General features: G+C 42.1%; 6 protein-coding genes across 9 annotated transcripts; 4 read left to right on the forward strand and 2 right to left on the reverse strand.

Moving 5' to 3' along the window:
• Positions 1-6,187: 6,187 nt before the first annotated feature.
• psmf1 (proteasome inhibitor subunit 1) lies at positions 6,188-15,042 on the reverse strand. Its single transcript, XM_084027014.1, has 7 exons — positions 14,821-15,042; positions 13,301-13,453; positions 12,201-12,283; positions 11,714-11,902; positions 8,102-8,158; positions 6,823-6,984; positions 6,188-6,692 (listed from the first exon to the last, which is right to left on the reverse strand). Exons 1-7 carry the CDS (start codon positions 14,947-14,949, stop codon positions 6,641-6,643), a joined length of 825 nt encoding a protein of 274 aa, XP_083883140.1. The 5' UTR covers positions 14,950-15,042; the 3' UTR covers positions 6,188-6,640.
• Positions 15,043-15,782: 740 nt separating this feature from the next.
• Positions 15,783-25,847, forward strand: pigu (phosphatidylinositol glycan anchor biosynthesis, class U). Its single transcript, XM_084037016.1, has 12 exons — positions 15,783-15,928; positions 17,262-17,326; positions 17,779-17,838; positions 18,143-18,205; positions 18,307-18,416; positions 19,612-19,712; positions 20,466-20,563; positions 20,708-20,862; positions 22,566-22,709; positions 22,806-22,930; positions 23,430-23,572; positions 24,220-25,847. Exons 1-12 carry the CDS (start codon positions 15,799-15,801, stop codon positions 24,331-24,333), a joined length of 1,308 nt encoding a protein of 435 aa, XP_083893142.1. The 5' UTR covers positions 15,783-15,798; the 3' UTR covers positions 24,334-25,847.
• Positions 25,848-27,178: 1,331 nt separating this feature from the next.
• Positions 27,179-40,737, forward strand: mcm2 (minichromosome maintenance complex component 2). The gene is made up of 20 exons (XM_084033054.1): positions 27,179-27,234; positions 28,987-29,180; positions 29,295-29,467; positions 30,044-30,174; positions 30,258-30,396; positions 30,490-30,587; positions 31,593-31,714; positions 33,066-33,273; positions 33,760-33,894; positions 34,027-34,218; positions 34,477-34,570; positions 34,653-34,731; positions 35,344-35,515; positions 35,600-35,726; positions 36,132-36,244; positions 36,610-36,774; positions 39,000-39,074; positions 39,247-39,429; positions 39,505-39,660; positions 39,830-40,737. Exons 1-20 carry the CDS (start codon positions 27,229-27,231, stop codon positions 39,938-39,940), a joined length of 2,673 nt encoding a protein of 890 aa, XP_083889180.1. The 5' UTR covers positions 27,179-27,228; the 3' UTR covers positions 39,941-40,737.
• Positions 40,738-41,180: 443 nt separating this feature from the next.
• podxl2 (podocalyxin-like 2) lies at positions 41,181-60,622 on the forward strand. 2 transcript variants are annotated; one of them, XM_084030929.1, is made up of 14 exons: positions 41,181-41,461; positions 49,483-49,826; positions 50,025-50,409; positions 50,810-50,919; positions 51,617-51,845; positions 52,476-52,652; positions 54,366-54,520; positions 54,599-54,673; positions 55,690-55,846; positions 56,422-56,483; positions 57,052-57,231; positions 57,804-57,965; positions 58,162-59,593; positions 60,563-60,622. In XM_084030929.1, the coding sequence occupies exons 1-13, from the start codon at positions 41,428-41,430 to the stop codon at positions 58,219-58,221; spliced, it is 2,130 nt and encodes a 709-aa protein (XP_083887055.1). In that variant the 5' UTR covers positions 41,181-41,427; the 3' UTR covers positions 58,222-59,593; positions 60,563-60,622. The 2 variants fall into 2 exon arrangements, with proteins under 2 accessions (XP_083887055.1, XP_083887056.1); XM_084030930.1 differs by lacking the exon at positions 60,563-60,622 and adding an exon at positions 60,327-60,409.
• A 2,500-nt stretch (positions 60,623-63,122) lies between these two features.
• Positions 63,123-67,361, forward strand: blcap (bladder cancer associated protein). 2 transcript variants are annotated; one of them, XM_084026043.1, is made up of 2 exons: positions 63,123-63,257; positions 64,985-67,361. In XM_084026043.1, the coding sequence occupies exon 2, from the start codon at positions 65,185-65,187 to the stop codon at positions 65,446-65,448; it is 264 nt and encodes an 87-aa protein (XP_083882169.1). In that variant the 5' UTR covers positions 63,123-63,257; positions 64,985-65,184; the 3' UTR covers positions 65,449-67,361. The 2 variants fall into 2 exon arrangements, with proteins under 2 accessions (XP_083882169.1, XP_083882170.1); XM_084026044.1 differs by having other exon boundaries at positions 63,214-63,335.
• A 6,012-nt stretch (positions 67,362-73,373) lies between these two features.
• On the reverse strand, positions 73,374-139,776 carry ripor3 (RIPOR family member 3). 2 transcript variants are annotated; one of them, XM_084025515.1, is made up of 26 exons: positions 139,538-139,776; positions 125,247-125,317; positions 103,661-103,759; positions 95,163-95,318; positions 93,896-93,974; positions 93,657-93,680; positions 93,494-93,547; positions 93,109-93,258; positions 91,169-91,232; positions 90,880-90,923; positions 90,668-90,793; positions 89,698-89,843; positions 87,938-88,046; positions 87,413-87,570; positions 86,506-86,712; positions 86,025-86,088; positions 85,307-85,573; positions 85,085-85,230; positions 84,867-85,011; positions 84,333-84,465; positions 83,127-83,291; positions 82,100-82,264; positions 75,893-76,095; positions 74,947-75,030; positions 74,718-74,808; positions 73,374-74,621 (listed from the first exon to the last, which is right to left on the reverse strand). In XM_084025515.1, the coding sequence occupies exons 2-26, from the start codon at positions 125,276-125,278 to the stop codon at positions 74,521-74,523; spliced, it is 3,012 nt and encodes a 1,003-aa protein (XP_083881641.1). In that variant the 5' UTR covers positions 125,279-125,317; positions 139,538-139,776; the 3' UTR covers positions 73,374-74,520. The 2 variants fall into 2 exon arrangements, with proteins under 2 accessions (XP_083881641.1, XP_083881642.1); XM_084025516.1 differs by lacking the exons at positions 125,247-125,317; positions 139,538-139,776 and adding an exon at positions 107,752-108,532.
• Between the last annotated feature and the right edge of the window lie 4,403 nt (positions 139,777-144,179).

Below are 144,179 nucleotides of genomic sequence, written 5' to 3' on the forward strand. Positions count from 1 at the left end.
TTCTGTCACTACTCTTATATCAACGACAGATATCTCCAAACATGAGCAAATCAAACATGAGAGAATATGTTTCATGTCGTAATTTGTGTGAACTGACCCTTTAAACTCAACTTAAAGGTTGATGATGATCCTCTACTTGTATAAGATCTAACACAAGGTGAATGGATACTTGAGGAAAAGGACGTGCGAGTCTGAAAAGCAACTAAATTATGTTTTTGTTCGTCTGAATGTGGCGAACACAAGCTCCTTGACCAAAGACAGAGAATCAATCATTATTCTGTCGGCAGCACGATGACTCTGTTACCTCAGAAAGAGTCTATTTATATCAAGGACCGTCGGTGGAGCGGTTCTCGGATGTCATGGAAAGTCCTTGTGAGGACGCGCCAGAGGAGACAACGGTAGAAACTCTTCTCCCAGTGAGGGAAACGTATAAATACCGTATATAAGAATATAAATCCATAAACCCGAGGGGACACACAGAAGTCCTTTGAGTCCAAATCCTCTATGGGTGGAAGTTTTCCAAGAACCAAAGCTTTATTTCACACCAGACATGCAGGATTCAGTAGTCAGAACCCACTGCAGCAAATCATGAAGACAAAGCAGACAAATGATTTAGATATTGTCTCATTTCCTTGCCACATATACACATATATATTCACATGGTAGTCATATCCGAAACACATCTTAGCTGCTGTCTGATACATGTATCTGTAGTGGGCAAATATCTGTGTATGACTGGATAGAGATGTGTAATCACCTGAAAATAAGAATCATCCTGTGAGGCAGTGTAGAGAAAGAAATCTCTGATGGCCGAGGCACTCCTTAATTAAAATGTCTTTATTTCAAAAATGACATGTCCTAAGTGGACAACTTTAAAATGCCCACGCGTAGCAGCATGGGGCCTTCTTCAGGGCTTCATTTTAATTAAGGAGTGCCTCGGATATCAGAGATTTCTTTCTCTACACTGCCTCTAAGACGTTCTACCTTGGACCGAAGAGCACCCAAATCAAACTCAAAAGGAGTTGAGCACGCCATTCATCTTGAATCGGAAAAGAATCATCCTGTATTCGTTACCTTAGAATGCAACATTTATATCTAAATATGTAGTGGCTAGTATAATTTTCATTGTAAGTTAAGTCTTTGGTCCATTGAATGTCGTAAAGAAGTCTACTAGGGCTGCACTGAATATCATATTTTATACTTTCAAAGCTTCTATAGAGGTTTTCAAACAAATATGTCTGTCGTCATATTCATGACATTATCACCCTAAAAATTGGAAATTTGATGTTATTGCTGTTAAATAAACTTAATTTATGGTGCAGTTAATGCTGCTGGACCGCCCCATTCATACGGACGCTGCCTCTCTTTGTGTGCAGGAAGTAGGAGAGAAAAACTTTTTTTAACCGCAGTGAAAATGCCATTTTTTGGAAGACTAAACACCAACAAATATGGATTGAAGCAGAATATTTCTTTAGTTAAAAACTTTTATAAGAGTTTTAGAATTGATTCGCCTTTTTTCAATAAATTCTTCTTTCAGTTTGACCTACAGATACATGATCAAAGTAACAGTGTGTAGCATTAAAGGGGGTCTAATAGCAAAAATGTAATATTAAAAGTATGTTTTATTTAGTGTGTGATCACTCAGAATCTGTGTTTTTGTAACCTTGAATGAGGCGATTAGATCGACACACGGAGCCGGCCGTCGTCCTACGGTAGCCCAGAACGGGACAAACCAAACACAGGCTGTAGATAGGGCCATGCCTGATTCATGTCGCTGCGTTGGCCACCGTAGTTCTGCTACACGCTTGGCACACGGGAGAAGTTTCAGTGAGTTGCAATCATCACTCTCACCACTAGAGGTCCACAGATACAACAAACTGGACCTTTAAGTGTAGATAAATATCAGTCATCGAACTCACGAGACAAGCGACCTCTGGGGCCTGTACTACGAAGCAGGATTTGTGCTTAGCGAGGTAACTTAAGCGTTAACTCTGGGTTTTCCGTCCTACGACGCTGGTTCACTTCTTACCGGGGTAGATCGCAATGGTAACTTACGCTGTGGAGCTAACCTGCTCCGGAGCAGGTTATGTTCCTGATAAGAGATCAACGTGGAGAAACACACCGCCGACTGACCAATCAGCTGTCTTGGTGCGCGGATATAAAAAAATAGAAGCTTGTGGATCGTGAGAGGGTCTCGTAGGAGAACTATAGAGTGTTCAGAGACCGGCAAAACCCTTTTTCTGTCCCTGACGATGTTTTTTATGAGAGATACAGATTCTCATCGGAGGGAAAGACTTTTCTTTGTCAGCGTACAGCCTACTGACCACTTTGAATTATGTTTTTATATTTATTTGATTTGCTCCCAATCTGTTTTACACCGCCGGGAATGCAGCTGAAAGAATGAGGCTGATATTGTCATAAACCACGTTATAAGAATACATCCAAGCAACAAATTCATTATTTTAAAGTTATATGTTTGGCCTTTTATTGCGGAAGGACATCATAAGCGTTAAAGGGACGAGAGAAAGAGCGACGACATGATTTAAAAGACGGCTGAAGGGTGGATTCGAAGCGGGGCCGCTGCAAGGAGCCTTGGTTGATAGGGCGGTAACTCTACCACTAAGCTATCAGCAAAGTTACTGTTGTACTCAAATCAGCCTGATCTACTAGTGCCCTTATGATGGGGCAGTCATATTATACAAACTACTAATACTATTAATACGACTTCCGCATTCACACAGTCGGCCAGTTTTTGCCAGCTGTCCTTCCTGCATTTTGCAGATGAAACTGTTGCCTTTTGCCTGTATTATGTTTAACTTTTTCGTATTTCTGTAAGATTATGGTTCGCTCCTCGTACGTGAAATACGCCGCTCGCTGCTGTAGACTGATCCATGTTTGTGATTGGTCAAATGCTGCAAACGCCGCCTCTTTCATGTGCACGCGCTCATAGCTGGACAGGTAAACCCTGGGTTGACTTAACGAGTTGATAACCAGCTTCGTGTGACCGCTTATCTCCGATTGCCTTTGTTAGGGTTACTTAAGCTGGATCTCTGAAAGATACCCTGGGTATGTTGAACTCGCTTCGTAGTACAGGCCCCTGTTCGAGTCCTCTCCTTAACGAAAACATTCCCCACCGCCCCCTTCTGAGGGGTCCAGAGGTCAAAGGTCACCTGCACCCTCAGTGTTTGTAATTTGCAGCTTTACTCAAGAACACTACAGCAGCCGCGTGCAGCGCTTTGACCTCATTAATCGCTACACATCCTGCTGCTGCATTAATAAAACCAGAGTCGGTTGCCAGTGACAACAACATGCTCCCAGTGAAAATACAACCTCAATTAATCAGCGGGGAATCGAGCCAAATGACAGTTTATGCCTCAAACCCTCCAGCTTTGTTTACGCTGAAACAAACTGACAGAAAGGTCCTTCATCCTCACAGGCAACACACACACACACACACACACACACACACACACACACACACACACACACACACACACACACACACACATGTCACACACACACACACACACACACACAGACACATGTCACACACACACACACACACCAGTCACACACACACGTCTCACACACACACACACACACATGTCACACACACTCCGGTAGCATTTTACTCAGAGACTCAATGAATGTACAAATGAATGCTGCAGGAGGAGGCGGCGCCATCACAGCTGTGTCACGCAATATCACAATATCTGTCGGTCACATGGTGTAAACAGTCACATGACTTCAGAGCCGTCGCCTTGGAAACACTATTGTACAAACATTCCTGATCTTAGTTTTTATGATTCTGTCTTACATGAGTTAATAGATGTGTATTTACTATTAAAGTGATATTTCACTCAGGTTGAACCACTTGTCTTCAAAATGAAAGCGGAACAAGTTAGCAGCCGACTGTTTCATGAATTTAAATGCTAAAGGAAAAGAAAAGACGCTATTCTATCGAGGTGAAATATTGCTTTAAGAAACATGAATGAAATGATGCATATAAAAGTTTATGAAATGTATGAACAAAATATTATGTGGCCTGTGTGTCTGTTTGTGAATCAAAGATGTGAACCTTTTTGCAATCGATGTATGACAATGAAAGTAACATTTAGCACAGAAAATAAGGATCCTTAAAGGGAAATGTCACCTTCAGAGTGGTTTTCTACATCACGTTTCTAGAGTTGTCATAAACTGATTTCACTCACTCGCAAATCAAATATGAATTAGTATCTGCAGAAATTTGATCTAATGTACAATGTTAATGGACAAAAGTGACATATCCCTTTAACCCGAGTGAAACCAGGGTCTCTGAACGTTTATACGTCTGTTTTATTAGTTACGTTCATGGTTTTACTTCCCTTTTTCTTCTCATGTTGTGAGCTGAAGACATGGAATCAGGGCCAAAAATAATAAGCCTTTATTGTTGCTTGATTCAGATCATCTGCCAAATTTGAAGCTTTTACAGCACGTTAAACATATAATTTACACAACTATTATAAAATGGGAACTGTTTTTATTTTTTATCCAAGCTATGTTTTAAGGATTTTTTTGCTTTTTGTGGCACCGATGAAACATATTCAATTAGAAATACACAAAGAAAAGTAGTTATTTCTTGTTATTACTGCTATTAGAAGAGTAGATGTCTCTGTTCATCCAAATAAATGTTCCCTCCTGATAACAGAACAATCCGATCATCTGGTTTGATCCATGGTGTATTTTTGTGTGTGTTCAGTGTGTAACTTCAGTATGTTGGTAAAACTCCATGTCCATAAATCTGTATGTTTAACCAAAAAGGTTTTTGTGATGATTATTCATTCAACATTTTGCAAATCCTGAAGATCCCACTCAAGAGCAGAGATACAAATAAATCCCTCTTAAAAAAAGCATCGATCAAAGGAAGATGAATGTAAGGAGTGTTAAATGTTCTACAACTGAATAAAGAAAACAATAATATAATGCATTCTCACACTCACTCACACACATTTATAAATATATATATATATATGGAGAAACGTTTGGAGAAACGGCTCATCTCCTCTAGTTAAAACACGCTGCTGTATGTGGAGGCCGGTAAAGCTGCATGTTATAAAGGTGTAAATTGCCTTCAGGAGCTGAACACCGGACGTAACGATGATGCTGATTCTTAACCATCTTATCAATCAAATTGTTGTTGTTTTTAAATCCGCTGTGCCGACATGTGTGAATGGGGGATTCTCAAATAATAATAAGCAAATAAGCAAAAATAAGCAAATCTTAACATGTCTGAGGATGGAACGTTTTAACATGAAAAATGACTAAATGAACAAAATAGTTTTGAATAGTTTTTGGACTCATGGTTTTAGCTGTACTTGTACAAACTGTTGGGGAACTCAATTATAATGTATTTAAGGAAACGTGTGTATATTTACAATGCCAGAACAAAAGTCAGAGGATCACAGAAGTTATCCCAATTCATCCTCAGAGGAACATTAATGCTTTAAACAGATTTCATGACAAATTATCCAATATTTCTTGGGACATTTTCCTCAAAGCCACAAATGTGAACCTCATTGTGAAGCTGGGACTGGGGACCAGAAGAGTTGGTAGGGTTAATCCTCTGGGGACCATGAGTGGATGTACCAAATTCCATGCTATTCCATCCAATAGTTGTTGGGGTCAGTCAGTCGGGACCAAAGTGGTGCCCAAACAAAGCCCTGCTGCCAGTCTGGAAATAACAGATGAGATGTTGAGTCTCAACAACGATCCAACTGAGACGAAGACAGATCTTCTTCCTCAGTCTGTTGTGTAGTCTTGGCGTAACTTAAAGAGTATTCTGAAAACTCCTGGTTGAGGTAATATGACATACAATAATAAGCTATAATACTATACGATGAATTTTTCATGAATTAAAAAAATTTAACGCCTAAAGCACACAAACCGTTCCAGCCCTACCTGTTCAGCATGCATCACTAATATATGCATCACAATGCTGAACAGTTACATTGTTACAACTGCATTGTAAATCAATGAGTTTCTTTCATCAAAGTTAGAGTAGTTGTGAGGGTGTGTGTGTGTAACAGTGTTGGTCACCAGGTTTAGTGAAATATGTAAAACTCATTTCATTGTCTTTGCTGCACTGATATGAAATAAAATGATAAAATCATTCTGGCTAATTTACTGCACAACACGCTTCCAGAGTAAACTCTGTCAAGATTTTTATTTTATCATGTTGTTAATTCAACAACAATCCAAACAAAAACAACTGCAAAATGAACATATTTCAAGATATTCTAAGTATCCAATACAGAACATTTCATTCTTCTCTTTTATTTTATTTCATTCCGATGGGACGCTAAGAATCTAAACAGACTTTTATCATGTAGGAATCAGAGGAAAAACCTGCCAGTGTGTTGAGTTGCTAAAGTATGTTTAACGTCAAGGGAAGGGTTCTTCTAGTTATATACACACGTTTTACATTAGTTCTATGAAATTAACAATATTTATCAAAAACTGGAGAAAATAAAAAAGGCAAACATCTTGTTAAATTCCAGGCCACTAAACCAGATCAAACCCTGACGGAGATGAAGATGAGAACTTCCTGCTGGCTGATTGGCTGGAGGACAGGAAGTTGGTGTGAGTAGAAAAGCAGGAAGTACTACATGAACATGTCGTCGTAGCCAGGCGGAGGCATGTGGTCCGGGTCTGGCCTAAAACACACAGACGCATCATAACCAATCAACCGTTTAGTCTAGAAAACTGGAGTCTGTGTGTGTGTGGTGCGTGTGTGTGTGTGTGTGTGTGTGTGTGTGTGTGTGTGTGTGTGTGTGTGTGTCTCACCCTGGTCTGCGTCGTCCGACGGGTCCAAACGGATCGAAGCGAGCCCCCGGGGGAACGGCTCCAGGGGGCAGGATGTCCGGTATCCCGCTAGACGGGTCAAACCCAGAGCGCGGATACCCCGACCTCAACGGGTCCACGATCATCCCGCCACCGCCACGAGACCTGAGGAGGCAGGCGGGGGGGATATGTGAGGAGGTTATGTGTATTTTATTTTTATTTGACTTTCTTTTTCCTTTTATTATTTGCCGTTAAACTGATTCATCAAAGAGCAAAGTAGTAAAACACCAGTGAGACGGGACAGAGGAAGCAATAAAGATTTGTGCCCGTTTTCAAGGATGTAAAATTATTGTCGTTTTGACACAAAAATACATGAGATAATAAACAATAAGTCGTATGTTCCATGATTATAATGGATTATGTCATTGTCAAAAACCAAGACCCAGGTCCTCTGACTAAAGAGGTTTAAACTGGGAGAGTGTGTTCAGCTGATATTCACATAGTGAGAACCCTCTATTATTATTATTATTATGAAATTTGAGACCATATGAAAATAGTATGTTACGATTAGCCTGATCATTATCCTTATAATCTTCAAAATATGCTTAAAATTCTTAGAATGGCACACATGCTGGAATCACTTTACATGTAGTTAAGAAACAAATATTAATATATTATATTATTATATTAATATTAGATAGAACACCTTATTCCAGTGAACGTCCCACAGGGACACGTTAATAGACATTTATGTAAATGTGCCAGTGTGGCCATCTTGGCTAATTTAATTAGCAGGTGAAATAATGACGTCTACAAAAGACAATATTCCAGCTGGTTCTAGGCTGCTTTATTGTGAAAATCTAAGCTTATTTCTATTATTCTAATTCAAATGCTGCTTAACTTATATTGCAATATTGTAATTGTAACCCTAAGTTCTCGTAAAGATGCATTGAAAGTGTGACGGGCCGGCCTGGACTGTAGCTCATCTATCAGGTAATGTTAAAACTAAACACAGACGGCTACTCGACTGGTTTGGTTTGGTATTTTCTCTTCATCCTGACTCTCTGATTTGTAGTTCACGTTCAGCTGGTGGAGGAAGTCTGGACCAGCGCCACTAATCCTCTGCTGTCTGACTGCTTCTGCTGGACCGACAGTTCATCCTCAGAATGCAGGATGAGAACGAAACCGCACACGTGCTTAAATATAAAGTATTATATCTGCAAAATCATTTCCATAAACAACATATGGAAGTATTTATGATGAGGGAGGTAGACCAACTCACCCAAAGGGATCCAGGTCTGCTCCTCCAGCTGCAAACGGAGGGACCATGGGGTCACACCTGAAACAATGTAGTTTAATTATTAATCATTAAATTCATTATTTATTAAGCTCAATCACTGCATTTCTCAAATGTACATATTTGCTGCTGGTGACGATGACGGGACGTAGGTGAAGGAGACAGGACGTAGGTGAAGGAGACAGGACGTAGGTGAAGGAGACAGGAAGGAGGTGAAGGAGACAGGAAGGAGGTGAAGGAGACAGGACGTAGGTGAAGGAGACAGGACGTAGGTGAAGGAGACAGGAAGGAGGTGAAGGAGACAGGACGTAGGTGAAGGAGACAGGAAGGAGGTGAAGGAGACAGGAAGGAGGTGAAGGAGACAGGAAGGAGGTGAAGGAGACAGGACGTAGGTGAAGGAGACAGGACGTAGGTGAAGGAGACAGGAAGTAGGTGAAGGAGACAGGACGTAGGTGAAGGAGACAGGACGTAGGTGAAGGAGACAGGAAGTAGGTGAAGGAGACAGGAAGGAGGTGAAGGAGACAGGACGTAAGTGAAGGAGACAGGAAGGAGGTGAAGGAGACAGGACGTGGGTGAAGGAGACAGGACGTAGGTGAAGGAGACAGGAAGGAGGTGAAGGAGACAGGAAGTAGGTGAAGGAGACAGGACGTAGGTGAAGGAGACAGGACGTAGGTGAAGGAGACAGGAAGTAGGTGAAGGAGACAGGAAGGAGGTGAAGGAGACAGGACGTAGGTGAAGGAGACAGGACGTAGGTGAAGGAGACAGGAAGTAGGTGAAGGAGACAGGAAGGAGGTGAAGGAGACAGGAAGGAGGTGAAGGAGACAGGACGTAAGTGAAGGAGACAGGAAAGAGGTGAAGGAGACAGGACGTGGGTGAAGGAGACAGGACGTAGGTGAAGGAGACAGGAAGGAGGTGAAGGAGACAGGACGTAAGTGAAGGAGACAGGAAGGAGGTGAAGGAGACAGGACGTGGGTGAAGGAGACAGGACGTAGGTGAAGGAGACAGGAAGGAGGTGAAGGAGACAGGACGTAGGAGAAGACGACAGGACGTAGGTGAAGGAGACAGGACGTGGGTGAAGGAGACAGGACGTAGGTGAAGGAGACAGGACGTAGGTGAAGGAGACAGGAAGTAGGTGAAGGAGACAGGACGAAGGTGAAGGAGACAGGAAGGAGGTGAAGGAGACAGGACATAAGTGAAGGAGACAGGAAGGAGGTGAAGGAGACAGGACGTGGGTGAAGGAGACAAGACGTGGGTGAAGGAGACAGGACGTGGGTGAAGGAGACAGGACGTAGGTGAAGGAGACAGGACGTGGGTGAAGGAGACAGGACGTAGGAGAAGGAGACAGGACGTAGGAGAAGGAGACAGGACGTGGGTGAAGGAGACAGGACGTAGGAGAAGGAGACAGGACGTGGGTGAAGGAGACAGGACGTAGGAGAAGACGACAGGACGTAGGTGAAGGAGACAGGACGTGGGTGAAGGAGACAGGACGTGGGTGAAGGAGACAGGACGTAGGAGAAGACGACAGGACGTAGGTGAAGGAGACAGGACGTGGGTGAAGGAGACAGGACGTGGGTGAAGGAGACAGGACATAGGAGAAGACGACAGGACGTAGGTGAAGGAGACAGGACGTGGGTGAAGGAGACAGGACGTGGGTGAAGGAGACAGGACGTAGGTGAAGGAGACAGGACGTGGGTGAAGGAGACAGGACGTGGGTGAAGGAGACAGGACGTAGGAGAAGACGACAGGACGTAGGTGAAGGAGACAGGACGTGGGTGAAGGAGACAGGACGTAGGAGAAGACGACAGGACGTAGGTGAAGGAGACAGGACGTTGTATTGATCACATGATGAATGGAGGGATATGACTACTGAAGATAACGGTTAGCTGCAGCCTTTGATTGGATCCTCCTGTCTTGTATCTGACGGTCTGATCTCTTACATTCAATTCATTACAATCATAATCCCATAACTCAATAGTCTACATCACAAATCCATTCATAATCCCAGTTAATCACAGTCTGCTTTCTGCTGGGAGCACAGTGGAGGAATCTGCTCTGCTCTGTCCAGGGTTCTCCTCTCAAACATCTTTCCTCCTCCTCCTCCTCCTCTCCACTCTCACTTCTCCTCCTCCTCTCCTCCTCTCCACTCTCACTTCTCCTCCTCCTCCTCTCCACTCTCCTCCTCTCCACTCTCACTTCTCCTCCTCCTCTCCACTCTCCTCCTCTCCACTCTCCTCCTCTCCTCTCCACTCCTCCTCCTCTCCACTCTCACTTCTCCTCCTCCTCCTCTCCACTCTCCTCCTCTCCACTCTCACCTTTCCTTCTCTCCACTCACTTTTCCTCCTCCTCTCAACTCTCACCTCCTCCTCTTCTATCTCACCTCTTCCCCTCCTCTCACCTCTCCTCCTCCATCACATCTCTCTTCCTCTCTCCTACTCTTCTTCTCTATAATCTCTCCTCCTCCTTCACTTCTCCACTCATCTCTCCTCCACTACATTTTCATATTTTACTCCTCCTCCACCTCACTTTGTTTTTCTGCCACATCTGATGCCATCCTAATTCCCCCACCCCCACCGAGGAGGCGACAGCAGTGAGGTCGATAAAGTGCTGACATCATCTCACATCTCATCTGAAGGGGTCACAGCTAAGAGGACGTTGGAGGAAGAGGAGGAGGAGGCAGATGAGACAAGGAGTGAAAAGCAGAGAAATTGAATCTGCTCACACACACAAATAGCTGGCTGGCTTAGTCTCTGCAGCTGTAGTCGACCAACAGTCCACGCAGAAATGTAACAGTTATCTCAACTATTTCAATATGTTTTTTTTTCCTAGAAAACAGGCCAAACCTGATCTATTTGTATATATTTATATAACTTTAAATTGAATGTGTTCGGTTCATAGACTGTATATAAGAAGTGGACAAAGTGATGTCATCATTTGGTTTGTGGACTACAGTTCTGAAGCCTCAAGCTCAGCATTCTTGAATTTTTGCAACCAGTGAAGGAAGTGACCATATTTGGACTGTGGAGGAGCGACCGGTGGATCTGATGAACACAGTAGCGTGGTAGCGACGGTAGCGAGGCTGTGGTAGCGACCTGTCAATCACAAGGTAGCCCCGCCCCTAAAACATAGCCTGCTTCTGGTCTGTTGGACTCTAATGGACCATAATTTACTCAATGAACATCATGCTGGATTGAAGAAGACTTGAAACTGATTGAGACCATAATCTCCTGCTTAAAATATTTGCTGAGACAATAAATCAAGAGAGAAGAGAGACTCTATGCAATAAGACTTCTTTTTGTAACCAGAGGAGTCGCCCCCTGATGGCCAGTAGAGAGAATGCACGTTTAAGGCACTTCTGCAGAGGCTTCACTTTTCAGAACCGGAGGTTGACACCTGGGTTGACCCCCTTGGCCTCTGGCTTCACTTTTTTGACACAGAATGAAAACAAACTCTCTCTAAGCCACTTAACCAATGACGCTTGGTGGACGTGGAAAATGCAGCGGTGGTATCAAATTAATCATTGGCCAACATTGATGTAATTAAATATCAGTATACTTTGGATGATATCTGAGCTGTAAAGGGAAATTGAAACATACAGACCAGGGTGGCGGTGGTCCCTGACGAGGCCGTCTGTTGTGGATGCGGAGCGGGTCGCTGTCCTCTCCTCTTCGTTTCTGCTCCTCCTCCTCCTCCTCTCTACGACTCTTCCTCTGCCCTGTCGGTCTCTCCTGAGAGGGCAGCAGCTGAGTCTTAACCTTCTCTGACAAACTGTCTGCATCCTTGAACACACTGCAAAGAAACAGCTTGCTTTTAACTTCATTTATCATTTATCTGTCCTGTTTGTACAGATGGATCTACGTCTTTTCTGATAGTTGAGGATGGAGCATCATAAAGTAGAGAAATGAGCTGGAGTCATAGTAACATAGTGGGTCTACTAATTCAGCTGTGAGGTTTAGAAAACGTACCGTTGGGATATCAGTACAGTATACACCCAGCCCTAGTTGGCCAGGCCCCAGCTCTTCATCATCAGTCAACCAATGTTTCACTGTGGCCAACAACATGAGTCCCTGAACTATTATGAACCAACCTGTCAAATGTGCGCAACTGGTCAGCATCCACGTGGTCGCTGATGTTCACCGTCAAGTCTGAGACCTGCTGTGTGCCGGAGGTCTTCATACACACACACACACACACACACACACACACACACACACACACACACACACACACACACACACACACACACACACACACACACACACACACACACACACACACACACACACACACACACACACACACACACACACACACACACACACACACACACACACACACACACACACACACACACACACACACACACAATCACCGAGGAAAAGGTCAATGCATTTGTTTCTCAAAATAAGACAGACATCTGAGCCCACATATCCGGCTAATGCAGGGACACATCATGAGACAATGGTCCCCTAGACACAGATCTGTTAAAGGCCCCCCAACCTGAATAGATAGAGCATCACCCTTTGTAGTAGCTCTGCAGCCCTTTTTGTTTTATTGTCCTGTCCCACTCAAGACATTAACAGTCCCTTCAAACAGAGGCTCTGACCCAGCTCGGGCCCCGTACACCCATGGGCTCCTGGGCCTGGTCGGCCCGTTCAGTGAATCAATCCCAGATTAATGCTAAACTGAACACATGATAACATTAGAGGCCAGCTTAATATCTTGTTTTTGCTGCCCTCCAGTGGTCACTGCAGGTCCTGACCTTGCTGCGGTGACGTTATGCCGTGTTCACACCAAAGGCGAAGCCACTTTTCACCTCACGTTTATTCTGGAGTTTGATCGCAAGATCATTTGTGTTGATTCACCTCAGTCGCACTAGACAGGAGGCGGGGCTTACCTCTATGTAGACACCAACAAGGTTTCATTCATCATAGTTTATCTGGGACTTCATGTACAAAGCAGCAATAGGGGTTATTCTAGCCATGATGGATGAAACATTATTGGTGGAGGAGTTTAATGGAGAGTTAATGGATGTGCCTTCTCATTCTTTTACGTTTGGTGGATACATAAATAATGTAAATGGTGAGAAAACATCTTCTCCGCCAACATTTCAGCTTTGACCTTTCAAAGCCCATGTCCAAGTTGGGGGAATCCACATTTCCCTACAGGTTAGTCAGCTGTTCCTACCATCAGGTTGAAGATCAAGGTGGAGTCCACAGCGATGGCTTTGAGCAGCAGCTGGGTGTCGCCGTCTTTTGTTTTATATCGCAGACTGTAGAGTTCCTTGTTGCCGCTCCAGTCAGCAGGCAGCAGCTCGGACTTCTTATCACTGCTGCGAGGCTGGAGGTCAGAGAGAGACAGAAAAACAGCAAACAAAACAGGGATTAATGTGCGAGTACTGTACTTTAGTACGTATCTTTTCTTGGCAAGTGTCATGTTCTGATACATTCTACATCTTAGTGTTAAATATTGTACTTTTTACTCCACTATATTTGTCTGACAGCTTTAGTTACTTGCTGTCCAGGTAAAACCTTGTATCTCCAGCTGTGTTGATGTTGAATGATAACCTGAAGGATGACGTGTTTCCTGTATCTGTTTTACTAATTAAATTATTTAAAAAGCCTCTTGGATCAACGTCAACTCAGCAGGGAGACGTATCAGTCAGATTATCAGATCAGATTAAAGTCTCTGTTTATTTGTAGCTTCTGTGGAAACTTAAAGGGCCATTCCAACACTTTTACACGTACATTTTTTTTTTAATATAAAACATCTTCTGTGTCTCTGGAGGAGGACTGTCTCCAGCCCCCCCCCCCCCCAGAAGTAAAAAGATGTGCGTAGAGAATAAAAATAAAAATGTACAACAAAGTTGATCCATATGAAAGAAATGATACCTGTAATGAGAGCAGTAATAGCAATGGCAGACAAAATAACTTTTCGAAAATGAGTCAGGTGTAGAAAAAAGGTTCGTGGTTTCCATCGAAAGAGAAGTCGTTGTTGTGTGCAGCTTTTTTGCTGATAATACTTTCACAGTGGGGTATGAATAATTATACCTAGGTAAAGGATGTGAATGAACAGCCTACTTCTTCCTCCTGCTAGCAGTGTTGTAACGTAACGATGTGCTTCGGTGTGACTGGCTCCGAGTGGCACAAGTCTGGGTTAGCTAGCTAAACATGACATGACAGTTTTTAGAGCTCGTCATTATAGCTTTATTTTATAACAGCTGTTGGTTGGTTCTGCGTCAAAAATGAAAGCTCATTAGAGCGTAGCGTAAGTTTGTCTGAGAAATGCTTAGAGTCCGCTAGATAACGTCAGCTCGTTTAGGTAGCTAACGCTGATAAAACACGGTGCAGCCGCGGCCAGTTAGCGAAGACAAATGTTCACCTAAAACAATACAGTTTAATTGGGGCCTATGGGGCAATCGTAAATAACCTCAGTTTAATCCTGTGGTCCTCTTCACATTAATTCTAATTCGTCATATAGTAGCAGTGGAAACCATTTGTCAAAGTCGTTAGAGAATGTATTCAGAAACAGTCCTATGTAAGTCACGTCTCTCACGCTCTCTCATCAAAATAAATAGCGAACGATCGTAGCGTTAACCGGCTAGGTTTTGGACAGTGTGATGTAGAAGTACATCTTCAGATAGCATTCATATTGAAGATGTTAAAATGAATTCAACGTTTCATTTAATGTTAGCTAATTTAACCCACCTCGTCTCCAGACCCGATGCACCGGTATCCACTCTTTATCATTTCCCAGTGAACGAAACACACAACGGCGTCCTGTGGACAGCTAATGCTGCCTCCGACGCAGCTATATAGCACCTCTAAACCCGCCATGTCTGTTTAATCTAACAATTATAACAACATCGAGTCGGGTTCAAGAAGAGAAATGAAAATGAAAGTCTCCGTAGAAGTGTAACGGCATCAAGTCCACCGTCGTTGCTGCCACTTCCCGTCTGAACCTTTCAACGTAAAAGCACCAGTTAAAGGTTTGACTGACTACAAACAATTATCTTCTTATCAACAACTCCAAATACTGTATGCCACACATCATAACGTTGCATGTCATAATGTCTTTGCATTACTTTGACCCCTAAATGTATCAGTTGCTGAAAGTAGGGTTAATCGCTTTTTCTGAGTGAATTGTATTTCAAACAAGTGAAAGTATCCGTAGCAGGAAATTAGTGGTGTAATATGTCTAACCTCACAGACCTTTGTCAATTGTGTTTTGATCCAACGAATAAAGAGTCCCGGGGTGAAAACGTGCTCAGGATGTATGGTTCCGGTTTACCGGTCCTTCCATCCGTAGAGACAGACTGGTTTTACCGGTGAAGAATGATACATAGTGTTTGACTGCAGGAGAATATTTCAGATAAAGAAAGCGTCATCGACTAACAATAAATAATTAAACATTATTATAATTAGTGATAATAGACAACTCTAGAAAAATATCTTTGTAGAAGCAATAATAAACATAATATACACAACGCCAACATTAGAGACTATTCAATGATTAAATAACTACACTTACTACTGTAATACTACTAACTAATAATAATTCACATATTGCTAATCAATCAATCCATTTATTTATTTCTACATTTCCGTTTGGAGTTCGGTTTCTGAAAAAGACTTCATTTCCCACCGTGCACTGCTCAGGGCGGAGAGGATCCCTTCCCTGTCAACATGGCGGCTCCTTTGACACTACTTTTGATTGTAGCCGTTACGATCCGTGCAGCTCTGTACAGATCCAGTTTGGCGGACTTAATCTCGGAGAGAGTGGAGGTGGTGTCTCCGCTGACCGCCTGGAAGAGAGGTAAGCCGGGTGGAGCGCCTCTCTGGGGGCTAAACGGCTCATTGAAACGCGGCTCCGGTTGCCTCCTCGCCTCGGCGCTGTCAGCCGCTAATTGAGTGAAGTTAGTAACCGGTTTAGCTCCAAATAAGCCATATCTGTCGATTACATTGAGAAACCCCACTAAGGCGGTGCCGAGGAGAATAGAAGCGTGTGGTTGTGAGTTATGTCGCTTCACATTTAAATTGATTTTGACGCGTATTTCCGTGTTTTCTGTAATGGACGTTCTTCATTGTGTTCTCTGGTTCAAAGATGATGCACCAGAGAGACAGTCTGCTGTGTTCAGTCTCAGCTGGTGATCTGTCGATCTGATTCTGATCGTGATGATCGCTCAGATAAACGAGCAGCTTGGAGATGCTGGAGTCAGCACTGAGGGTGGGAGAGCTGGGTGGTTTCTCTCTGATAGTAGGAGAGATGCGTGGACCGGAGCTCTATCTAGATCACTTTCACAAACAGAACTACTTGATAAACATCATCATAACCATTCATCCTGATGTGAAGGCTCTCTGAGGTATTTGTAGAAAGGGATACTCACTCAATCTCTCAATCTCTCTCTCTCTCTCTCTCTCTCTCTCTCTCTCTCTCTCTCTCTCTCTCTCGCACACACACCGCCACCCTTCATGAATGGCTCGTTAGGGAGCTGTAACAGGAAGTTGCATCATTGTAGAAAGGCTCTGTCCTTCCTTTGGTTTGGACATATTTATTCTGTGTATCCGTGTGTTGTGTGTTGAGAGGGGACCCCTTTAACCGAGACACCTCTGAATGGCAGCAGCACGATAACAAATGTTGTCTGGTCATATATTGTTCCTGAAATACTCGTGATAAAAAATAATTTTATCACGTTAAGATGCCTTTAAAGACCTAATATACAATAGCATCTTGCAGTCCTTCCCATTCAGGTTAAACACAATTATTGTTCATCGTTAAATCTGCCCAACGGTAGAGGAAACAATTCAGTTTACTCTGGCATCATGATGGCACTTTGATGTTAACAAGGCCACATCTAAACACAACGGGCAATATGGAGGTCAGCAAAAATGTTCCAGGTCATGTCCATATAAAGTCGCTAACATTAAATGATTGAGGTCTTGTCATGGATATCCTAACTCTGACAGGTCGTGTCCGTTTACGGTACGATGTCATGCAGGCTCATCGGTGAGGACCAGTGGAGCTCGGAGACGAGAGTGAAGTTGTTTTGATGAGCGTTTCTTCAGAAAGCTGCAAGCAATGAACCCGTTCTCACCGACTCATCGCTTCATGAAACACGCTGATTGTTTGTTTGTTTGTTTGTTTGCAGTTGTTGAAGGTTTGGCTCTGCTTGACTTGGGAGTCTCACCGTACTCAGGAGATGTTTTCCATGAGGTGAGACACACACACACACACACACACACACACACACACACACACACACACACACACACACACACACAGGCTTCCTTTGCTTGTTTTCTGGATACAAAAGAACTACATCTGTATTTCATATTCAGATTTATTGCCTAATAGGTTTTTACATACAAGGAATTTGCCGTGGTGTTTTAGTGCATATCAATAAAGACTGTAAGAGAAAATAAATAAATAGATAAAAACAAGCACTGCAAAAGCATAGAATTGGAAATGGTTATATGAAAATATTTCAAATATCATGAAGAGTGTTTGAAACAAAGGGGATATAATGTGTTAAATATTGTCTGATGTTCTTCTGGAAAGACTCAAATCAATCAGTCATATATAAAACATGATCTATCAGGGAATCAGGAACACTTGACTCTGTGTGTTGCCCAGTTTGTGTTGATGCTCTGATCTTTTCTCCTCAGACTCCTCTCATCATTTACCTCTTTCACTTCTTGGTGGACTATGCTGAGATAACATTCATGGTGAGCTGAACCTTTTCTTATAAGCTAGAGTTTGAAGAGATTTCCAGTTCAGTGTGAATACCAACAAGTATATCATGTTGTAACAACAACAACAAAAAGCAGATTGTGATGCAAATTCTTTGGATTTGCATGGGATTAAATATGGAGGATGATTTTCTGTAACGTGAGCCGCGATGGGAAAGTTCAACAGTCTGCACAATACTTTAATTTAAAGTGCTCTTCCTGCCTCCAGGGATTAGAGAAGAAAGTATTTCACTGCATGTTATATTTCAGAGAAGCTCATTCTGTGTTTCTGTGTCTTCAGCTGGCAGATGTGATCACTGCTGTGGCTCTCTACATGACGGTGAAGGACTACAACAAACAAGTGGTACGACAACAGAAATATGAACAATTCTTATTGATTATTTGGTGTTTGTAGTGTTTTTCTGCCTGTGTGACGTGTTTGATGTGCTGTCGATGTGGTTCCAGTTCAGGAAGCAGAAGTTTGCGTTGGAGGCAGACCGCTACCCCCACGACTGTCTGGAGCTCATCAGAAGCCCCAAAGAAATGTACTACATCCCCCTGAAAGTAGCCATGTTGTAAGTACAAGGATTTGTTATTTCCATTGTACAATACAAGATTACATTATTACACTGTAAACAATTATTTAAAATAGTACGAATGGGAAAAAATATCAAGGAAAGGCAAATGACATTTACCAGGAATGATTAAGTTTTTTAACGCAGGTTTCTAACACCATAGACTTTTCTCATGAAATGTCCAGAAGGTTGTCTCACTGTCAAGTCCTCACATTGAGGACTGTCACAGACATTTGAGCCCTTTATCAGGGATCAGGGAATCCATCCATCCATCGTCTGACGTTTATCCTGTATTCAGGGAATATCAGGGAAGTTTAACAAAGTATTTTCCAGACAAAAGTCAGGAAATATCAGGGAAATTTTATCTGTAGCATGTTTACATTTGAGTTATGAAAATGTAATATTTCCCATGCTGTGTTTTTCTTTACCGTGTTATTTACAAGTTTCCTTTATTTCGTGAGTGGTTGTCATGGTTACTTTGTTACAGCACCAATTTATCACTCGTCAACAACAATTAAGACACTAAATGTGCTCCGGCGTTGAAACAGTGTAAACGTTGTTTCGTACTTAAAGTTCACAAATGAATGGCTTTTCAATACTGTGGCTGTTTTTAATCTGCTCAACACAAAGGAGGCCTGTTTTCACGTCATTATAGGTCATGGACATTCAGCTTTTTAGTTTTTTTTAGTATTTCACTCGGAGGGGGAACCTTACTTTATGAACACTTCAGAATGTCTGCAGACTTTAACTGCAGGAGTTACACACAAATCATAAGGTTGTGATTCCAAACCCGAGGTTACAAAGGGGAAGACAAAAAAGGTAAACAGCACTTCCATTTCCATGGAAACAGTAATAATAAACAGAAAACAAACCAAAAGGCCTTTGACTGTTAAATTGAGCCCCCTTTGTGATGTGATGTGATTTTTTTATGCTTATATTTTATGTAGCAATCTGAGATCCATTGAATGAAAAGTGCTCTACAAATACATATTATTATTATTATTATTATTATTATTAAATCACACAAGATCAGAGGAATGTAAGCAGAGGTTATATTACACACCTGGTTGATTCAGCAGTTTGACACCATTTTGACAAATGTTAGCATAAGATGGTGAGCATGGTAAACAGTATATCTGCTACACGTCGCCATGTGGCCGTGCCAAAGTGCTTCACAGAGCTTCTTCTCTCACAGTTACCTGTTGAACCCGTTCACCATCCTGTCCTGCGTCGCCAAATCAACCTGTGGCCTGAACAATGCCGTCATCGCCCTCTTCATCCTCTCTACCATAAAAGGTAGACATTCATCCACACTGTGACACCTCCTGGAGATGAAGGCAAATTAAAGCCACTTTCCCTCGTACAAATAAACTGGGTGAAAACAAAAGTACTTTACACAAAATGATCCATTGATACACAATGAAATCCTCAATTTGAATGAAGTGATTCATTGTCTTGTTTTATGAAACCAAAATTCTTAATATATTCATAATGGATATATTAGTCTTCAGAGCCGCCTCTCTGTGTGCAGCAGGTGAGGAGACGGTTTTTTGTACCGCAGTGAAAATGGCGTTTTTTTTTAAAGGTGAAACGCCAACAAATATGGTTTGAAGCTGAATATTTTGTTCAATAAAAACATGTTGTGATTTTTGGAAATGTATTACATGTATCTTTTTTCACACTGGAGCTATTGGAAAATATTTGGATCATAAGAATCTGAAACAATCCGATGTAGACCACAGTGAACTTATTTCTACTAAGAGTATAATGCGTTATAATATTAGTATAGTATATAGTATAATAGAGTAGCCTGATCTTCATCTGCTTTTAACACAATGAATAGAGATCCAACAAAAAGCTGAGCAGCATTCAAATGTGGATTTACAAATTGAATATCATCTGAATGAAGCCACGTAGTCGGTCCAGCTTCAGTAAATATGTTGCCGTGGTGATTCCCCACATTTCACCTGATGGAAGAATCCTGAAGCCTGAATGTAAACATATTTAAATGTAGTTTTCAGGGATGTTTCTCGTCCCGTTTGTGTGCAGGAAATGTTTTGCTGAGTGCCATATTTCTGTCGCTGGCCACGTATCAGTCCATCTATCCTCTCACTCTGTGTGCTGCAGCGCTGCTCTATCTGATGCAGGTATGTTTTCTATGTAGAATTAATATTATTCATGGATGTATTCTGTCTGTTTTGTTGCTTTTTAACTATTTCCTGTCCCTTCCTCTACTCTTGAGTGATCATAATCTCTGATGCCTTCCGTTAATATCGTTTGTCCTCTGCCAGCGTCAGTACATCCCGGTGAACTTCCGGCGGTTCAGCTTCTGGTGGTTCATCGCTCAGTACGCCTTCATGTACCTGGGCAGCCTGTTCGTCATCGTAGGCCTCTCCTTCTTCCTGCTCGGGTCCTGGGACTACCTGCCGTCGGTCTACGGCTTCATGTGAGCGCTAAGTGTTTGTGATGGACACAAAGTGATAGTTTTCACATGTCGGCCTCTTTAGGCAAGGCATGTTTATTTCAGTAGCTCAACAACAAGGCAGTGCAAAGCGTAAATCATCAAAAGCCAGAGGACAAAGAGCAAATGGAACGTAATATAAAGGGAAAATACAATACAATTTAAAAACATTAATTTAAGAGCCAACAGTAGACAATACAACAAGCTAAAGTAGATGAGTATAAAATGCAGTTACAGTACAGTACAGTAATAAAAGGCAGCAGCAGATGGAAACGTCCTCAGCCTTGATTTAAAAGAAGTGAGAGTTGCAGCAGTTTTCTGGGAGTTTGTTCCAGATATTTGGAGCATGAACACTGAATGCTGCTGCTTTAAACGGACCAAAGTCATACCTGAGGACCAAAAAGTGGAGCAAGAGAAAAAGGGACTCGGTTCTATTTCTGTTTCATTGTAGTGCCTCTGGAGCTCAGACCTTACGTTTGACTCGGTACTGACATGAAATAAATTCACTAAGCCGACCGTGTCTGTGTGGCATCTAGGATCATCCATCTGAAGGACGCTGCCGCTGAATTGGGACCCAACTATAGTGTGTTGACTGGAGCAACACCTTTCCATTTCTGCTTATCATAGTTATTAATATCATTACCGGTGTGACTGTCAGTTGAGTTCATTATTTGAATGTTAAATGTCCCTCTGTCAAGGTTTTGATAAACAGAGTAATGTGTTTGTTTAATAGAAAGTCCTGTGTCCCACATGGGACCTTATTACAGAAAGATATGTAGGGTAGTCAACCATGAGGTGAATAAGTGTATGATCCTGTTTGAATTGTTCCATGAATTACACATTCAAAGTGCTCAGTGAACGACATCTCTGCTACCACACAACGTACGTCACCAACCCAGCTGTTAGCTTGTGTTGTTAGCTAGCTAGCTAACTTAGCTTCCGTTTCTTAGCTGATGTGTTTTATCCAGAGACTCTTTTTATCAGCAGGAAGAGAAAGAAAGAGAGAGACCTGTTGTCATAGTAACGTTACATCCTGGTACCCAACACACAGAGAGACCTGTTGTCATAGTAACGTTACATCCTGGTACCAACACACAGAGAGACCTGTTGTTATAGTAACGTTACATCCTGGTACCCAACACACAGAGAGACCTGTTGTCATAGTAACGTTACATCCTGGTACCCAACACACAGAGAGACCTGTTGTTATAGTAACGTTACATCCTGGTACCCAACACACAGAGAGACCTGTTGTTATAGTAACGTTACATCCTGGTACCCAACACACAGAGAGACCTGTTGTTATAGTAACGTTACATCCTGGTACTAAACACACAGAGAGACCTGTTGTTATAGTAACGTTACATCCTGGTACCCAACACACAGAGAGACCTGTTGTTATAGTAACGTTACATCCTGGTACCCAACACACAGAGAGACACCACTTCCCTCACTGTTGGTGGAAAGTCTTTATCATTATGTCTTATACTTCAACAGTTAGACCACAAATGATATGAAAATGTCATGGTGCATTTCATACAGATCAAAAGAAAGATCTGTCTATTACCGTTGACTCCCGTACATATTTCTTCCTCAATAAAGTCCCACAGTGGTCCACAGGAAGCTGATAATTGTCAGATTTGTGTCCAGCTGAAGTTGTAGTGACCGTCTGTCGCCCGTCCCTCCAGTCTCTCAGTCCCAGACCTGACCCCCAACATCGGCCTCTTCTGGTATTTCTTCGCCGAGATGTTTGAACACTTCCGCCTCTTCTTCCTCTGCGTATTCCAGATCAACGTCTTCTTCTACACCATCCCTCTATCCATCAAACTCAAGTAAGTTACTGCAGCGCTACAGTTTGTTTGTTCTCTTTTTCTTCATCTTCTTCATCTTCTTTGTTGTTGTCGTGTGTGTGTGTGTGTGTGTTGCAGGGATCACCCAGTGTTTCTGATCTTCATGCAGCTGGCTGTGATCTCCATCTTTAAGTCTTACCCCACCGTGGGAGACATCGCTCTCTACATGGCCTTCCTTCCTGTCTGGAGTCACCTGCACAGATGTGAGTCTAAAAACACTAAACATGTCGTCTATTTAATATCACTGTACGTCACCGGTCAGTGGATCATGCCAGGATTTCACCTTAGTCAGCTGGAGCTAACATGCTAACGTTTAGCATCAAACTAGTTTAGTGGCAATCAAATAACAAAAGGGCCGCTTCGGGGAATTTGAAGGCATTTCCATCATGTGGTGGTGCAAAAAATCAGGTCATACATGGAATATGTAATTATAACTGTAACTATAATAGAGACTTTAAATTTTAAAAAAATACACCTAACAAGTATAATAAAAATAAGTAAACAGTAATTATATAATTTATAAATAATTAAACATTAAAGGTCATAATACTGCTCATGCAAGCGTCAACGGGTCACTGAGTTAGCTCATTCAGGGATTTAACCGATTATTTACATTATTACTTTAAAGCAAATTCTCCATTTAAATGAGATTGAATATGATCTGTGTTGTTATGATGACGAGGCGTCTCTCCTCCTGTTCAGTCTTGAGGAACATCTTCCTGGTGTCCTGCGTCCTGCTCGCCTGTTCGGCTCTGTTCCCGGTTCTCTGGCACCTCTGGATCTACGCCGGCAGCGCCAACTCCAACTTCTACTACGCCATCACGCTGCTGTTCAACGTGGCCCAGGTAGGACGGCCTGGACGGGGTTGCTAGGCAACCAAACAAGATATAATTTATAACTAATTTGAGCTTTAGGGCTGCCGGTATGATTCTTACCTTCGCCACGCTAGCTGTTTCCCTTGGTTTCTTTGTGCTAAGCTAAGCTAACTGGCTGTAGCTACATACAGACATGAGAGCAATAGATCAGTCTTCTAATCTGATTCCTTTTGCTTTAACTGTACCACACGCCTTCAAAAACACATCCCTCTTTTTTAGGAGCTGATGGGTAATATGTAGACCCAAACGCCTTCCGTGTGCTCGGCTCTTCCCCTCATTGCCAGCCCTCTCTACATCCAAAAGATGACTTTTTTGTGGTTTTCGGTGTTTCCTTTTTCTTTCTTTCTTCTTTTTTTATTATTATATCCGTTTATACTTACGGGTTTGTTCGTTGCTTTGGGGTTTAACAGTATGTTAATTGTCACTTTTTATTATAATGGATTGGATTCGAATTTTACATTCATGCAAAACCCAATAAACAAAGATTACGTCACTCGTAGTTCAAACGCAGCATCATCTGCTTGCTTATACTTATGTATATACGTTTTTCATGATTTATTTACTTCTTGATCAGATGCGGAGGAATTCATCGTTGTCTTCATATTTACTTCCCTCAGATTCTGCTGGTGTCGGATTATTTCTACGCCTTCTTGAGGAGAGAACACCACCTGTGCTACGGATTGTATCTGAAGAGGAAAGACGGTTCCGAGGCTACGCTAGTGCTTAAATAAAACACACTCAGGCTCATCACCACCCGGCTGGCAGCCTCGACCAGGAAGGAGTTACTGCTGGCTCTACTGTCTCACTTATCCTCAAAGGGAACAAACTCAAACTGAGGAGGATTAAAGACTTTGAGAGCCACTCAGTCCTCAGACATGAAGAACATTAGCAAACATGCACAAAGTGTGTCTGGTCATATGCAACGAAGCCACAACATACATGACGGACACATGCAGAGAAGGCATGTAGGAATCAAACATTCTAAACATTCTGTGAGGGTGGCTTTTATTTTGAAGTCCTCTAATTTGAACGCTCTGTTCATCCTGCAACTCTGTCTTGGTCAGCTTTTATTTTGAAGCACCAACTCTTTTTTTCTGAGAAGGCAAGGAAATACAACTCTTCTCTCTGCTCTGGCTTTCATTTTGAAAAGAAAACATAAGAATGTGGGGAAACTAACTCTGATTTGATGATTCCTGAAATCCAGCTCCCCCTCACATATTGTATGTTTCATTTATGTTTGTGTTCAAACTGGTTTCCTTGGTGGTGGGAAATGTTGAGGTATTTGTCTGAAAGCTTTGTCACCTTTATTTTTGCAGATCTGATCTTTAATGAACAAATTCTATATTATCAGTGTTGCCTCTGAACGCAGATGAAAAACAACAGTAACCTCATCATGGTACATAAAACATACAAAAAGCATCTACAGACTTCATTTTACACTAACAGGAAGCTCTACAAACATCTCACTGCCAGTTAAACATAACAAACGTAAAGAGACACATTTTTAATAAGGTTGAATATTCAGTTGCTTTGTTCTCTTCTGCAGTATGTTTTTATTGGTAATTGCCTGGAGGCATCGGAGGACAATGTTGTCCAGCAAACGGCCTTTTGAGGACATTTAGTTTTGTGAATGCGTAGCATGCTTCAGATTAGTGTTGAATTAAGATGCCACCACTCGTCTTTCCTGTAACCAAGACTTTTGTGAGAACAATTGATGTATGCCTTTTGTAGAAGAAACGTATGTACAACGCCATCAAGATGTTTTTGAAGGGTTGAATTCACTCATTTGAAATTAGCCTTAAACCGCCTCATCAGTGTTGGGACACTGGTGTTATTTTGAACGTTTTTGTTTAATAATTATGAAACTAATTCTGTAATTCACAATACATCCACTGAAATCATTTCGACATCAGAGGCTTAATACGAGCAAAAACGTTGGTCATGATAAACTGGTTTTCATGTGAAATGACAGTAAAAACTTCCTGTAAAATTTAAACTCATATTTACTGTGAAACACAAACACAGATGAGTTTGTTCAGTTGCTCCATGTTTTTAAAAATACTTTGATACCAATGAGTGAAAAGTCATTTGTGATATTTATTTATTTGCTGCACTAAAAGGAGATTTAATTCATTTTCTTTGATTATTTTTATTTCATGAAAAGGAGGAGCTCTTTTTTGGGGAAACTTTATATATTCATGTGTTTTGTTTTGTTAAAGCTATTAAAATGCAGATTTGAAAGGGCTGATGTTTCTGATGCTGATTTTATTTGATGAGTGAGTGAACATGTCATAAATAATGATTGTTAAACTGGAGGTCTGTTTTTTTATTATCAGTACTCTTGTAAAAGCATCATAATGTCACTTTTTTTATTTGGCTTTCTGTCGTTTTTGTGCATAATTTAAAATGTATAATCAGACCAGCAACATCAAAATCAAGATATTCTGATTTCTACTAAAATGAGAAAAATTCAAATATGGTTTTAACCAGTTTACGGCCGTGCTGAAGCTCTCATCAGCCGAGTCTTAAACCATAGGAGTTAACTATATCCTGGATGAGCAGAATATTAATACACAAAACTTGGAAGTCAGTAGGATTCATTGCCAGTGACCCACAATTTGGTACCAACCCATGTGATACTGGTAGTTACTTTTTCAATTTTGTATCGACTAATGTTGACCAACGTTACCATATACAAATATTTGTTAGGTCGTTCCACAGCTTTGCTGTAGACGGCAATATCAACAACATACCAGAGGGATTTTCATGAATTTGTGCTCCCAAAAGGTTAATATTTGGGGCTTCTATTGAAATGTATTGATTGAACTGTTGGACGGATTCCCATGAAATGCTCATAATGTCATTCAACAAACCGTTGTCACTCTAGCGCCACCAGCAGTTTCCATTTATCGTCTCAACATCTTCTGGATGGACTGGCACAGAAATGGGTGGAATTGTTCCTGAAGATAAACATATTGAATTTTCTTCTTATTCTTTATTATTTGTATTTTTTTTATTAATTTCCACATGTATTTTTACTTATTCTAATTATTATACACATGTCATCCAAATATGAATCAGTACAAAGTATTTGTACACATGCAAGGAATTTGATTCCATTATTTACATCTATCACAATGTACTTAACAGAAATAGAAGTAAAAGCTAGGATGATATCAACAACAAAATATGAAAAATGTTTTTATTAGATATGTAACATCCCGTAACATGTCTTTTCAGGAATCAGAAACTTGATTCGTCCTCAGCCCAAATATTCCCGGGAAAAAATAGCCACGTTATAAACTCCGCCTTTGCTCCAGCGCTCAGAGAAGGGTGCGCTTGTTTTAATTCGCGGCCGGCTCCGCCTTCCCTCCCGTACGTCACTTTAACACCGACCGAACAAATGTCACTGGCGGTGCGCATTAAACCAAACGCTCTGAACGTTAAACGCCCGCCTCTTTAAATCGCACAGACCAATAAGGACGCTCAACGTCAGCGGCTCATTAGGATATTCATTGTTTTTCGCGGGCTTTGAGCGTCACGTGGTCGTTTCGCGCGAAAAGCGAGTCCGCCAGGAAGAAGAAGACGTTTCTGTACAAGAAGCAGAAAGAGACGGACGCGAAACAATGGCGGTGAGTTAAAACGATTAAAAACGGGCTCAAACGCATCACTGTCAACTTTCGTGTGTTCATTAAGTTAAATTAAACACATTAGCGTTTGTAGTTTGACTTTTCTGCAGTCGATTCGTGTGACGTTTGTACTTTTGTCCGGATAACAACAATGGCAGACATGACAGGTTAGAGCTTTTCTTCAGTCAGAAGACGTAATTAAATTGTCAATATGTAAATTAAAGCCGCGCTGAATCTGAAGACTGTTTCATAATAGTTCCTTTCTAAGCTGCTGCTCACATCACCAATGATCTGTTGTCTGTTTTGTTGCCCTCCTGACTGACTGCCTGCCATGTGGCTGTGGAGCTTTTTGTTGCATGCTGGAAGTTGTGTCCGTTTGTGTGTCTGTGGATGAACAGAGTTAAACAACAAGACGCATCAAGTCAGGAAAAGAGTCAAGTCAGACTCTCAGAAAATATCAAGTACAAGTAAACTGAAACCACTTTAGGTTTCCAGCAACAACAAAAAATGTGTTTAAATTAGAACATAATTTGATCGTTTAGTTGTTCCTAATTCTCCATCTTGTATTATTATTATCATACCACCTATTTATTATTGATCGTGTTACCATTGAGACAACTTTCTGTCATGTCACTGCTGTGTCACATCATCAGGTATCATGAGTTTTATTACATCTGTGATTTCTATGATAACAGCATTAAACAAGTCAAATACAAACACCGGCAGGGGCCTGACTGCAAGAACCACCTGAGGTTATTTTGTCTTGTATTACGTTAGATGCAGTTCACTCTCATTAGAGAGAGATCTGTGCAAAATATTATAAAATTAAGTTAAACTGGTGACTTTAAGTCAATATCTGGTGAGAGGTGGAAAGCATACATCATCTTAATAATTAAAAGTAATATTCCAGATTCAATTTGTCCTTTTGGAAAGCTTGCAGTCTGAAATAAACAAACTCATCCTTCATAAAACTGACAGTATGTTACAGTGTTACAGATTAAAAACAATGTATAAAGTGTACACAAGAACAATAGGCAACAGTAAGTAAAAAACATTTTCCACAGGTAAATTGAGCAAATTGTATAAATTGGATTCTTTCTACTAATGCATACGATTTTAATGTCACAGCTGGTTGAGGTGGAGATAATTTAAACTACTTCATAAACTGGGTTGTTTAGATTTGTGAATAACATCTGAATCTGCAAAGTAACTAGAAGAATGTTATTTCCTGTATACGCTGTAGAGAACTAGAACCATAAATTAGCATCAAATAGAAACACAAGTATTCTAAAATGACTTGGTTCCTTTCCAGCAGTTAAATGTTCTGAATGGATCTTCTGCATTTAAAAATACAAATATGGGGGATTTCATTTAAAGTCTGACTTTTCTTATTTAAATCATTTGGATTTGAGAAGCTGTTGCAGAATACATTTTTTTTTTTTTTTTTTTTTTTGCCTTTTATTGGCTTTATTCATAGAACAGCTGAAGATATGATAGGAAACATGCACATGGGACGCCCGCTCTACCAACTGAGCTAAACGGCGCCCCGTGTTGCAGAATACATTTAATGCAAATTAGTTGATATTTTAATAATATGGAGTTGTGCTCAAGCAAGTTGCAGATAATCCCAATAGAAATATCCTAAGGGATTTAAATAAAGCTCCGTAATACACTATACGTTAGTACTTCATGTAGGTATTATGTACGCCTGTTGTACTACAAATCAAGGAGTAACCCGTCTCGTGTTGCCTTCAGGATTCCTCCGAGTCATACCACATGGCCACCAGCCCCAGCCGAGCCTCCAGGAGAGGAGACATGACCTCCAGCCCCGGACGAGACCTGCCCCCCTTTGAGGATGAGTCCGAGGGGCTGCTGGGGGACGCAGCCCTGCCTGGAGAGGAGGAGGAAGACGGGGACGGAGAGGAGCTGATCGGGGACGGGATGGAGAGGTGAGGACGGGGAGGAATCCTGCAGATTTACTTTGTGTGAGAAAAGTTTGGGGCTCGATGACATCATCACTCTCTTTCACTCACTCACTCACTCTCTCTCACTCACTCCCTCAGGGATTACCGAGCCATCCCGGCACTGGATCAGTACGAGGCGGAGGGTTTGGACCTGGACGACGAGGATCTGTCAGAGATGTCGCCTGGAGCCCGGGCCGCCGCTGAGGAGGCCATGCGGAGGAGGGACCGGGAGCAGGGCGTCAGCGGGCGACTGAGGAGAGGACTGCTCTACGGTGAGGGCCGTTATTTTCATGATGAAAGGAAGTCAGTTGTTGTGATTTGAGTCGTAGATCAGTAAAAAAAAATATATATATATATATTTCTCTCTCAGCCGTGTCTCTGTTATGTGCAACGCCACAGACCGTCCGGGCGCTGCATTTCCGAGTTTCACCCTTTGCATTCCGTAAACAATACAGGATAAAAAGAATCGCTTTTTGACATTTGTGGATCGATTCAGAATCGTCCGCATCGCAATGCATCTAAGAATCAATTTTCCCCCCCCCCCACCCCTAATATATAGCATATCTCCGATATCCATAATACATAAACGATCAGCAAATAAGATGCTCCTTGATGATGATGTTATGCTTTACATGTCCCAAAGTATCATGGGAATGGTAGTTCCCAAGTAGAAGACAGATTAAGGTTTTGTCTGTGAGGTGAATAAATAATGTCCGTAGCAAAGAAGAAACTAGTGATGGATTAAAAGCAGTAGACTGATGTCAGGCTGACGTGTGTTAAAGAGGTTCATGTTGGAGAGGACACATGAGGATTTAAGTGAACAACTTGTCTGTTTTACCGTTAACCAGACAGCGAAGACGAGGATGACGAGCGGCCGGCAGCTCGGCGGACGCGATGGGCTGAGCGTGCGGCGGAGGGCGTTGCAGAGGGCGAAGACGAGGAAATGATCGAAAGCATCGAGAACTTGGAGGACATGAAGGTTGTTATCCTTGTAGTAATAGTATTGTAGTACTTCCAGCCTGCTGGCGGGGGAGAGTCTGACGGTGTTTTCCCGCTCTGCAGGGTCACACGGTCAGGGAGTGGGTCTCCATGGCGGCTCCCAGACTGGAGATCTACAACCGATTCAAGAACTTCCTGCGGACCCACGTGGACGAAAACGGCCACAATGTCTTCAAGGAGAAGATCAGTGACATGTGCAAAGGTAACTGTCATAACATATGTTTTTTTTTATATAAACACACACACACACAAACAAACGGCTGGTTTTTAATGAATGGACTTCTGGTGGTTCCAGAGAACAAGGAGAGTCTGATTGTGAACTATGAAGACCTGGCGGCCAGAGAACACGTGTTGGCCTACTTCCTGCCAGAGGCTCCAACTGAGATGCTGAAAGTGAGTTTTACTAATGTGACATAGATGATCTGATCTGAGATGTTTCATATCACTAGCAGCACATCTCAAATATCTCTCCTCGTACTCCTAGTATGAACCCAACAATACCATGTGTGATAGGAATACAAATAAATACAATAGAATAAATGAAATGAAGAAAAGAAAAAGAGGTGTGACTAGAGATCTGACATCAAGACCACCTCTTTTAAGAGGCTGTAGTCTAGATGGAGGTTGGTAGGTGGATGCTGATGGTGTCATATGAAACTAGAACTAAAGAATTGATTGATGCCAATGTCATGCTCGCTTGTTCATAAGGAGTTTGAATAATCCTCCAAAGTAAGGCAACATTTTGAGTGAAAACTGGCATGTTCCCTTGACCTGAATGAAAACGGCTTCTATGGGTACCAACGGGTCTATAGCATGTCTGTAAATGGAAGACTCTTGGTACCAACAGAACCCATAATCAGTGCAGTGTGTTGTTTTGTCCTGTTCTGAAATGATGAATTTGAGTATTTCTGGTCCCTAAACAGTGTTGGAATTGCATGAAGTGGGTTTGCCTGGAGAGCTGAGACTCTTGTGGATCCAATGAGCCCAGTTGTATTCATGTGGGATGATATTAGTCTCCATAGTAACCATTTCATTGCAGTGAGAACGTTTTTTTAAACTTGCTGTGAGTGTATAAATGAGCCGTTGTGACCTCCAGGATAATCACAACATCGTGAGACTTCACAACCACCAACTAGAGAGGAGGACATTCAGAGGACGGCTGGTTTTAGTGGATATACTGATACTAACAGGGTTTTGTGAACAGTTTCCAAAAGTTTTAGACACCAAATCACAGCAGGACTTCTATGGTGTTCCTCAAGGTCTTTGTGTCGCAATTTGGAGGGATTTTTGATCATTTTTATTGATCAAATCCATCATGTTATCAGGAAGTATAGCCAAGTGGCAAATCTTAAAAAAGAGTTTCTAGTGTTTGACCTCTGCCACTGTGTCTCTCACCAGGTTTTTGATGAAGCAGCTAAAGAGGTGGTGCTTGCCATGTACCCGAAATACGACCGCATTGCCCACGAGATCCACGTCCGCATCTGCAACCTGCCGTTGGTGGAGGAGATCCGCTCACTCAGGTAATATTTGTTCATCTAAATATATTTATTAACTGAGTACCGTAGATGACCAAATAATCGCCCGCGTGCAAATACGCGCCTGTGCTCTAATAGCCGCCGGGGTCCGACCTCATTTTGCATAATAAACGCCGGTTCAATTAAACGCCCGGGCGATTAAGTGTTTACCATAGTCTTGCACAGAAAACAAAAGTTTTTTTTTTTTTAACAGCACTTCACCGGCTCTCACCTCTTCTGTCAGTCAGCCCCTCCTCTCGCGCTCTCTCTCTCTCTCGCATGCAGGCACGCGCACACACACACACACACACACACACACAGACACACAAACACAGGCGCGCTAGACTGAGGGATATAGGGATATAGATAAATGCGCTAATGTACAGTGTGGAAATTACCGCGATCGACCCCCCCTTCCGTTATCATTCATAACACTGCTCTGATCAGCTCCCTGTGTCGCGGTAACACAGACAAACTGTCTTTGTATTTATTGTCTGATGTCAATAAAGATGCGTCGGGGGGAAAAAGTAGTTTTGTTCCAGTGGTGCTATGGTGAGCTCCTTGTTCTTTGCATGATGGTCTGGTGCTGCTCATTGCAAAAATAAATTGTAGCCTGTTGCAAATACGCGCCTGGTTCTTATAAACGCCTGGGCTCCAAGTCGATTTAGCATATTAAACGCCCGGGCTACTAAATGGTCATCTACGGTATTATAACACATCCACATACATCATGTGACCTTGAAGTTTGTTCTTTGAGTTGCTCATGTGAAGATTAATAATATAATGATGTCTTTATATGTAAATACAGTATATAATCTTCCAGGTTAGGTAAATCCATTCAGTCTTTATTTCTTTGCATCATTTGTTTTCGTTACATTTGAATTTATACGTGGACGTTTTATTTTCACATTATATTATCCTAGCATACATGGCCAAATAATGCTGGTTCTCATATATGCATTTAATATACATTTACTTGCAGTTTCTTCTATATGATGAAGTGCAAAGTTATATTAAAGTTGAGGAAAGTCAGTTTTCCGAAAATAATCAAAACTTGGATATTGATGTGAACACTCTTTAAAAGTCTGCAACTCTTAATCACGATAACTCCTACATGACATGAGCTCGACATGAAATGTTTCTGTATCTCAGTGGATATTCTTCTTATTTTTGGTAAATAAAACTGATGGAAACATACAAACACTGCATGCGTAATTTCTACTCAGAGCAGCCGACATCTGAGTCCATATGAGCAGATGCATGATAAATATTGCATGTTATGCAAATATGAAGCTTCACCAACAGAGTTTTACAGAAAGCAGGAAACGACAAATAAAATCCTCCTTCCACTGTCCAGGCAGCTCCACCTGAACCAGCTGATCCGGACCAGTGGCGTGGTGAGCAGCTGCACCGGTGTCCTCCCTCAGCTCGGCATGATCAAGTACAACTGTAACAAATGTAAGTTCGTGCTGGGACCCTTCTTCCAGTCCCAGAACCAGGAAGTGAAGCCGGGATCCTGTCCTGAGTGTCAGTCGCTGGGCCCCTTCGAGATCAACATGGAGGAGGTGAGAACATTTTGTTAGTTGATTGAAAGCAGGTTGTCTTTGTCATTATCCCAATTAAAACAATTAGTATTAGGAACAATGTTATACCTGCTTCAGACTCCATGATATTAGTCGGCATGGCGTCCGATCAGGTGATCAAAGCGTCATAAAGGAACAGACATGTCCCCGACCAATCACGGCTCTTCACTCTGTCGTTATCAAAAAGAAAGGGCTGCTGTTGCCATAGTAACGCAAATGTTTCCTCCACTTCAGAACAACATGGCTCCTCTCGCTCGTCGCGTTGTTTACAGTTCACAGACCGCTCTGAGCTCCCGGCTTTGACGGAACCAGAAAAATCACGCATGCTTGATGAAGTCATGGAGTCTGAACTAGGCATTAAAAACATGATGCGTTTTTAAAACTGCAGCATAATTAAATATGAACACAAAGCTTTGGGTTCATCCATTCCTTTTCTTCTTCAATCAACCAATCATCTTCCTCCTGCAGACCGTGTACCAGAACTACCAGAGAATCTCCATCCAGGAAAGTCCCGGTAAAGTAGCCGCCGGCCGCCTGCCGCGCTCCAAAGACGCCATCCTGCTGGCCGACCTGGTGGACACCTGCAAGCCTGGAGACGAGATTGTGAGTTACAAACATTTTCTCAAACTACATGAATACGAAAAGTTAAAAGAATGAGAAATCTAAATCATAATTGTTGTTTTAATCACAATGTGTTTAATAAAAATTAAATGAGGATCCCCCCCCCCCTTTTAGGAACTGACCGGCATCTACCACAACAACTACGACGGCTCTCTGAACATGGCTAATGGCTTCCCGGTGTTCGCCACGGTGATCTTAGCCAATCACATCACCCGCAGAGACGAGGGCGTGGCCGTGGCCGAGCTGACCGACGAAGACGTCAAGGCCATCGTCACCCTTTCTAAGGATGAACGCATCGGAGAGAGGGTGAGGAAGTCACACACACACACACACACACACACACACACACACACTAGTGTTGCACGTTATACCGATACGAGCAAAGTATCCTGATACCCTGCCGTTAAATACGGTCCAATAAACACATGGTACAATAAGTAAAATGACCAGAGGTTATCCAGTACGTCCCTCACATTTAAATTGAGAGCAGATAATTTGTTGCCATAGATACCCAGCTTCAGCTTGCTCCAACAGTAAAGTAAAGGTCGTTCTGTGTGTCTGTAGATCTTTGCCAGCATGGCGCCATCTATCTACGGCCATGAGGACATCAAGCGAGCCCTGGCCCTGGCGCTGTTTGGAGGAGAGCCCAAAAATCCCGGTACGTATCAGCCTGAATGGACGACGCCGTCATCGGTCTGCCTCCAACTCTGTTACCCATCAACCCGTTCTCTCTGTTCCAGGTGGGAAACACAAAGTCCGTGGAGACATCAATGTGCTGCTGTGTGGAGACCCGGGAACCGCCAAGTCCCAGTTCCTCAAGTACGTATCGACACCTAAAGCATAAAAAAATAAAAACACTGTAAGAAATGATTAAATGTTGCCAGTCGTAGCCGGTTATTGAGCCACTAGTAAATTCAGTTTAGAGCTTTTGATGCCGTAAAGCTGAGATCTGTCTCATAAACAGAATGAAGAGCAAATTTTAGATTATTTTTTTCATTTTTGATAGTTTTACTGTGCATTTTCTAAATGAAACACATTTAACAAAGAAAAAAATGGCACAACATAACAAAACGGATAAGTCATACAAGTAACGCCATCCCTGCAACATTTCCATGTTTCTTTATACGATCGATCTGGCTGTTTTAGTAACTGGCCGATAGTAAAAAGTAATTTTTATGCAGAATTAGCAGAGAATGCTTTCATATTCCTTGTTCAGTCTTCTCATCTAATTAGAACCAAATAGGTGCGTTTCACAAATTAACAACATGGAAATGAAGGGAGAATGTGATATTCAAAATAAGATAATTCAAAAATATATAACGGTATACATGTTTAAAAATTTCAAGAAGTTAAAAAAAAAAACTGTAGAAAAATATTTGTATTTATGTATTTTTTTAGATTGAGGTCATCTGATTTCTTCTTCTTCTGCAGGTACATCGAGAAGGTGGCGAGCCGTGCCGTGTTCACCACGGGTCAGGGAGCCTCCGCCGTCGGTCTGACCGCGTACGTCCAGAGACACCCGGTCAGCCGCGAGTGGACGCTGGAGGCCGGAGCGCTGGTGCTGGCCGACCGCGGCGTCTGTCTGATCGATGAGTTCGACAAGGTGAGACTTTAGTCCTACTCCAGAGTCTCCCATGGAAGCCATGGTGACGCTGTGTGTAATATAACGATAAACTGTGTCCTCCAGATGAACGACGCAGACAGGACGAGCATCCACGAGGCCATGGAGCAGCAGAGCATCTCCATCTCCAAGGCCGGCATCGTCACCTCGCTGCAGGCCAGATGTACCGTCATGGCTGCCTCCAACCCCATCGGTACGTAGATCAGGAAGACGTCTGCTGGGTTGTTGGGGGTCAAACACCCTCTTAGGTTTGGTCCTCTGGCCCAAAGGGGGCGCTGTTTGCGCCATAAGCTGATATGATTTGTATATGGTCAAAGTGAGAATTTATCTAGCCAGCAAAGCTGAGTTGACGGGAGCCTTGTGGTGGAGGGCGACCTCTAAGGGTCTCCAACCCCAACCCTCCAGGGTTAACGTGATCACTTCCTGTTTCCTTCCTATAATTCTGGACAGTAGACGGCTCCACTGTTTGTATTTGTTTTCATTTTTGGCCTTAAAATGTCTACAGAATCAGTTAAAGCATATTGATTAGTGTTCAAAGATGTTAGGAAGTTGTTACCTTTGTGTCTGGGACCTCATGGCGTTGCTTGTTTCCTTGCAGGCGGCAGATACGACCCCTCACTGACCTTTTCTGAGAACGTGGACCTGACGGAGCCCATCGTGTCCCGTTTTGACGTTCTGTGTGTCGTCAGGGACACGGTCGACCCCGTGCAGGTACGAGTACGCACACGTGTGTGCCTCGTCTACACATACATGGGTGTTTTTGTAAATGCAATTTCTCCTTCGTTCTTCAACAATGAAGAACGTAAGCACTGTTTAAAAAAACAAATGTCTGAGTTTGTGAACGACTTCACCCTGACCGGAGTTTTACAAAAGCTCAGTTTTTAGTGACTTAAAACTACATTTCAGAGGACGTTTACCTGATCCTGTTTTTGTGTGTTGTGTGAGAATATCACAATATTTCGATCTATAAAAAAATTAAGTGATTTAAATGGTGAATCAAATGTGAATTTGATTGTATCAGACACTCACTGCCACCCTCACCTCTGCCTTGTGATTGGTTCTTTCTGTCAAACCAGGATGAGATGTTGGCGCGCTTCGTGGTTGGCTCCCACATCAAGCATCACCCTAGCAACAAGGAAGCAGGCGTGGCCTTGGAGGCAGTGGTTCTACCCAACACCTCGGACGTGCCGCCGATTCCCCAGGATCTGCTGAGGAAGTACATCATCTACGCCAAGGAGCGGGTACAAAGTTCACTTCTTCACTAAGGGTCTCCTTTTCTCATGTCTCTGCAGTCAGAAATACATTAAAATAAACTTTTATATAAACTAGCTGTTTTAGTTGCTGAAATAACTCCATCATGATGGTGATCAGTAAAAAGTATGAAGTCATACTTTGTTAGGTCTGTCTGCAAGACAAGCCTAACTACTTTTAAAATGCTTGTTTTCTGAATGGAGTCTGGTTGATGGGTGCTAGGCTATGCTAACATTGTAGCTGCTCCATCAACACTTCAAATAAGGTCATCTAGATATAAATACAGCAGAGACCTTGTTGTTTGGACTACAGACAGTCTCTAGTTTCTCCACATAGTCTGGTCTGGTCTCTGGACTAATGTGGACTACTATCTAGACCTCTGGGGGACCACAGACACAGGAGACATTTGTTTCCTCCATTTCTGATTCAGCACCATCAGAATATAAACGCTGGTGCAAACTCGTGTCTGCCATTTTTGCATTGTGATCGTCTGAAGTCCAGACGAGATCTGGATCCAAATAATTTTAACCCCATTGAGTCCTTTTCGAGGAGATAATTGTCAGCCATTTGTTAAGAGACATTTAGTCAGGGATGCAAACTTGTCACCTTTCGGCGAAATTCGCCGTTTTTGTTCCGAAAAAGGTCATTTGTGTGATTCATGGAGATCTGCAATAAAAATATTTCGGGGGCGGGGGGGGGGGGGGGGGCGTCCAAGTAATCGGCGAACGCAAGCTGTCATAAATATTTATTCCAAGCTTGTTCGTTTGGCCAACCCGTGTAATCATGTCATCTTCGGGTCTGTAGCTGCCTTGATGCCGTACTAGACAGGAGTGACGTTGGTACGCTTCATAAACGTCATGGTACAGACACACCAACTCCGGCAGCGACGCAACGGACCGTCGAACGCACCGGCGAGTGGGCGGTTCTGTGTTCAAGTTGGATCAATTGGATAGAAGTCCTGCGAAGTGGGCGGGACTTGAGTTTCGCTCTGCCGTTTCCAACATGGCGGCCGGGCCACAAACGATCTCATTTTACAGTTAAACTACACGCTAAAGCATGTTTCTGAAAACATTTGAGGCGGGAAATGTGTAGTGCAGTAACAGAATCTGGATTCATATTTGATCAACACTGCCTAGTTTGATAGTTTGAACGAAGTTTCTGGAGCCGGCGGCACTGCGTTGGACAGACGGCATTTGCATAAAGTTCAGTCCATCGAACTTTATGCAAATTCACGTACGTTGACAGGGCAGTCAACTCGACGTGCCGTATCCATCATGCGGAGCTCCTGCTCTACATAGACAATGAATGGGATCCGTTGACTTGACGTCTGCTGCCGGAGTTGGTGTGTCTGTACCATCAGGCTTTCTAACGTAGGCTAACGTGCTAATGTCAGACAGTTCGCTGACATACGCATCGCAAATCACAACCATTTTTGCTGGTTACAATAACGGTGTTATCGGATAGTACAGTGTCTATTTCTCAGGAACCTTTGAAAAATCTAAGCGAGAAAACAACGTTAAATGTACCTACCATACCTTCACATTAAAAAAAAAAAACTAAAATAAATAATGGAAAATCAACGGAGCAAAGGCTTACTCTGATATCGATGTAATGTTAGCGAATGAGGGGTGAGAAGCCCCCTACCTCCCCTTGCTAATATTTATTCCGTTCGTCCAGAGTCAAATCTATTCTTGAGGTTCCAAATATTTTCAAAGCAGTTTGTCTTTCAATGTGAGGAGTCGATCGAGTTATTTTATGTTCCGTCGTTTGAAGCAAACCTTTTAGCCCTGGCATTGGTCTCCCATTATTTATGCCTTCACTGGAAGGGAAGTCCATTTTCCAGGCTCTCGCCAGCCCCCTTCAGTGAGGCAGAGGAATAACATTGAAGCATATGCAATATATATATATATGTGTGTGTATATATATATATATATTGTGTGTGTGTGTGTGTATATATATATATATATATATATATATATATATATATATATATATATATATATATATATATATATATATATATATATATATATATATATATATATATATATATATATATATATATATATATATATATATATATATATATATATATATATATATATATTCCGCGAGGGGGTTTGGGTCCTTGTCACCTTTTTCATCCCTGATGAGTTTGCACCCCTGTTTAGTACAGTTTACCATAGTTATGAATAGGTTTTTTTCTCGTCTGCAGATTCATCCCAAACTGAACCAGATGGACCAGGACAAGGTGGCTCGCATCTACAGCGAACTCCGCAAAGAGTCCATGGTGGGTCCTCTGAACGCCCACCTTCTGTGACAGATGTTTATCATTCACTAATCTACAAAAATAAAACATGCCACATTTCTCTATATAATAGATGTTTATTATGATCGTCGCCCCTCAAAGTAGTGACTTAATAAAGAGTACTAACTGCTGCTGGTTTGGTCTCCGATGACAGGCGACAGGCAGCATCCCCATCACCGTTCGTCACATCGAGTCCATGATCCGCATGGCCGAGTCCCACGCCAAGATGCACCTGAGGGACTACGTGCTGGAGGACGACGTCAACATGGCCATCAGGGTGATGCTGGAGAGCTTCATCGACACGCAGAAGTTCAGCGTCATGAGGAGCATGAGGAAGGTGGGTGTGGTTTCCCGCTGAACGCCCCCGATGCTTCCCGATGTGAGGTCTTACAAGGTCTTTGTCTCCATCCAGACGTTCGCTCGGTACCTGGCCTTCCGCAGGGACAACAATGAGCTGCTGCTCTTCATCCTCAAGCAGCTGGTGGCCGAGCAGGTCGCGTACCAAAGGAACAGATACGGCGTCCAGAACGACAACATCGAGGTGGTGGAGAAAGACCTGCAGGACAAGGTAACATAGTTTATATATAATTAATACATAAACAACATATATATATTAATTTCAATTCATCCAAATGATGTAATTATATATTAAATAAATAAATCATGAATTCATTACTCACCGATGGTGATTGTTGGGACTTCGTAGTTAAAACTCTGTCCTCCTCGTCCTCCTCCAGGCGAGACAGATCAACATCCACAACCTGACGTCCTTCTACGACAGCGAGCTCTTCCGCTCTAACAAGTTCACCCACGATGGGAAGAAGAAACTGATCCTGCAGCAGTTTTAAAAGACGTCAACACCCACTCCTCCTCCTCCTCTTTATGACAGCGCTTCAGGAACTCTTTCAGAAAGAAGAAAGAACGATGTTTGACCTCCAGGCGGAGACGAGTGAGCTGGACCTCCCAGCTGATGCCTGAAGGACATTTGTGTAGAAGCTGGTCAGTCGGCAACACGCAGCAACAACTGGTGTTTATGTTAAACGTCGTGTTGACCTGATTTGAATCTTGAAGTAGCAGTGAGAATGTGTGAACCGATAAAAGTATCCCAGCGTGTTCACTGGAGGTGAACTCGTTACAGTCGAGACGTGTGTTCAGAAACACATGAAATGAATTGTTTGCTTCCAAAATAAGAGCTCCAGTTTTGTAAAATAACCTCCATGAAAGTTATTAGACTGCAGACACATTGAATAGAGACATAAGAGAAGTGATCCGTCTCTGTGTCTGCCTTCTGGTTGGTTGGTTGTAAATAAATGTACATGTTTGTCTCTGTTGGTGAAGTTTCCCTTGACTTCCTCCCGTTACTAGCTGCTGTTGAGATGGAAGATGTTTTACTGACTCACTTACTCCAGAGTTTTGCATTTCAAACCGTTTCTGCTTGCTGTGTTTTTTATTTTCATGTTGGATAATTAATTGAGAAAAAAACAAACACAAAGTGCTTAAAATAAATGTTGGATTGTAGGTCAGTTTTCATATTAAAGTTGTATTTGTTAAACTTGTTTTGTGTGGAGCTCATTAATGAACACTGATCTAACCGTTTTACTTCTTTAGTCTTTAGTTTATAAAATAAAATTGAAAAGTGAAAGTACTCATGCAGATTAATATATTTTATGTCATTGTATTAGAAATATTGATGTGTTAACTTCAATGTTGCAGCTGATAAAGGTGGAGCTCAATTTAATTATTCTATACTGTTGGGAGAAAAATGTATAATATATTAGGTTATAATATATATTTGTTATACTATTCATATTTTGTATTTAATTGTTTTATTATAGATGTAAAACATCCAATACTCATATTTTTTAAGGATGTGGGTATGTGTATATACAATTATTACTTTATGTATAAATGTATGTTTGTATAATATTTATATTTTATGTTGGAGCAACGTTTCACGTGGAGCACTTGAACGCATCTACAGAGCCGCGCGTGTCCGCGGCAGCGACATCTAGCGGCCACCAGAGAGAACTACAAGCAGCTGCCAGCAGCAGGCGGTGATTTCCAGCGTCGGTGGTGCAGCAGATCAGATCCAGGTCTGACCGCAGATCTGGTCGCACGCACAGCCCGTCTCTCTCTCTCTATCTCTCTCTCTCTCTCTCTGTCTGTCTCTCTGCCCGGACGCCGCAGACAGCCAGTGAGCCCGCAGACAGCAGAGGGGACATCCGGCCATGAGGACGGCGTTTTCCTGACGGCCTCCATTCATCTTAGAGGCTGCAGCTGATCTGCGTGATCTGTCCATCGCGAGCGGAGGAGGAGGGGAAGCACTGCAGCAGACATGCCGGGCCCAGGAGTCCACGCCACACTCACTGGTGAGTCTCCTTCCATCCATCTCTTTAAAGCAGCTTCTAACACACACACACACACACACACACACACACACACACACACACACACACACACACACACACACACACACACGCACACACACAGCGCGCCCGGGCACGCAGGATACGCAACGAAAAAACACCTCAGTGTAAACTCACCACAGACACGTTTAACTCCCTAGAAGATTATTAATGCGTTGCAGTTAAATGATCAGCAATGTATTACTAATAAATGTATCGGGATATCATGTATCATGCGTCAGGTGTAAACCAGCAGACGAACGCGCTCTGTTTTTAAATTCTGCAAAGTGATGTTGGTGTGAGAGGCGGCACTGCACTCAAACACACACACACACACACACACATACACACACACACACACACACACACACACACACACACACACACACACACACACACACTCACTGCAGTGTCTGACACACACACACACACACACACTGATAATCTGCATCATCACCACAAGTTAGTTTTAATCAGGATGATCAGCAGCAGGTTTGCATTGTCATGGACAATAGCGATATATATATATTTGCATTATCTGCAAAACTTTTATTGGCTTTGGTTATAAAACTAAAAAAATAATGAAAAAATGATGCCTTGAAAACAAAGATATTTAATTTAAAAATACAATAGAGAAGAAATCGATGAAGACTATTAATTAGATAATAGAGTTATGGCTGCAGCTACAATCTAAATCATTCTCAATCAATCCATTGATTTATTTTGGCTCCAGAATTTCAGAGAATATATTTTCTAATTGCTGTCATAATTTCCTATGTCTCAAAGTATAAAATAAGCTAATCCTTTATTAGTCCCACTGCAGGGAAATGTGCAGTATTACAGTAGCAAACAAGATCGTCTAAGGCAAGGCAACACCAAGGCCATTCAAAGTGCTTCACAGATCTATAAAATAATACAATGAAGGTCAAACAATTAACATAATGTACAATAGAAATATGAATAAATAGCACAGAAAATGAGTGTTCCTCTTTCTTGAAACTTGAGGAGCATAAATACTAAAAACTGCCTCAACAAGAGGCATCTCTAAAAAATAAATAGAAAAAATAGAAAAATAATAATGATTTAGTATTAAATTTAATTGAACATGTAAAAATATTATAATTAAATAATCCAATTTAATAATAAAATAATTTACCATCATAAGAAAAGCATCAAATCATAATTGAGAAGCTGAAACCAGCTCATCTTTCTCATTTTGTACTTGAAAAATGATCAAATAACATGAGTGGATGGATGCAGATTAATTGACTAATGGATCGATTTCTTCATCATCATTATCATCATCATCATCATCATCATCATCATCATCTGGTTGTCTTTGTGGGTCTTGATGGAGCAGATAGAAACATGGACGTTCAGCTTTTCTGTCAACCAGAATCACAAATACTGATACTGAACATTAGTTATAGTTGGTGATCAAGTCTAAACTCAACATGATTGCTCTTGGAAGTAGAAACACACATTATCCGTTTAATCCTAATGAGAAACATTAGTGTGGAGTCTCCCTGTTTCATGCTGTGTCATTAATGGAGGCTGGATGAGCGAAGAGAAGAGACAACAGGGTGAGGAAGACGAGGTGAGCTGATGGCAAAGGGGGATTTGGGGGGAGGGTCCGGGCTGCTATAAGCTGATCTGAGGGGGCTTTTGGGGGTGACACCCATCCTCCCTCACATACAGTACTGAACACAAAATAACATTTGGAAGCAACGGTAGATATTAGCTCTGCCATCAGATTTGATTGGAGATGTGAAATGAAATGATTCTGCAGTTTATGGAAATGTACACAACATGACTATTTGAATTAGTCAGAGCCATGCTCAAGGTTTATTATGCTCATTGTATGGGGACACACATTCATAAATATTCAGCAATAAACAAACACACTGATTTGATCAAATGAAACAGGAACATGCAGAAACACTAAATAGAGAATGAAACAATCTGTGAAGAGCAATCACATCAACTCAGTGTTTCCGTATTAGGAACAAGTAAACAAACACAACAAACGTTCCTAATTAACAACATGTGAACTGTGACATCTTTGAACATTTCCATAAACACATGTTTTATTTAACTTCATTGTTTTGCCTAAAAACAGTCATATTCAAAAGATACTTACTCACTATCAACTCTCAGGTTTTAATTTGTGTAATTGTGAATTATAAAATCAATCTCGGATCACTAAAATGTCGGTAAGCTAAGATGCTAACACAGATATTAACCTGGTGATAGCTATAACATTTAGCTTGGCAGCATGCTAACGTTAGCATTTTACCATCTCTTTAACAGTAAGGTGTCACAAGTTAGCTTGGTAGCATGCTAACTTGATCATATTAGCATGCTGTAAACGTGACTGGGTACATACATCCAATCTGCTGCTCTAGAAGGAGAGGGGTGTTGATGCTCTATTGTACTATTTACAAACACACCAAGTATGTAATGTCTAGCAAGTTAGCTTAGCATGCTATCACATTTCATTAGTAGGCTCAGGCTGTATTAGCATTAAATCCAAGTAAAATATCAGCGTTTTGAATGTGCTAGCAACCACTCAGTCTGATTTAGTTAGTTAAAAATGTTTTGCCAATAAAAATAGCTCACCACAAATCCCAGTTGACTGAGATATGTTCTGGTGTGGCAGATGTTTGTTACATTTGGGGCTCTTGTAATAAACGAAACTTTAACTTAACCAACACTGCCGTCCATCATCCCTCATCCAACTGAGATATTAGACTTGTGTCCATTTGACGTTGACATTGATACAAATGAAGTGATTTATTGACACTTTAGACTGAAATGAAATCTGTTTTCTAACTGAATAAGTGAGCGTTCTGTCCAGAGAAGCTCACACTGTAATGTGTTTCCTGACAAAGGGATCGGAGGTATAAACCATCACAGGATAACATGAACCACACTGTGGCTTTCCTGTCCCTTTCTCCACCATCAAGACAGGCTTTTTTCTGACCTCAGTCCATGTGACTCGATGGACGTTGAGTGTATCTCCCCTCCAGCAGCTGCTCTCATGCCCTGTGGCTCGTCAGCATTTATAAATCTGTGTGAAGCTGATAACTCGACTGTTCGGTTCGTCCTGCTGGATGGACTCAAGAAGATTATTCTGAAGTAATTACGCTGCAAAGTCCTCTTTGTAGACAATATGTTTCAAGGTGACTTTGTAGTGGTGAAATGAGGGGAGGGAAAGCGTTGTTTCTGGAGAACATCAGACACAAAAGCTCTATCAGACTGTCGCAATACTGACAAAACGTGTGGGATAAAGTCATAGTTAGTTTAGTTTTTAATGTTAAGTTTGATATTGTGTCTGATTTCTTGATAATTAGCCAGAGTTTGAATACGTGGAGCTTCCACGAAGGATTTTTTTAGTTTCGGTGTTTTACTGTTTATTCTGTATAAATGTATGTTTTCCTTTATATTTAGGTTCCTGAAATAAATCCTAGGCTTATTGTAAAGTACTGTACATTATCCCACAGTATGTCATCTGGTAAAGTAACACAAACCATTGTCGGTTTACTGTGCATTTTTTGTTTTGTTTTGTTTTTTTGTCATTGTTCCTCGTCATGAGAATGAGCAAGTTTACTTTTCTTTGTTGTCCTTGGCTAAATATTCTCTGCATGAATTGAAATGTATTGATTAGTATATTTTTGCATGTTTGTCGCCTGCATGTGTACAATTCCATCCCGGCCATGAAAACTAGAGTTCCCTTGGAAGCCACAGTGTGATTTGAACACTTCATACAGTAATCAGCTTTTTGTAGTTTGGTTAATGCGGTGTCAGTTGCTGCAGCTCTGCTTTGGTCTCCACCTGCTCCTGAGGGAAATATCTGTTCAATATAGGCTACTTCCTTAACTTCGTCCATCTTAGCAGTTAGCATGTATAATAACTTTGTAGCTAAAAACAGCTGACTAATGTGTCCAAAAAACATTCTGATGAGAGTGTACCAAAATTGTAAAGTTATGGGCTGTAAAACCAAAATAATGAGTTGAAAGACCACCATAGTCTCACGGCAGTTCGTGAAAGAATCACAAAATTCAAATCTAGTGATTGGAAACACATGAACACAAAAGCTTACCACAACTTTCAAATGTATTTTAATTATCATTGTTCGTCTCTGTACCACACGTTTTTCTCTGTCAGTTGGGACGAAACTATAATAATCCTCTTAGTTAGGTTTAGGAAAACCGCCACCAACACGTCACAACAACATGCTGTTTCCAACGGTCTGGTGGTTAAAATCCTGCGTTGTTGGACCCATCAACCTCGTCATCTCTCTGCATTTGGTTCTTGGATTGTTGGAAATACAAACCCAGACTTTATGAACATGCAGCTATTATATGTGCTGACGTTGGAGGTTTGGTGAGGAGAGAGAAATTAAAGCAACCACTTGTTCTCTTCATCCCTCACCACCTCCTTTTTTATGGAATGTTATTTTCATATTGTTTCACGGCGGTTATGCTCTCAAGTTAAATAAACACCTCGTCCCAAACCTGCGGGAAGGTATTGGATTTTGAAATGAAGCGAAGGCGCACTTCATCCTGCTGTGGCCTGCCTGCTCTCTCTTTGTCTTGTTGCATATCATACCTGTAAGGGTGGACTAAATACTCTCAGGAAATATCAATCAGATATCATTAGGGATATTGTGACAATGTTTTTGTATTTTATGATGATGTTGTCCGCGTAGTCAAAGCCTGATATATGCCTCCATTGTTGTTCCTAAACTGTTTTTGCTTTTAGCTAAACATTGTCATTGAAATGTTAACATTCAATGCTTACAGTGTCAAAGCTAACATGCTGACACTAATTCACAATAATGTTTACCACGTTCACGTTTTTTTCCTTCACTTGTGTGTGTTCTTTACCTTTATTTGTCCAGCTTTGTGCTGTTGTTCTTAGCTGTTATTTCTATTTGTCTGTAAGTATATTGAGAAAAAAAATTCACATTCCGTGTATATGTCCACAAACTTTACCAATAAATGTGATTCTGATTTTATTCTGATTATTCTGTCCTAAATCAAAGTATTGGGCAAATTAAAGTTTTGACCTGATGGTGGAGTATGAGTCAGAGGGTCACCAAAGTCAGTAGGATTCATCCTCTGAGGAGCTTGAATATCCGTACAAAATTGAATAGCAATCCATCAAATAAAGGCCTCCATAGATGAGATCTTCACGATACATGGCGACTTCATATTTCTCTTGAGTGCTCTTGTTTCCATCAACTCTATAACTGCAGTCTGAGAAACTTCCAGTAACGATAATGGCTGTGACTCGGGTAGAGATGTACCAGGGGCACAAAGCAATTACAAAGTCTACAATCTGTCAGGTGTTGAGACGGATGGAACAGGCAACTTTTGATTTATCGAAGATATTCTAAGAGACAAAGCTAACAAGCCTAATGTTAACATACTGGAATTCTATGTAAGCATTTATTTCGGTTGCTATTTTATGTCATGTTCACATTATTCTGTATTCACTGTATCTAGCAAGACACACATCAGCTGGTTTACCACAGCAGGAGAATCTCAACGCAGATAGGCTTTAGAGACACAGCATCATTAGTATTTATTGCCGGGTTCAAATTTGCTTCTATTCGTGTCTTTGCATTGACTTTGTATGCAATCGCACTGCACAAAGAAATCACTTCACATTGACACTTGTTAGCTCATTTTAGAGGTTTTTATGGCAATCCATCATGTTGATGAGGTATTTTAATACAAACATGACACAATATTGGTTTTGACATTTTAATTGCATATGCTGAACTACTAGAAATACAACGCTCACAATGCCAATCACATGCAAGCTAGATAGGCAGGATTTAGCCTTATTTTTTTACAATATTTTCCCTTTCACTGAGAGTTTAAGTTTGCTTTTCAAACATCAGTTGTTTCATGTGACTGTATCCAATATTGCTGTGTCATTGATATGCGAGTGCAAGCACTGGTTTGTAGCAGACACAGCGAGTCCTGATCCCCAGAGGATGAATCCTGCTGACTTTAGTGATCCCCTGACTTTTCCTCTAGCGCTACCTGCAGGTCAAACATATGTGGTTTTCAGTCTTGCTCATTTATCATTCCGCATGAAGCTTTTTGGGGAGTTTCTAAAAGTCTTGTCAAACAGAAGCTCATCTTGACAGATGATGTCCTTCCTTTTAGGAATCATCAAACTGCAGGAAGGAACAGCTTAGTGTGCCACAGACGTGCTGCAGACGTGCTGCAGACGTGTTGCAGACGTGTTGCAGACGTGTTGCAGACATGTTGGCTATGACCTCATAATCTGCTCAGTCAGCCCTGAGGTCAGACGGCCATCTGTGGTCCCAGATAGAGAGCACTGTGGGATACATGAGGGCGACTGGTGATGGGGGATTAGTGCTGGATGGATGGACACACCGGTGGATGAGCGAGGGAGTGAATGAACGTTTAATTCAATCTAAAAGGATGAGCGTGTGAATGACCTGAGCATCCCCTCCAGAGAAGCAGCAACAGTGAATGCATGAATATGAGTAAACACATAGATTAACCCTTTATTCTCCTTCCACAGTTAACATTCCTTCATTTATTTTAGTGTCTCTCCATTACAGTTTTCATTTCATCACTGCTCTACGCCCGTCTACCACAAAGTCTCTGAATTTGGTCCATTATCGGTGCGAGGCCCAACCTGTGGAATAATTCTGAGGTGTTTTCGTCTGCATGTCATCCTCTTCTTCAGACAGCCCTACTTTTAGTTTCACCTTCTGTTCAGGCAGCAGATCAGGATGGTGAAACCTCCAGGAACCCCTGAATGTGATGTAAGGAAGTTACTCCTACCTCCACGAGCTAAGGAGATGAACATTATTGGAGCCACTGGGTGCAGTTGCCACCCTGCAGCGCTCTGAGCAACGTAGTAGCGGAGTGGTGGTGTAATGGTTCAGTCTGCATGTTTTCCCTGTATTAGGACGGGTTCTCTCCGGGTACTCCAACTTCCCTACCACAGTCCAAAGACATGCAGATTAGGTTAATTGATGACTGTGAACAGGATTAGTGCTGATTGATAATGATAGGCATCGTGGTGGCTCAAAGACTCCACGTCTGTGGCCCTCTGAGGGGTCTCTGAGCAGCCAGGTTGTACCAGGGTGATCTTTAAAGCACCGGGCATCGTTGACTCTCGGAGAAGGAATGCATTTCCTCATATTTCCTTCCATGAGGTCAGTCCCATAGCTCAACATGTGGATAACTGCTAAGTAATAAATGATAAGAAGCACGTGTAATGTGCAAATACTTTGTTACTGTACTTAAAGGCAGAGTAGTTAATTTGAAAAAATCACAGAGTTTTGACTTTGAATGCATTGCTGAACTGAAAAAGTCCCGCCCCCTTCGTCCAGACCTCTTCATTTTACTTTTACTCCCTACATTTTAAAACAAATACCTGTACTTTCTACTCCTCACTTTTTCAAAACTGGCTCCTTAATTTAGTTTTAATGCATTTTAATTTTTCTTATAGATATGATTTTTTAAAATCAATTAATTATTATATTTATTTACTATGTAGGTTGAATAGGCCTGTTATAATGTGTTAAATATTTATATTTAGTTATTTTAGTTTGTATGTTATATACTGTACATTTTCTCTTTTAGAATTGCAAAAATAATTTGATTTAAATATAAATACGTTACACAGCACAAAAAAATGTTTGGTCACACTTTTTTTTCAAGCTTTTTTCTAATTTATTAATCCATTGCTTCATGTTAAGGCAAGACATTAAAGTTGAACTCATCAGTGCATTCAGGTGTGTTCATATACTTATTGTTTTAGTTTTATTTATTATAATTCCCACCAACCATTAATATAACAAATAAAATATTTATTTGCTTTTATTTTCTTGACCCCGTTGAATCGTAAACATCTGATCAGAGATCAGTAAGACCAACAGTGACCGATGTTTTCATGGAATATATGAATGTGTTTTGTGTCTCCTGCAGCTCTTCTGATCAGCTGCGTTGCCTTCAGCTTGGGTTCATCCCGGCGGGTCAATCTCCTCAGTCCTTCGGTGGCTCGTTTATTCCAGGATGATGGTCCAACTCGGCCTCACTACATCCAGGAATTAATCCGAACCAAACGTCACTCAGTGCACAAGTTAGTGCGAGTCCAGCCTCATTTGGTTCACGACATGGGCTGGCCAGAGATACATGAAACATCCCGTTCTCAGGCCAAGATGGACGCCGTTAACTCCTCCCAGTTAAACCCATCATCGCCCGCCGCTCAGGAAGTAGCCAGGACCCGTCCTGCTGTGGATGACAACCTGGATGTGGAGGACGAGATGGAGGTGAGGTCAAGGTCAAGTTCATTTGAATCTCTTACAAACACGTGACAAAACAAGCACTTAAACATTTCATGAAAAACAAAGTACGTAAATAAAGAATACATTTAAATATTTAGTTCTGCATCAGTTGTAATGGGATTATGTATTTTGTATTTATATTGGTTGTCAGTGACACCATATATAATATCTTTCTGTTTTCAGCGTATGGTTCATCTGGCGGTTCCTCAGGAGCCACAAAGCTACAGGGGACTCCCAGACTCTGCTGACCCAGAGAAGGAGCTCCTTGGTGGGCCAGGAACTAGTGATGCCTCCCTGGAGACCTCTGGCTTTTATGGAACGGACATGGAGGACAGAGACAGAGGAGAGGACCGAGAGAGAAGAGGGGGAGAGGACGAGTGGGAGAGAGACATGGGGGAGGACAGAGAGAGGAGTCAGGGAGAGGACGAGTGGGAGAGAGACATGGGGGAGGACAGAGAGAGGAGACAGGGGGATGCTGGAGGGGAGGAAGAGGAGAGAGGAGGAGGAACAGATGACGTCCATGTTCTGGATGCCAACCACACAAGCCCAGATCTGGATGCTCTGATTGGTGAGTTGAAAGGAACTTAATGACGTCATAATAAACTAAGTAGTTACATAATAGTTTGTTTGTTGTCGACCTTTTCAAGCTAAAAGTGATGACAAAGTGACAGCTGAGATTTTGCCACTTTAGCGTTGTCATGGCTACAAGTCAGAGTTGATTTTCTTTTCTTTTTGACTGGAGAACGTATTTAATTTTCTCGCTGCACATTTTATTTTCTTCATTATTAAGCTACATAGTTAGGAAGTGTAAACGTTTTGGAAACAGACAAAGTTATTAATAATTGTGTGAACCACGTCTGTATGTGAGTGTTTGATAGATGTCTGAAACTCCTGTTAACTGCAGACAAAGGAGCAGCTGACAGGAGGTTTGTCTAGTGGACACATGTGTTTCTGACGTGTGTCTACAGGCTACAGTCCATCCTTCCAGCCACCCGGGTCCAACCAGGCCAGCATCCCCCCCCCAGCTGAGATGCAGGATCCTGGTCTACATGAGCATCGTGGGTCTACGGTCCTGGAGGTGAGGACAGAGGAAGTCTGTTACTGTAAAACCTAGGATTAATGATCCCTTCTGTCAGAAAAGGAAATCAATCTTTATTTCAAACTTTATACACAACTGGTATTCCAATCCTTTACTGCAGTACAAGTACTGCAAGTACCACACATGTCAAATGCACACGTATAGTAAATGTACTTATTTCACACAGTAAAAATGCACTGTTATAGTAAATGTACTAATACCACACAGTACAAATACACTGTTACAGTGAAAGTACAGTCAAAGTCCTGAATTCTAGTCAACAGTACAATGTATCAGCATCAAAATATCCCTAAATTACCAGAAGTAAAAGTACTCATTATGCAGAATAATATTTGTTATATTATTATAGTATGATTATTGATGTGATGCATTAAAGCTCATTTGAATGACTTTAAAGACTACAGGGTAGTTTAATCTATGCATGTATTTATTGTTTATTCATTCAAATGTAATGTGGATTATTTTGTTTTAATAATCTGAATTTAGATAAATGTAGTAAAAAGTACAATATTGTCCTCTGTAATGGAGAAGAATTGTAAAGTAGTATCAGCATTTCAGTTGTAGTTTTATTGATCAGGCTCTTTATGAAATATGATATTATCTATATTAGAGTCAGGGATGAAAACACTGTGACGTCTCCGTGTCTCCGTCTGATGAGGTGATGTCTTCCATACAGGTGGGTCCCTTAGAGAGAGATCTGTGGGAGGCAGAGGGGGAGGAGGTTGGTCATTCTAGTGGCTATGGAGTCCTTCACTCCTCCGTCCCTACAGCTAGTACTATGTCTAGTACTACTGCTACTACTACTGCTACTGCTGGAGGAGGGGGAGGAGGAGTAACTGCAGGAACAGCCACCCCAGAGACCGACACAGGAACGGACTTTGGGCTGCTGGGAAGTTACACGAAAGGTATACCATTATTATTATAAACTATTGCTGACTCAGATAGTTTGATCTTTTGTGAAATAGATCAACTGTTGCTCAGACATTTAGATCAGACCATAGAAATGGTGCAGGAGTACCATTTCACCCACTGAGGTCCCTGTGCCCCCCCTGCTGCTACTAACGAGTACTTTAGATTTTGCACCTGAAGTCAAATTAGCTCATGTGAAATAAATGTAATCAATTCTGCACAGTATGGTATAATGTTGTTGTTGGAAGCATTATGATGTTTTGTGTATTGTTGTGGTTTAAAAAAATATCATTTATTCACAATTTTCAACGATAATTTAGCCTATTTGTCCTATAATAATACTCATGTGTATGGACGATACAGTCAGCATAACATAAGTAACATAAATATATGTTTTTATAGAGTCTGGACTCGTCTCAGTCTTTATGAACGTGTCAAATTACATCATATTTAAATGACGTTATTTGCAGCAGAATTGTGCACCTTCTTGAGCCTCGTTGAAAGAAGAGTCCAGTTAGAAAGATCAGCAGCGATGGAGTGAAATGAGTGAAATGACAACTGACGGACTGATATTAAACGCATCACAAGCATGAAGATGACGATGACGAGCTGTTTTTTGTTTGCAGATGAGACAGAGGATGAAGAGGCAGAGAGGGAGGAGGAAGACACGGGTCTGGCAAACAAAGGCATGTTTACCCAGAATCCCACTGTGGCAGAGGTGGGCATGGCTCCCAGCAGAGAGCCCCTGCAGCCCAGCGTGGAGGAAGAGGAGGAGCTGGAAGAGGAAGAACACGGGTTCAAAGGTCAGTCACTAAATGATTACCATTAAAGCTGTCAATAACTTGGTACATATACTGAAACCTGCACTTAAATACAAGTCTGAGGTACTTTTTACTTCTACTCCAGTACATCTCAGAGGTAGTATTGTATGTTTTACTCCTCTAGATTTATCTGACTTTCAGATTTTAAATACAAAATATAATCAAAAGCTACCCATTAGATGAAGTAGAAAGTCCTTAAAATGAAGTATTCAATATTAAGTGATGAACACGTTAATGCATCAATACTTCTAATCCAATAGAATAAAATGTATAATGAGTACTATTAAGTAGTATTCCTTGATTCTGATGCTTTTTGTACTTTCACTGAAATAACATGATGGTTTTTGTAATGACTTTTGTGTTGATGACTGTCGGTCTGCAATCATCAGAATGTCCAGTTAATAAGTTAGTGTATCATTAAGGAGCTGCTTTAGCTTGTTGCTTTACATTATTAGAGGATCTTTCCTGCTCTTTGTTGGATTTTTATGAAGTTTACTCTCCAACAACTTCAGTCAGTGTTACTGGAAGACACACTGAGATCCTCTAAAGCAGCAAAAGTACTAATACACTACCGACTTAGGTCTGTTAGATTTATATAGTCAATTAAATACATGCAGGGCTGAACGCTGGTGTAGTGGAGAGTACTGTCGCCTATCAGCTTCTGGGTCGGGTTCCTTCTGTGTGGAGTTTGCATGTTCTCCCCGTGTAAGTGTGGGTTCTCTCCGGGTTCTCCGGCTTCCTCCCGCAGTCCAAAGACATGCAGGATGGACCTGTCTGTCTCTACATGTCTCCCTGTGATAGACTGGTTACCTGTCTGTCTCTACATGTCTCCCTGTCATAGACTAGTTACCTGTCTGTCTCTACATGTCTCCCTGTGATAGACTGGTTACCTGTCTGTCTCTACATGTCTCCCTGTGATAGACTGGTTACCTGTCTGTCTCTACATGTCTCCCTGTGATAGACTGGTTACCTGTCTGTCTCTATATATCAGCCCTGTGATAGACTGGTTACCTGTCTGTCTCTACATGTCTCCCTGTGATAGACTGGTTACCTGTCTGTCTCTACCTGTCAGCCCTGTGATAGACTGGTTACCTGTCTGTCTCTACATGTCGGCCCTGTGATAGACTGGTTACCTGTCTGTCTCTACATGTCTCCCTGTGATAGACTGGTTACCTGTCTGTCTCTACATGTCTCCCTGTGATAGACTGGTTTCCTGTCTGTCTCTACATATCTCCCTGTGATAGACTGGTTTCCTGTCTGTCTCTACATGTCTCCCTGTGATAGACTGGTTACCTGTCTGTCTCTACATGTCTCCCTGTGATAGACTGGTTACCTGTCTGTCTCTACATGTCAGCCCTGTGATAGACTGGTTACCTGTCTGTCTCTACATGTCTCCCTGTGATAGACTGGTTTCCTGTCTGTCTGTACATGTCTCCCTGTGATAGACTGGTTACCTGTCTGTCTCTACATGTCTCCCTGTGATAGACTGGTTTCCTGTCTGTCTGTACATGTCTCCCTGTGATAGACTGGTTACCTGTCTGTCTGCACATGTCTCCCTGTGATAGACTGGTTTCCTGTCCAGGTGAACTCTGCCTTTTCCCAATGACAGCTGGGATCGGCCCAGGTTAAGTGGTCAACGATGGGCGGATGGATTAAATAAATGCAATTTGAATTGATTCTTTTGATTTGCTCCAGGTGTTAGACTGCAAGACAGTGAAGCGGTGGAGGAGGAGAAATGGAGAACGATGGAGGAGGAAAAGGAGGATACTAGAACCAGAGCGGAGCCGGAAAGGACCACGCCCCTGCAGACCTTGAGTTCAGAGGTCATGGGAGGCAGCGTCACAAAGAAGGTACATTTCACATCAAAGCCTGTCTGTAGTCCTAGTGGAACATTAAGTTGATATTAATAACCCTCACTGAATCTTCAGGTGGTTTGTGTCGACTGGAGCAAGCTGGCTGGACGTGGATACGTCATCCTCAACATGACGGAAAACTTGAACTGTGTAAGTACAATAATATTCATATGAAAGGTGTCGCATTCAGCATTTTAATGTGACTAAATCGCTACAAGATGAATTAGTTGTATTATATATGGAGGTCTACTGTCCTTTTACTCGAGTACTAATACAAACGTGTCCCAGGTCTTGATATCATGCTATCTGTTTTTTCATACCTTCATTTATATGGGAGCCCACCACGACACTGTTACTCTCACAGCATATGATGATCTTATGGAATATGATGCATTACAAACGTGTAACGTACACATAATGCAGCATTAATCCAGAAACATCTGATATAATAGTAAAACCTTTTACTGCACTATCAATATGTTTTTTTACTTTTAACTACATTTAGATACTTCTACTTCAGCAAGACTTTTACTAGTAGAGTATTTCCACAGTGTGGTATTAGTACTTCTTCCACCACTGACTGTATTGTGATTATAACTGAAACACTTAAACTTATAAGTTAAAATAAGAGTTGAGTTGAGTTTAGCAGACAGCAGCTGGAGGCCGTCTGTCTCTGCAGCAGTCTGTTGCCATGGCAGCAGCACAACCCCTCATTGCATTGACCTGAGGGTTGCTAGGGCAACACTGATGGAGGCAGAAATGTGCTCCTGCATCCACTCTCCTCTTCTGTAAAACAAGTTTACTTTACACAGGGGCTAAGAGGTAGAGCGAGTCGTCCTCCAATCGGAAGATTGGCGGTTCAAATCCCGGCTCCTCCAGTCTTCATGACGAAGTGTTCTTGGGCAAGATACTGAACCCCCAATTGCCCCCCATGCTGCGCCATTGGTGTGTGAATGTGTATAAATGAGTTAGATCCTGATGTGTAGGCCCGTGTGAATGGGTAAAAGTGACTGAATGTAGTGTGAAGCAGCTTGAGTAGCTAGAAAAGACTGTATAAATGCAGGTCCATTTACCATTTACATCCATGATTTATGTGTGTGTGTGTGTGTGTGTGTGTGTGTGTGTGTGTGTGTGTGTGTGTGTGTGTGTGTGTGTGTGTGTGACAGGAGGAGTTTTGTGCGGATCAGGGCGTACGGTTGCTGAAGGTCGTGGAGCAAGTGTTCGCGCGAAGAATGAACAGCCCCGAGGGATCATGGGTACTCTATCTCAGCAAGCCAACACACCAGCACCACCAGCTGCTGATGAACGTTGTGACAGAACATGGTACACACACGCACACACACACACACACACACACACACACACACACACACACACACACACACACACACACACAGTCATCAACATGACCTGTTGAGGGGCTCAATGTAGTTATTAATTATTTAAAACAACTCGGACATCCATGAGTAATATTTTGAGATGGTGTCGGGAAGCTGGCGAACGTTAGCGGCTCTGTCTTGTTCTTTATTGGATTTTAACTCCAGCTTCACACCAGAATCCAGGTGGATCCAGATCCAGTAAGGTTGCTGCTTGTGTTCATCAGATCCACCCGTCGCTCCTCCACAGTCCAAATATGGTCACTTCCTTCACTGGTTGCAAAAAATCCATGAAACTCCATCAGACTGACATCTACTCCAGCTGTGATCATTTTGTTGTGATTTAAATGTAATAAACGTATAAAAAGGATGCCAAAGTAACAACAATTTGTAAAAAAGTCGGAATTCAAGGTCAGTTATGTCTGTCGGCAAGACGATAAGGAAATAACATTTAAATTGTGTGAAAACAACGCTGGTGTTGTTGTTGTAGGACCGTGTTAACTTTGTTCATGTGTCTTCCAGGAGTGATACCCACTAAGGAAGTGCTGAGCATGCTGGGAGAGATCAGGAAAAAGCTGAATCAGGTACCCGCTTCAGGTTTCTCCTTCTGTCTGTGAGTCTCCATGAGTGAGAAACGCTTCATTACAACAACTAACAACTGGAAGTAAAGAGTTCATATAAAACACATGTGCAATCATCAGAAAAACAAAGAGAAGTCAAGAATCATCAAGTAGAACAAAATGTATGATGAAAAGTGTGAAATATATAATATATTTGATTTTAAAATGAACACTGCTGAAGAGTGTTTGACTCAAAGAGTAAGTAAAGTGCAATGTCGACCAGAGACTGAAGATCATACTTTAAAGAACATTTGCAATGAGATAATAATGAAAACATCTGCATTAATGTGACGCAGTTTATTATTGACCATGTCAGATACAAGTCTACCAGCATGCATCTGTCGGTACACAATGTTCTTATATTTCTCTAATAAAATGTACATCATTAGATTTGATTAGGATTTTTTGATGAAATTCCTGTTCACATTTAAAGAAACAATCCTGTGTGTGTGTGTGTGTGTGTGTGTGTGTGTGTGTGTGTGTGTGTGTGTGTGTGTGTGTGTGTGTGTGCGTGTGTTCATGGTTCCATCAGATGGGCGTGGAGAGCTACAGTGCGGCCAGCAGCTGCCCGTCTCGTCCCAGCCAATCCCGCAGCGACTACGGGAAGCTGTTCGTTGTCCTGGTGATCATCGGCTCCGTCTGCATGGTCATCATCGCTTCTGGGTTCATTTACATCTGCTGGCAGCGACGGCTGCCTGCCACCAAGACCACGGTGGGGAACGGATCAGCTGAAATAACTGACTCTGCTGCTGAACATCAGTACAATTCTGTTTTCTGATACTTTATCCTTCAACTCACTACTTCTCAGAGGGAAATACATTCATTTGATGACTTTAGCTTCTTTACAGATTCAGATTATTAATACAAAATATAATCAAGATGTATTTTTGAAGTTAAACTACCCAGCAGTATATCAAATGTACTCATTCCCGCAGATTCAGAAGGCTGAGAACAAATATTCACTTGGAGGAACAAATCTCACAGTGCTTTCATAATTCAAAAACAATTCAAAAGGTATCATTATTTGCTGTTTATTATGGATGGTCCACCAGCCGTTGTTGAGAAATGACAGCAGAAATCATTAAAATGCACCATGAAAGTGATCAACACATTAATGCATCAGTAATAAGAATACAATTATATATATATATATATATATATATATATATATATATTATTTGGAATAATGAGTACTTTTACTTTTGTCACTGTAAGTATATTTGGATGCTGAATCTAATGTCAACATTCACACCGTCCCTGCTGTTATTTTTCTTTACCTCACAGTTCCGTGCTGAGGAACTTCACTTTGTGGAGAACGGTTGCCACGACAACCCCACGCTGGATGTGACCAACGACAACCAGCCTGAGATGCGAGAGAAGAAGCCAAGTACCAACGGGCTGGCAGGGGGAGGAGAAGGAGGCGGGGAGGAGGGCAGTCGCTGGCAGGTGATTGGAGGACTGTCATTTAAGTACAAAGTATTTGAATTCTACATATTGTGTTATAAATACTGCCCTCTACTGGTGGAAACCAGGCTGTTGACATTAGGTGTTGATCTGGAGCCAGGTGATGGAGAGAGGCCTTCAGCTTATCAGTTATCTTCTTCTTATTCATCTTTTCTTCTTCTTCTTTTTTTTACTTCAGGTGTTTGTCAATCAGGCGGCGACTGAGGAGGAAGAAGAGGAGCAGGACACACATCTCTGATGGACGAAGAGGAAGAGGAGACAGGTGATGGAGGTCTTTGATAGACAGATGACAAGCGGAGCCTAGCGGGAAGAAGAGGAGGAGGAAGGATACAAGATGAGGAGGGAAGCTGGTTGATGGGAGTTCAAAGTTGTGAAGAGTCATAGATGTGTGGTCCAGTCACAGTTAGATTGAGGCTCAGAGAAGGCGAGCGGAGGAGTCACTGACGTCGTCATGGATACCTCATGTCGGCGTCTGTATGCTGCAAATTTGAATGAATGGAGAGATGATTAACTTAGGTCCACCTTGAAACAAAGACTGTGAAAGCTGCATGATGTTAGTCCCCATCAGTTCAGTGTGCCTTATGCTTCCTGCTTCCTGCTTCCTGCTTCCTGCTTCCTGCTCCGCGCTGCACCAAACCGACCCCGAACCATTGAATGTGGAGTCTGAAGCATTAGGAGCCATTTAATGTCACGTCAAGTCAGAATCAGTGACAAAACGGCTCCAACAGCAGCAGTAGAGTGGTGTCATTCAAATCAAATAAATAAGCAAATACTTTTACTTTCTGCTACTTTAGACCTCTTCCTCCACTACATGTATCTGAAAGCTATAGAAATCAATATACAAATCAATAGTCAACGTTTGATGAGCTTACAGCTTGCATTATAGAGACAAAGCTACCAAACAGCATAAAAGTACCACTGTTGCCAAAATCCACAGTACAACGCTAAAATGCTATTTACACATAACGCATTGTTAATAGTAAGTAATAATTCTATACATAAGAATGTAACACGTTAACCTGACAGTTTTTTTCTCATTCATTTTAAGTACATCTTTCCCGCCAATACTCCTGTACTTTTACCTAAGTCATATTTTGAATGTAATATTTTACTTGTAATGGAGTATTTTTTACACTGTGTCATTGTTAATTTGACTTCGTAAAACATTTGGATACTTCTTCCACCACGGTGGATCACGATGATCATCGGCGACTCCTCTCGGCTCCTCCTCCAATCAGCCGGCAGCGGCGTTGAGCGTTTATGGCACTTTCTCGGTTCCTGGTGGAAACGGCGACTATCATCATTGAAATGCTGCATCCTGTTAAATGTATATACGGTGATTTCATTCATGGGAACGGTTGTAACTGCTGAGCATGTTTACAGCCGGGTCATGTGATCGCTTTACGTGCGTCCTGTTAGCTGAGTAAGCTTCTTTTACTCCTGCTGGAATGGCTGCTGTAGCTCCAGAAAGCTGTGGACGAGGTGAGACACGGGCAACATTCAGCCTTACGGCGTGGAAACATCACTAGTAACGTGTTCAAGCCGAGGCACCAAGTCCACCTGCAGGTCCTCCATGTTTAACATGTTGACGTCCCAGTCACTACGGTAACGTCTGTGTTAAAAGAATTTTCCCGTAAACGAATAAATTCACCCAAGGAGGAGATCGGAGACAAAAGTAAAGTCGACGTCTGACTTTAATCTTGATCAAGAGGAGCAGTTACAGTGCAACAACGTGTGAGGATGCTACAGAGGAAGTGCTCCAATCGCTGTTGTGACTTGAGTCTTTTAAAGGCACAGGAGATGATGCATCACTGGTAGATAATCTTTGTGCAGAACTAGACATCATGACTACCAGGCCTCTGATAACATTTAGGTCAGCCATGGGGAGACTAAAGTAATAAACAGTTCAACACATAAAGCTGTAACCTGAACTAAGAACACTTTAAGACATGAGGTTATAAATTCTTATAACAGTCTGAATCAATACGGTCATGTCCCAGCATGTCCCACTGCAGTCATGTCCCAGTATGTCCCACTACAGTCATGTCCCAGTATGTCCCACTACAGTCATGTCCCAGCATGTCCCACTACGGTCATGTCCCAGTATGTCCCACTACAGTCATGTCCCAGTATGTCCCACTACAGTCATGTCCCAGCATGTCCCACTACAGTCATGTCCCAGCATGTCCCACTACAGTCATGTCCCAGCATGTCCCACTACGGTCATGTCCCAGCATGTCCCACTGCAGTCATGTCCCAGCATGTCCCACTGCAGTCATGTCCCAGCATGTCCCACTACGGTCATGTCCCACTACAGTCATGTCCCAGCATGTCCCACTACAGTCATGTCTCACTACAGTCATGTCCCACTACAGTCATGTCCCAGTATGTCCCACTACAGTCATGTCCCAGCATGTCCCACTACAGTCATGTCCCAGTATGTCCCACTGCAGTCATGTCCCACTACAATCATGTCCCAGTATGTCCCACTGCAGTCAAGTCCCACTACAGTCATGTCCCAGCATGTCCCACTACAGTCATGTCCCACTGCAGTCATGTCCCAGTATGTCCTACTGCAGTCATGTCCCACTACAGTTATGTCCCACTGCAGTCATGTCCCAGTATGTCCCACTACAGTCATGTCCCAGTATGTCCCACTGCAGTCATGTCCCAGCATGTCCCACTACAGTCATGTCCCACTACAGTCATGTCCCAGTATGTCCCACTGCAGTCATGTCCCAGTATGTCCCACTACAGTCATGTCCCAGTATGTCCCACTGCAGTCATGTCCCAGCATGTCCCACTGCAGTCATGTCCCACTACAGTCATGTCCCACTACAGTCATGTCCCAGTATGTCCCACTGCAGTCATGTCCCAGCATGTCCCACTGCAGTCATGTCCCACTACAGTCATGTCCCACTACAGTCATGTCCCAGTATGTCCCACTGCAGCCATGTCCCAGTATGTCCCACTGCAGTAATGTCCCAGTATGTCCCAGTCACTTTTGTCATGTCCCAGTATGTCCCAGTCCCTGAGGTCATGTCCCAGTATGTCCCACTGCAGTCATATCCCAGTCCCTGAGGTCATGTATGTCCCAGTCCCTGAGGTCATGTCCCAGTATGTCCCAGTCCCTGAGGTCATGTCCACATGGTTCTGATCTCCTCTGATCTCGTGATCGTGATGGAGTCACTGTGATCCGGTCTCTAGTGGTGTGATTGTGATTGTGTCTGAGCCACTGAGATCATGTGAGACCGGGTCATACGAGACTAACCAGGATGTAAACCCGATGAGGTCATCTGTAGTTAAAGTGGATCTTGTAGTGGACTTGGTCAGGATGACGTTGATAAAACATGGACACACAATAATTCATCGGTGATGTTTGTGTCTGATTCGCTGGTTAAAATCCCAGCGTTTGTTCAGCGTTTATTCTCCTGCGGCGGTCGGCGTCTCCTGTTACAGGAAGTGTTGCCCATCTCATTTCACCCAGATGTTGCCTGTGTTTCAGCTCTTTCACTCTGACTTCTCTCAATGTGTCGATACTGTATATGGCTTCACTACTAACTACAATCATTGATGTGCACTTTGTGAGCTGAGCAGGGTTCCTGGAGCGTCGTGACCCCGACGACTCCCCTGTCAAAGACGGGGTGATGAGCATGTAGCTTTGAGCTCGGCAGCGTCCCCAATAAAACAACATGCTGCTTCTGTGGCGTTTATTTGTTCAAAGCCCGAATGAGACGGGAAGAAATCAACTGAACGCCGAAACACATTCTGATGATGAAATGTCTTTCCTCAGCCCGTTCCTCTTTGAGCTGAAAGCAGCCTCATGTGTGTTTGCATTGTTAGCCTGCAAGTCTAGAGATTCATTTGTAGCAGAAATCAAGTGAGCCTTCGTTGTGTCCAGATAACAAAGTTAGCTTCCTGGTGAGGTTTTGTGACCAGGTTTTTTAAGTTTTAACTTCATTTATTAGACACAACTTTTTATGTTTGTTTATTTATTTACATGCATTTTGTTCATGTTCTGCCTCAATCTTTTGGTTGTCTGTGTAATAAGTTAAATGTGAGAAATAAAGTTTAGAGAAAATGTGATTTCTTGTCAATTCTTTATCTGGATAATTGAGTCTAGAAAATAAATCAATAGACGGGTGATGTCTTGGGTTTGGGGTCCTGTGTTTTCAGTTAAGTCTTATAAAAGACGAGGACATAAACACAGCAGGTGATATATATGTAAATCAATAAGTTATTCCATTTCTGTTGATTTTGGACAACAATGAACAAAAAAACTCCAATACTTGATCAATTCGTTGATCGCCTCTCGCTGGCTTCCTTCAAGGATTCAACACTACACAACACAAGCAGGACAAATAAAACAAAGCGGTTTTTTTTTTTATTGAATCAGAAGGAATGTAAACAGCCACACCAAAACAATTCTCTGGTCAGATAATTGAGTTAATCTCCATGTTGGTTCTGGATCTTGGTCCTCCAGACGGTCCAGTCTCTCCTCTGGTCTCTGTTACAAATGTGTGTGAATGATGTGTTCAGTCTTGTCTCTTGTGTCTGTCCTCTCCTCAGCCCACTGAGCAATTTGATGTCTGAAATACATTTAGCAGATGTGTATTACATGTATATGTGTCTGTAGATGTCTAGTTTGAAGTTAAAAGTTAGTAGAAGTAGTCTTAGCCTGGATAATTCAAGTTTCCAATTTATTTGTCATTCCCGATTTGTTAAAACAGTGTAATGAAATAGCGTTTCTCAGGGCCCTAAAAGATGACACACATACAAACAGTTAAAAGACAATAAAAATAAAAAAGACAAAGAGAAGCAGGTTAAAACCTCTAAATCCAGTCATCTACAGAACATGGTGCGTTTACAAACACCTGCCATGAATGAAAATATAAATACGATTTTTAAATCTGAAATTAATTCAGGCTCCTCCCAGTCCGGCTAGGTATTATTTTTGATCATTTACAAATGTGAACCTAATTTATTGCAATAAAGCTCCGAATGACAGATTCTCTCTGTGAAGGCATCGTAAGCGGGCAAAATCATCAATGACGATGCTTCGCCTGTGGGAGGCAGCAACGCACTAAACAGTGCCTAGTCTGCCGGAAAGAAGACGCAGAAGAAGACTGCCAGCTTTGCGCCAGGAGTCCTTTTAGCTACTGCTAACGCTTGCTAGCTAGTTTCCAGGCTAACATGATACGTACGCAGTCAGTAGTGAGACGGAGATGATGTTGATGGTTGCTCTCTCCTGAGAATGAGGCAAAAAGATGTCAGGTTTGTCCGCTTTTAACTAATACATCAAACATAGACCCCGACATGTCTCACTTTGACGGCTACTGCGTTATGGCGGAGGTAACGTAACAATACATTCGCTAAATATATTGTTTTTCAAGCTAGCCTAGCTAAGCTAGCTAGCCAGCCCCCGGTACGTGCTGTTCTTTCGTCTACGGGGAAAACGTTGGCGCTAAACTCCGTCCCAAGCTGGCGGTTTACAGTCGCTTTTCGTATTACTTACAAGACGTGATGAATACCTAAATTGAACCACGAAACGTAAACTTAGCAAGCTGTATGTCCTTGTAACAAACTAGAATGGAGCACGCAGCAGAGTGATCCAGTCCTAAAACGGTCTACTTTTAGGTCACCACGCACTGCCATGGCCATTTGGGGGAAAGTGTAGACGAGACAGTTTTAAATGTTAAAATACTATTTGGTGTAACTTGCAGTATGCCAAAACAATGAGCGGCTCCTTCGGCTTCTAAATTTGTTTGTATGAAGTATCATGATGGTTTATTACGATTCCAAGTTTGACAACACTTAAATTGGTAGGTTTTTGAATGGGGTTAGGTTTTGTGCTCTGTCCGTACACCGGGGAATGGGCTAGCGTTTATTAACTTGGCCGTTCACAGGCAACTGGCATTACGATTAGGCAAATTACCGCGAATCCCCAAACATTGTATTGTTGTTTAACTAACCTAACTTAAACGTTATGACAGCTAGAGTTATCCGGGATACAACTACCAGGAAACTTACGTTTTCCAACTGAGTTTTGAACACCTAGCTAACTAAGGCTAGTTGATACTAAGTCTAGTTAGTAACAGCAGCATGATTGTGGTGCATGTAAACATAGGGCTTAAGTCAGAGGAAGCTAGCAACTGTAACTGACAGCTACTCTTTTGTCATTCATCAAGCTGCAGTCAGTGTCCTTGTTGAAACCAGCTGCTTCAACGTCAATCTCAGCACAGATTTCGACTCTGACTCACGTTAAAGTTAATTATTTGAATCGGTCAATCCCTTTAATGTCGTGATACACATCATACACATACATGGTGCGTAGCCCGTTAACGTTAGCTGAGATGCTAAGCTACGTTAATGAGGCCCCTTCAAGGAAGTTACCCGTGTAAATAGTTTAATTACTTTAAGCAGTCATTAAAGTGTACTCTGTCTGTCATTACTAACACCCGGTCTATTGTGTGGCATTCACTGTAGCTGCCAAACCACATAGTATCGTCTGCGATCTCTCACATTATCCTGACTAGCTTGCATGTCAGGTGGGTCGATCCTTTAATGTCTATAAATATACCAGTCTGCAGTCCTATTAAAGGAGTGGCTCCTAGTAGTGTTTCTTTAGCATGAAAGGCAGTTGTGTCATGTTGACAAATGTTGACAAAACATGGAGTTTGTGTCTCACTGGTGCAAGGAAACTGTTGTATAAGGGGCATCTTAGAACTGAATGTTTATTGTCTTTTATTCACATAAATATAGAGCTAAATTTGCAAAAAAACTTGCTTTGTGTTTGAACACAACATAACATCATCCCTCTGGGTGCCTGGAAATTGTAATAGACACATTTTCCAGCACCAAATAGACATAATGCTTAATCGTTCAAATAAAAGGCAGATTAATTGGTTAACATACTTTTTGTGTAGTTAGCCAGACTTTCTGGATGTATTGGTATTTGAAATCCTCAGACTTGTCCCTTCTCTGTCCTCTGCTGTCTCCAGGTTTGACATGACGACAGCAACATCTGGTTTCTTTGACCTGTTCCTGCGTCGTCCCAGTTCCGTCGGGTAGGACGACATCTAAGCAGCTGTTAAGGTCTGTTCCCCAACATCCTCCTCCTCCAGAGACCTAAACGACGTGGGATTGAACTGTTCCTGCCCCACAGAGACCCTCTGCCAACGTGCTTCACAACAAAGAGACGATGTATTGCCTACAGTGGCTACTTCCTGTGCTGCTCATCCCCAAGCCGCTGAACCCAGCGCTGTGGTTCAACCACTCCATGTTTATGGGCTTCTACCTGCTCAGCTTCTTACTGGAGAGGAAGCCCTGCACCATCTGTGCCTTGGTCTTCCTGGCTGCCCTCTTCCTCATCTGCTATAGCTGCTGGGGAAACTGCTTCCTCTACCACTGCCAGGACACCACGCTGCCGGACGCTGCCCACGACCCAGCGATTATCGGGACCTAGAAGTTAAAAAGGGGGCTGATATGTCGGAAAGGGGGAATAGGGGGTGCGATGGGTGAGGAGGCGTTGCTGGAGAATAATTCTGCCATGCTGTAAGAGGGGACAGGCTACACTTTTTTTCTTTTCTTTTTTTTTGGAGGGTGGACATTGTTGAAGGACTGCTACGGCTAATAAAGAGTGCTAAAGGCCAATGGTGGTATGGAGGAGAAGAGCCAGTTTTGGAGGATTGTGGGGGATGTATGCCATGCTGTAAAGAAAAACAGAGCTGAACTTGAGGTGGAGAGGAGGGAGAAGTGACGTCGGAGGAGATGCTGTGCAAACTTTTATATAACAGGAAGGGAAGAAGTGGCAACCAAACTTTTAACGTGTTTCAACATATCCACCACACGACTGTTGCCTATTAGGTCCTCTTTTTTTTTTTTTTTTTTTTGAATGAAATACTCTCCACCTCAAACTGCCAAAACTCACAACCCTGCTGAAAGCTCCAGACAGAGACAGCCATGTTTGCTTCTCAGTCCCATATTTCAGAAAAAGACATTTCTGAAAATATATGTATAGTTGTCAATGACATTTTTTTATTATCCCGTTTGAATTGTACCATGAATTACACATATGATGCTTGTCAATTTATTATTTTTGTCTCATCTCACACAATGTACATCACTAACCCGGCCATTAGCTTGTCTTGCTAGCTAGCTAACTTAGCTACATTCCGTCACTAATGTAACGTTATCTCAGCTGATGTGTTTTAACAGCAACACTTTTTATCAGCAGGAAGAGAAAGGAGACCTGTTGTTAGTGTGAGTAACGTGACATCACACAGCCCAACACACAGACATCGAAGCTTCAGAGAAACAACACTTACAACACTTTGGCTGGAAAGTCTTTCGATATGTATTTTAACAGTCTTATACTTCAACAGTCCTACCACTTTCTTGACGTGTAACATCTTTTATAATGACAAGCATTATATGTGTAACTCATGGTACAATTCAAACAGGAAATATGCATCTCTAGCCATTGACTTCTGTACATCTTTATTCTGAAATAGTTCCAAGGAAGGAGCGGAGCTCAGCCCTTCTATGCCGTTGCAGTTGTTGACTTTGTACACCAGGAAGTGTTAGAGACTCGTTGGCATCGAGCTCTGGAGAAAAGACGACCATAAACCCTGTCTTCACGTTGGCTCTGCACACGTCACGCTGGCCTCAACCAGGAGAGCATTAACACCGGACAATCAATAACTATGCTGTGAATAATTTCTCCTCTGCTGCATCGCCACACAGCAGGTGTAATAATGCTGAGAAGTTATTACCCACAGTGCCCTGCAGCTGCTCCTCGTCGTCTTCGTCTCCTCTTCCTCCTCTCCTCTCAGTGACTGTGCGTTACCGCCAGACTCGCCATCTCAACTGTTTTCTTCTTTTATTTGTTTTGTTTCCTCGTGCATGGGTTGCAGTTATCTTTTTTCAAGCGTTGAGTTCACACACATTTTAATGAATTAAAACAAAATGCTGAAAGTTTCCAAAGGGTAGAATAATCTGGATGTGTGGGAGAGTGTGTGTATGAAACATTTGGTGTCGTGTATGTATTTTTTTGTGTGTGACCTTGACATTCTGATAAAAGTGGCGATACACAAGGTGACGTGAAGGTAGATGGTCAGTATTTTCAGTATCAATGAGCAATACAGAGCGCTGGTTGAGGAAGCGGTTCCAATCGTCACCGACTGGTTTATTGGTGATCAAAGGGCAGTGTTGTCGTTTCCTTGTGTGTCACTGCTGTAAGTGTTATGTTTAGCTGTCAGACACAGACTAAGGTGTTTATACTGTATGTGCGTGTGGCCTCATGTCGCAGTGCTGACCACACTCACTGCTATGTTATTGCTTTGGTTTTAATTTAAATAAAGTTTTCCTCTCAACGTGTTCAACTGTGTCGAACTCTGTATCATATCCAGCATAAAAAGAAACTACTTATCGATTTTGAAGTTGGAGTATTTAAATGATATGTGGGCATTTGTTAGATGGTATTCAGAGGACATCCGTGTACTTTTTGTTAATGATACACTGAGTATATTATGCTAATGATACATTTGTACATCAGGCTGTTTTTCAAAAGTATGCTTTCTTTACCATTCTCACCCCTTCACCATCTATCTGCATCGAGGTGGCATGAATTTAATTATATCATTAAGAATGTTTGTCATATACAACTGGGGAAGAGTGAAAAATATGATGTAATGAAGACTATTCTAAGTTATTCCAGTTCATTACTGTTTCATACTCTGGCTGCAGTGAAATAGGTATTAAATTGCATTATATGTGGTATTAAAAAGGTCTTAGGAAATGTTAAATTTAACTTGGTGAACTCTGCAGGAATGGATGTAAAGTGTAAATGTTGAAAACATGGTATCATGACAGCACAAGCATTTGAACACCGGTGTAAAGCAGGGCATAAAATGATGGTGGATCAAACTCATGTAAAATGTAAAGCCGTAAATAGAGCTGGATGATGCAACTGAAGTGCAAGCCGAGCCAACGACCTGCTCCCATTTCCCCACAGTCTAACATCATCATTCACCTCCTAATTGATAATTCTGCAGACTCCTGTGTTTCAGAAAACAAGAGAATAATTAATTGCAAATACACTTCTGGATTTCACCATCGCTTCCTCAGAGAAACACTTGTGTTTAAAACTGATCTAATCTTATACACGATAAAAGTGGCTATCAATAATAATTCATTCTAACTTTGCCTTTGTCGTTTCATCACCTAAACGCTTGTTGATTGTGTTGCTATGGAGATCAGTTGTTTAAAATCCCAGATACCATTCTGCAATCGTGTATTTTAAATGTATCTTCTAATGTGTCTTTATGCTAGAAATGCCTTCATATCATTAACTTCTCCAAACCCCGTCTTTAGCATCCCCATGCTATGGTTTGTGGGTAATTCACTCAGGGAAAGTCTGCAGAAGGGGCTGCACGGTGGTGTAGTGGGTAGCAACGCGAGAGGGTCCCGGGTTCGATTCCTGGGTCGGGTTCCTTCTGTGTGGAGTTTGCATGTTCTCCCTGTGTAAGCATGGGTTCTCTCCCACAGTCCAAAGACATGCAGGATGGACCTGTCTGTCTCTACATGTCTCCCTGTGATAGACTGGTTACCTGTCTGTCTCTACATGTCTCCCTGTGATAGACTGGTTACCTGTCTGTCTCTACATGTCAGCCCTGTGATAGACTGGTTACCTGTCTGTCTCTTCATGTCTCCCTGTGATAGACTGGTTACCTGTCTGTCTCTACATGTCTCCGTGTGATAGACTGGTTACCTGTCTGTCTCTACATGTCAGCCCTGTGATAGACTGGTTACCTGTCTGTCTCTACATGTCTCCATGTGATAGACTGGTTACCTGTCTGTCTCTACATGTCTCCCTGTGATAGACTAGTTACCTGTCTGTCTCTACATGTCAGCCCTGTGCTAGACTGGTTACCTGTCTGTCTCTACATGTCTCCCTGTGATAGACTGGTTACCTGTCTGTCTCTACATGTCAGCCCTGTGATAGACTGGTTACCTGTCTGTCTCTACATGTCTCCCTGTGATAGACTGGTTACCTGTCTGTCTCTACCTTGTGATAGACTGGTTCCCTGTCCAGGTGAACCCTGCCTTCCCCCAATGACAGCTAGGATCGGCTCCAGTCCCCCCGCGACCCTGAATACAGGATAAGCGGGAGATGATGGATGGAGAATCTGCAGAAGTGCAGGCTCACAGAAAGTGGGCATAAAGGGCTCACAATGTCTGCCTTAGACCGAGTCCTCAAGCATTTGATGGTTTGACAGTGGGACGGCCTAAACCGTCATGGACTGTGGTCAGTGTTAGTTTGGCCCGATAACCTAAAGATACGTGGAAAAGTCAATCTCACTTCGTAGTGTGGGCCTCAGGGATAATGTGATCAAGATGTGAAAAAAACACGGAGATCTCTTATTTTTGTTTTTTTTTGTTTTGCATTTTCACAAATAAAGTGAAGGTTTCATTACAGTTTTTCTCAATTGCTAAAACACTAAACCCTATTGTCTGAACCAAACGCTCCGTTGCCTGAACCCACTGATTGAATCAGTCACTCTTTTGGCAAAACCATAAGCACTTTTCACCTGTTTAGACACAACTTGCCAACACATTTTCATTGTGATGCAAGTCAAACACAAGTAAAGCACAGGTGTCACTGGTTGAACACAACAACTCAAAATTGATCACACTTGTGGCTAACGATGTGAGGGAGCATATATTCAGAGAGCACTGGTTTGTGAGGCACTACAATGGATAGAAATCTGAGAGGACGAGTTCGTGTGAGAGGTGGTCAAGGTGGTCGAGGTGGTCGAGGTGGTCGAGGAGGTGGAGGTGGTCAGCGAAGACAAAGAACAATAATTTCTGATGAAATCGGAGCTACTGTGATTGACCATGTTGTTGTCCATGGTATGAGCATGAGGGAGGCCGGACAAAGGGTACAACCAAACATCAGTAGATTCACTGTGTCCACCATAATCCGAAGATTTAGAGAAGAGAACAGGTGATTACCTTTTTTGACATCATAGTATGTAAATGTTGATAGCAATTACTGTATGACTATACTATATACTGTACCACAGTATACTGTAAGTAAATATGTGTTTCAGTACATCACTGTGCCAATGTACTGTAGTATTGTAATGGAGGGTTAGTCTAACTGTTTGTAGGCCTAGTATTCCACGTATATTTTTGTACTTTATGTTTACGTAGGCTTTACTGTATACAAGTGCTAAATGCACAAGATTTCTGTTTGTTTTTGTACGTGTAAATGCACAGGATTTCTGTTTTTGGTACTTTTATTTTTTACTATGTACAAGTGCTAAATAAACAGTTTTTTTTGTTTTGCAACATGCATTTAGGCTACAGTGAACAATGAACATTTATTTCTACCGCTTCATGTCCTGAGCATTGTGTTTTCTATTTTTCTATGTAGTGTTTAGTGACTGCTCTGTAGTGTTTTTAATTTTGATTGACTCGGGGCACGATTTGACAACATAGTTCAGTTTTGAGCACCGATTGAACTGTTTTGAGTTGAAAGTTTGGTTTTGCAAGAAGAGTTTGAGGTTTTGTGAATGTAGCTTGAAAATTGGGTTTTGTGTTCACAGTTTAGAGAAAAGGAGAGCAGCTTTCAAGAAATGTCTTAGCAATCGAGAAAAACTGTAATTTAAAAGTGGGTTTCAGACAGCGATAATGTTTTACTTAAAATGTCAATCAGCTTTCACAACAGAAAGTGGTGCAAAGAAACGCTCAGCAATATAATTAAGTTTCCATTAAGTTTGCCCTTAACTGTCGAATGGGACAGCAGGCCACTCAAGGTAAGATAAAACGCCACTTTAATGCCCGCTGAGGCAGCTACTATGATGATCCTTAATAATTCATATTGCGATTATTGTTGGACTTATTGTTTGTCTGTACATTTCAGCAGTTATATCAAGCCTGTACTTGAATATAATACCTGTGCGGACATCTTCAAGTCTCTTTTGTTTTTTTAAATATTGTAGTAGATTTTAGATATTCAACTTAAAAAAAAAGAGAAAACACAACAGTGTTACTGGTTGAGAACACAGACTTGACCTGTCAAACTGAAATAACAAGTAACAACATGTGTAAAGTTTATTTATGCTGGTAACCACGTTGGTGTTTTTATCCCAAACCAACAGGTCATTAACATGTTACACGGGTGCAGAAACAAAGGAGAGGGGTCGCTATTAAATCTACAACAGACAGATTCATGTTCCCCAGAGAATGAACCCAAATGTCTTCTCATCAAGCGCCCCCACCAGGTTGATATTTGAGGTTTTTGGGTGAAATGTCGTGACAACTATCGGGTGCTTTGAAATTTGGTTCATCATTCATGTTCCCCTCAGGATGAACCATCAAACTCACTTAGCCTTTCATCTAGCGCCATCACCAGGTCAAAACTTTAACACTCTGGTTTGTGGCTAGCTGCTGGACAAATTGCAGCCTCAGCTCTACTTTGTGTATTTTGCTAATTAGCGAACGTTAGCATGCTAACAAGCTAAATTACAGTTTTTCTCTAAACTGTGAACACAAAACCCAATTTTCAAGCTACATTCACAAAACCTCAGACTCTTCTTGCAAAACCAAACTTTCAACTCAAAACAGTTTAATATGTGCTCAAAACTGATCTATGTTGTCAAATCGTGCCCCGAGTCAATCAAAATTAAAAACACTACAGAGCAGTCACTAAACACTACGTAGAAAAATAGAAAACACAATGCTCAGGACATGAAGCGGTAGAAATAAATGTTCATTGTTCACTGTAGCCTAAATGCATGTTGCAAAACAAAAAACCTGTTTATTTAGCACTTGTATACAGTAAGCCTACGTAAACATAAAGTACAAAAATATACGTGGAATACTAGGCCTACAAACAGTTAGACTAACCCTCCATTACAATACTACAGTACATTTGCACAGTGATGTACTGAAACATAAACAGGTGAAAAGTGCTTATGGTTTTGCCAAAAGAGTGACTGATTCAATCAGTAGGTTCAGGCAACGGAGCATTTGGTTCAGACAATAGGGTTTAGTGTTTTAGCAATTGAGAAAAACTGTAAGATGCTGAACCCAGTCGGGTGCAAACATGGCTGGAGACTCTTTGTATTCTGAAAAGTTGTCCTTCCATCCTGACTTCCTTTTTCAGTTTTTCTCCTCTACAACTCCCTCAGTCTTACATTCCTCACATCACATCTTTTTCTTGTCTTTTCGCTTCCATGAAAATTAAGAAAAACTTCAGACATCCTGCTTTTGCAACAGAGACTAGAAAACTACCAAACAGCGTGTCCCAGTTAGTCACGAATACAGAACAAAAGCAGCTGTAGTTCTGGGAGGTTGTACCGAGCCAGATCTGTTCCGAGAATCTGTAGGAAGATAGGCTAACTTAAAACGCAGACAACATTGTTTTTTTCTGATTGTCTGTTGCTTTTTATCGAGTTGTTTTATTTTCACATATCTAAACAATCTGGTCCTCCAGGACGGTCGATAAAACAAACGAGGCAGAACATTTTCTGCTTCTTGTTAATGTTCTGAACATTTGACTCTGCATCTAATTATCTAAAACTAATGACAAACAGTGTCGTCCCTTGCTGTTAAACACGATAGCATCCCTTGTGAGTTTGGGATTTGGAAGGAAACACTTCGCTGATTTTAATTCCCTATCGTATTTGTTAGAAGATTTGAGTTGTTCACACGTTTCTTAAACTGCAAACCTCCCTCAACATACCACAGATCGGACTTGTATTGAGCTATCAAGGCTGAGGAAAATCAGCCAGAACTTTCTCTGTCTTGCACATAAAAATGCTGACTCACATCTTCTTCCCATGACCTCTCAAACATTCCTTAAACGTCCCAGTCAGAGAGGTCCCAGGTCAGTTTCCCCACAGCCAAATCTATCCTGTGGGCAGTGAAAGCATCGTCAGGTCAAGGCCTTCCCACCCGTCAGTATACTCAAACAGCCAGCAGAGGGCAGCCCCTGCCTCTGTGTCGGTGGTGATGGCTGAAGCCACAGACTTCAGCAGTGTGATGTTGAGGACAAATGGCCAAAAGGAAATTCAGTAACACTCAGTGATAAGGTTCAACAGGCTTTAGTACTACATTATGACTCCAGACAGGATGGTCCATGAATTCCTGCTGTTCATCATTAAGAAATGAGACGTTTATGTGTTTGATTGATGCCTCATGATCAGAGAAATGCCAAGATTTTACTGCTTCCAGCCCCTTACATGTGGTGATCAGCTGTTTTCTATTCTTTATATTGTATCTGAACAAAACGATCAAATGATCCATTAATCAAGAAAATACTTGGAAGATTATTTGATAATGAAAATAACATTTGCAGAACCAGAGTCCAGCCAATGTGGTGGCATGATATAAATGAATGTATTGAATGTTTTTGTAACTGAGTAACAGGAATTCATGCCACATGTACAATGCATGGATTCAATCTTCATGAGTCATGCGTCAGTGAAGCATTCTTTATCAAACACCTGCCTTCTTCAGACTAAATCAAAGCACACGTATCTCAAATAACAACACACTGACCTCACAAGTTCACAACATCTCATATCATCTGCAAACCACTCTCACTGACAAACTATTACATTTCACCATGCACTCATGAAGGGAATAAGGGTGTGTGTCCTTGTAGCGTCTTTTTCTGATCTGCTCCACTAACAGGCTTTTCTTATTTATGATGGTCTGTCGGACATATAAAGCTCAGGACAGACAGAAAACAAAGCTCCATTTTCCATAGCGCTCATAAGAAAGAGGCTGCTCATCAGGACGACCTGGAAAAAGACGCTGGTGCTCGGAAAAAGACGCTATGTGGACACACGCGTTAGAGTTGGTCGACCTGTAATCCCCTGGGTCCCCGAATGCCACACAGCTTTGTGGGAACATTTCAGCAGCCCTATCAGATTCATTGTACTAAACATTCAGAAGCTGATTAAAGTACCACTTAGCAAAAACCAGTATCAGGTAGCTGCGTAGATTGGAGGGTTCTTCCTCTTAAGGCAAGAGAGCCACTCAGGGATGTATTTAGTCCCTCAGGGTTTAATGTTCACAATGTTTTTTTGTTGTTTTTTTTACATATTTTTGCTCTTAATCACACACATTTGACACTATATGAAATAATAATACGTTTCTCCTCCATTTTCCAATAAAACATCCATGTAGACCTTGATGAAAGTAAGGTTAAATGGAGAACACAACTCCTTCTTTTTACAAAACGTTGCATATTTGAAGTTAATTCACGTTCCCAGTAAAGTCACTTCTCTGGTCACAGGACGAAGCAAAGCGTCCATCTTTAGATCTTCCTCTCTCCTCTTTGGTATTTGTCATGAGGGTACCACAGATTTCCTCAAACAAAAATCCTCTTCAGTGCAGGCGCACAAGCTTAATCCAACAAAGACACATCCACGAGTTAGATTTAGTGTGACAGTCAGGACCACTGAGACTCCTCATGCCAGATCCCATCTGTTAACGACCTATTTTAGATCCAACGTGTGTCCTATAGAAAGGTGATCTCAGTCTCCTGGTTCTGGTAGGCCTCCTCCTGCATCTCAGTGTACAGCTGGTCCATCCTCTGGAAGGCCAGGTAGCCCTTCTTACCTGCAGACGGACAGAAACAGAACAGAAAGTATGTTTTAACATGGAATAAAATACAAATGAATGAACTACTCAAAGGGAAATGATTAATGTCCGTACCAAACGAGAGGACGGTTTCTCTGGCAGCGCTGCACAGATCTTCATCTGTCGATCTCCACAAATCTGCTATGTGGTCCACGCTCTCTATCGCCTGACAAACACACACACACACACACACACACACATACACACACACACACACACACACACACACACACACACACACGTGTGAAAATGCAGCAGACAGAGCTGAAAACAATGTTTCTGTAGGTGTTTGTGTTCTTCTCACCCTGAGGCATTTAAGAGCCAGACAGGATCCTTGTTGGATCTGAACATCAGAGCTTCTCAAACTCTCTGTGTAGTAAACTAGCGCCTGGAAGAGAAGGTTTACACACAGAGAGGGGGAGAGAGAGAGAGAGTCAAATCAGTAGAGGGAAGCTGTTATCTGCTTAGAAATAATAACTACTGCCATGCTAGCTGCTGTGTGCTTATTCAGTGGAGCGGCTCCCTGGCCAACAGATCAGACTGGTTGTACTGGGCAGCTTCCAGGTGTGCAACTCTGTGAACTATCCCTGATTGAATCAAACATGGTGGCAAACACAAACTAAAAGATTTTAGGAAGCTGCAGGGTGCAAAACTAACTTTTAAAAGTTGTGAGACGGGTAAGCAGGCATCAGCTCTTCATTGCTGAGAAATATGTTTTTTTATTTGGATCGCACTGAAAGGATGTCACATACCGAAGCAAACGTCCTGTTCCACAAATTTCCAGTATGGAAACATGTACCGTTAAACCCATCTTTTTTAATATGTTAAAAAGTATTAGTTGCCAATTTTTCCAAATGGTTGCAAATGGCACAAATTACTGTCGAGCCCTGAAACTACAATTATGTCCATTTTCTCCCTTAGAAACTGTTAGGTTCACATTTTGTGGTTTGAAGTGAAATGTCTCTTCAAATCATTCATGTTCCCCTGAGGATTCATTGTAACACATTTGGTGATCACTTTAAATTGGCCATCATTCATTTGTTTTTTGTATTTGTATTTGTGTGTAGCGCAAATGTTGGCATGGTAACACACTAAATTCAGATGGTGAATATTGTAAATATCATACCTGCTAAACATCAGCATGTCAACAACGTGATTGTGAGTATATGACGTTAGCGTTTAGGTTTAGCTGAGAGCCTCACAGAGCAGCCGGCCTGTGGACTCGGGTCTCGTTACCACGGAGACAGTACCTTACTCCTGAAGGCCTTGCAGCCTGCAGCTCTGCAGAGACAGTTGGCAGCAGCTTTGCACACTTTGTGGTTGGAGTCGACCTGCAGGGCGGCCACAGTCTGCAGCGTGCACCTCAGTGGGAGGAGCTCCGCGATGCTCCGCCCCCTCAGCCGATTTAAAGCCCGCCTCCTTTTGGGGCTCCTCAGGGCCGACAGGATGTACTCTGAAAGACAGTTAGTGACAATAATGAATGAACACTGAGTCTGATATATATATATATATATATATATATATATATATATATATATATTTATATAAATATATATATATAAATCACATGATCGTCATCACTTTTTATTTTATTAAGAGCACCTTCATCTTCTCTGAAGGTTCAAAGTAGTTTTGTTGACTAAACCTAACTATGGGGTTTTGTAGCGTGTTTGGTTTGTTTTATCATGAACTAACTGTAATTGAGAGTGTGGCAGTGTTTCCCCTGTTGTAGGCATGGTGGTGTACCATTTCAATAGAATCCCCTGTCAGGATAAGCAAGAATAAATAACCAAATATTATGGATGCACTGATACTAAAATTAAAATGTTGTCAAAGTTATCGTAAGAACTGTAATGGTATTATAAAATACTCAACATCGGTAGCCTACTCTGTATCAGCAAGTACTGAAATGCAAGTATTTGTACTTGTACTTGGTGTATATCGGTACCAAATATCCATTCGGATATCAGTCATCATTTGCAGGAGCCTCTAAGGGGTTTCCCGTATTTTTATCAATAAATAATGATGATTAAAAAATTGAAACAATGAATAAGCCATCTTCTCCTTGTGTTCAATGTGTTTTATGTCTTGAATACAGAAAGCAAACAAAAACTTGAACGCAAATAAACTTCGACTGCCTGCTGCTCTGTGTAGTTGAGTTGTATTGGAACTTCATTTTGTTGGAGACAGAGCTGGTGTAAGAGTATATATCCAATGGGAACCCTCTGAAGCTTGCATGCAATGCATCCTGGTACATGAAGTCAGGGCCGGTTCGTGTTGCAGCACTGAGGAATGAAAAATGGATTCCTTCTGGCTCTCTTTGTCTTATTTGGGTCGCAGAGTCCACCTGCCTGAGTGTTTAAAGTGAGTTGAAACCAATGCTTGATTCGTCCCAGATGGAATGAAGCACAGAAACAGTGATGTTTTATCACTTTTATGTGTTGTGTTGTGCAAAAGAAATGAGAGAGGAGGGGAGGAACTGTTTTTGTTTTTCTTGATGATAAATCACACGGTTGTTGAAACTCAATTCATCCTTTTAAGACGACCGACCGACCGACCACACACACACACACACACACACACACACACACATACACACCCAGTTTGTTTGGTGTGACCCTTTTGGCAGTAATGTTGACAGATGGTCCAGATGCCTTTTAGCAAGCGGGAATTTCTGGAACGTTCTCAGAACCTTAAGCTCTAAAACTAAAACTGCATACCAGCATTCCTTGAACACACACACACACGTCGATACACAAACTTTGGAGACACCTGTCATGCTTCAGGCACGCAGACACACCTCATCACGTTGCTATGCAGTGAACACGATCACTACGACCGTGAACCATTCTCCACTTTATCGTTGACACAGACTGTTGACTAAAGCACTTTTTTGTGTTTTAAATAAAAATGCAACTCATCAAATAAAACCAAATGCAACCCCCACACAGACGGGCCGGCCTGCAGGCTCAACTCTGAGTCTAGAGTTTTCCATTAATTGGTCCATAAAAATCACCAAAACACAGAAAACAAAGTGTTTGACACTGAAACATGGTGGTGCATTTACTATCCATATTGTATTTTCTCTCTGCCTTTGTTTGTAGTGTGAAATCTGTTCATTGCTATGTAAATCTCTGAGGTTCCCATGTGGACTCCATATTTTCCAAGTTGTCCTACCAGTGGAGGCTTAGAGGACCCACACAGACCAGTTTGTGTGTATGTGTGTGTGTGTGTGTGTGTGTGTGTGTGTGTGTGTGTGTGTGTGTGTGTGTGTGTGTGTGTGGGTGTGGGTGGGTGTGTGGGTGTGTGTGTGTGTGTGTGGGGGGGGGGGTTAATCAGGTAAACATAGAAGCCACATGAACGTGGTGTTCTTCATCTGGAAGCTGGAAAGCTGAAGAATAACTTGAGATGCAGCTCGGCAGTGTGTGTAGTTGTTCTACTCATAATCAGAAATAAAAAATAATGAATGAATGAATTTGTGACAAAAAATAGTGAAAGTGCAAAAGGACTTGGAGCATGAACACATGTCAGAGCAGGTCAACTGGCGTAAATGAATTATGGTCCCATTCTGTTTAGTGTCACAGTCATCCCAGTGAGGCAGCAGGCTCAATGGCTGGACCCTGACCCACCTAAATGGAACAGGGCCCCAATTACTATAATTAATTACACTGTTGTTTATCCTGCAATGACATGTCAAACTAGCTGCTATGAAGGGCCTATTTTCTCTCATTGTGTAATCTACCATTTATTTACCATGATGATCAAATCAACCACTTGAAGAAACCAAAACCTTAAGGATCATCATCGACGTAGTCAGGATGTGATTTATGTGATTTTCTGTGATTGGATGGCGAACACTTCTGTTCTGGAAAAACTGTTCACAAACCCTGTTATTGTCTATATACAGGACTGTCTCAGAAAATTAGAATATTGTGATAAAGTTCTTTACTTTCTGTAATGCAATTAAAAAAACAAAAATGTCATACATTCTGGATTCATTACACATCAACTGAACTATTTCAAGCCTTTTATTATTTGAATATTGCTGATTTTGGCTTACAGCTTAAGAAAACTCAAAAATCCTATCTCAAAAAATTAGAATACTTCCTCAGACCAAGTAAAAAAATAATTTTATAACAGCAAAACTAAATCAAATATTTGAAAATGTCCATTGATGCACTCAGTACTTGGTTGGGAATCCTTTTGCACGGATTACTGCATCAATCCGGCGTGGCATGGAGGCAATCAGCCTGTGGCATTGCTGAGGTGTTATTGATGCCCAGGATGCTTCGATAGCGGCCTTCAGCTCATTTGCATTTGTAGGTCTGGTGTCTTTCATCTTCTTCTTAACTATACCCCACAAATTCTCGATGGGGTTCAGGTCAGGGGAATTAGCAGGCCAATCAAGGACAGTGATGCCATGGTCAGTGCACCAGTTACTGGTGGTTTTGGCACTGTGGGCAGGTGCCAGATCATGCTGGAAAATGAAATCCTCATCTCCATAGAGCTTTTCAGCAGATGGAAGCATGTAGTGCTCTAAAATCTCTTGGTACACAGTTGCATTTACTCTGGACTTGATGAAACACAGTGGACCAACACCAGCAGCTGACATGGCTCCCCAAACCATTGCTGACTGTGGGAACTTCACACTGGATTTCAAGCAACTTGGATTTTGCTCCTCTCCAGCCTTTCTCCAGACTCTGGCGCCTTGACTTCCAAATGAAATGCAAAACTTGCTTTCGTCTGAAAAGAGGACTTTGGACCACTCTGCAACTGTCCAGTGCTTCTTTTCCATAGCCCAAGTCAGACGCTTCTTCCGTTGTCTTGAGTTCAGAAGTGGCTTGACCATGGGAATACGGCTATTGTAGCCCATTTCCCGGACACGTCTGTGAACTGTGGCTTTTGATACCTGGACTCCAGCTTCAGCCCACTGTCTTTGAAGCTCCCCCAAATTCTGGAAGCGGCTCTTCTTCACAATTTTGTTAAGGCTGCGGTCATCTCTCTTGGTTGTGCAGCGTTTCCGGCCACATTTTTCCCTTCCAACAGACTTTTTGTGGATATGCTTTGAAACTGCACTCTGTGAACAGCCTGCTCTTTGAGAAATTTCTTTTTGTGTCTTACCCTCCTGATGGAGGGTATCAATGATGGTCCTCTGGACAGCAGTCAGATCAGCAGTCTTCCCCATACTTGTGATTTAGTTTACTGAACCAAGCTGAGTGTTTTTAAGGCTCAGGAAACCCTCGCAGGTGTTTCGAGTTAATTAGATGATTCAGGTGATTAGTTGAATAGCCTACTTGTATACTTTTTCATGATATTCTAATATTTTGAGATAGGATTTTTGAGTTTTCTTAAGCTGTAAGCCAAATTCAGCAATATTAAAATAATAAAAGGCTTGAAATAGTTCAGTTGATGTGTAATGAATCCAGAATGTATGACATTTTTGTTTTTTTAATTGCATTACAGAAAGTAAAGAACTTTATCACAATATTCTAATTTTCTGAGACAGTCCTGTATCTATGAGACCGTCCGTCCTCTGAATGTCCTCGCTGTGATTATCCTGGAGGTCACAACGGCACAGCAAGTTTTAAAAACTGGTTACTATGGAGACTAGGGTTGCAACGGTATAGATTGTCTTGGTATAATAACCATCTCAGACAATATCACCATGATTATTATTATTATTATTATTATTCAGTACCAGTTACAATGACCCTTAAATGAATAAAAACAGATGCTTCATTTTGTTGTGTAAAACATCTCTGTTCATCTCCCATTTGAACAAAACTCATGAGGAGGGGAGAAAGGAGCAGGATCTTTAAAAAAAAGTAATCCCTCTTGAGAAATCAATCAATCAAACTGTACTTCCTTTGAAACCACAGATGGGAAATAAAAACAGTGCAAGACCTTTTTGATCCTATTTTTCTGAGTTCAGATTATCGTAGCAGTTTGTATTTCTTGATTTCTTTTCAGGCCAGGTTATGATGAAGAGACTTTCCTGTTAGTGGTGCTGCTGCTTCGCTCTCCTTCCTCGTTGTCATTGACTCCCAGCGTCTTCCTCACGCCAAAACTGTGTCAGCCAGGTGCTTAGAGAAGCTTCTCTTGAATCGGGTCCACAAAGCAGGAGGTGTGCAGCAGGAAGTCTTCTGTCATTTCTTGCGTCATCTGTCTGGTGAGCATGTGGTCTTCAGCTTGCTCAGTGAGGATATCGCTGATGTGCTATAGGCCTTTTTACACAGACTCCGCCGTAATCACGGAAAGGAGAGTCAAAAAAATGCTGCGATCGCACCGTTTATAAAGAACTTTGCTTTGCGGGGGACCCCTTCGAAAATCGCCATGCTTTCACTTGCCAAAACTTAGCAAGTGAAAGCATAAATACATGCTGCAAATGTTACACCTCATGACCACAGGCAAAGTGACTTCTTCAAAAGGCATTTTTTCTACAACCAAAAGTAAACATGTTATCCCTGATAATGCTTCATGGTCAACAATTTACATTACATTTACATTTAGCGACTTACAATAAGAACATTTGTCAAAAGAAGGAAACAAAGAAACCACGACGTATCATTGCTGATAAAGTAAGAGCTAAAAATAGAACAAGTGTTAGATCCACACGTCAGGGCATGAGGTTTGACCAGTGTTTGAAGGTAGATGGGTGCCGTTCCATTGATGGCCCTGAAGGCCAGTGCCATCGTCTTGAATTGGATGCGTGCTGCAACAGGGAGCCAGTGGAGGTCACGGAGGAGGGGGGTCACATGGGAGAATTTGGGTAGATTGAAGATAAGGCGTGCTGCAGCGTTCTGGATACGCTGCAATGGTTTAATCGCAGAGGCCGGGAGTCCGGCCAGGAGAGACTCTGTGTCATACTTGTATTGGTGAGGAATGTAGAGGTACATTATGTGTATTGGACATTTTTGGTACAGGACGTTTGGTTCGGTATGGGACATCCTTTCACATGGAACAGAAATTCTGTAGTTTTACCCGGAAAGTTTCGCAGCGGACGAGTTGTCAGCTGGAGAATTTTAGTTGGTTAATGAAGCTCAATGGACCACAAAACTGTATGCAACCTTTTCTGAAGTGGGGTTCATCAAGACTTCACACATGGTGTCATCACCCGAATGTCGATTAGTGGAACGAAACCAACGGACTGGAGAGCGAGTCTTCACAGCGCTGCGTATATGACTCCACACGTGATCGGAGGCAGAGTTACAGCATTTGATCAAAGTGTTCGAGCTGTTGAATGTTGATCATTTTGTAAATACATTCTTTGTTTTCCCTATTGAACCACATGCTAAACCATGACTTTTGTGTTACACCCCGAGTATTTCCCCACATGTAAGTTCAGATATCGGGCTGACACTTACGAAGGCTTAATCCATTTTCAAACTTTGTTTTTGTTGAACACTTTCAGCAGCACTCATTCAGTTTGCTGTTTTTCCATAGTTTTAAAGTGATACCTTCTTTGGAGAGGCTGTAGATGTGCTCTCCAAGCTCCTGGATGCTCCAGCGTTTCAGATACACGGACAGCTGGAAGAGGGTCACTCTGTCTGGGCTGCAGGGCGGCCGAGGGCTGGGTAACATCTGACAGGTGGTCTGGACCTGCTGCAGGAGCTGAGAAAACACTGCAGAGAGGGGAATCTGAGTCAGATTGCTTTATGATTGCTTGAAGTGGTTTTTGCTATCATGGAATAAATGGACTATAGAAAGGCCTTCCCTGTCATGTAAGAACAATTCAAATTTCCCTATTGAAAGAATTTAATTCCTGAAGATCTCTCTGTTTTTCTGGTTGATGGTAAGTTTGTTGTTTTCAGTTCACAACTTCTTCTTCTACTCTGTGTGTAAATTACAGCTTCACATAGCCTACAGCGCCACCTTCATCAACGCTGCCGGCAATATAATTGCTGCAAACCAGGTGATAGAAACACACCTTATTTTCTTTTGGTGCACCATTTCAATGGTTTGCTTAAAATTAGTTTGGAAATTGAATGGCGAACCAGCTTCAATGTTCCTGAGATAATTTAACGATGCCTTCAGGACTTTGGATTTCTGTTTTGTTGTCTCTGCAGATGGAAGACTCGACTTGGCAAATAAGTAAAACTCTACTGAAAATACAGTCAAGTATATGGATCAACCTGCTGTGTTCCCCTGCTTTCCTTTTGACAACATGTGATTTGAACAATGCAAACGTTTAGAAATGTAAACACAGGACTGCTGGATGCTGAAACGCTGACGCTGCACTGAATTGCTTGTTTGAATGCATAAGAAAGTGAAGTACAAGAAATAGTTGAAAAATATAACATATGACAACATATTACATCTATGTCCACATTGAACACTAAACTAGATTTTGAAACCTGCTTTTATAGATCATTCGAGATAAATGACTTTCTTGCATGATGTGTGTTAAAGCACGATTTTCCTTGAGACTCTTAAAATCATCCTGAAGCGTTCAACGTGTCAAGGTGGAGTTAAGTAGTGGCGTACCTTTCTCTGATTGGCCGGGCTGCTTGGCCTTCACCCTGTGGGTGTAACGTCTCTTCAATGTCCTGCAGAAACTGTCGGACAGACAGCAGAACGGAGAGCTGCTGTCGTCCACACACTCGTCCCAGAACAGCAGCAGGTCACGCGTCCTCTGGGCCTCAGGGAGGACTGAAGGGGGGACGGAGGAGGTTAGGTCGGGCCTGGAGAACGCTGTTTCTGACTGGTCATGATCTGATAATGATACGCTCCTGCTGCTGTTGGTATTCATGTATTCAAGTTCATATTGTGTTGATTTACCGTCTTATTGGTAGTTCATGAAATAGTCACGAAATGCAATCTATTGGTCTCATGAACAGGAACACAAAATGCCCATTTTCTCGTGTCTCTCAGCACTAACACTACGATGGCGTATTAAGGGCCAATGTAGGAACAAAATATATATAAATAGCGGAGCCGAGAGAGGTGGGCAATATTCAGAGAAAAACAGTTGCTGCCGTTAGCATCTTAGCCCAACCGCCTGATCAATAAACACTCATAAGATGACAATTTGGCCCATATAAATAAAACCAACCATAACCATCAACAGCCATCACCCTAAGGACATTGTGATGTATTAATTAGAAAAATAAATGCGTACCTTCATGGGAAGTTAGCTAGCATAAAGGCCGGTTGTTAGCATAGTAATATAGGAGCAAATCTGCCACATTATAAACAAGGTTTTCTCTCAGAATAGTGCCCCCCTCTCTCGGCTCCGTTTTTCTTCCTACAGTGGCCCTAATACGCCGTCGTACTATAACAAAGTCAGTGTAAAGTTAATTACGATCCTTTTTCATGGTGGACACATGAATTAAATACATCCATGTTATTATGCCCAACACATCAGAGCACAGTGTTGTTGTGCAGTGGTGACAGTTTCCCTAAACCTAACGTTGAGCGACATGGGACAATTTAAAATTTGCGTCCATGATTCAGTAGATTTAAAAGTGATTATTTCAGGAACTTCCTTGAGACTGTGTTCAATGTAATATCATGTAAAAATGTGTGAAGTCCACCAGCAGCCTGATCAACATGTATTATACAACCTTCTATAAGCTTGTTTAACCATCAATGATTTAGTTGTTTTACCCAGTGAGCTGTTGTAACTGATTTCATGCTCTATGATGTATTAATTATTGAGGACTTTATCTGTACAGGCAGATAAACACTAACTGTCTCCGGCTGAGAGGCTGCTGCCGTTCATCTCCAGCAGCAGACAGCTGATTCTGTCCAGGACCTCGGCTTGGAGAGACATTTCCTCCAGCAGCTCCCTCCTGGACGGCCCAAACTCTGCTGTCCTGACCATCTGAGGAAACATTACGTGGATTTGTTGTTAGACATCCAGCTTTAATATTCTGTTATTTTATTTTCTGTTGGCTTTGCTGAAGGTTATCGCCACGTTTTAATCAGGTTACAGGTGCAGCCACCGATCAGCTGATATTGATTCTGCTCTCTCCAATTCTGATCAGAAGAGTCGTTCATATGACTCCAATTGAAACATTTTCATTATTCGTGTGTTTACTTTCAAGCCTGCTCCCTAACTCGCTCTGAGAGCGACACTATGGCGAGCTCTTTGGCGCCTAGCTTGAGTGCCACGGAGCTCGCCGTAGTGCTCCCAGAGCCACAGAGCAAAAACCTGCCTGTTAACTGTTGACATCCCTAGTTTGTAGTCACATGATTCTCTGCCACCAACTGATGTGTCGTTACCTGCAGCAGGATGCAGCATTCGTCCAGGTGAGTCTCCAGAGCTTGGTCCAGACCCCAGTTCCCAGAGGTCAGTGGAGTGATGACCAGCTCTTCCTCAGAAGTTGATTGGCTGCTCCTCATTGTGCGCTGCTGTAGGCCACTGGTGCTGATGGATGAAGGGAAAGATATTAGAAATCAATGTTTGTTCATTATTCTCTTCTGTCTGTTTATCTTCTCACCCATTGTCTTTAAGACTCAGGCTCCCGAAACAGGAAGCGTCATCATCCACGTTGAAGTCATGTGACAGGAAGTCAAAGCTGCCCAGGACTTCCTCCACAGCGAGCGTCTCCTCTGATGAAGAGCTCCTCAGCAGGGAGAGGTCGTTCTGTGGGTCAACACGAGGTAGAAAGGTAAACATCTCTTCCAGGTGAGTACATGTGTGTATTAGTACACACAGGTACCTTCAGTATGGTTGCCAGGTGCAGTATCTGCTGGTTCAGGCCTCTCAGCTCCTTCTCAGAGCAGATCTGCTTCTCTAACACCTTCTCCAGCTCTGTGATCAGGGCTCCCAGTCTGACGGCCTGGGCCCGGCGCTGGGCAGCGCTCACCCCCGGCTTCCCCGGGGTCGAAGCAGCAACCGGGGGGGAGGAAGGTGGGAGGGCTGGGGGCTGAGCCGGGGTTGTGGGGGAGGCAGGGGCAGAATAGGACGTATGACAATCAGAGGAATCCTGGAACAAACGTGGGGAGTTTAATAATATATATATATATATATATATATATATATATATATATATATATATATATATATATATATATATATATATCACAATATCAATATCTTATTGTTATTGGCCATAGAGAGACTAAGTCCCGCCCCATCAGTGAAGGTCATCATAATGCTGTTTTAACTATTAAAATTCACCATTAAAAACAAAAAGCAGCCTGCAGGAAATGAGACGCAGTCAGTAACGTTGGTTTCTGAGATCTGAGAGGAAATGTGAAGAAATGCATCTTTTCTGAAAAACTGAAGGACATCAAGATGCCACCCAAAGGTGAGCTTATAAACTCCCAGGAAACACTGGGTGCCGTGTTGTCAGTGACACTTTAATGGGATAGATACACCTCATGCAGGCCTTGAAGCAGAGTGTCTGTAGCTGAATGGTCTCAGGTGTGTTTTACCTGAACACTGTCCTGGTCTGCTTCTCCAGCTGAGTTCTTCTTGAGGATGTCAGGAGTACTTAACCTGTGTTGCAGAAACACCTTTATTCATCTGAAGCATTATTATTATTATTATCTTTGATTCCTTTTACTGGTGGAGTTAACTTGTTGACACTTAGAAGGCAGAGTAAATATTCAACACAGATTCACGAAACAGTCAAAAGATGAACGTTAGGTTTAGACAACCAAACCAACGTTCACGTCTCTACCTCTGGACGCTGCAAAATAACATGGATGTGTTTCATTCATGTGTTCACATTGAAAAAGGATATGAATTCATTTTGGATCAACATTGTTTTAGAGACACATTCGTGTTGCTGAACATGAAATAGATTGTATTTATTGATCATTGACCTGCTGTGAGACTGGGTTTAATATTGACGATGTTTTTGTGACACGACAACGTGACTTCTGATAAATGAGACGTTGAGTTGATGGTCACCTCTGTGCTGCCAGCGATGAGCCTGTTTTACTCTCCGCTGTTGAAGAGGAAGCATCAAACACACTCCAACCCTCCTCTCCATCCTTCTCATCCATGCTCTTCCTCCTCTCCAGCGACCCCCCCTCCCCCAGGGACAGCTGAGTCTGGCTTCCTCCCAGACTGGTGCCCTGACTGTGGCTGGACGGGTAGCTGTGAGTCCACGACAGACTGTGGAGAAAGTGATGTTCCTACATAAGATCACAGTGAAACATGAAATCCATGTTGACATCTGATTGTTGCATTGATGGATGTTTGAATCTTTGAGTACTATAGTGTTTTGGAGATCCTTTATTGGAGCCACAGAGATGAAACTGATATTGATGCTCTCATCGAACTCTGGCAAAGAATGTTTTTCCCCTTTTTAAAGTGACGTTTCCCAATGTGGAGGTTTGATTCAGGGGACGAGAGAGAACAACTTTCATGTTATTTTTCCTGTGAAATACAGGATACCTCCACCACACGTGCAAGTTTAACCGAATAAAAATGTAAGTCTCATCCATGATGGCTGAAATAACAACTATTGCTGCTTTGTACGTGTTGAAGTCCCAGAAACACCAGGAAACCAAACACCGTCCTGTCTGAGTTTATAACATCATCCAGAGGTCTCTGTGAATTTCACCAAACTGTATCCACTGGACTTTATATGTAATCACACCGCATGGAAAATATATTCAAGTCAAACAGTCTGAGAATAAAAAAATCCACATTTTAACAAGACAGATTGTAAAATACTGCTTTAAGGGAAAAGGCTGACATTATTTCATCTCATTATTATGACTGATAATTCCCATAAAAACATAGATGAATAGATCTTAACCAACAAGTGTGGTCTCAGGTTGTTGCCCCCTTGTAGCGGTATTATACTCGCCTGTAGGGGCTCTGCCGGCTGTGGTCCGGTGAGGCGGCGGCGTGTGACGGGTTGGACAGGTAGCTGAGCAGAGACACGCCTCCTCTGTTGTGTCGATGACCTTTGGACACCAGAGACGGGAGCGAACCGTCCCGGTCCTGCAGGTCACGCATCATCGACTGCAGGGGACGGAGACGACGTGTCGAGGTTAATATCACCGAGGTCATATCGTCACGGTTACATGATGGAACGAGTCGGCCGTGATCCATCAAACATGGTGGACCTCTAACTTCACCTTGTTGGTCCACAAATGCTTCACTAGTCCTACTTTCAGTCAGAGGAAAGAGGTTTTACTGCACAGGCGATACATTGTCACTGACACATAACTATAGACTGCCCATTGGCTTTTTGTGGAGGGAACCATGGTGATGACAACTTCCCACACACACACACGTATATGCATGAATGTGTGTGTGGCACTATTTGTTTCCTCTCTGAATATTCACATTGTGCAGAAAGGATTCCATGTGACGGTGTTGTACTCACTATAAAGTACTTCTCAGAGAAGGAGGGGGTACTCGGTGCCGTCCAGCTGTACACTGAACTCTTCCTGCTGACGGACAGCGGCCTCATCTTCTCAGCGCTGTCAAACGGACTGCAGACACACCAACACTTAGAAACATACGTCACAGCTGTCCAACACATTCACCCACATGACCATTAACCACACACACGTGCTTTTATACACCGAGTCAGCGTAATGTCAGCGGCCTCTGATCTCACTGAATCTATTTGTTTGTTTCTATGAGATATTGTTCTTTTAGGGAGGTTAAGTCCCGCCCCTTCTGTGGTAGACGTCTCAGCTCCATCTGTACTTGGTGAACACGTGTCATCAGAGCTTATGTGCAGCAGAAATACTGGTTGAAATCACTTAGGTGTGGATCATTTAGGGGCTCAACAGTGTTGTGTGTGCGGTTGTGTGATTTTCCCATTCTCCGGGGAGAATCCATGAAACGGTCTCCACCTGGCCCGTCTAAGCCCTGAAATGTGATCCGTCATGGTGCGAGGAAGTGGCGGAGTGTGTGTGTGTGTGTGTGTGTGTGTGTGTGTGTGTGTGTGTGTGTGTGTGTGTGTGTGTGTGTGTGTGTATGTGTGTGTGTGTGTGTGTGTGTGTGTGTGTGTGTGTGTGTGTGCGTGTGTGTGTGTGTGTGTGTGTGCGTGTGTGTGTGTGTGTGTGTGTGTGTGTGTGTGTGTGTATGTGTGTGTGTGTGTGTGTGTGTGTGTGTGTGTGTGTGTGTGTGTGTGTGTGTGCGTGTGTGTGTGTGTATGTGTGTGTGTGTGTGTGTGTGTGTGTGTGTGTGTGTGTGTGTGTGTGTGTGTGCGTGTGTGTGTGTGTATGTGTGTGTGATGTACACGCTGTAGTGAATGAGCTGCATGGTGACAGCTGGTCCACGTTCAAGGCACAAAGAGAAAAGAACAGCAGCAGCAGATTGTTGGCTGGATGTGAATCTCTGTGCATAATTGATTGTTGTTTACATCACTGTGTTTGTTGCTTGGCCTTGTTTTAATGCTGTAAACATGTGTTGAATTAACAGTAAAGATTTCAGAACGGAGGGAGTGATGAACAACTCAACTTCACTCTTCATTACATTTCTCAGGAAACATCTTCTTCTCCCGATCAAAGGGTCTCAGTTTGAAATGTGTGGTTAAGGAAAAAAACAAAAAGAACGGAGATGGCCGACCATCTCCACTTTGCTGACTGGAAACCGGTCTGTTTAGTTAAATCATGTTATTAGAAGCTCTCCTTCCGGTCTCAGTTTTAAACAGTTTGGGACATGTGGTTAACAGAAAAAAACCCTCCCCATGTGGACTTCTACGGACTCCTTTGAAACTCATTTGTGAGACATAATAACGTAATCCACCACAAAATATGTTTCCGTACGTACGTTTTACGTAATTCACAGTGTATAGTAGTTTAGTTTTTAGGAGAGCATGCTGCTGTCAGCAGCATCGACTTCATATCAGAGTATGTGACTGCACTCACAGTCACATACTTAAGATCCAATCAGAACGAGGCGCCACACGTCGAGACGAGACAGTTACAGATGTCATTTCCACACCTTTTTCCAATCTCATCTTCTAATTATTCTCCTATCCTTTTTGGGAACACGACTGATTTCCCTCGCCCCCCCCCCCCCCCCCCCCCCCCCCCCATCAACCCCCGTCCTCTGAGCAGGAAATGCCTCTGCACCTGACGTCATGGCGGTCATTTGTTATGTTTGTATTAGGTTGCTCTGTGTCCGTACTTCCAGGTGACCTCCAGCTGCAGTTTGATGGTTCCCAGCTCCGTGATGTCCACCAGCATCAGCTGAGGCCTCACCACGAAGAAGTCTGCGCTGGCACACGTCACCGAGCCGACCAGCAGCCAACCCAAACCCTTCGCCTCGGTCACCTGAGAGAAGACGTGATGGGTGAGTTACCGGCACGCTAACAGATGGTTCAATGAAGCAACCAACATGGGAACAGAAAATATTCATGACCTCAAAGTCATTCTACACATAATCAGATATCAGGTCCTTCACATAAGTCAGACAATGTCAGTAAAACCTACTTTAAGTGTAAAATGTTTTACTATAGTATATATGATATTTTGTACCATTATAGAATACTTCATGCATGAACAGCTATTTAGTATTACAGACAGTAAAACTAGTAAAAACTAAGTCTACATGGTAACTAGTTGTTCAATAAATGTACATCATTTCCAACATGGTATAGTATGAAATGAAAATACTCCAGGACAGTACAAATACCACAGAAGTGAAGGGAAACTGTGTATAATTAGAACGTGGGTAGATATGAAATTATTTCAATATAGAGAAAGATTGTTATTTTATTATGTTTTTATTCAAGAGAGATTGTTATTATTTATTTATTTTATGTTATTATATATAGAGATATAGCTATGTTATGTTATGATAGAGAGAGGTGTGTGTGATGCTGCAACCAGATGTTCAGGCTGCTTAAATGAGCCCGTGTGAAGGGATCATGAATGGAGGAGGTAAAGACACCAACAACCGTTGAGGAAGCCCAGTGCATTCTGGGAGTTTTCTATCATTTGACTGAAGGGGAATAACGCAGCCACTTTTCTGTTTTCCCTGAAATATATCACCAATATCAAAGATATGTCTAATAGGGTGTATTCTGGTGATTATAAGTATGTCCTCTGTGTGTATTAGTACACGTACACATGAAGTTTGTGTGTTTCTGCGTCACCTTGATCTCAAAGTTGTGGTGTATGTGCGGGAGGAAGACCATCTCCTCTTCGTCCCAGGACTGTGTGTCGTCTGACTCAATCCTCCCTCGGATCCTCCATCGCTGGCGGCCCAAACGCACCACCACCTGGTCATGTGACATGACATCACCATACTGCACGACACGTGTTTCATCAGTGAGTAAACAGATGTTTGTAGAGATAGAGGGCTCACCTCGTACTGGTCTCCAGGGCAGAGTCGGGCAAAGCCGATCAGACCTGACCGTGAAAACACACGTTAGGAAGATAACTGTGTGTGTGTGTGTGTGTGTGTGTGTGTGTGCATGTGTATGTGTGTGTGTGTGTGTGTGTGTGTGTGTGTGTGTGTGTGTGTGTGTGTGTGTGCGTGTGTGTGTGTGTGTGTGTGTGTGTGTGCGTGCGTGTGTGTGTGTGTGTGTGTGTGTGTGTGTGTGTGTGTGTGTGTGTGTGTTTGTGTGTGTGTGTGTGTGTGTGTGTGTGTGGACCTTTCATCTTGATGTGCAGCTCTCCTAGCAGGATCTCTAACTCTCCCTCCATCACTGACATGTCCTGCAGAGAAGAGAATGAAATGTTTAGAAAAACCTTTGACGGCTCTTGTTTATGTTCAATGACCACTTTCATACTTTTCATCTATTTTTTCTGTCCAGAGTGAGATCAGAGGTCAGAGGTCACAGGTCAGAGCTCATGTGGGTATTAAAATCTCACATTGTGTATATGCTCCCTTGAGAAAAAGAGAGTTTTCTCTCAATGCAAACTGTTCAACTAAATAAATAGATAATTTAATCTAGTGGAGATGATAGAGGTTTAGTCTTTTACGCACAGATTACAAACTCTGCTGTTTTTATTTTGGGGGATTTTAGGATTTGACATGCAGGTGTGAATGAATAACTACTGTATGTTGCTGTAACCTGGAAACCTTTGCACATGATGAGAATGTGGCTGATAAACAGAAACAAGCACAACATGTTTGTCTCGCAGGATAAAAACGATGCAGATTCTCAATACAGGGAAACTTTAAGACATTAAGATGAACGTTAAGATCCTCCTCAAATCTCGGTTAATGTTTTATGAGTTAAATAAATGGTCTAGCAGTTGCAGATTCCTGACAGAGACAGCCTACTGCAGCACAGGAAGCAGCATGTGTTCAGCAGACCGCTGCTTCCTGTGTGTCCTGATGTCTTCTGGACGTCATGCTGGAAACCAAAAGCTGAGGCCAAAACCAAGAGACAGTTTATGACTGTTGAAGATGTGAACAGCGAAATATGACCGTTAACATTCTGTCTACATACATTAAAACACATGGTGAATCTATTCAGGAGTTTACATGTGAACACTGATTTAAATATAGATAAACGTTTCCTCTCTGGTCTCACCGTTCCACACATCAGAGTTGAAACAAGTTGAAACTGATGGACATTGTTGAATTTTTTGAGAACAAAATGACCAATGTCAATGTGAATGCTTCCAGCGTTGACAATAAATAAGTATATAAGTAAATAAGTAAACTGTTAAGATATAAACAGTAGAGATAATGAATAAGTAAACAGTAAAAAAACAAATATAAAAATTGTAGACAGGCTGAGTTGAGTTCATATTATTGCACATATGAAATGGGAAATCTGAAATATGTATATCACACAGTGGTGTTATTGTATTATTATTGTACATGAATGAAAGAATGAATCATTTGTCAGTATTTGGTGAGTGTGGTCTAATGTGTGTAGGGTTGATTTAGCAATCATCATTATATATTCATATAATATAAAACGTATGGTTAGATATTGATTTTAGTAATTGTGTATTATGCATGTATTATTGCATTACTATTGTATTAACTGTCAATGTATTAATGTATTCACCAATTCAGTGGAGCTCATTTTGAGGACTTTACATCGTTTAAACTATAATAAGACATCGTTTATGAGTTGATTAAATTTGTTTTAATAATCTGTAAAGGAATTAAAGCTGTCAGATACATGTAGTTCAGTAAAGTGCAATATTTACTGAAGGAGCAGAAAATGTAAATACTCTACAGGACAAGTACTTCAAAATGGTATTTAAGTACAGTACTTGTATTAATATAGAATACATATATATGGGTACTTTCGGAATTCTTCCAACAACCACAATCATTAATTTCAGCTTGGCTTATGCATTTATGTCTGTGTGACAGAACCACTGGTGGAAAGTACTCTACAAATAAGTACAAATTGAGGTATTCTTTCTTATTTTTATGTTCTACCTTTTCTTCAATTGCACTTAAATTACTTTCTATCTTTGCTTTGACTTTGTATGCAATCACAAAATATTGCATTTTGTGTGAACACATGTGATGAGTGGCTTAGGAACTTGGACCAATGCAGATTGTTTGACATCAGAATCCAAAGAGGACAGACAAAGAGAAGAGGTTGAATGGTTGCCGTACCTGCAGGCTGTGCCTGTGGTTGCGACTGAGCTCCAGTAGACTCTCTCTGGACGCTCTGCTGGATGGGGACAGTGAGAAGGCTCTCTTCATGTTGACCGCTCCATCACACAGCCTCCACTGGATGCAGTACGTCTCATACAGCTCCTCCACCTGCAGAGACACACTGTGTCTTCAGCTCTACTGTCCACATCTGCTAGTTGACTGAATTTCACGTGGACTGTCCACCAGACTGTCCACCAGTCCCACTCACTTGACTCCCACATCCACACCCTCATCCTCTAGTTACCCCCTCAGTATTTTACCAGCCCAGCTTCAGCCCATGAATTCATGATCAACACGTCAACCAAACTAACAAGACAAATGTAAATGTGATGTCCTTTTCTACCTTGCTGATTTGAAACTCTAGTCTTCGTATGTATCTCTCCAACGCTCTGATCTCCTGTGAAAGAAAACATATGATAGCTTAGTTTCCTTTATGGAAGCAGGTTTGACCGTCGTTTGACGAAACAATGTGAATCTGCAGAGATGCTTGTGGCTGCCAAGCTTACCTTCTCCAGATCATAGAGAAAGGCCTGGAAACAGAAGATTCACCATGATCAATATCAGCATAATCAATATCATCATCATCATCATCGCCATCATCATCATCATCTTCATCACCACCACCACCACCATCATCATCGTCATCACCATCATCATCATCATCATCATCATCACCACCATCATCATCATCATCATCATCATGACCACCACCATCATCATCATCATCATCATCATCAGTCCTCACCAGTCTGGAGTTTCTTTTCGTCTCTCTCTGCTGTGAAGACAGGAAGTCCATTTCTACCTGGTGACCCTCCAGGTACTCCCTGCAGACACCAACATTCATTCGTTCATTCAGACATTAGAAGCAGACAGACTAACATGTAAATACCAAACCGTATACACTCACCGGCCACTTTATTAGGTACACCTGTCCAACTGCTCGTTAACACACATTTTTAATCAGCCAATCACATGGTAGCAACTCAATGCATTTAGGCAGGTAGACATGGTCACGATCTGCTGCAGTTCAAACCGAGCATCAGAATGGGGAAGTTCTGTGGGCGCAAATGCCTTGTTGATGCCAGAGGTCAGAGGAGAATGGCCAGACTGGTTCGAGCTGATAGAAAGGCAACAGTAACTCAAATAACCACTCATTACAACCGAGGTATGCAGAAGAGCATCTCTGAACGCACAACACGTCGAACCTTGAGGCGGATGGGCTACAGCAGCAGAAGACCACACAGGGTGCCACTCCTGTCAGCTAAGAACAGGAAACTGAGGCTACAATTCGCAGGCTCACCAAAATTGGACAATAGAAGATTGGAAAAACGTTGCCTGGTCTGATGAGTCTGGATTTCTGCTGCGACATTCGGATGGTAGGGTCAGAATTTGGCGTCAACATGAAAGCTGGTGGTGGTGGTGGTGTAATGGTGTGGGGGATATTTTCTTGGCACACTTTGGGCCCATTAGTACCAATTGAGCATTGTGTCAACGCCACAGCCTACCTGAGTATTGATGCTGACCATGTCCATCCCTTTATGACCACAGTGTTCCCATCTTCTGATACTTCCAGCAGGATAACGTGCCATGTCATAAAGCGTGAATCATCTCAGACCGGTTTCTTGAACATGACAATGAGTTCACTGTACTCAAATGGCCTCCACAGTCACCAGATCTCAATCCAATAGAGCACCTTTGGGATGTGGTGGAACGGGAGATTCGCATCATGGATGTGCAGCCGACAAATCTGCAGCAACTGCGTGATGCTATCATGTCAATATGGACCAAACTCTCTGAGGAATGTTTCCAGTACCTTGTTGAATCTATGCCACGAAGGATTAAGGCAGTTCTGAAGGCAAAAGGGGGTCCAACCCGGTACTAGCAAGGTGTACCTAATAAAGTGGCCGGTGAGTGTATATATATAAATATATATACTGTATATATATATATATATACCGGTATATCAACAGTAGGGTACATATCCCTACATAGTCCACTAGTAGTAAACATACTTGAGTCCTTTGCGTAGGGACTGGAAGACCCTGTCGACCTCATCAGGCTGCAGAGACCAGATAGTCCTGCCTCCTTTGCTGTGAGACAGGTGCATTCTGGGAGATTTACCTCCTGTCATGGCTTTGGAGCGAAGAGAGTTACGAACAGAGGATGGCCTGAAAACAGAAATATAACACGTAAAAACAGAGTGAGACGGTATAGATGTTAGAATTAAATTCACAATTTAATTATTCTGGATTCCATTTAAGACTTTAACCACAAAACAACCATCAAAAGGTGGTTCAGTGTTTCCCTCAAAGCCACTTCTACATGTGAACAGTAGGAGCCAGGGATCAAACTGACAACTTTGTGGTTAAAGGACAACCCGCTCAACTCACTGAGACACAACCACCCCCTAAAATACATCCCACTCAAAACATCATTGACAATGCAGAACCTACCTGAATGTAACTGAACCGATCTGAACCTGAATGTATCTGAATCCAAACATACCTGAACGTTTCCGGAACCTAAACGTACCTGCCCCTGAAAATGCCTGAACTTGAACGTACCTGAACCTAAAAGTACCTGATGTATCGGAACCTTGATGTGTCTGAACCTGGACGTATTTGTACCTTAACATACCTGAAACTGGAGGTAGACGAACCTGAACATACCTGAAGTTGAACATACAGTACCTGATCCTGGATGTACCAGAATGTACCTGAACCTGAACGTACCTGAACCCGTTGCATTATGACATGATGCAGTTTGACAGAAGTAAAGCAAGATAGACCGTTTCATGACCGATATCAATCAATATATCACAGATAACTTTTTGTACAATTCCTCCAAAAAATTCAAGACAATACGTCAATAAGTAAATCAGCTTAATGATCTGACACTGCTCTGATTAAGGTTTGGTAAGATTCAGGAGCAAACAAGACTTGGTTAGGTAATCAGGAAGGACCCTGGTTTGCGTGACAATTTCTACTTTGTTAAAGGGATAGTTCGGAATTTTGGACATAAGACCTATTTTCCAACTCAGCCGGTGTGTTCGCGACGTCTGGAGACGTTTTCAAGACATTTCATTCAGTTCTTCTAGTTGCCGAGTTCGCTTGTGCTATAGCTAGCGCAAGTCAATGGTTCTAGTTAGCATGGCATTAAAAACAGTCTTGCCCACTCCACAGTGCACCCGAGGCAAATCAATTAAAACACTAGACTGTCGATGTACATATCTGTGTTGATAGAATAATATTTGAAACAAAACTAACCTCGCATCGCATGAATCATCCATTTTTTGAGGGACTAGTTTCTCAGCAGCAGCGGAATTTTACTTTGCTCCGTCGGACTCAAAACTCTAAGACGCGCTGCCCTCGGAGCTCACTCAAACACCGGGCAGCCCACGGCCCCGCGAACCCACAATTACGCAGCGCGAACCCGAACCTCTGCTCCGTCCAGAGAACCGTAAACCCTCGGAGGCGTTGCGGGGAATCCCTCCGGTAAATACACACCTGAACACCTCCGAATTGTCGGCCCTTATGCCCCCAAGGCTGTCTGAAAAGCGCTTGGATCTCACACAAACACCGGGCAGCACACGGCCACGCGAATCCACACATGCGGACTCTCCGTCAGACTCAAAACTCTAAGACGCACCCCCCGAAATACTGGCCGTAAATAGGCAATTGAACCAGGCTGAATTATCGGGCCTCATGCCCTCAGACCTGGGTGAAAAGCGCTTGGACCTCACGCAAACACCGGGCAGCCCACGGCCCAGCCAACCCACAATTACGCACCGCGAACCCGAACCTCTGCTCCGTTCGGAGAACCGTAAACCCTCGGACGCGTTGCTGGGGATTCCCTCCTGGCACCACCAGTCCCCGTTTGTTCGGTCCCGGTTCTCAGCTCCAGCGGGGGCTATCTCGGTCTCCACAGACGCTCGTTCACGTTCTGCCCTTTGAGCATCCCTCTCGCGCAATGCTTCCTCTGTATATTCAGGCTCGTACAGGTACGGTTGGATTTGGGTGGAAAAAAACTCCTCATCAGAGTCTTCAAAATGTTCAGTATATTCTCCAAAAGTGGCCATTTCGGTGAGATTGAAGAAACTAGCACTGCAGGCTACTCTGCGTCTGTAGCAATGACAGCAGGTAAACAAACTATTATAGAACCGGTAACTTGTAAGTGCTAGGTGATATCAGTCCGCCGCTGCCATAGCCTACTAGGAAGTATGACACACTGCTGCTGCTGCTGAGACATAAATCCTTAAAAATGCAAGGTTGGTTTTATTTCAAACATTCTATCAACACAGATATGTATGTAGGGTTTTCTAAAAATAGGGTTTTCTAAAAATGTGTAAAAACATTCATTTTTATTTTACTGTTTTATAATATAAGTGATGGTAAAAACATGCAGCCTATCCCTTTATACTGTTTTTCGAACACGGAGTGGAGTAGGACTTCATTTCCCAGAATCCCCTGTTTCCCGTCTTGCAATACTTTTGTTTAAATTAATACTGTTCATGTATTAATACTGTAATTCATGTATTATATTGTTTAAAAATATTCTATGGCCTTTAAAACTGATTAAGGTTGAGTTTTTCTGTTTTAGGAAAAACTATTGTTTATTTCCGCGGGAGGAAGTCTCTAGCAGTAGCGGCTGTGTTTTTTTTCCTCGGCAGAGAAAGAAGTCAATGTGTGGAGACTGGAACTTAATGTTGGCCCAGATATTGCACTGCCTGGAGAGACTTTATCGGTCAGAGGACTCTTTTCACATATCTCCATCGATTGTGTTTTAGTTTACACGACGGTGACAGGTTTTTCTTTTCTCGAGCCGCGATAGCGTGGTCTCCGTCACTAGCTCCGACATTAGCGCTGTGGTGAGTTAGCTCGGTGGCAGAGAGCTAGCCTGCTTCACAACACGGACGCGAGGAACGACATTGTGCGGGTCGTGAGGACGGAGCGGACGGTGGACGAGGTACAACAGAGAACGAGGATGTGTTGCTGGTAGCCCGGGCTACGGGAGTCGTCGCCGAGCTGTCTGGACATCGCTCTACGGCCTGGCTGGCTAACGCCATATTGCATCTTTGACGGGAGGCTGCGTGAGTACTTGACATTGGAACGGAACCGAGAGACGGACTGTTTTAAAGCAGACTGTGTGAACTGTCCTGGTTTCCAAGTTTAAAGTCTTGTGACCGGATAAAACTTCATGTGCACCAACACATGAAGTTTGGGCCCCAACGGTTAGGGAAAATTATCCAAGCGCTTGGGTTAGTTTTTTTGGGTGGTAGCATTATTATTTCTTTTCTATTTCTATGTGAACTGTGAACATACTTTGGTACAGGAAATGTTGTTGTTTGTTGGTTTCTACATATTTATCCATGTCTGAAGCATTCTCCAGGTATCATTCCAAAGGTTTAAAAAGGTTTACAGCAAATACATGTTTGTGTCTTACCTTTATATATTGGTCGTTAACATTCTTTCAGAGTAAACTGTATTTATTTGATTTCTGAGGGCTTACATAATTTTATGCTAAGGCATAGCATAGTGAGTTTTCAGTGGAGGCACCACGCTAGTTACATGACACCTTCTTTTGTTTCTCACTTGAGTGATAAAGTCCCTTGTTTAATTCGGTAGAGAAGAACCACAGCGAATTCACCATCTTTAGCTGAGAACTTAGGACATGTTTTATTCTTATTGGGTGTGACCTCAGTGTAGATTTTAAACACTAAGGAAAAAGGGGTTACATATATATATGTTTTTATTTACTTTTAATGCTCTACTTGAAAATGAAGTGGCTGCTGTCATATTAATTAACCTGACAGATGTTATAAGCACAGGGCTGACAGCCAGTCAGCTTAATAAGATCAGTATTGATGGCCGTATTGTCTCTCTGCGTCCTCACTTAGCCGATACACAACCAACCAAGAGAATAGTGTTTGTGTCAGTACGGTGTTGTTATCCGCTAGATTTCTCTCCGAATAAAGCTCCACTCACATTTAGCAGATGTCCTCTGTAATTATGGACTCTGTGTTTTCCTGCCCAGTGATCCTTCTCGTCCTTGTCAGTGTATGTGTGTGTGTGTGTGTGTGTGTGGTGTGTTTATATCATGTTAATGTGCCCTGGTTGTGTCCCCATCAAAGCGCTATAATGAAGAATGACGGGAGACCATGTGGTATCAGGCTGTTATGATGAGATATAAGTGTTATAGTGTGTGCGTGTGTTTGTGTTTGTGTGTGCATTTTTAAGACACAGGAAGTGCATTCCAGTTCTGTTTCTCGAGAGGACATTTGGTTCTCTTTCTCATGGGACTGACGGTTAACATCTGTGTATGTGTCACTCGTTCTTTCTTCATTCACAAATAACATCTTACAGTAAAGCCTATGTTGCGTTCACTGTCTGCCCATCAATGACAGCCAGGCTGTTCTGAGAGTGAACGGACGTCCGTCCACACAACACCAGACACTTTAACTTCAAGCGCTTCAAATCTAGAGGGACTTTTTTTATTGTCTTACAGTGTACTAGAAGAAAACGTGTATTAGTGTAGTTTTAGTATGTACGTCCAGCACATCAGTTAAGTGGTCTCTTTTCCTACAGTGACAGTGCGGTGATCTGATACAGTCGATGTGAAGACAGAATCAGGTTCTGCTGCCTCGGGCACTTGGACAGTTCACTACAAATGTGCTGCCCTTAAAACCATAGTCTTAATTTGGTACGGTGCATCTGGTGTGCACTCCTCTTGTGTCATGTTTTTAGATGCACATAAAAGTTAAAACTTTTCAGCACCGGTCGCAGAGCACCGGAGAACTGGGGGTACTTGTCATCTTGACACAACTGATGGAAGAGATGGTGGTATTCCCCATAAGGTTTCCTTTTTCTAGTATATCATGAACCCAAAATCTCCTTTTCTTGGTCTTTTCCCCTCCTTATCCAGCAGCAGAGCAACACCAGGAGCTCCACGTCTGGGTCATTCTCACGAAATCAATGATATACTATGGCCATGATGTTTTTGAAATAAAAGTCATAATTTAGTAAAAAAAACACTGTATTATAGATAATGTCATGGTCTTTCTTGGACAGTGTGTCATTTACACTTAAAAGTTCATTTTTATTGTATTTTAACACGTTTTAAGCTAAAATTCTCATTACCGCAATGCGTCCACCTTAACTCCAATGAATCTTTGATTGCATTTTAGACTGAAAAAACTCAAACAAAATCAATGAAACAAAATGCATATTGTTCCTCATGTCTTGTGGTTAAATAAAACATTGAGCAAAATACCACTTAATCTTTAAAAAAAAAAACAGCGTCCGTGCATGCAGTTCTCATCCTCCGCAACATTATTCATGTTCTTGTAAAGGCTACAATATGTTTTAAATAAAGTTTAATTCTCCCATGATTCATCACAAAGAAGAGAAGCTACAAGATGGATACCAGGTAAGCTAAGTCTCTTCAAATGTTCACACTTTAAAATGAAAACATCCCACTTCAACCACTGTATGCGACAAAATTGATTCTCATTACCGGAACATGAAATATTACTTGTTTTAAAAAAAATATTTTTAACAGTATTTTATCAATATGATGGTGAATAAGTTCCTAGCATGAACCATGAAAATTTTTTTGCTAAGTCATAATGGCTTCTTCATTGTTAGCAAAACATGCTAGCTCCCTTCATCCTCGCATCACCCATCTCATACACCGCTACAATGTGATGCCTGTTGCGGTAGAGAGAATCCCTGTTGCGGTAGTGATCATTTGCCCTTATTTGAGTGAATTATTGTTTTTTTTACTATTAATATGAAGTGTGTTTTATTTTACATCTTATTTTACATATAAAGAGTAACTAAACCCCACAGTTTCGGCCTCTAGCACGAGAAAAATGTTATCCATCATGTTATTAAATTCATTAGTCATTCATTAGTCAAGTCCAATTGGTTGTTTTACATTGCCCTCTCACTTACTGTGCATTTGTTGGGGTATTATAAGCCTGGACCAGAATATTCAACTATTCAGATTTTCATTCATTCATTGAATTTTCAGTTTTCAACTTTCCATTTCAGCTCAGTGTGAGAGTCAACACCCTCACCCCTGCTGCTGAATATTCAAATGTTCACTGTTGATTGGTACAGAAGCTAAACAAATTATATTCTGGACAGCCCTGGTATTATTTAAATCAATTAGTCAAACAACAGTACATTGTTGCTATTCTATGTTCTGATCATGTGTATTGCACTTTCAGGTATCAGAGAAGAAAACAAAATGGAATGAAAAAAACGGAAGACCTGACAGTAAAACAACATGAAAAGAAAAAAAAAACAATGGAGAGAAAATTCGAGAAGGTACTATGCTAAAACAAAAGCGCAAAGTGCAATCTTGAATTTGACCCCCCCTTCTAGCAATGAGTCCGATGCTGTAGAGGTACAAGATGTGCAGGTAGCACCGCACCCCATACAACTGCCATTCAACTGCCCAACTGCAGTGCAGACCTCCACCCCTAAAGCAGGCAGAAAAAGGAAGGCACCAATCACTTTACTAAGGTCAAAATTAAGCAAGACCAAAGAGGCGCTTAAAATAAAGACAAGAGAAATTGGTAATCTCAAGAAAAAAATGAAAAGGCTGCAAGAAAAAGCAAAAGGACCACCCCGTAGCACCTGTGAGAAGAGAGCCACCCACCAGAAAGACCCCAAGACCCCGCCCAACAACAGCCAGAGACGGCTGATGAGACATTTAGTAAGTCGTTTCCTGCACCAGGGTGACAACTCAACCGTCATAAATCGCAAAACTGGCGAGGCCCGCAAAAAAGGACAGGTATTCCGGAAGAGGGCATTGAATGGCACAATGGATAGACTCCACACTAAATTTCTCAGACAGTATCCACGGCACGAACTGTCCAGGGCACAGTTCTGTAGACTAAAGCCCTTCTGGATCATTAAACCCAAAGTTTCACAAAGAGAAACATGTGCTTGTAAGACCCATGAGAATTGTGGCTTTAAGATCAAGAAGCTTCACCAGCTTGGTATAATTGCAACCTCTTCTACAACTCAGGTAGTTGAGTCTTGTGTCTGCAGTACAAGCAACATGGAATGCATGTACAGACGGTGCATTAAATGTAGAGAAAAAACCCTCCCTACAGCCATTGATCCGTCAACCAAGGGAAACATCATTTCCTGGGACGAGTGGGTCACCCAAACACATCCAATGGTGAAAAAAGGAAGAGATGGTGCATTGGAGGAGCTCGTACTTGACACCGTACTTGAGAAGAAGTACACATCTATAGAAAAACTTGCTGACCTCGCTAAAGATAATATTGACAAATTTGCCATTCATGTGTACAACATCCAGCACCAGTTTCAGAGGCTTAAGTCACTAAGAGACAGCCTGACTGAGAAGGATGTGGTTGTCCACATAGATTACAGTGAAAACTACAGCTGCAAGTACAGTCGGGAAGTCAAAGACACCCACTTTGGTGGGGGGAACCAGCAAGTGACATTACATACTGGGGTCAAATACCTGAGTGGGGGACGTGCGGAGTGTTTTGCCTCTTTGTCAGTGTGCCTGAAGCATGATGCCGTTGCAACATGGGCTCATCTTGATCCTGTGCTGAAGTCTATCCGAGAGGAGCATCCAGCAGTCAGGCATATTCATTTTATTTCAGATGGACCAACCTCCCAGTACCGCAACAAAACAGCGTTTTATCTGGCTTCAACAGTGCCTTTCATGAGGGGGTTTCAATATGTCACTTGGAACTTCACAGAGGCGTCGCATGGCAAGGGAGCCCCTGATGGGGTAGAAAAAAATGTGAAAAAAAATGTGATATGTTCAAAATATATGTTTTGAGATTTATAGTCCCGACTACCTAAGACTTTGTTCTATATGTTTAAAAAAAAAAACTTATTTATGCCTTTTAAATTTTTTCACGTTTGAAATCTCTGGAACAAGGTTTTCGTGAGAATGACCCGTCTGCTTGAATTCTCATTTGATCCCCTGGTTGATCACAAGCCCCCCGCAACACAGGATCATCAGCTGTTTTACCCCACACACTGATTTTGACTGATCCTGATGGTCTCAGTGAGATCGGGGCCTTATGAAATTTCGTTTTGTGGGTTCTGGCAGCATTTTTTTTGACAGGGAAAAGTTCTGAAATTAAATTAATTAAAAATACTTATTGCTATGAATTGCAAAAATATCATCAGACATGAGCGAGATGTAGACCGCTTAGGATGTATCACCACTGACAACACATGAAGAATGCAGAATACAAAACCTGAACACCCGAACCTGATTGAGCCTCAATGAATTGAATGGAGGTGTGACTGCAGCAAAACACATTTGGATCAGACATTCTCTGTGGAGCACTCATATATCATTTAAAGTGATATGTGTGACAGTGTTGTCATCATCTACGTAGATGCTACTCGAAGACATAATGTGTTGTTCCTTGCCATTTCTGTAAGACTGAAGCGATTAAATTGATCATCATGTCCTGTATTGTCATTGGCTGTAACAGCGTGTCACCCACCGTCGTCGTCCAGTCAGAGAGCTGAACCCGGTGAAGGAGCGGCTCCTGTGGACCAAACCTCCATCTGAGGGAGAGTCGAATCGCAGCTTCACCGACATCCTGGACAGAGAATATTTACAGTGGGAAGATTTTTTTTTATAATTTATAAAGGCTCCACTCTTTAAATATTCTTTCATTTATGTAACCCCAAATCATTTGCCTCAGAGGGCTTTACAATCTGTACAACATACGACTTCCTGTCCCAGGACCCTCCATCACATAAATGAAAAAAAAAAACTAAAAAGAAGGAAGAAAGCCCAAGGAGACACTGAGGAGGGATCCCTCTCCCAAGATGTCAGAAGTACAAACAATAGTCAGTCCACATGACAGAGATGATACTTGTAAGGGACTGTTCGTTATTTATAGATAATTCATTTTAAGATGACCCTGCAATTGACCCCCCCACCCGGACAATTTATCAACTCAATATGTCACATCACAAATATTGAGTGACGAATGTTCAGTTATTAATATTTCACATCAATAACATTGTGTGATGAACATCTGCTCCGGTCGCAAAAACTCATCAACTGTGTGAATGCGTAAGTTAATAGTCGTATCACGTGATTGCCTTATCATAAGAGCACTACTAGATCTGACTGATTAGTTCAATGTGATAAGTGTGCTGATAGCTCAGTGGTAGAGTTACCGCCCCATGTACCGAAACCACATTTTGTCTGGAGAAAGGAAGGAAGCTGCTTTGTCTCTTGTTGGTAAGTCAGAAACTAATTGTAGATTTGGGTTTAGGCATTCTGTGAGTAAAGCTAGTTGTAACTTTTAGTCTTGTGTTGATAGCTTGTTGTTTAAATTCTTGTGAAGCTGTCTATGCTAAGTGAGCAATCAGCTAGTTTCAGCCAGCTCAGCTGTAGTCAATAGACTTGATTGGACACTCTCTGTCCCCCAATCTCACGACCTGCGCAATCATCTCCCTCCCCTCCCTGGCTGTCCGAACCTCTGTGAACCAACAGATCATTGTTGCGAGCGTCAGAGAGAAAATGGAAGAAATCGGGCCAGCACGAGGACCTTGCTCACTACCTACCTTGCATACTAAATATGCCTTCTACCTGGCAAAGATCAACTCTTCTGCCTCCAACCCCAGGAAACTCTTCTCCATGTTCTCCTCCCTCCTCACCCCTCCTCCCCCTCCCCCTCCTTCCTCCCTTACTGCTGATGACTTTGCAACTTACTTTACCAAGAAAGTAAATTACATCAGCTCCTCATTCACGCCTATTCCCTCCCAGAAGACATCTCCCCCAACTCTCAACTCTGATGGCCTTACCAGCTTTACCCCCCTCACCTCTGAAGACGTTCACGCACTTGTTACATCTAATCGTGCCACCACCTGCTCCCTTGAACCGATTCCCTCCTCTCTTCTCCAGGACATCTCACACGACATCTTGCCATTCCTCACCACCCTGATCAACTCCTCCCTCCAGCTACAGTGAAGCCTCTCCTTAAAAAACCCACCCTAGACGCTACTGACATCCAAAGCTACAGACCTGTATCTCTTCTATCATTCCTCTCTAAAACCTTGGAACGTGCCACCTACAACCAACTGTCATCCTATCTCTCGCAGACCAACCTCCTTGACCCTAATCAATCAGGATTCAGGACCGCTCACTCCACTGAGACGGCCCTCCTCACAGTGACTGAGTCCCTGCGAGACGCCAGAGCCTCATCCCACTCCTCCGTTCTCATTCTCCTCGACCTATCTGCTGCATTCGACACAGTCAACCACCAAATCCTCCTCTCCACCCTGGCTGAACTTGGCATAACTGACTCTGCTCTCACCTGGTTTACATCATACCTGACAAATCTCACCTTTCAGGTCGCATGGAATGGCTCTATGTCCAAACCCTGTTCTCTGGACACGGGTGTCCCTCAAGGCTCAGTATTAGGACCGCTTCTGTTCTGACTATACACCAGATCACTAGGTTCTGTTATCACATCGCATGGATTCTCCTACCATTGCTACGCAGATGACACCCAGCTGTTCCTCTCTTTTCCCCCAACCTCTGACACTCACATTGCAACTCGTATCTCGCACTGTCTGGCTGACATCTCTGTCTGGACAACTGCACATCACCTCAAGCTTAACCTGAATAAAACCGAACTCCTCTTCATCCCAGGGAAAGACTGCCCTCGCATGTACCGTGGGTCACTGTCGAGGGCATCACAGTAATACCTTCCTCCACTGCAAGGAACCTGGGTGTAATCCTTGATGACCAACTATCCTGCACCCCCAACATCACTGCTGTGGCCCGATCCTGCAGATTTGCCCTCTACAATATCCGCAGGATTCGGACCTTCCTCACAAAGGATGCAACGCAACTCCTGGTCCAAGCACTGGTCCCGCCTTGACTACTGCAACTCTCTCCTGGCCGGACTCCCGGCCTCTGCGATTAAACCATTGCAGCGTATCCTGAATGCTGCAGCACGCCTTATCTTCAATCTACCCAAATTCTCCCATGTGACCCCCCTCCTCCGTGACCTCCACTCAGTCCCGGTAGCATGGGCGGGCATTGGCGGGCCGTGCCCGCCCTGGGCTGGAAACTGTTTATTTTATTTGGGTTTTGTTTTTTACCTCGGAGTGGCCAACGCTCCATTATTCCTATCTCGGTTTGTCGATCATACAATTCAACCAATCCAACCAACGAACAAAGGCAACGTGCTGGCCAATTACAGGTGGTGGGAGGCGGGTCACTGAGTCAAATTCAAGAGAGGGAAACTTTTAGTACTTGACGTTCATGGTCGCTCATAGAGTCGCTACTTAGCTAGTTCGGTATGGATATCCGTAATTTTTTCCCCAAAAATACGCGGACAAGAATTGACGATGCGAACCGGAAGCGAGCAGGAAGCAGCAGCAATTTTCATTTCTACTGGAAACGTAAGCACCGAAGTTAACGGTAACACTGGAGTAAACATGCTAGGAGAGGTAGCTACAGCAGCTAGGGAGCACAAGGAGCAGCACCGAGCAGTGTAACTCATCTGCATGGAAGAAACGTGAGTGACGACGTCGACAACAACAACAAAGAGGTTCACAGTAACATTACGGCTGCGAGGAACAGCAACAGGCCATTGCAGCCTACTGACCTGGGCGCGGAAGAGCCCCATAGACCACTAATGCAGAGCTTTCCTTCGTGCGTTTTCTCAGGGGGAAAAAAGGGTCATTCTGCAGTTCCTGGTTTGGAAGCTTTCCCTGGCTGGAGTATTCGGTTCAAGCAGATGCTGCATACTGCTACCCATGCAGAATGTTTCAGGGACCCAGACACAGTGATCAAACTTTCAGTGTTACTGGTTGCCATGACTGGAAGCATGCAATGGAAAACGGAAAGGGACTAAACAGGCATGCTGCATCTAAAGAGCACCTGACTTGTGAGGCCATGTGGAGGGACAAGGAAGACGGATCCACACAAGTAAGGAGATCTCAACACTAATTAACACTGATCAATTGCAGCGCAACAGATATTGGCCGCGTTTCCCAGATTCGTTAAGAAGCTCTTAAGTGCTAAGATCGTCTTTGGAGCGCTCTTATGAACGCTGTGAAAGAAGGATGTGTTTCCCAGAGTCGCTCTTAGCCTAAGAAGATCTTTCACTAAGAAGGAAACGTAAGATCGAGCTGACCCACTCTTAACAGCCTTCTTAGCGACGAAATGCTCAGTGATCAAGCCACGTCAGGGAAATTTATATTCTCCACTTTTCGAAATAATAAACAAACAATGCTCAATGTTGTAATGCGCTAAAAAAAAAAAAAAAAAAAAACTTTTCATTGAATTACACGTTTAAGTTTTCCACACACATCTGCATATATGAGTTTATAGTACTACACATAAAAACACATCAACAACCCTGTGGCATTTCACAGATATCAAGGAAACAGATGTAATTGAACTCAGCTGAACCTCATCCAGAGAGGCTCCACCTGCTACTCTATATAAAGGCGTTGCCAAAGTCTGCGCGTGTGAGAAACCATGGCTGCAATACAGCACATTCTCGCTGCGAACCAACAGCGTTGCCGTGCGCGAAGCCAGACAGTTTATATAAATGCTTACGTGAGTCAGCACTTCTCGCCACTGGACGTGCTGTCAGACCGGGCTGTCCAGGCAAAGTACCGGCTGCCCCGTGCGGAGATCCAACGGCTGATCACTCTGTTGTCTCCACACATCCAGAGAGCAACCTGCTGCAATTTTGCCCTCCTGGCTGCGCTGCGTTTTTACGCAGTGGGGAGCTTCCTGGAGGTGGTGGGGGACGGCACCGGCCTCAGCAAGGCATCTGTGTCACGGAGTGTGGCAGCTGTGACACCGATTCTCCTGCGCCATGCCTGGACCCACATAAAGATGCCCACCACACGGGACGATGTCCGCCAGGTCCACCAAGGGTTCCACGCAGTGGCTGGGATCCCCCGGGTGATCGGTGTGGTGGATGGCACCCTCATTCCATTCTCACATGTGTGTGCCTATATCCACGGGGGTATATATGCGCTAATGGGCTTGATTACTACTTGGATACAGCTGTTGGTACAAACACACACACACACACACAATACATGCGTAGCCTAATTGCACCTGTGTGAGGCGACCACGGGGCGCTGTGTGTGACTTATGCGCTGATAAAGAGGTGGGTGATCGATTTACCTGGCATCCATTGATTCAGTTTCAGCACCACCGCGGTGGACAGCTCCCACTAAGAGCTTCTTAAGAAGCTTCTTTGGCTTGATCTTAAGGTTCTCCTAAGAAGGCAGTTAAGAACGTGTCTGGGAAACACCTGTATCTTAGCGCTCCTTCTTAGCCGAACCCTTCTTAAGAGCCTTCTTAAATCCTTAAGAACGATCGAATCTGGGAAACGCGGCCATTATCTGTCTGCAATTATTGATGTTATGGAGTTCCTTGCTGTGAACCAACTGCCCTTTCGAGGTGATCACGACGCATACAGTGCTATGAATGAGGATGGATGTGGGCTAATTTTGTCTCTATTTGAGTTTACACTAAGGAAAGTTGCTGAATTAGCAAAGATAGCAAAAACTATTCCTCGCAATGCAACATACACAAGTCAAGACATTCAAAATAACTTAATAGATGTGATGAGTGCTTTAGTAAGAGAGCACATTGTGAAAGAAGTTGGTGAATCATTCTACACGTTAAAAGTGGATGGAACCAGAGACCCAACAGGGAGAGAGAATATATCCATAGTTCTCCGCTTTCTGAACGAACTGTGCGAACCAACTGAGCGGCTCCTAACAATAGCCACTGCTGACCAGGGAGATGCAGTTACACTGACCGACACCATCTTAGGAGAACTGACCACAGCTGGCCTGAGCCCTGAGAAAATCATCAGTCAGGTGTATGATGGGGCCTCGCTCATGTCGGGTAAACATGGAGGAGTACAGAAACTGCTGCAGCAGAAACTGGACAGAGAGATACCGTATGTCCACTGTTATAATCATCAGCTGCATTTGGTCTTCATCCATGCCCTGGCAGTTGAAAAGGCCGTGATGGACTTCTTCAGTGTGTGTAACATGCTGTACAAGTTCTGCAGAAAACCAACTGTTGCCATTCTCTACAAAGGAGCGACACTCAAGCGCCTATTGGACCAACGCTGGACTGGACATTCTGCTACAGGTATGTTAATCTGGACTGATTAAGCTGATAATGATAATGCTGTATTGTGTGAATTACTCCCCCACCTGAAGATATTAAGATTCCTTTTCTCTATTCTACAGTCTCAGTCATTCTGAAATCATTTGATGACCTATCCACACTGCTCAGAGAGATCACCTGCAACCGGGCATTTGGAGCAGATCTGCGCATTGAAGCAACAGGATTGTGGCAGTGCATGTCTGAGCCCAGCTTTAAGTTCATTGCTGAGATGGTGCATAAGATCCTTGCATATCTTGATCCCCCAAACAAGATGTTGCAGTCCGAAGTCATGGATCTGCTTACAGGTGAAATTATTAATATAGATGGTGAAAAAGGGCCCTGTGATAGACTGGCGTCCTGTCCAGGGTGTACCCTGCCTTCGCCCAATGACAGCTGGGATCGGCTCCAGCCCCCCCGCGACCCTGAATACAGGATAAGCGGTAGATAATGGATGGATGGTGAAAAAGTATACCTACTTCTGAGCAAAATAATAATAATAATAAACTTTTTGTATAGATCCTTCCATGCAGAAATGCAGCTCTTTACATGCACTAGGTGCTTCACAATGAACATAAAATATGTTAAAAAGAGATGAATGAAAACAACAACAAAAAAGAGTAAAAATAAAACACAGCTTCAGCTCTATGTCTGGTTCAGTAGAAGCAGTTTGAGATAAACTCATTAACCCATTTTTAAAGGATTTGCAATAAACTCCATTTTAGAGGTCTCTTAAAATTCAATCAACTTTAAATAATCTTTAAAATCACTCAGTTAATTCTGTTAATAGATCACTTATAGTATCTTCTAAAAAATTAATCACTTTAAATTGTTGTGGGCATCCCCACAGGAACAATTGTTTTGATATGTATGTTACACAATATTTAAGAACTTATAGCTGGATTTGTTTCTTTTGTTTCATTTCACTGTGTCTTTTCATGCAATGCTGCACTTTAAGTTGTGTTATATTCTGTACAGTAACAATAACGTTTTTATTCTCTTCTAGGTTTGCAGCTCATCCGCAGTGCATGCACCTGTCTTGAGAATATCCGCACTGAGACTGAATTCCAGGCAATCTTAGCGCATTGTGACAGTGTCACAAAAAGGCCATCAAAAAGAAAACGCTCACAAAACACTGCCTTTGCTGACTACGTTGTTGAGGAAATCAGCACACATGTAGATTCTAATGATGAAACAGAACTACGCAGGATTTATTATAGTTGCATTGACTCAGTATGTGAGGAAATGAAAAATCGCTTCGGGAAAAATAACTGTGAACTGATGGAGGCACTAAATGCCCTGGATCCTGTGCACTAAGACACCTGCTCTGGACAACTTCCTCAAGACACAAATGCAAGAGTCTTCTCCACCGGATGGGGACAATGAAACAGGTGATTAAGGCTAGGCAAAAGTTCAGTATTGTTTTTATTGTATCTTAAAAAGCTACAAGGCTCCTTTAGAATTATTAAATAGCCTATATTGTCATTGCATGGTCATTTGGTGACCTTTAAAACAAACTGATATTTTTAAGCATCAAGGCTTCATCAAGCAGTCAAACAGATCACACATCACACCTAACATGATTTGGTTCAATGAGATGAGAATTTATTTGATTGTTAAAACTACTGTAATTTTTTGTACCTTATTGCAAAGTGTTAGCATTGTTCAACATGATGTTGCATTATATTGTTATCTGGGGAATCATTATGATTGTAATGATATTGATTTCAACCTTATTTCTCCATCCTCACAGATTTTGAAACAGTTCGAGAGGCCGCTGGAAGCAATGCCGACCGTCTTGACAGCATTTAAACATGGCCTGACTTTCGGAGCAAGCACCGCGTCCTGTGAAAATTCATTTTCCACTCTTAAAAATGTCTTCACAGAGCATCGCCAAACCATGCTTCATCAACGCAAGGCCAACCTGATCCAGTTGGCATTTGAGAAGGAGTGGAAGGACATTGTTTTAAGAAGGTTTCACACAGTCCACAGACGCCGCCTGCCACTCTACTAAAAGTGGTTAAACCTTTGTGTCTCTCTCTCCTTCACACACACACACATACACACAACCTTAGGTTACTTGTAGGCAGAAGGGTAACACTGCTTTGTTTTGCTCCTTGTGCTCCCTAGCTGCTGTAGCTACCTCTCCTAGCAGGAATGTTTACTCCAGTGTTACTGTTAACTTCAGTGCTTCTGTTTCCAGTAGAAGTGAATCTGTATGGTGCTATCTACATGCCACAACCCTTATTGCTGGTCTTCTTGATTGCTTGAGTTGAATAAATGGACACAGCACTACACTATTTTGTTTGTTTGTTTTTTTAGATTTTGGGATGAGCTGCCCCTTTTTAGTAAGAGGAAAATTATTTCTCCGCACTGTAGGAGTGGTCACAGAGCCATTGTTCAGCCTGAAGCATATAAAATGTAGGTTGAAAAAGTTTGCCCCCCTGAAAAAATGTAATGCCCCCCCTTAAATTTTTTCTGCACCCGGGTCTGCCTCCACTGGCTCCCTGTTGCAGCACGCATCCAATTCAAGACGATGGCACTGGCCTTCAGGGCCATCAATGGAACAGCACCCATCTACCTTCAAACACTGGTCAAACCTCATGCCCCGAAGCGAGCACTTCGCTCCTCTACTTCAGCTGGCCGGCTGGTACCACCATCGCTGAAATCAAACAAATGTCGCTCAGCAAAGTCCAGGCTTTCTCTGTTCTGGCACCTCAGTTAATAACGCGTTAACTTCTCCTAACTATCCTCTTAACGCCGTTAATTTTTTTAACGCGCGATTAACGCTCGGTATTAAAAAAAAATGCGCATTGTATGATTTATGGCCGTCGGTGGCACCTGTAGTCTTGATCCAGAGGGAGGCAGAAGAAGAAGAAGCAGGATTGGCGCCACTACGGGACAAAGGAGGAAGCGAAAAAATGGGAAAGGACTTGTGAACGGCAAATTCACCTTCAAAAGACTGCCGGATGTTTCAGTCGATAGGACCAAAGTCATCTGCGCGTACTGTGGGTATGAAATGAGCTACCATAGAAGTACGTCCAGTCTGAGATATCACTTGCAAGCCAAACACACGGCAGATGCAGAGAGCCCGCCGCCGCCCCCTCGGCCAAAACAGACGACCCTGGATACATTTCAAACGTATCTCCTGTTACACTATCTCCTGTGACATGTTCACTTTAATTGTTTGTGATATATTCTTATAACCATGTTTTGATCCCATGTTTTGGTAAGGGGATATTTGAAGTGTTAAATAAACATTTTCATAAATCAAGTATATTTGCCCTCATGTTGTTAAAAATATTAAGAATATGAAAAAAATACATTAAGGTACATTTAGAAGAAAAAAAATGTGCCAAAAAAATGCGATTAATTTGCGATTAATCGCGAGTTAACTATGGACAAAATGCGATTAATCGCGATTAAAAAAATCAATCTTTTAACAGCCCTAATATATATATATATATTTTCCTCCGGTTGTCCATTTCATAAATACCGATCGGTCCCTAATCAGAACAGTGATAACAGTAGTAACAGTAATGCCAAAACCTCCATCGCTATAACAAGACATCTATTTCCAAATCAAATTATTATGCTACACAACTTGTAGTTAACAGAAGCCAATTTTGAAAGGCTGAAGATGTCCAAAGATCTTGTTGTCACAATATTGATTGTGTTCTTATTAGTAAGTCCAAAACAGTGATAAAAAAGCCTGTTGAAAAAAAAAAAAAAAACATACCGAATGTCGAATATTTACAAAAAAGAATGTTGTAAAAATCGGTTTGAGAAGTCATAAATATACATAATATTGTATGCCAAGCAAGTCTGAGTATAGTCCAAAATGGGGATTCAAAGTCAAATTTATTTAATCTTTTTTATATCTTGTAATTGGCTGTCCCATCTACTGTGGGGCTAAAGGATACTCTTTTGTTAGACCTTAGACTGTTACGGCCGCCGGCTTGTGTTGTGTTTTCTTTTCTCCCCTTTTCCCCCACTCTAGGTTCTGCCCTTTTTTTCCCGGTGCATCATTAAGTGATCTGGCTCACCTGTGGCTACTCAAGCGGGCGGGGCATATAACCTGGAGGTGGAACTGGTGTCGCTCTCTCTCTCACTCTGTGGTTTGGCCTGTGTGGCAAGCGTTCGCGCTAGGTGTTGGTCTATGATTACCTTAGGAAACCGGTGGGTAGCCTGTGCTTTGTTGAGTGAACCTTGGTTGTTTTTGCCCAAATATAATTGTGATTTCCTGTGTTATAGGTGTTTCGGCTCCCTGCGTTTTGAGGAAGTCCGTCTTTTGTTTGCACGTTTCTCTTTGTTTATAAATAAACTTCGTCTTGGCCGTATCACTTCTGGTTGTCTTTCAAAACTCCCGGTTATTTAATTATATGTTACTCCCTTCATCCCCTAGCCCAACTGGGGACGTAACATAGACCAATAGACCTTTTTTCTATTTGTAAACAGCGAGCTGGTGTTAGAAAGGTACAGTTACAGTGTAATAGTACTGTCACATGTGAGTGTTAAAAGTCACAAGGAATATTGATCATCTGGAAGAGATTAATAAGTTAACAATTATCAATGTGGTGAGTTCCTGAGCTGTCCTCACGGATCCAAATTAACAGACTTAGTTAGTGGACGGACATCTTCTGTAGCTGGTGGAAAACCCACAACCTACACAAAAGTAAAACCCAGTATCTTAACAAAATAACAACTCAATATCTTTACAAAATAACAACCCAGTATCTTCAGAAAATAACAACTCAATACCTTTACAAAATAACAACCCAGTATCTTCACAAAATAACAACTCAATATCTTTACAAAATAACAACCCAGTATCTTCAGAAAATAACAACTCAATACCTTTACAAAATAACAACCCAGTATCATCACAAAATAACAACTCAATACCTTTACAAAATAACAACCCAGTATCTATACAAAAGAAAACCTCAGTTTCTTTAAAAAATAACAAGCCAGTGTCTATACAAAAGAGAACCTCAGTTTATTTAAAAAATAATAACCCAGTATCTATACAAAAGAAAACCTCAGTTTCTTTAAAAAATAATAACCCAGAATCTATACAAAAGAAAACCTCAGTTTCTTTAAAAAATAACAACCCAGTCAGTATCTATACAAAATAACAGCCCAGTATCTTTAAAAAAAAAAGCAGTATCTTTAAAAAATAACAGCCCAGTATCTTTAAAAAATAAAAGCCCAGTATCTATACAAAATAACAACCCAGTATCTATACAAAATAACAACCCAGTATCTTTACAAAATAACAACCCAGTATCTTTACAAATAACAACCCAGTATCTTTACAAAAGAAAAACCTAATATCTATAGAAAAGAACAATTCAAGACTACAAATCTCTTGACTCTTTCCGGTCATTTTCAGAATATGAGGGAGCGTTGTCCTGACAACGTTCTCAGTCATCACAATGGAACAAAAATGATATACCAAACGCTTAGCTGAGTTTGTTTTCAGTCATAATGGAAGATAAATGTTATATTATTCAGCGATGAGAATTCAGGATTATTTCATCAGTCCAATCAGTCTGTTCAATTAATGCATTTTGCTTAAAAGGATGACTTCGACGACAGCATTCTATAAAAATGAAGATCATCTTTTTTTACATTCCTATTCTGACATCTTACGGCACAACTACGCTGTTGTTCCGCCACCACAATGCGCGCATACCTGCAGTGATGTAAACGTGACGTCCACTCCAAATTGGTCTATAAGCATCTTTTTCTTGTCTGCCACCACAGTTACTCTACAAACATCAGCAAACCCTTAAATCAAAAAGAAAGACCACCCTGTCTCTGTTAGATAATCCACAACAGGAAGCAGAGCAGCAACATATGTTCAAAATGGGGAACATCCTGAAACAGACAACATGCTGGTGTTCACCAGATGGAGGACATGTTCAGTCACGCTAGTTGGATGTTTCTAGGAAGACCATGTTGGTCGGTCAGTCGGTCCACCACTTCTGAAATATCTTCGTAACTATTGGATGGATTGATATGAAGGTTTGTACAGACAATGATGGTCCTCATGGGATGAGACCGAAGACTTTAGCAACCCTTTGACTTTATTTAGCACCAACAGCAGGTCAAAACCCTCTAACCCTTCAACTAAACTACACTCAATTACGTTTCCGGGAAACATATTTTAGAAACACGTGGTTAACGGACAAAACGAAGTAAAAACATGCTACAAAACTACATATTTAGGTTTAGGCAATAAAACTTATTTAGGTTTAGAACATCATGTTTTGGATTCAAATTACTATGAAACTAAACAAAATCACAACATAACTACTTGGTTGGAGAAAAAACTAAATATTCTGAATTAATATTTATACGTTTCCACAGAATTTATTTAAATCTTTCCAAGGTTCATATAGCTGAGTTATATGAAATATAAAGAGAATTGATTCATAATGATTGATGTATATTTTAAACTCATTGAACTGAAAACAAATTGAATTTGGGCAAGAGCTACCATCGCCACCACGCTACCAATGCAGTAAGCTACTAAGATACACTCAACGCTGTAAAGTTGACCTTGAATTATGAAGCTAACTTTATTAACAGCTTTACACCAGAATCCAGATGGTTGCTGCTCTGGTTGTCGCATTGGTCCTTGTGTTCATCAGATCCAGCTGTCGCTCCTCCACAGTCCTAATATGGTCACTTCTTTCATTGGTTGCAAAAATTCAATGATGGTGACGGTCAAATTCCGAACTCGAGGCTTCAACACTGTTGTCCACAAATGTGATTGGTGTCTCCATGACGTCCACTTCTCCCAGACAGTCTACCGGTGGCAAAGACGTTACCAATGGAAACGCTGTTGTTATCGACGACTCCTAACTTCCTTGTTGGCAGGTTTAGCTTGACCTTTACTTTTCCATTGAGCTGATACAGCTATTGAATATAATACAATGACTACTCAACGGCAGAAAACTACGATTTCAGTTACAACGGAAATATGAATTCTCAGTGCAGTAAAAACCAAGTTCATTGTTGCTTTTTGTTCCAGAAGACAGCAAGAAGACAACAAGAATGTCCAAAGATGTTTTGTTTCACATGGTCGGTTGTTCTTTGAGCAACGAAGCAAAAAAGGTCAATCAGTGATGAAGAACAGCAGATCCTGTTTAGTTTTTATATGCAGGTTGACATGCTGCACATCAAAATACTGTGTAAGTAAAAAATAAAAACAATGTGCTCTCACACAGTCTGGATGCCATCTGCTCAGGCTTTCATGTGATCCCTGTGAAGGCTGTACTAAAAAACAGCATCCTTAACAGATACAGTATAGAGAGGTCTGATAGAACCAGTCTGTTGATGGTGTGCAGCTGAATATCGATGAGATAATCAACAAAAAACACTCAAAATGAGTTGATTGGGTGATCGTACATATCGTCACGCGTGACCTCTTTGTTTCAGTTGTATTTGTGCTGATGTAGTTGTAATGAGCTGAATCAAGTCGTGTTCCTCCGTGACGAGGGTTTAAACCAACAGCATGATGAACAACGAGCTGCAGTAGTTCAGGAACCCAAACACACTTTGGTCCTGAAGCCAGAACCAGCAGTCACCAGCAACCCAACATAACACACGGATCCTTCACAAGGATGGAGAAACCATACACATAACATATAACTTAGCCAGTCTGTTTCCGCAGCGTTTTAGTGGAACATCTCAACAGCTACTGGATTGATGATGATGGAATTTGCTTCATTATTCATGGTCCCTCCAGGATGAACTGTATGTGAATTTGATTATCCTCTGACTTTACATGTAGTGCCACAATCAGGTCAAAATGTTAACGTGTCCGACCTATGGCCAAATACCTGCAGTACTAAAGACATTCATCTCCCTCATTAGCTAAGCATAGCATGCTAACACTCTAAACTAAGATGTGCGTTGGCTGTAGACTCTTTAGTTGAGTTACTCGAACAAGTTTTGACCATGGGATCATGTGCCTTTATTCATGTCAAGCATGCTAGATTTGTCAGGAGGCGGGGCTTACCTCCATGTACACACTGACATGGTTTCATCCAACATGGCTGACTGATATTGTGAAAATACACCAGGAAACAGAACATCATCCTGTTTGACTTCATAACATCACCCAGAGGTGCTCAGTGAATTTCACCAAGCTGTATTCACTAGAGGTAGACACACATCGGCTGGTTTACTACAGCTGGATGACCCCAAATGAGCTGTGATTTAGGTGCATTAGATAAAAACGATGCTGAAATAACTACATGGTGGTGACGTGGTACATGTCAAGTCTGAAGTCATTCTTTGTGCTTTTAAAACACTTGTTTTCTGAATGGAGTCTGGTTGATGGGTGCTAGGCTATGCTAACATTGTAGCTGCTCCATCAACACTTTAAATAAGGTCGTCTGGACATAAATACGGCAGAGACCTTGTTGTTTGGACCATAAACAGTCTCTGATTTCTCCACATAGTCTGGTCTGGTCTCTGGACTAATGTGGACTACTATCGTAGACCTCTGGGGGACCACAGACACAGGAGACAACATTTGTTTCCTCCATTTATCATTCAGCAACATGAAGACAAGGAGGACAATCTCAATACTGATAGGCTTTAGAGACACAGCATCATGAGAACATCTTGCTTGAGTTGAAATACAAAATATTTCATATATTTGCCTCTTTCCCTCTTTTAACATCTTTGGCTCTTTGCATTGACTTTATATGCAATTCCACCATGTGAGAATGTCATTCACGTTTGGTGTGAACACAGCATAAGGTATTTGTCTCGACCTGATGAAGGAACGAAAGCTGCTTATCTACCATAAAGTCTCCAATCACGTTTATACCACTGAGCAGGTCTGCTTTCCATGTTCCTTCATAATATTGTTTAAAAACCTGTTTTACCAACACTGAGAAATATTTTACATCCTGCTGTGTTCATTCAAACTGACCCCAGACCAGCTGGTGATAAATTAGCTGTTGGCCGTCTGGAGTTGTTCAGTCTACAGCTGGTGTGTTGTTGCAGCTTCTTGTTTCACGGTGATTAAACGGAGAACCTCTCGTGTAAATGACAACACTTGAAACAAGATCTAGAAACTGAAAGTTAAAGTCCAAATTACAAGTTCTACTGATGCAGAACTAAAAAACTAAAAAGTAAAAAAGTAAATCATATCAAACGTGTGATTCCAATGTGAACAGAGGTACATTCCTCCAGCGATGAGGTGTGTGTGTGTGTGTGTGTGTGTGTGTGTGTGTCTGTGTGTGTGTGAGAGTGTGTGTGTGTGTTTTTAAGGGTGTCTGGAGGGAGACCTGGTCTTAATAAATTAGCCTTGACTGGCAAGTGATTTACAGGGTCCCCTGTGGTGAAGAAGTGGGGGGTTGGGGCCAGTGTGTGTGTGTGTGTGTGTGTGTGTGTGTGTGTGCGCGTTCAGCTGACCTTGACCAGAGGCCTGCACATCGTCTGTGGTGTGAAACACGCACACACACATGTAATAGTGAAACATATGGACTTGATTTGTCGTCACTCACACTGTGCTGGTGTGATGGTCTGTTTCTAATAATAATAATAATAATAATTACCATATATATATATATATATAGCATCTTTCATAACAAAATGCAGCTCCAAGTGCTTTACAAAAATCCCCCAAAGAATCAACACCGGTATTAAAACAGAACACAAAGAAAACGAGAAAAGAAAATAGGAACAATACTAACAAAACAAGTTAATAATACTAAACATGTTTCAAGATACAAAAGTCAACAAGATAATACATATTGAAAACAGTAAAAGTGGCAATATTAAATTAAAAGACAAGCAATTGTATTAAAACATGGTTTTAGCCGTTTCTTCAAACTATAAAGAGAAGTTGATTGTCTGATTATGTGCTGGGTGTTCAGAAAGCTGCCTCACCAAGCGTTTAATAATGAGTGTTATGACCAGATGACCAAAGGGGAGGGTTTGTAATAAATATTTTGTAAGATATGCTCTCGTTGATAATCACTCTCCTTCAGCTCGTAATGATCTGTTCCTCCTCTGAGTCATCAAACAAACGAGTACCAACACATTCTTTCTCAGCTGCCAAATACGTATAATATAAGTGTATAAGTATATCATAAGTGTTATCGACACATTTACAGCCGACGTCATCATAAATATTGGTCCTCATGTTGTCAAAATAGTGTAGTTTAGTTGCAGCCATCCAGACGAGTTAGACACTTTGATATTGGTTTAAATCAGTTTGAAGCATCTAAATGTTCGGTGCTCAATTTTCTAATGGACTGAAGTTCTAAAGACATCAGATCAGAGCAACAGGTGTTTCAGTTGAACCAGTGACCGTGTTAACTGGTGACTTTCAGCTGATAATAACTTCAGTAAATGGATGTCGTAGTTAATAAACAGATGTATTTAAAATAGATTGAAGGCTTTTACGGGGAAGTTCTGCCCTCGCTACGAGAAACCAAGGACGCATTCCACTGACAGTCACCAGTTAACTGGGTCACTGGTTGGACTCAAACACTGGCGGTGGAGTCTTCAAACGAGTTGACTACCAATGGACAAGTCAAAGCTCTTGGGTCCATGTCCTGGTGTTTGACGTTCAGTGGATCATATAGTGACTTGATGCTCGTGACGTGTCACTGGTGTAACGTTACACAAATACATGTAGATGTGTGGACACTAAATAGTCATATATTCCACCCACTCACTAAGAGAAAGTCTATTTGTTTAGGTCAATTTACCATCTTTGGTGTTTAGTAACATTACATTAACATACAAGAATACAAGCTGCTGTTACTAACTGAAAAGGGTCTATAAGACCTACAAGTTGCATCTTCATTTTCTTGTGCTTTCGTATTTCTAAAATGGTGGAAAATCTTGTTCACTTGAGAATCATAAAGGTGTCATCACCTTCCCTGACCTTATTAATGCCTCATTTAAAAACACACTCTAGTTAGAATGTACAGCTAGAACGTATACAGCTAGAACATACAGCTACAGTCTATACAGCTAGAACATACAGCTACAGTGTATACAGCTAGAACGTAGAGCTAGAATGTTCAGCTAGAACATACAGCTACAACGTATACAGAATGTACAGCTAGAACATACAGCTAGAACGTATACAGCTAAAACGTACAGCTAGAATACAGAACGTACAGCTAGAACGTGTACAGCTAGAACGTATACAGCTAGAACGTACAGCTAGAACATGCAGCTACAGTGTATACAGTTAGAACGTAGAGCTAGAATGTTCAGCTAGAACATACAGCTACAGCGTATACAGCTAGAACATACAGCTACAGCGTATACAGCTAGAAGGTACAGCTAGAACATACAGCTACAGCGTATACAGCTAGAACGTACAGCTACATTGTATACAGCTAGAACATACAGCTAGAACATACAGCTACAGCGTATACAGCTAGAAGGTACAGCTAGAACGTACAGCTAGAACATACAGCTACAGCGTATACAGCTAGAACGTACAGCTACAGCGTATACAGCTAGAACATACAGCTAGAACATACAACTACAGCGTATACAGCTAGAACGTGTACAGCTAGAACGTATACAGCTAGAACGTACAGCTAGAACATACAGCTAGAACATACAGCTACAGCGTATACAGCTAGAACGTGTACAGCTAGAACGTATACAGCTAGAACGTATACAGCTAGAACGTACAGCTACATCGTATACAGCTAGAACATACAGCTAGAACATACAGCTACAGCGTATACAGCTAGAAGGTACAGCTAGAACGTACAGCTAGAACATACAGCTACAGCGTATACAGCTAGAACGTACAGCTACAGCGTATACAGCTAGAACATACAGCTAGAACATACAGCTACAGCGTATACAGCTAGAAGGTACAGCTAGAACGTACAGCTAGAACATTCAGCTACAGCTTATACAGCTAGAATGTACAGCTAGAACATACAGCTACAGCTTATACAGCTAGAATGTACAGCTAGAACATACAGCTACAGCGTATACAGCTAGAATGTACAGCTAGAACATACAGCTACAGCTTATACAGCTAGAATGTACAGCTAGAACATACAGCTACAGCGTATACAGCTAGAATGTACAGCTAGCAGAGCGTCCAGAGGCAGTGAATTTGACGAGTGTTGAGAAAGTCTAATGAACCACTTTACATCAGTACTGCAAACGTGTGTATTAGTGTGTGTATGTGTGTGTGTGTGTGTGTGTGTGTTTAGTTATCATATGTTCTTCGTGTTCTCTTGTTAGTGGTTTCTCTCTCCATCCGTTTCTCCCTCTATGTATTTATCTTTTTATGTCTCTCCCTCCTCATCTCCTCCCTCATCTTCTCCCCCCTAGATCATCTCATCATTCAAAAACATTTTTAAATGACTGAGCGCTCCTCTGGGACTTCGTCTCGTTTCCATATAAACATGTTTTATTGTAGGAAGAACAGCAGATGAACAGATCTCAGTGTGGTGACATGAATGATTGGGTCACAGAGAGAAACGTTGGAATGGTTCATCTGAAGCTGTTCTGGTCCAGTTTCTCACCAGCTCACCTCTGGCTCACTGCCAGCTGAAACATGATTGGCTCGTTTTAGAGGTCAGAGGTCACAGATGACTCATGTCCCCCTGGGGTGAAGAACTATGCAGCTCTGGAGTGGTTGTTCACATTGTTCTGTTCATATGTTGTATAATGTCTCGTTACACAACTCTGAAGTCAGTATTATTGGAGCGATGCTGAAAGTCTAGCGAGTAGGAGAGAGCAGGAACTGAGAGAACTGAGACTTCAACACTTCAGAGGGTCAAAAGTCGAGGACGCATGCAGGGGCGATGATGACATAACGGCATTACTTAGTGGTGACAAACTCAACACATCACACTGGTTTCACTTCTAGAGCCCATCAGAGCTTCGCTTCGTCGCGCACAGCTGGAGGGTTCTGTGTTCAGGTTGTCACGTCACTCATTGTTTTAAGTGACTCAACTGGAGTTCTGTTCACAGCATTCAACGTTCTGTTTGGATTTAGGTTAGAGAGGAGAGAAAGGAGACGTGTTAATGAGAGGGAGGAGGTGAAATGGACCAAAGATAAACGAGGTTGGGTGTTAAAGGCTCAGGGTGGCGAGAAAATCTGAGTTAGTTCAATCTGAACAACAGGAATTCTTATACTTTCAATTGTGTTTTTTTCTATGCGTACGGAGTGCTAAAGCTCTAGTGTACGATTTGAAAAGTTTGAAAAAAGCATCCCCCCCCCACACACACACATACCCCTCCCCTCTGTGCTCCTCTGAGCTCGTATCGTTCTCCCCTCGCAGCCTCCCACCCAGGGGTTGAAACTAACTTTTTGGCTTACCAGACAACTGGCGAGTAGATGAAAATTTTTACTAGACAAACAGATTTTTTACCAGACAAAAATATTAAATTGCCATTTGTTAGAATTACTTTTTCGTATGTCTGTCTAAATTGATTTTCAATCATAGTAATCGCAGTCTCTTTTCTTCACAATATTTATTAGCAGTATATATACAGAAACATTTTTCATTTCATTTGTAACACACTTCAATCTCTGTGCCTCACCCGACACCGTGTAGCGCCACTTCTCATTAAATTTCCGAACATAATATTTCGCCGGTTTTGACTGAGACGAGGTGGGCGCTGAGACGCTGTCGGTCGATTCTTCCTCCGTCCTTGTTTTTTTTCTTGGGGGCTGCCCCCCCACAAGAAATCTCCACATAATGGAGTAGCTAAATCGGGAAAAAATAGTTTATAGGCTGCGGTAAAATGGTCTACAAAGTATGAATGAACAAGTGTGGGAAGTGGTGTTGATTTTCGCGGGATCATCTGGGATAGCCCGCCTTACTCTGCCTCTGATTGGCTTACCCTGATTCCTCACTCCTCATGCCTACACCTAACCGCCAATGAGAGGCGTCCATCCCAGAACTGACGGGAGACGTGTTAAGTTGCTGATCAAAACACACAACTTCCTGTTTTTGCTGCTTCACATTAAAAGCTTCTACACAAGAAAGATATGATGGGCTTTTATTTTTTTAGATTACTCGCCAGAGTGGCGAGTGGTCTTCATAAATTACTCGACAAATACAAAAATTACTCGCATTTGGCGAGTAAAACAGCTTAATTTCAACCCCTGCTCACACCTCCCTCTTATTTTACAAAAATAGTTCACCAAAATGTGTTTCTGAAAACATTTTATGCGAGAAATAAGCTATGCAGTTGCTGAATCTGTCTTTATTTTAGATCGTCAACGGTCAGTTTAAAAGATTTTTGAGAGCGGCGCAGTCTCTGGAAACTCGCCGCGCCGCGCCGGCATGCACGGCTTCTTACATAGACAATGAATGGGAACATTCCCTCCGCTATGAACTCAGGCAGGACTTCGTTTAGTTTTCCGGTGTGTCCGGGACTTCCACAACATGTACAAAGCAGCAATAGTGTTTATTACGGCCACGAATGATGACACATTATCGGTGTAAATGCAGCGGGTGCCGGTCGGATTTCTCTCTCACCCCGACTACGTTCCCGATCCCAAACTGCTCTGAGATCGCAGTAATGAATTCCAACTGATCTGATGATACAAATTAAACAACACTGAGTCATTTGAATAAATAAAAGAGGCACATTTCCCACTAAGACAAGACTGCATGAAGACAGTGAATGGTTAAAAGCAGACACATGAGGACAGAAACAGTTCTTCCTCAGGGATAACAAAAGTAGGTTAAAGGAGACGAGGCTGTGAGACGAGTTACCCTTATTGTTTCTCCAGCTTCATCTTTCAGTTTTCACATCTTCTTTTTCCATTTCCCCACATCGTTATCTCTGCCTCTCTTCCCCCTCTATCTGCATCTTTTCCCTCTCAGTTTTAACTGGTTCTCCCCCTGCCTGCCCCTTCATCCCTCCCCCTCCCTCCCCCTGCTGTGTGTTGTGTTATCTAGTGATATCCAGAGTTCCTGTGTGTTTAGGCCCAACGACTCAAAGACTCCGAAGGAACTTAATCTCTGAAATCTATTGACATAAACTCTTCACACTCAGTGTACATCTCTGTTTTCCTGAGGAGATACAAACATCTGGGCTCTTCACACACATGCGCTCTCACACAAACACACACACACATGCACATTTACACACATACACACACACACACACGCCTGGCTTCCCTTCGGTGCTCAAAGGATACAAACATCTGTACTTCCCAACACATACACAGACACTGAGATGTTGTTCATCTACTACAAATGATGGGAAACATCTGGCTACACACACACACAAACACAATCCAGATCTGATTATGTTCATCAATAAACAGCTGAATGTGAAACTATGTGAACAATGTCCACGATAACGTTGCATCATCCAGATGTGGATTGCAGGTTTTGTTTATCGGGAGAAACTTTCAGACAGGAAGGGATCTGTTTCTGGTTCAGACTCCATGATGTCACTCTGTCAGATCAGGTGATCATCTCATCATAAAGAGAGAGATCTCCGACCAATCACGGCTGCTCATCTTTACCACATCTGTGTGATGTCATCCTACTCTGCTTTCTTTGCTTTTATTTCTTCACTCTGTCGTGATAGTCCCTCGACATCGTGCCTCTTTCTTTTCACCTTTGTTTACAGTTGTTTACAGATCGCTCTGTGCTCCTATTGGTCAATGGGACGGCCGTAACGGACCAAGATCAAATCAAACGTGCTAGACTTCCTGTGGCACCTCGGTTGTCGTCTACTACGACGCGCTACACAACACTCATTATCGTTCTGATCCGAGCCGACACGGCTGTCAGGATGGAGTCAGAATGATGTCATGGAGTCTGAACCAGGATCAACCGTGAAGTGACCCAAAGTGTTCACCATCAGTGGATCTGATTGGTCGTCTGAGCTTCACAGGAAACAACCAGCAGAAGTGTTCTTACTTGAGTGTTGAGTTTTGTTCGGCCGTGGTCATCGTCGTCCTGGTGGTGTCAAGTCATCGTCACGAAACACACTGAAATCATAAGAATAAGATGCAACTGGTTGGTTTCTACTGTTGAAATACGTTGGCAGTTTATTAATATTAGTATTACTGCAGGAAAACCTCCTAAATGATTTAAAATACTACTTAAAACTCACCTTTATAGATCTGCTTTTAATGTGTCACCCATGCTGTTTTTTTGTCTATATGTATGTATGGTATGTTTGTTTCTTTTTAACTGTTAAGCAACTTTGATGACCATAAAAGCACTGTATAAATAATACATATTATTATTATTATTATTATTATTATTATTGGCCCTGTGATAGACTGGTTACCTGTCCAGGTGAACCCTGCCTTTACCCAATGACAGCTGGGATCGGCTCCAGCCCCCCGCGACCCTGAATACAGGATAAGCGGTAGACGATGGATGTATGGATGGATTATTATTATTATTATTTTATTATTATGGCAGCTGTTTTAATTATTTTTTTCCAACCTCTTTATTTCAATGAGATTGGACTAAACAAAAAAGAGCAGGATATAAATGAATGTTCTCGAATTGTAAAGTCAGAGAAAGTCAAACCAAAAGACAATTTGTTTCATAGATTAATTTATAGAAATAGTCCCTCCTCCTCTTTCACTGGGAAATACATCACCATACCGAAGACGGACCCTCACACATGATGTTTCAGCTGCAGTTTAAATCGGAGACGTTTCTCCAGAGGACTCCAACATCCTGGAACTGAAGCTGATATGTCTCAACACTCACTAACTACTCTGCTGATGGTCTGACAGGTCAGGAGGTTCCATGCTGCAGCCATCACATTGTTGATTTAAGACACTGATAGAGCCAACAGATGTATAGATGCAGATGTCTTTTAGGAGGCCTGAGGGTCCAGACTGCAGACTACTGGGTTACGATTAAACGCTGAGATTCACCACAATGTTAGAAGGTAAAAGGTAAAACGGTCACTCCGTCTACGTTGTTTCGTCCACGATGTCAAGGCGAGTGTATATGTGATGCAGCCTCCTGCTGCATTATGGGTAGAACAACAGAGGAGGTATAAAGAGAGAGGGAGGGGAGGTGGACGGGTCAAACCAACACAGGACTTTAACCCGGGAGACCCGCGTTGAACCTAAAGTAAACTTTGACACTTTGTCACGTCAGTCGTTAAGGTCAACCACACTCTTTTGCCTAAATCTCACTTCCTGTGAAGTTTATTCTGAAAAGACACGCATGTAACGAGGATGATTATTTCCAGTTGTGGTCAGTCATCTGATCAACACCTGCCTGCACACCTGTCCCTCATCCACCCTGTCAGCCACCCTCTCTATATATATACACCTGCTCGTCTGCTTGCCCCCTTCTTACACTTCTTTGAGTTTGCTGACTGGCTAAACATGGCCGACAGGTGCTTTGCTTAATTGTGGTCCTTGTTCCCTCACGGTCGTCTCTCTTTACATCTTAGCTTTGTTCCACAGAGACGTGACAGAGATACAAGGACAGAGGGGTTTATGAACCAACAGGAAATCCGTTCAGACTCCTCATGATTGAGCTGATGAACGTTGCTCTTTAAAAGCATCTTTGTTACATTTGTTGAAAATGTCATTGCATCCTGACAAGAATCTGTGAGTGAAAGTCTCTGACAGACAGTCTGAGACACTCATAGTATTCCATTCATAATTGCATATTAGGATTATCAGACCACTGGAAGTTTTTTAATGGCTCAGATGGTTTCATTGGTGACTCAGTGGACTCAACCAGTTCTTCCCAGAAGGGTCTGAACCTGAACCTGTAGGTTGAAAGTGAACGCTGCTCCGTGGAGTCTGATGGATTCCACAGAAATTGAAGAAAGATGCACTTTTCAAGTGTTTTTGTTGCCAGAGGGTTTAATAGCTGTTACTGCAGTTCAAGATCCAAACAACATTAGACGACTGCCTGAAAGGTACTTAGTCAGATCCCCAGTGTCTGCATGAAAACATGTGGATGTCATTTACATTCTAATGTGAATCCCTTTAAAGAGGAAGCAAGACACTTTGTGTGTGGTCAAGTATTCTCTGTGTGTGTGTGGGGGGGGGGGGGGCTGAATGAATATATAGAAAACACGTCCATAGGTTTGATCACATGTTGGAATGTGGGCACCGATTAAAAGCCCTGATTCCATGGTAGCTTTTTTATATTTTTAAGGGATATTTTAGCTGTTGTTTTGCAATGAAATAAGTTGCCATCATTGTTATTTTTGTATAATTAATTAAAACATCACTTAAAAAACTTTTAATCTGTGCCAACCCCCCATTCCCCCTAAAAAGCCTGTGAAATCCTGGAGAGACTGGTTTTGGTGCTGGATCACTGTTGCACTTGTTGGAGTGCCAGAAGGACCAGGTTTTCAGTGGTCATTAACATGTGTTTCCTACAGCATCTGGCTTTTGCTCTACCTGCTGAGGAGAAAGGAACCGGTCCTCCAACAGATCACAGGAGATGGTCTCAGGATAAATGAAGTGGTGTGTTTTAGTACAGATTTTCCACTTTCAAGTGTCATTTGTCTGAGTAAAATGCTCGATGCCTCCAGGAGCCAGAACAAGAATTTCCATTTCACACTTGGGTGAAAATCCAGATTGGCTGAGCTCACCCCACAGGGCCCTTTCAATGGCCCACATTATGCCAACAAAAGTCACGTGGAAGGAAAATCAGTATGAAGCTTCACATTTATATTTCAAGCATTCGGCCAACTCCTCCTATCAGAGTGAGTTATGCAAAGTGAAAAACCATAATAAATCATTGTATTCCAAGTGGCCCGATAACCAGACGAACACGTTGCTGCTGTAAAATATGTTTGAGGATGCAGCAACTCAGTCTGACTACGTTTTGCAGATGTTTCTATCTTTATCATACAGTTTTAACCGGGACCCCTCAGTGCGGAGCTCCAGCAGGCCTCGTCTTTGTGAAGCGTTGCATGCTGTGCCACATGTATACATCCTCCTCGTTTCCAGATATCAGCTTCCTGCTACATAAGCGCACCGGCTGCACTGATGCAAAGCAAAACATGTTGGCCATCGGACAGAAATGTGGAAATTAAAGCAACATTATACAGGTATACAAGGTGATAGGAAGTTGAGCGTGGTCGGTTTTATACTTCAGGTCTGATTATAACATACAGAATCATGAATCCCTCATTGTTTTAGATTATAACCTCCATGTTCAGAGGAGATGGATGCAGTTAGCTGCTGTGGAAGGGGCTTCTAGAAAGAGACTAATGCTCATTATCATCTGTTGTGGTAAACATGTCTGGTAGAAGCACTGATATGTGGAGGAGAGAAATCTTCCATTTTTGTAGTTTCAGACTTCAGCAGCAAGGATGAGAGCTGACTAGAGGCAGCAAGTAAACCTCAAGAGTTAAAGATGAGGGTTGCATTTAAAGACCTACTTCTCTTGATACTAGTCTTCCTACAGGGAGGCTAAGTCCCACCCCTTCCTGTGTCCCCCATGGGGCCTCATACCAGAATACCTACCATAGTCAACAATTAAGAGACAAATAATTTGATCCAATTTGCCATGAACATTTGTCAATTAACAATATATATGTTTTCAAGATCCAAAAAGTTTCTCTCGTCTCACGCATTGTCACCAACATGGCCGTTAGCTTGGCTTGCTAGCTACTTAGTAAACATTATATCACAACTGTAATGTTTTCATTAAAGCTATGGTCTAAGTTCTGAAAATCAGTTGAGCCTCTGAGACAGATTTGAAAAAAGCAACAAAACCAAAATTAGGTTTAGGCAACAAAACTAACGTTAGGTTTAGATAACAAAACCAACGTTAGGTTTAGACAACAAAACCAACGTTAGGTTTAGACAACAAAACCAAGGTTAGGTTTAGACAACAAAACCAACGTTAGGTTTAGACAACAAAACCAAGGTTAGGTTTAGACAACAAAACCAACGTTAGGCTTAGACAACAAAACCAACGTTAGGTTTAGACAACAAAACCAACGTTAGGTTTAGACAACAAAACCAACGTTTGGTCTGGAAGTTGAAAGTCATGTGTTGTTGGACCTGTAATGATCAATTAACAAATGAAGTTCCGTTTCAAACAGCCATAAGGAGAGAAGGAGCTTCGCTAACACACTGCTGTCATAGAAGTCATCGTACCAGTTTCGTCTATGTGTTCAGTGTAGCAGCTGGTCTTTGCTGGTGAACCCACTGGCCTGACTCCCTACAGGTCTGCATGTTGTTTTATACAACACACACACACACACACACACACACACACACACACAAATATGGGATCTCTGTGTGTGTGTGTGTGTGTGTGTGTGTGTGTGTTGATGTTCCTGACTTGAGGGACACAAAGTATAGGACTATAGAACAATATCCCACTGAAACCAGGAAAAACTACACTTTTTGATCCCACTGCCATTACAGCATAAACTCATGCAATCTCTCTTTTTAGGCTTTCATTCTGAAGTCAAGACTTCAAAATTGTAGTTTTTACTGTTTTCCAACAGATTGAGCCATTTTCCCATTTTGGGGATATAGGGAAAACACATGCAATATTCCTTAGTTCCTCCATGTGTTTTTGAGCACTGGTAGACATTTGAGCAAATATATTCAACTCAGATGATGTGTGTTGTTGAAAAAGATGTCAGAAAATGGGTATGTGTGTTTCTCTCTCTGTGTGTGTGTGCGTGTGTGCGTGTGTGTGTGTGGGGGTGTGTGAGGATGAGTGCATCTTTGTAGGGGTGTACATTGCATGACCCTATGAACCACAGTGAGTGGTTCTCATGACATTATTTTCATTCACTCAGTTTCATGTGTCTTTGAAGGATTGAAATAAAAATAAAAGCTTGAAAAAAATTACAAATTTAATATATATTTTAATATATAATGATTTTATGCACTTTTTAGACACGGACATTTTTTTCCTTTAAGGGTCACAGTGTGAGTTTTTTTTTTAAATCTAACACTACACAAAAAACAATAATGCAGAATCAATATTTTTGCTAATCATTGACATATCCCAGACTATGATTTTGTGAACACTTTGCATTTAGTACACTCAACAAAAATATAAACGCAACACTTTTGTTTTTGCTCCCATTTTTCATGAGATGGACTTAAAGATCTAAAATTCATTCCAGATACACAATATTACCATTTCTCTCAAACATTGTTCACAAATCTGTCTAAATGTGTGATAGTGAGCACTTCTGCTTTGCTGAGATAATCCATCCCACCTCACAGGTGTGCCACATCAAGATGCTGATCTGACATCATGATTAGTGCACAGGTGTACCTTATACTGCCCACAATAAAAGGCCACTCTGAAATGTGCAGTTTTGTCTCACAGCAAAATGCCACAGATGCCACAAGCATTGAGGGGAGCGTGCAATTGGCATGCTGACAGCAGCAATGTCAACCAGATCTGTTGCTCGTGCATTGAATGTTCATTTCTCCACCATAAGCCGTCTCCAAAGGCGTTTCAGAGAATATGGCAGTACATCCAACCGGCCTCACAACCGCAGACCACGTGTAACCACACCAGCCCAGGACCTCCACATCCAGCAGGTTCACCTCCAAGATCGTCTGAGACCAGCCACTCAGACAGCTGCTGAAACAATTGGTTTGCATAACCAAACAATTTCTGCACAAACTGTCAGAAACCGTCTCAGGGAAGCTCAACTGCATGCTCGTCGTCCTCATCGGGGTCTTGACCTGACTCCAGCTCGTCGCCGTAACAGACTTGAGTGGGCAAATGCTCACATTCGATGGCGTCTGGCACGTTGGAGAGGTGTTCTCTTCACGGATGAATCTCGGTTTACATTGTTCAGGGCAGATGGCAGACAGCGTGTGTGGCGTCGTGTGGGTGAGCGCTTTGCTGATGTCAATGTTGTGGATCGAGTGGCCCATGGTGGTGGTGGGGTTATGGTATGGGCAGGCATCTGTTATGGACGAAGAACACAGGTGCATTTTATTGATGGCATTTTGAATGCACAGAGATACCGTGATGAGATCCTGAGGCCCATTGTTGTGCCATACATCCATGAACATCACCTCATGTTTCAGCAAGATAATGCACGGCCCCATGTTGCAAGGATCTGTACACAATTCTTGGAAGCTGAAAATGTCCCAGTTCTTGCATGGCCAGCATACTCACCGGACATGTCACCCATTGAGCATGTTTGGGATGTGCTTGACCGGCGTATACGACAGCGTGTACCAGTTCCCACTAATATCCAGCAACTTCGCACAGCCATTGAAGAGGAGTGGACCAACATTCCACAGGCCACAATTGACAATCTGATAAACTCTATGCGAAGAAGATGTGTTGCACTGCATGAGGCAAATGGTGGTCACACCAGATACTGACTGGTTCTGAGTCCCCAGACCCCCAATAAAGCAAAAAATGCACATTTCAGGGTGGCGTTTTATTGTGGACAGTCTAAGGCACACCTGTGCACTAATCATGATGTCAGATCAGCATCTTGATGTGGCACACCTGTGAGGTGGGATGGATTATCTCAGCAAAGCAGAAGTGCTCACTATCACACATTTAGACAGATTTGTGAACAATGTTTGAGAGAAATGGTAATATTGTGTATCTGGAATGAATTTTAGATCTTTAAGTCCATCTCATGAAAAATGGGAGCAAAAACAAAAGTGTTGCGTTTATATTTTTGTTGAGTGTATATGGAAAATAATGTGTTTTGTGTTTTTTTTTTTTTTCAGCCAAAACAGTGGCATTATGTACAGAAACTGGTATTTAAAGGGTTAAAATCCTAAAAAATGAATGAATATTTAATTGTTATGATCAGGACTGATACTAATTAACGGTGGCATCCATAGACGTGTTGAATACCACTGGACTGTAAAAGTCAAAGCTCTGAGTCCAGGTACTGGTGTTTGAAGTTCTGAACATGAACACAGAAAGTTACTTGCTGCTCGTAAAGTCTCGCTGGTGTAATGTTACACAACAAATATATGTAGATATGTGGACACAAAATATTAATGTATTCTACTATAGTCTATATAATAAGCAGACATAGTCACGTCAGCCATTGACAGTTTTGAAGCCTTTAGTTTGGCTTTTTGGCCGTCGCCATCTTTCATTTTTTGCAATTAGTGAAGGAAGTGACCATATTTGGACCATATTTGGATCTGAATCCATCTGGATTCTGGTGTGAAGCTGTTGGCAAAGTTAGCTTCATAATTCAATGTCAACTTTACAGCTAAGTGTTAAAATAATCTTAGTAGCTGACTGCATTGGTTCGCTACCAATGCAGTGAGATCGATGACTTTAACCTGTCAATCAGCAGGTAGCCCCGCCCCCTAAAGCATCCCCTGCTTCCTGGTCTGTTGGACTCTAAATGGACCATAATGTACTAAATGAACATCATGCTGGATTGAAGAAGACTTGAAACTAGAGATTGAGACCATAAACTCATGTTTACAATGTTTACTGAGATAATACATCAAGAGAGAAGTAGGACCATTTTTTCCACTGACTTCTATACAATCAGAGAGGAGTCAGGGATCAGGACATGGTTTGACCTTTGACCCTGGGTGGTTGCCTGTGTCGCAGCTTCAGTGTGTCAGATTGGACACAGGGGGCCTGTTGATCCATGTGGAGGCTGAATGAACTCTGCAGCGTTTGACTTTAAAGTGTGGACTGCGCTTTGACTCTGGACGGTGTAAGAACAGGAAGTTTCACACTAAAACAGACTCATGCACATTTGTGCTGCTTGTTGAGTTAAACTGAGTCTGATCTTGTTAGCTCAAAGGGTTTTCAGGATTAATTTTTAAACAATTTGAATGGATTATCTTGTTGTATTTAAGTCATCATAGTTTAGTTTGCTGAATCTAAAAACCTACTGTATGCTTTGAAAAGTTCACGCAATTAAATTAGTGCTAATATGTTTTTTTAAGATCAAATTATCCACCCTGCTCACTTCTTCTCAGCTTTGCTCAAATATCTAAGACAGGTTTATGACAGTAATAAGGCCGCAAGCTGCTCTGACTGAAGGTGTGTCTTGTTCATTGTAAGTCCTCTGGCTGTGAGCAAAGTAAATGGATCGTAGTAAAAGTTCTCTGTCAATAATGAGGAGCACTGAGTGGAAGCAGGAAGAATTAATAACTACAGCTGCAGCGTCAGACACGTCTCATTGAGCTTAAACAACCCTGGAAAGTTACAATATTCACTATTCAAGAAAACGTCAATTATATACATTCCACCACAAGGAAATAGAGATGAGCTGAAATGAAAATTGTGTAACCCTCCTTCTGTAAATCTATTCATTTCTATTTTTACATAACAATCTGATCCAATGTTGTTTTCTTCCTGGAAAACGAAATGACGTGATTACATCAACTAGGACCAACCAATAATATCATCACCAATCAGAGCTGGAGAAGGTGGCATGCTTGTCTTTTCAACCATCAAACATTACGTCCGTCTGTCCTGTTTCACATACGATGATAGAGACGTAGATGACGTTTCAGCTCGACAGCATTTGAGTAAATGTATTATTAACATTCTATCTCTGGAAAACTTGAAATGTTGGTAAAAGGTTGAAATAAAGACATTTCTGAGCAGAAAACAGGCTTCATGTCGGGTTGTGCTGATAGATGAGGAGGATCAACGATGGTCAGAGCCATAATCAATAATTGATGACTTCAGCAGTATCAAGGTGAAAGCTCACGACTCCCAGAAACAAACCACAAATCCATTTACATATCACCAAGACAACACAAAACCCTTCGCGGTCTGGAGACGATCGCCTTCATTGTGGGATAACAACTTCCTGTTTCAGGTCTCAAACAACACTTTCTCATTCATTTTCTTTTTATTGGGTTTTTATTTGATACTTGAGCTTCATCATTTTCAACTGGTGCCAAATAACTAATTGAGGTCAACAGTAAGAGTCTGAGTTTCCCTCCAAAAATAACAAACTATGAGGCTGAGGATCATAAATAGTAATAGAGTATTTTAAAGACTTGTTTTATGGGACCACTCATGAATGAAATATGTTAGCAGACAGAAGCAGCCCTCAGTGTTTGTGATTACTTTAAGAACTACAATGTGCCCAGTGTGTCGACTGACCAGGAAACAGTAAATCTAATAAACCACACAATAAAATGACTTTCACCTCGTTTCTTAATATGAAACCGTTTCAGGCGGCTGAAACTGTGTTTCCTGAAAATGAAAACATCATAGTTGTAAACTTCATGTGATGAATAAGAAGAATCTCTATTTTGGATGCGGAGCTCTAACTGTTACTATTTCCATTTAAAAATAAACTGTAATAATAACGCTGAGTCTGAATGTGTCCCATGTACATGTGTATTTAAACGTGCAGGACCAGTGGATGGACCAGTTGAACTGATCAAACCAGTAAAGAAGTGATACGTTATATATTCTATTAAAAAAAAAGACTTCACTCCCACTTAAACAATGAAAACATATTTTTACTGCAGCCGTCATGGAACAATAGAGATGCTCCCTTCCAGAAATGTGATATCCACCAGTTGAAAAAGAAATCACTCCCACACATGAAGGATTATTGTGGTCGTTGATGTAAAACACATTTTGGAATTCTAAGTGAGGTCTTTACCTTCTACGACTGGTGGTTTAGAAATACTGACAATATCAACATAAAACCTTTTAAACACTCGTTACAGATTATTATTAACTGGTTAACCGGGGTGAAGTTCTCAGGGCGGGACTATTATATGATTCTGAATCCGATCATTATCAATAATCATTTTGAAGCACTCATAATTGCCTCCATCCTCCTCATTTAACATGGTTTCCGTACAAGGATGTCACATCTGGGCTGCTGGTTTACGTCATTTGTTAGTAATAAACAGCTTAAAGATTATTTGTTCTGATTCTATCACACAAATATTTCTCAGAGTCCTCATGAGGGTTCATCAGTTCATCAGAGTTCTGGACCAGGAGGTCACCCAGGAGAGGCAAGGTAGACCGAGTGTGTATGTGTGGCTGGTGGATGATGTCATGGGACTAATTGGAAGCAGCAGAGGTGTGTGTGTGTGTGTGTGTGTGTGTGTGTGTGTGTGTGTGTGTGTGTGTGTGTGTGTGTGTGTGAGATACGACGTGGGGCTGGAGGCATCAGGGAATAGAGCAGCTTTGATGACAGGATGATATAGTTGCTGTAAATCACTAACAATGTCACTCACACACACACACACACACACACACATACACTCACACGTTCTACATCAACACTAGACTTTCCGCTCGTTTTCATGGAGACTACAGCAGAGAGCCACCTAGAAACAGCTAAAACTCTCTTTCTGCATCCTGCAAACAAAACTGTGTGACGAACATAGATTGAATACAAATGAATGACAACAACCAACATGTTCTCCATCCAAGTCATCAAACACTTCAGCTTGGTCAGGGGTGTTTTCCAGTAAGCAGCTTTAAGAAACTTCGAACCCTGAACTCTGAGTTGACCAACCCTGCGATGGGAAACTCAGAGTTGCTCCAGTAGCTTTGACCCCCAACACAATGGTGATCAACACACAGAAATGTCCTTAAACATTTCACAAAACTCCTGCTGCAAAAAATCTAAGAGCTTTGCAACGAATCTGGTCTGAGATTATGTCTATGATTCATTCATCACTTGTGTCCCTGTTCCAGTTTCAGTGTGAACTGATGGAGGAGACATTAGAGTCAACCAGCCTCATGAAGTTGTCTCGGACACTTCAGTTCAGCTTAATTCAACATGACATTTAATGTGTTTCAATATACAGAGATGATGTGATGAACAAATGGCATTGTATAGGAACAAATATGTATGTAAATTCCACAATGAGACCATGAACACAACACTTCAGTGTCATCACATAATAAGACCATGAACACAACACTTCAGTGTCATCGCACAATAAGACCATGAACACAACACTTCAGTGTCATCACACACAATAAGACCATGAACACAACACTTCAGTGTCATCAGACATAATAAGACCATGAACACAACACTTCAGTGTCATCGCACAATAAGACCATGAACACAACACTTCAGTGTCATCGCACAATAAGACCATGAACACAACACTTCAGTGTCATCGCACAATAAGACCATGAACACAACACTTCAGTGTCATCACACACAATAAGACCATGAACACAACACTTCAGTGTCATCAGACATAATAAGACCATGAACACAACACTTCAGTGTCATCGCACAATAAGACCATGAACACAACACTTCAGTGTCATCGCACAATAAGACCATGAACACAACACTTCAGTGTCATCACACAATAAGACCATGAACACAACACTTCAGTGTCATCAGACACAATAAGACCATGAACACAACACTTCAGTGTCATCACACAATAAGACCATGAACACAACACTTCAGTGTCATCAGACACAATAAGACCATGAACACAACACTTCAGTGTCATCACACAATAAGACCATGAACACAACACTTCAGTGTCATCACACAATAAGACCATGAACACAACACTTCAGTGTCATCAGACACAATAAGACCATGAACACAACACTTCAGTGTCATCACACAATAAGACCATGAACACAACACTTCAGTGTCATCAGACACAATAAGACCATGAACACAACACTTCAGTGTCATCAGACACAATAAGACCATGAACACAACACTTCAGTGTCATCAGACACAATCAGACCATGAACACAACACGTCAGTGTCATCAGACACAATAAGACCATGAACACAACACGTCAGTGTCATCACACAATAAGACCATGAACACAACACGTCAGTGTCATCACACAATAAGACCATGAACACAACACGTCAGTGTCATCACACAATAAGACCATGAACACAACACGTCAGTGTCATCACACAATAAGACCATGAACACAACACTTCAGTGTCATCAGACACAATAAGACCATGAACACAACACTTCAGTGTCATCAGACACAATAAGACCATGAACACAACACGTCAGTGTCATCAGACACAATAAGACCATGAACACAACACGTCAGTGTCATCAGACACAATAAGACCATGAACACAACACTTCAGTGTCATCACACAATAAGACCATGAACACAACACGTCAGTGTCATCACACAATAAGACCATGAACACAACACTTCAGTGTCATCACACAATAAGACCATGAACACAACACGTCAGTGTCATCACACAATAAGACCATGAACACAACACTTCAGTGTCATCACACAATAAGACCATGAACACAACACGTCAGTGTCATCACACAATAAGACCATGAACACAACACTTCAGTGTCATCAGACACAATAAGACCATGAACACAACACGTCAGTGTCATCAGACACAATAAGACCATGAACACAACACGTCAGTGTCATCACACAATAAGACCATGAACACAACACTTCAGTGTCATCAATTCACCAGAAAGACAATAAAAGCAACAAATGCCTTGTTAAGACCACAAAGACTTACTCTGCTAATCTTGTCATTCATTGACACGCCGCCATCATCAAGGTCAAGGAAACCATTGTTGACACAAAGAGGGCAACCAGTGAAACCAGTGAGTGAGGAAGACATTTACACTTGTAGAGGAGGAGGAGGAGAGAGGATGTTCATGAGACACTGATGGGCATCAGGATACAAGACCAAAACCTCCACCCAACAGGGAGGTGGGAAGAAAGAGGAGGAGGAGGGGAAGAAGTAAGGTGGAGAAAGAGGCAGAGGAGAGGAAGAAGAGAGGAGGAGGAGGAAAGGTTGGAGACGATTGAATGAATGAAAAGCTGTTAAAGCGAACGCAAACAGTTTCTATGTACCAACAATGTTTCTGCTGAGAATCAGACAATAAAACTAACCAAGTGGACAAAAGCATTAATGTTCCTCATCAATAACAGCAGACACAGAAGATCCATCCATCCATCCATCCATTTTCTTCCGCTTATCCAGTACCGGGTCGCGGGGGCAGCTGCCTGAGCAGGGACGCCCAGACTTCCCTCTCCCCCGACACTTCCCCTAGCTCCTCCGGGAGGACCCCAAGGCGTTCCCAGGCCAGCCGGGTGACATAGTCACTCCAGCGTGTCCTGGGTCTACCTCGGGGTCTCCTCCCGGTGGGGCATGCCTGGAACACCTCCCGAGGGAGGCGTCCAGGGGGCATCCGATGCAGATGCCCGAGCCACCTCAACTGGCTCCTCTCGATGTGGAGGAGCAGCGGCTCTACTCCGAGCTCCCCCCGTGTGACGGAGCTCCTCACCCTATCTCTAAGGGAGCGCCCCGCCACCCTGCGGAGGAAGCTCATTTCGGCCGCTTGTATCCGGGATCTTATTCTTTCGGTCATGACCCAAAGTTCATGACCATAGGTGAGGGTAGGAACGTAGATTGACCGGTAAACCGAGAGCTTCGCCTTTCGGCTTAGCTCTCTCTTTACCACGACGGACCGATACAGCGACCGCATTACTGCAGCCGCTGCACCGATCCGCCTGTCAATCTCACGTTCCATCCTTCCCTCACTCGTGAACAAGACCCCAAGATACTTAAACTCCTCCACTTGAGGCAGGAACTCCCCCCCGACCTGGAGGGAGCAAGCCACCTTTTTCCGGTCGAGAACCATGGCCTCAGATTTGGAGGACACAGAAGATATGATGTGATAAAATGACAGGGACAATGAGCCTGAGAACAACAACAAACACTGACAGCTGATTGTTTGTCCCTAAACAACAACAAACCAACTGTTTAGTTGTCTAGGGTAACGCTTCCATGGTTACCAGGACCTGGATGACTTTCAATATTCACATGAACGATCTCACGTTCTTTATATCACAGACTTTATAGGAAACCTCTCTGTTGTTCTCCAGAAGCACAACGAATAAGAAACGCTCCCAAGGGGACATAATAGACACCAAACTCTACTGTAATTAGAACGTTACAAACCTTACTTTAGGCAACTAAATAAACGTTAGGTTAGAGAAGGTTAGAGAACAACAAAAATAATGTACTTTTAGGAAACAAAATTAAAGTTACTTTTAGAAAACATAATGAGCACTACTTTTAGCCAACAACATGGATATTTCGTTACTTTGAGAAAACAAAACAAACGTTACTTTTCGGGGACAAAATAAATGTTAGGTTTATTCAACAAAAGAACATTAGGTTAATTCAACAAAACAAACACTACTTTTACGCAACAACAAAACATATATATATTTTCAATAATAAACACTGAATAATAATATAGAAATCATATTAAACTTACCGGACAGGACGAAGAACTGAGTGTCACTCCAATGAGTTGTCCACAACAACCGGCCTCATAGCCAACTGTGTGTGTGTGTGTGTGTGTGTGTGTGTGTGTGTGTGTGTGCGTGTGTGCGTGCGTGTGTATGTGTGTGTGTCGTGGGTTTGGCAGCTGTCTGTTTGGTCCTGATAGCGTTCAGTGTTGCAGCAGAGAGTTTCACAGCGATGTCCCTGAATAAGTTCTTTTCCCTTCGTCTCCTCAGCCCACCTCCTCTTCTCTTTATTTTCCAGCTCTGCGTCTCCCCTCAGCTCCTCCTCCCCTCCCCTTTTCTGCGTCTCCTCCTCTTTCAGGACTCCCCACCACTCAGTTAACGTAGTAAAGCCTTTCGTTCTTCTCCTTCATGTTTTCTGATTGCTCCTTCAGCACTTGTCTTTCTCATTATCGGTAACTCTTTCTCCTCATGCCTCTCCTCCTTCAGCTCCTCCTTTCTCCTCCTTTTTTTCCTTACATCAGTCCTGGAGATTCTCTGTCATTTTCCTTCTTTCATTTACTTCTCTGATAAATCTTTCCTTTCTTCTCCTTTCCTTCTGCTCTCTTGAGAAAACTGTTCCTCTGTTTCCCAACAACCGTCCTCCAGTCGTTTTCACTCCTCTTTCTCCTCCCATTACTTTCTTTCTCCACATTTTCTTCTGTCGGAGTGAATGTAAATGTTTCTGAAGGCTTCCCCTCCCCCCTTGGCTTTAAACTAAAGGACTTGGCTGCAGCTCAGACCACATGCATCACCAACACTGCTGCTTTATGAGAATAAACATGGCACACTGGAAGGAGACTCATCACTCCTTCTACATGTCTGGAGACATCGGCTGTGTAACTTTAAACACGGGATAGAAGAAAGTAAAGGCAGCATATTGATTGGCTGGAGAGGTGAACCGAATGGTTTAGTTATGATGGAATAATCTGGTCATAAACTGGGATACTGTGGAATATGAATATAGGAATCTAAACCTCTTTTCACTAGTGTTTCTCACACGAATAAATGAACCTTTAAAACTTCAGCTCACATCCTCATACCTACATGGCCAACACAGCAGATTGTTAAAATAGCCCCAAAATGTGATTCATATATGTGGACACCAATCCTTTTGTGTCTGGTAAGTATTTTCTACAGAAACGAACCTGTGAAAGCTGCCAGCTAACACATTTAATTGAATAGCTGAAATATAAAGATGATACGAGTAACATCTCTCACATTCCGTGTTTGCAGTTTTGTTTGAGTGGTATTTTTTGATAATCATTATTAGTGTTACAGCCACTTTATCACAACGTCCCGGGTTCAATTCCCATCTCTGTGTCCACACTGTCAAATACATTTTAGAAAGGACAGAGACACGAGACCAGTTGTTAGAAGCAGCTGGTGTGAAATAACCTCATGAGAGTGACTGAAGTCAATGTCCTCACGGTTTGTGAAACTGGGATGTGACGCCAGTTTTAACCTAATGTGTGTTTGGTTTGATGTGTGTTTGGTGATTAGCAGGACGTCTCAAAATCTGCAGGAACTTCAATGGAATTTGGTGCCAAGTTACAGCAGCAAGGCTCAAATGTCTGTGATGAGGAGGCAGGAATTTATTTAGAGGGAGAGGTTTCTCTCTATCATGGGCCAACTTGGACAAGAAACTTGCATGTAGTTAGTTTCCACGTATAAATATAGATGACCACACATATCTGACACCCCAACAACATGACGGAAGTTGAAGTTTACATCTATATGGGATTGTTGTTGACCCTTTGGAACAACTTAGCGAGGTAACTTAAGCGTTAACCCTGGGTTTTCCGTCCTGCGACGCTGGTTCACTTCTTACCGGGGTAGATCGCCATGGTAACTTACGCTGTGGAGCTAACCTGCTTCGGAGCAGGTTATGTTCCTGATAAGAGATCAACGTGGAGGAAAACACCACCTACTGACCAATCAGCTGTCTTGAATACATTTTTTTTTTTAAAGAATCGTGATCATGAGAGGGTCTCAGAGGAGAACAATAGAGTGTTCAGACACCGGCAAAACCCTTTTCTGTCCCTGACTATGTTTACATAGTCAGGGACATATCTTACATTAGATACAGATTCTGATTGGAGGGAAAGACTTTTCTTTGTCAGCGTACAGCCTACTTACCACTTTGAATTATGTTTTTATATTTATTTGATTTGCTCCCAATCCGTTTTACCCCGCTGGGATTGCAGCTGAAAGAATCAGGGCTGATATTGTTGTGAAACACCACGTTATAAATGTCGCTCAGCAAAGTCCAGACTCTCTGTTCTGCTCCTCAGTGGTGGAACGAACTCCCGACCAATGTCACTTGTCACTTGCCAACTTCTGAAAAGGCTCAAGACTCACCTGTTCAGACTTCACCTAAAAAAAAAAAACTTACCTATAGCACTCTGATCATAGCACTGTTGCTCTTTAGGTACTACTTTACTCAGATGAGGACCTAGCACTTGTTCTATTTTTAGCTCTTACTTTATCGGCAATGATACGTTGTGGTTTCCTTGTTTCCTTCTTTTGACAAATGTACTTATTGTAAGTCGCTTTGGACAAAAGCGTCTGCTAAATGACCTAAATGTAAATGTATAAGAATACACGTAACGGGACCGCTGCAGGGAGCCTCAGTACATGGGGCGGTAACTCTACCACTGAGCTATCAGCTCAGTTAACGTACCCATTCAATCAGTCAGATCTGTTAGTGTGCTTATGATGGGGTAGTCATATTATACTACTATTAATGCTATTAATACGACTTCCGCATTCACACAGTCGGCGAGTTTTTGCCAGCTGTCCTTCCTACATATTACAGATGAAACTGTTGCTTTTTGCCTGTATTATATTCATTTCTTCGTATTTCTGTGAGATTATGGTTCGCTCCTCGTACGTGAAATACACCGCTCCGCTGCCGTAGACTGATCCATGTTTGTGATTGGTCAAATGGTCCAAACGCTGCCTCTTTCATGTGCACGCGCTCATAGCTGGAAAGGGAAACCCTGGTTGACTTGAGTTGATAACCAGCTTCGTGTGACCGCTTATCTCCGATTGCCTTTGTTAGGTTTACTTATCTCTGAAAGATACCCTTGGTATGTTGAACTTGCTTGGTAGTACAGGCCTCAGGTGGTGGAAATACATCTGTCAACCAAGTTTTAAGTGTTTGCAAATAGATTTTAACACAATAGTTCTAGAGAGGCTAAGCCCCGCCCCTTCCTGTTTCCAACATGGGGCATCGTTTTGGAAAGTCAACAGAGAGAGACAAATACTATTTTGATCCAGTTTAAATTGTATGTGGTGACATACGTTGTGTGAGACAAGAGGTATAGTTCACTAAACTAAATGATACCTGACAAACTTTCAGGCACATTTTGTTTGACAGGTGACAAACATCATATGTGGAATTCATGGTACAATTCAAATGGGGTCAAAACATTATTTGTCTTTTACCGTTGACTACTGTACATATTTATTCTAAAATAAGGTCACATGGGGACACAGGAAGGGGCGGGACTTAGCCTCTACATTCTAAACGTAAACGTAAATCTTGAAAATATTAAAACTGTCAGTTAATAAAGTAAATATTAAAGGCTACAATATGAAAATTTTAGTGTTTGACACACGAAGGATCTGCTGCCATCAAAGCACACACACACACAGACACACACACACACCAACAAGGTTTAAAATATACAAATATTTGTGTCATATTTTAGAGACATACCGTACACACCCACACACAATCAGCTGTCTGTTAACACACAAACACACACTGATGTTTACTCCAGCTGGCAAATTCACCTCATAACACACACACACACACACACACAAACACATGGAGGTCAGAGATAAGGATGCTTCCTGTGTATCTGAGGCGTCCGGTCATCCCTCTACACACACTCATAACAGCTGACTGCTTGTGTGTGTGCTGTAACTTCTATCTTTCTGAGGACCAGTTTGAGTGGAAAACCAACGTTAAGTTTAGACAAAACCAGCGTTAGGTTTAGACAAAAAAAACGTTAGGTTGAAACAACAAAACCAACGTTAGGTTTAAACAACAAAACCAAATTTGGGTTTATACAACAAAACCAATGTTAGGTTTAGACAAAAAAAACAATGTTAGGTTTAGACAACAAAACCAACATTAGGTTTAGACAAAAAAAACAATGTTAGGTTTAGACAACAAAACCAACATTAGGTTTAGACAACAAAACCAATGTTAGATTTAGACAACAAAACCAACGTTAGGTTTAAACAAAACCAACGTCAGGTTTAGACAAAAAAAACAATGTTAGGTTTAGACAACAAAACCAACATTAGGTTTAGACAAAAAAAACAATGTCAGGTTTAGACAACAAAACCAACATTAGGTTTAGACAACAAAACCAATGTTAGATTTAGACAACAAAACCAACGTTAGGTTTAAACAAAACCAACGTCAGGTTTAGACAACAAAAGCAACGTGAGGTTTAGACAACAAAACCAACGTGAGGTTTAGACAACAAAACCAACGTTAGGTTTAGACAAAAAAACAACGTTAGGTTTAGACAACAAAACCAACGTTAGGTTTAGACAACAAAACCAATAAGTAAGGTAACTTTATTTGTACCCAAGGGTAGATTTGGTTGCAGG

Source organism: Eutrigla gurnardus (assembly GCF_963514095.1).
Source record: "Eutrigla gurnardus genome assembly, chromosome: 2".
Lineage (NCBI taxonomy): Eukaryota > Metazoa > Chordata > Actinopteri > Perciformes > Triglidae > Eutrigla > Eutrigla gurnardus.

Coding starts and splice junctions, on each gene's coding strand:
- psmf1 (XM_084027014.1), bottom strand. CDS start 14,949: ATGGCGGGTTTAGAGGTGCTATATAGCTGCGTCGGAGGCAGCATTAGC. Junction 13,454..14,820: donor GCATCGGGTCTGGAGACGAG/GTGGGTTAAATT, acceptor TCTGACCTCCAG/CCTCGCAGCAGTGATAAGAA. Junction 8,159..11,713: donor CAGGGACCACCGCCACCCTG/GTCTGTATGTTT, acceptor ACATTGTTTCAG/GTGTGACCCCATGGTCCCTC.
- pigu (XM_084037016.1), top strand. CDS start 15,799: ATGGCGGCTCCTTTGACACTACTTTTGATTGTAGCCGTTACGATCCGT. Junction 20,863..22,565: donor CCGTCGGTCTACGGCTTCAT/GTGAGCGCTAAG, acceptor CCGTCCCTCCAG/TCTCTCAGTCCCAGACCTGA. Junction 22,710..22,805: donor CCTCTATCCATCAAACTCAA/GTAAGTTACTGC, acceptor TGTGTGTTGCAG/GGATCACCCAGTGTTTCTGA.
- mcm2 (XM_084033054.1), top strand. Junction 33,895..34,026: donor GCAAGCCTGGAGACGAGATT/GTGAGTTACAAA, acceptor CCCCCCTTTTAG/GAACTGACCGGCATCTACCA. Junction 39,075..39,246: donor AACTCCGCAAAGAGTCCATG/GTGGGTCCTCTG, acceptor CTCCGATGACAG/GCGACAGGCAGCATCCCCAT.
- podxl2 (XM_084030929.1), top strand. CDS start 41,428: ATGCCGGGCCCAGGAGTCCACGCCACACTCACTG. Junction 54,521..54,598: donor GAGGCAGCGTCACAAAGAAG/GTACATTTCACA, acceptor CTGAATCTTCAG/GTGGTTTGTGTCGACTGGAG. Junction 57,966..58,161: donor AGGAGGGCAGTCGCTGGCAG/GTGATTGGAGGA, acceptor TTTTTACTTCAG/GTGTTTGTCAATCAGGCGGC.
- blcap (XM_084026043.1), top strand. CDS start 65,185: ATGTATTGCCTACAGTGGCTACTTCCTGTGCTGCTCATCCCCAAGCCG.
- ripor3 (XM_084025515.1), bottom strand. CDS start 125,278: ATGACCACGGCCGAACAAAACTCAACACTCAA. Junction 95,319..103,660: donor TCTCTGACTGGACGACGACG/GTGGGTGACACG, acceptor TTCTGTTTTCAG/GCCATCCTCTGTTCGTAACT. Junction 90,924..91,168: donor GCTGCACATCAAGATGAAAG/GTCCACACACAC, acceptor TTTCACGGTCAG/GTCTGATCGGCTTTGCCCGA.